This window comes from Dromaius novaehollandiae, chromosome 3 (assembly GCF_036370855.1).
Source record: "Dromaius novaehollandiae isolate bDroNov1 chromosome 3, bDroNov1.hap1, whole genome shotgun sequence".
Taxonomy (NCBI): domain Eukaryota; kingdom Metazoa; phylum Chordata; class Aves; order Casuariiformes; family Dromaiidae; genus Dromaius; species Dromaius novaehollandiae.
Window position 1 is genome coordinate 97,941,276 of NC_088100.1, and position 143,425 is coordinate 98,084,700.

The following is a 143,425-nucleotide window of genomic DNA, read 5'->3' on the forward strand; positions in this document are numbered from 1 at the left end:
TAAGACTACAACAGCTTAACTTGTTTTCAGGGAGGTCTTGTCCAGACTGAGCCTGCCTAACTTCAGATTGAGAATCAGAAGGGGCTAAGTTACCTTTTGGCTTGTCTGGGTTCCTGTTGTTTGCAACTTCTTAAAGAAATGATGGAAACTTGGGATCACCCCAGTTTGATCTGGCTTCAGTATCTGGGCCAGATGAGGATTTAAAAGAGCTTTTAACTATCACGTATTCCAAACAGCATTCGTCAGCTCACTGAGTTGGTATCTGTTGCCAGTCTACCGTAATTTCAATGGAGAAAATGGTTGTTTTGTTTTTTGGGTTTTGTTTGTTTGTATGTTTGTTTCAGGAGAAGCAAGGAAATTAACTCTTTAGTCATCTCACCAAACCTTAAAATATGCCCAGCTAAAAAGGGGGTATTCTTAATTTCTATGTCTGACAGGGCTAACTTTTCAAGGGTGAAATAGGTTATCTTCTGTGTTCTTTCTGTATAGTGAACAATCCTGTCGATGCTTGAACATGCCAAGCTTATGTTCTCTTACCCCACCAGTGTTGGAGAACATTCTCAAGGTAGTAGGAGCATATTCTTTTAGAAGCCTAGAGGGGGTGGAAAGTAACTAAGGCCTCGATCCTTAACTCAGAGGTACTGAATCTGTAGTTAATCTAATAGAAAGAGTTTTAGGAGCATCCTTTGCTAAGGTGCTTTAGACTAGGCAAAGGTAGAGTAAATTTTCTAAGACTGGTTATTCTTCTGACACTTTGCTACCATCTGAACTATAACAAGTGCTATTCTGATTGGATCTAACCTAGAATTATTGCTGCAAGGTTTAGCCTAGATTTTGAATTTGTACGTAAGCTTCAGTTTCTGAAATCCTGTGGTAGATTATGGTTCACTTAGCTCTTCTGTACCAAAAATGGAAATAACTAGCTAGCCAGATATCAGTAATGTTTTTTATTATATCTTACTACATTTTAAAGACCAGGGCAGTCTGAAAGGACTTATGCAGAGAGGTCTGGAACATTTTCTGGTATTTCCAGACTCCAGAGAAGTCAAAGCATGTTTCAGGTGAGGCACTGGGCTGAGCTTACTCTCTTGTCCCCACTTTTTGCTGGAGAGGAAAAGCAGCTGCAGGACAGGCAGATCAGCCTATCTTTTAGCCTCTGCTCCACCAAGGTGTTAGGTCTGATGTGGCTGTGTCAGAGTCCTCCTTTGTCCAGGATCTTCTGCCACCTGACATCCTCCTGGTTCCTTCTTTTCAATTCGAGAAGGAAGGAAGAAGCAGGCATGGTTTCTACAAGAATATTTCTCATACTGTCCAAATAGCTTTCTGTTCTCACCCTTCCTGCAATGATTCTCTTGCTCAACATTCATTGCTACCCCCTTGGTGTCATTTTTCATTCAAAGAGATCCCAGTCTTGATCTACCTTTTCCCTCCCTGTTTATTCTCTTCAGGCTTATTAGCGTCTGGATCACCAATGCTCCTCCACATCAAGCTCCAGCTTCAGGCAGAGGCAGATGGGGACAAGGAGCAAGTGGGAGAGGACAAGGAGGCAGTAGCCTGGTGGAGTGGAAGATTTCTTCCAAAAAGGCTGGGAATGATTGCTCCAGGAGATGCATTGAATGTCAGAATTTTGCCTTACTCTCTCTTGCAGTATCAGGGCAACATCTAGAGGCTTTTGATCTTCTGAAGGACAGTGTCCTCAGGGTCTTCTTCTATGGTGATGGGAGGCTGCCTTTATCAAGTTTGTAAGATAGTTTAGTTGGCCAGTGACAGGCAGGCTCATGTGAAATGTACCCCCTTGAAGTAATTGCCCCAGGTGGTTGTTCAGAAGGCTTCTGTGGTAGATTGAAGCTACAGAGTGCCCTGTCTGAGAGAGAAAATGAGAGAGACCCAATGCCAGTGTGAAGACCATTTTTATAAGAAGAAAAACGGGGAGGAAAAAGGTAGATCAAGACTGGGATCTCACAGTGGGGTGCAGCTAAAGATTGCATCATGAGATAAAATGTTTGCTAGTCAAAACAGGCAGCAGACATATAACTTGCTAAGCCCCTGGAACTGCTTACTGATATCTGGTTTCCTGTGTGGTTCCTGGTGTCTAATAACATGGTTGAGCTCTGGCTGCAGTCTGTCCCCCCATGAGGGTATAAAGGCTGTCCTTCCTTTCCCTACCTATTGTCATGACTCTTACAAGACCTTAATATCCCTGAGACCTCTGTCTGTCTCTCCAAATGTGGTTGAAATCATGCAGCTAGATTAAAAGAAAAAGAAAAAAAGAGGAAAAAAACCACCACCACCCCCACTCTGATGAGAGGGGCAAGGAATATGGCAGAAATGACTGACTTGGTGGCTTCCACTTCAACAGAAGTGGAAAGACTTTTACAAGAGCTCAGCTTTTGCATTACTGAGCTCTTCTGAAATCTGATGACCTATTTTGATGTCAGACTGAAGGTAGCGCTCATCTGAAAACCCTTAGCCGCTATCTTTAAAAATCGTGTTTCATGCATGATATAAAAATGTCCTCAAATGAGCTATGTTCAAATTCATGCCTCATCTTCTCAGCTTCTAATTTGCAGGAAGCTAGTTGGGATTTTTTTTATCTGAGATATTTCCCCTGTGTCAAATGTGATTGAAATTGGCTAGCAGATTGAAAAAGTAGTAGGACAGGCTCTAAAAATGTACCTTGCTGCTTTAGAAAAGGAGTAAAAATCTAGCAGAGTTCAGGGATAGTCTTGTAAATGCTCTTCTTTCCCCTGCTGGAAATAAGCTGACAACTTAAAGCCTGTTTGACTTTGCTGACATACAGGCGAATACAGAAGTAAGACTGGAAATTTACAGGGAAAGGCGAAGTGTCCTCTTTCCGCTCAGCCTCACGGAGTGTTCTCCAAAAGGTGGCAGTCTCTGCTAGCAGGAGGGTGTTGCTCTCTGGCAGATGGATGGTTTTCCTTAAGGTTCATTCAGTTGTGAGTTGTGTGTTGGTTTTCTTCCTCCCCTCCTCCCCCATAACCTTTATCTTTCAAGTGAGACCAGCAGCCTGTATATTTGACAAATATTTGTCTAGTACTGTAAATGCATACAGACTTTAAAATGACCTTTGAGTTAAACCAGAGCAATTCCCACACAAAAGGAATTAGTTCTAGTTATTTTTTTTCTTAAAAGCTGTATAAACAGAAATTATTAGAATGCATGCTGTGAGTGCTACATCTCCGCCTCTGTGGCTGAAGCTCCACAACTTTTTTTTAAATGTCGTCACAGCTACAACCGGTCCCTAAATACCGTGCCAAAGGCCCGCTCCTGTGCTCTCCCGTTAAGCAAAACTTCTTGACTTCTGACCCCGAACTGAGTGAGCGCTGGAGACCTGGAGGGCTGTGTCATCATTCAGCCTCGGTGCAGCTGGCAGCCTTTCCTAAACGCCAGCGTTGCTCTGATGGCGCTGTGTTTTACTTCCCGAGCCGGCTGCTCAGGTCGGGCTGTTCCCAGCGGCACTGCCGGGCGTGCGGCAGCTGTGATGAGCCTGGGGGTTCTCTGGCCAGCCCCAGCCAGCCGACAACGTGGGGCTGGGGGGAAAGAGTTCATACCCTCATGTCTCCATCCCTCCTGTCCCCCCCCCCCCCCCCTGCATCCTGATACACATGATTTCCTCATCTGGTTCTCCAGTCCTCTCCCTGGAGAGCTCACAATGAATCTAAGGAAAGGAGTGGAAAATGCCTAAAGAAGCAGCTAATTCTGTCCTTCCATTTGGGGACAAGAAACCCAAGTTTACCTCCTGGGACATTCTCCAAGGCATGCACTGGTTGTTGCTTAAAAACAAATGGAAAACAGACTTTACAGAATGGACCTTTTGCAGTCTGGAGCCTGGCAATTATATTTCAGCGCCCTTTTGAGATCAGGTTAAATTAGCAAGGATATTCTAGAAATGTAAATTCACTGGGCCTGATCTCTTTTCTACTGTTCAGGCACTCTAAAGGAGCTTTGTATTTACAGCACAACAATTTCCATGTCTGTCTGGATGGAATAAGAGGATCTTCATATGAATAATAATTCAAACTAGCATGGTTCTGTTAGAATTTGCATTTAACATCACAGAAATGTTTTTATCGGTGACTCTGTTCCCCGACTGCCTTCTCTCTTTTCTCAAAATATTCACTGCTTAACAAATTTGATTTGTCTTCACTCAAAAGCTAGATGATTTAGAGTGAGAACCTGTTGTGTTTTGTTGTTTGTTTGTTTGTTTAAAGAATGAGTTTGTCTGCCAGACCCTGAGGAATCGAGGAGAGTATCTGAATTTTGCACTTATCACTCCTGATTTTCAGAGACGCTTTGGTTCCGCTGTTGTCCACACTGAAGCTTCCCAGGATGGAATAAATAGACAAAAGCTGACAGCACAGAAAACGGCTAAGGGTTGTTTCACATCAGAAAAGATAGAGCAGAAATAGAGAAGATTCAGAGCAGAGCAGCAGTGATTATCGAAGGTAGGGAACAGCTTCTGTACTATGGTGGATTAGCTTGGGACTGCTTTTTGTGGAAAGAAGCCACCGAGAAAGGATGTGACAAAAATCTTTCAATGCCACAAGCAAGGAGATGATGAATTGATTGTTTACTGCTTCTTGCAATATGAGACCCAGAGGGCATTAAAAACTTTAGGCTTAGGTTCAAAGCAACAAACAGTGGTTTGTAGCAGTATCTAAGCTGTTGAGCAGAGGCTGGGGATGCTACAAGTTCACCTGGCTTCAGGAGTTCTAGATTTAAGGAGTCTCACAGCTGCGAATTGTGTTGACACTGGGAGAATAATCTGGGAAAATCTTACCACATGCTCGCTCTAGTCTTACATTTTCCCTAAGCATCCGGTATATGCCAGTCTCAGAGAGGCTGCAGAGACTGATGTGACGAAAAGATGGTCACATCCAGTATGGGTGTTGTGATTGTGCTGGTGTGGTTTTTAAATACTATAGTTAAAATAATAATTTTTCACATGGATAAGAACCAGTTTGAAAGTCAAAATAGTATGATTTTTGAAGCTTTTTGAAAAAGTAATCATGACTTCTAACTAATTTTCCTCCTCTCTACAAAAATATTTCAAATGAGTAATAGGAATTTAGATGATGATTTCACAATCAGTGTAGAATTTTCCCTCCTTCCTGCCTTTTTTCTTTTTACCCTCCCCATCTTCTTGGCTTGGCATGTTGTAATTCCTCACTGGGGGCCAGATTCTGGGAGTTGAGTGTCCCAACTCCCACAGAAAGTTTCCTGGAGGCATTTGGCAGGGGAAACCCCCACAGCTTTCTCTATTACAGAACTTGAGGTTTTTCTTTTTTGTTTTGTTTAACTGATCACATTCTGGAGCATTTGTTTTGCTCATGTCTTGATTAAACCAAAAAAGGAAGGAAAAAACCAGCTATAGTGGTTCCTCCTTTGTGGATAGGAGTACAATGTCTGTGTTGGCCATGCGCACACTGCAGAGTGTTATTTAAATGCAGACAAGCTGCCACTGGCATTGAAGTCATTCATGAAATTGTTCCCATTAAGGTTTAAAAAAATCTCCTTTACCTTCTTTCCCAGTTAAGCTCTTTGTTTATATTTGTCAGTTGTGTTCTGGACCCAATGAAGCAGGAGAAACCTACTTGGTTAGATGCTATTTAAGCTTTCCAGGCTGGTGGTAGACCAGTAATCTTTGTCTTGAAGATTTTGTGCTTAAATTAATTGAGAATGTCCCTTCTTAAAAATAACAACAACAAAAAACCTAGTCCAGCTACAACTTACAAGGCATTAATAAAGTTATATAAGTATAATTTTTTTTTGTTATGATGTTTATATAATCTACTAGGAAGTAAATTTCCTAATAAGATAAGGAAAGGAATGAATGTTAAATACACATTGCTTTAAAATAGACCTGGAGTTTTAGTTTGCTTGGATCTCTGTTGCAAAGATGTTTGGATCAAAGCTTCTTTCTTTAATGACAAATAAATTGCATTAAATACAATTATATGCCTTTCATGAAGATTCAAAGACAGAGCTTGTCAGTCATGCAAATATTTTGGTACATGCATTACAGGTTTCTTCTGGGCTAGGCAACTTCTAATTTAATTTAAGAAACGAGTGGGGGAGAATCATATTTATAATAATAAAATCACTCTTTCAGAAGAAAAGAGTAGGAGCCCATTTACTGACTTCATTGGGCTTTAGATCAGAAGCAAAATTATCACAGTTATCTCTAATGCCTCTAAAATTATTATAATAATCTTCCTTTTCTTCTCTTCAGTATCCATGTGGAAAATCTTATAATCTCTGCTAATTTCGAGGCAACAGTTTCCCTGACTTTATCAGAGGCTTTCCAGAACTGTGTTAATGAAACAATGAGACATGACAGGTTGGGTGTTATGGTCTAACAAGGATATGCCTTGGAGGTTAATGGCACTTGGCTCTCTGCCTCATGTTAATAGTCAGCATGCGCAGCTAACTGCCCAGGTGTAGCATTATTAATCTGTTTTGGCTTACTGCAGGCCGTATGTATATCTTCAAAACATTCAGTCCTTCATTCTTCAGCCCAAGTTTAGCCTGCGTTTGAGAAGAATCTTAAGAGTTAGCCAAATAACAGGAACATGTCTCAAAATAGTGATTTCCCCCCCCACCCCCCAAAGCGTTTCTGGGGTGGGGGGGCTGCCTCCTGCAGGGGTGGGATGAGAGGAGCCTGTGCCTTCCTTTGTAGCTGCCCTGAGCAGTCCTGGGGTGGGTGCGCTCGCCTGGCACGGGGCAAGATGGGTAGTGGCTAAGGCAGAGTTGTCCTTTTCTTCTCCTCTCCCCCACCCCATCTCCTTAGGAGACCTCAACTGGGCTGTGCTCCTTTTGCCATCTGTGTAGCGAAAGCTTCAGCTTTTGCAATTAGATCTTCAGTACGAAGGGGCAGGAGGGCTGAAACACTGCAGGCAAAGCAAGAAGGGAGGCCCATCTGCCCCCAGTCCTCTCTTCTCTGCTGCTTGCAGGCTGTACAGCTGGGGTCGCATCAGCTGTGGGCTGGGAATGAAGAGGAGAGAGGCAGGGGCAGCAGCAGAGCTGGAGGGGATCGCGTGAGGCCAGACACAGCACTAGTATCACAGATGTGGTATTAATGCATGTCCCTGTGTGTCAATGCTGTGTGCATTTAAAAATACTATGCTTTTTGGAATTTTTATTATTGCCTGCTGTTGCTGCCAAGAGAAGTATGAATGTGAGATGACTGAATAGCAGGCGTATAATCAGTGCAAAACTGGTGGTATGTGGAGGGGTATTTTGTTTAGCTCAGGTGTACTGGATCTGGAAAAGGAAGAAGCCCAGAGGCTTGACAGCAAACTCTATTTGTGCTTTTGGTTACAATTCAACCCCTCCTCCAAATCCATCTACTATAGTAAAAATAAGAAAGCTGAAACCACTTATTTCTTCCTGCATTAACAACACCACATAGGCCTGGGGATATGAAGTAGAGCTCTGACTGTATGCTGCTGGGAATAAGGCAGATGCTGCTCCTAAATGAGAAACCACCTGCAGTTCTGATTTTGTGAGTTACATAACAAGCCCAAGTGATGTCCTGCATCTTGCAGAAAAGCCCAGAAGAGCAAATTCAGATCTACTGATTCTTACCCTTCCTGATGAATTTTGCCCGTGGGGAAGTAGGCGTGGGACTCCAGCATTTGCAAAGTCTATGCCTTTCAGAGACTGCAGTTGCCATCACATGAAGTGTGTGGAGAATACCTTTCTGACTTCAAATCAGTTGCTTAACTAAAAATAGCTTCCAGGATGAAATGTGTCTGCTGTTTGCAGGCAAGGGGATATAATAGTGGTGTGTATTTGGTTTGGTGTTTGTCTAGTAGGGTGATTTCTTGTGCTATATTTTTTCTTTTATTGGTGTTAAAAATGGAAGTATTTTCTTAGCAGTTATGTAACTAGACACTGTGGTGATGTTGTCTGGTGACAAAAATAGTCTCTTACATGGGAGGAGGAGTAGTTATGAATTTACAGTGCAAAACAATTCCCTTAAATTCCACCCAGAAAGGGACAGACAACTGATTTGGAGCAAATAACATTAAAATATGGTGATTGCTGCATAAAGCCTCTTAGCCTACTGCTGTCTGCTGAAGCTTAAGTTCCTGAAGAGAATAAAGACACAGCTCCATGAGATCGCTGCCATCTCTTCCCCTGGGGCTGAACAGCACTGATGCCGGAGCGCTGTCTCCACACGCGAGCCACGTCGGCGACGGCCCCGCATGGGAGCCCAGGTGGGCCCCGGGACAGAGTGGCTGGAGAGGGCTCAGGAAGTTGCCGCTCTATTTCTGGCCCTGTCGAGGACCTGGTGTGTGACCTGGGGCAGGGCGCTCTGCCTCTCTCCGCTTGTGTTTCCTTTCCTGTTTATATAGGCTGCACACTCCTCAGGCAGCGTTTGCTATGAGCGTGTTTAGAGCTGAACATCTAGCTCTCCTCATCTCTTAAGGGCTGTGGCCCTTAGGTCTCATGGTGAATCAGGGAGGAGGCAGGCAGGTCCCTCTTGATCCTCGCCGGGGCGGTTGCCTGCGAACGGCAAACACATCTACTCTTTCCTATGAAAAATAGATGTTCCTTTCTGTCTTGATTGTTAAATTACTTTTTCCCGGTTGTCTTGATCTAAGTCCCAGCAATTTATTAGTATACTAGCCACTGTGTAAATGGATCTGACTGTGAAAGGACAGGTCAAGTTTCAGAGTTTGTTTGTTTTTAAGTTGAGAACAGACTGGAGAAGATGGGTTGCTGAAATAGTAATTCGTTGTGTGTGTCTCTCTTGAGGAAGGAGAGTATATTCTAAAGCATACTTGTGGTATGGAGTAGTTCCAACGATTTCTATGAAAGTAATAATAATTCAGAAAAAAGCACCTGAATTTTTTAACTTCATAAATGGCTAGGGAAAATGTGAGTAAGCAGGAAAACCCAAGTCTATAGCTGGCTAATTCCAGGCCACCCAATATACTTAGCATCTGAGAAATGAACACATCATCCTTGTCAAAATGATACAGTGAAACCTAATGCAAAATGATGTAGCTGCTTTTCCATATTAGCATTTTGTCTCTCACTCTTATTTCTCTTAACATCATTCTTCAAGCACTAGGCACAAAACCATAGTTAGTCTGCAGAGCAGATACAGCAACTTCAAAAACAGAAATCAAGCAGTAAGTGCCAAGGCAACATAACCATGTCTTGGTTGTCACTGGCAGGTTACATAAGCGATAATGGTACACTGAAGTGAATGATTTCATGGGAGGATGAGATAGAAGACCTTTAGGAAGGTTAACACAGTTTCAGCACAAAACTGAAGAGCTTTGTCGGCCGCTGCTGATGTTGGTAACGAACTCTCTTTGGTCCTTGGGGCAGGTTAGGTTGCTTATCCTGCTAGTTAGTAAGGAAAAGCAAATAGATTCCCTTTCCCACTGTTTTATCATCTAGCAATCAAATTCTTCTGCAAGCTACTAACCTCCTTAGCAACCTGGGCAAATGTCAGACCTGAAAACAAGTCCACTTTCTGCCCTCACATATGCAGAAATGGCATCTTTTTCAAATAAGTAAGCTGGAAGAAAGGCACAGAACACAAATCTTTCTCTTTCATGCAATGCTGGATGGTGTTTGTGTGTTTAGCACAGAGCAGCCTTTTATGGAGACACGCTTGCTCTCGATCTGGGCAGGCTGAGTGCGGAGCTGTGGCTGTTTAGAGATCATGCGAGAGCTCGCTGTGGAAATGCAAAGGGATTAGTTTGCTGCAACGCAGAATCAGATAATCTGATAGCAGCTCAGATCTTGTCCACACAAAAAACTACTGCCTTATCAACTATGCTGGTAGAAGGCACTTAAATATAACTGTTTCCACGTCTTTGCACCAATGGTCACAATCAAAAACATCTTCTCAGCGTCAGAGTGACTGTCTGGTAATGCGGGAGAACGCTGCATGATCGTACTTCATATGTGTGTGTATCAGTGTATATATAAAAGTTTAACTGAAGTCAACAGACCTGTGCATGACTGATAGTAGAGGGAGTCTTCTCGGTGAGAACCACCTCAAAGGCAGTCGTCCGCCTACACAAGAGGCCAGCGGCGGGGAAAGGCAGGCAGTGAGCTGCTTGCCCACCCTGGCCCCTTGAGCTCGCAGAGCTGTTAACGCTGATGCTCCAGGTTCTCCTGCGGGAAAAGAGCAGGTTGTCCTCGGGGGGCACGGGGTTTGCTAGGTGAAGTAAAACTTAGCCTCTTCAGAGTGCCTTCTCCCTTGCCAAAGCTCCGTAAAAGGAATGAATATAGATGAGGATTGGGTCAAAATGGGTTACTTGGGAAGAAGCATAAGTTAAGGTTGCAAAATTTGGCCCTGAAGTGTAACCTGGAAGAAGAAAATGGCATGATGATAATGCTCTATGAGTCATAAGGAAAAGGAGGAATAGAGTACTGAGATTATTTTTCAGGTACAAACATATGTTAGGTCTACTTTGTGAGGTGCTCTGTCCCAGAAGGGTGCTGCCCTCTCCCTAAACAGGGATTAGTTACATTGTTCTGAGCTTTTTAGAACAATATTACTGTGTTTACCCTTGAAGAACTTGTTATCTATGATAAACTGGTTAAAGCAACAGCACTTTGAAGTAAAGATAAAACATAGATAAAGATTTTTTTCCACCTATGACCCTACTGCCCCCCTCCATATTGGTTATTCTGTGTTTTGATCAGGTAGTTTCTAATTCTGTTCCCTTCCTCTGATAAAATAATTTGTATATTTCATTGAGGGTTTGTGAACTGAAAACTGATGCCTGGCACTTTTTTCTTTTTTTTTTCTTTTATTTCTTTTTTTTTTTTTCCCACGAGAACCTCTCACTTTGTGGTTGCTTGAGGAAGTTGACTTAAGCAATTTAAGATGTAGTTGTGGCTTATTTAGAAAGAGGCACTAGCCGTTAACACAAAAATATATGCCTAAATATGCTAACAGGTGCAAGAGCTGTCTAATCACATGGTAGTTACAGGAAACCTATTAACCATAGTGTTTGGTTTAGAGATGGGTCATGCTGATAATTAAATACAGAAAGTTAAATTTTTGCTAGATCTTTTTTCTTTATCCCTCTCTTTTTCCTGCTGCTGCCTCTGCCTACAGCTGGAAGTTGAATTTTTCTGTGTTCTAGATTTAGTATGAAAAGTTGTGACACTGGTTAAAATCAGTGACAGTCATAACTGTAGTAGGAACAGAAATAGTGCTGTGAGGTTAAGCAGATGTCAGCATTCACTCTGAACTTCTGTGCTCTTTCAGGTTTCAGGTCACAGCTCCCAAATCATTTCTACAGCTAGCTTAGCGTCTATAAAATAAAGGTCTTGGAAACATACCATAAAAAATGAAGCCTGTTGTCCTGCTGCTTACATTGTCTTTGCCTTTAGCATCCATATGTAAGGCTGGGTGGGGTTTGGGTGGGGCTGTTTGGGGTTTTTTTTTGTGAGGAGGGGCACTAGGGCTTTCTTCCTCATTGTAAGGAGAAAACAAAAAGCAATCTTCGGACTGGAATTCAACTTTACTGAGGAGGAGCCCACTGCTATATACTATCTATTCGATCAGATGTATAGTCTGGTCATACAAGCCTGTTACATCCAATCTTATAGCTAACTGAGTAATGATCTGTTGGCTTTCTGCACAACAGATTTCTGTAGGCAGGGCTTCTTTGCTAATTCATCCTTAGCTGTAATCCAAAGCATTTTGCACCCTTGCTATCAATGTGCTTTCTGGTTGAAGATTCAATGGGCAGGTACCATTTCACTCTTTCTTTCCTTCCCCTCCACCCCCCAGTCATGACTTTTAGTTGACACAGATTACCTGAAATGTGAATGTTTGAAATCTACTCCCTAAAGGTGTTTAGGGGCAAATCCACGATAGCTCAATTCCAGCTTTTGTCCTTTCCAGGGCAGGAAGCACATCTCTCTGTTAATCTGCCTGTCTACAGCAAAGCCAGTGCTTCTTGGAAGTTAGGTCCTCTGTGCTGTGTCTGTGTGGTAGGTCCAGTCACATGGCAGCAAACAGAGGTATATGATACTGTCCTGCCAATGGAAAAACTCATCTGGTTAGGCAGCTTCGGCTCTGTGGCCAAAAAGAGACTAGACTCAGGAACTTCAGGGGTAGATACAGTTCTGTTTTCTGCCAAAGGCTTTTTGGCTCTCCCTTTGTGCTGCTACTTTTACTTATCTCTCCTCTTTCCTCCTTCTTCTTGCATGTAAACAGCAAATGTTCCCTTATTCCTGCCCTGTGCCTATCTTAGCTATCTAGAATGTTCACAACAGAGATTTAACTCTTTGAATATCTAGCTCCCAAAGGCAAAATACTCCCCAGCAAATCTCTTTCAGGCAATAAAGAAGTAGAATAATACACTTTTGAGGAACCTTGGTATAGACAAGGTGACCTAACCTGGGCAAGCTTACACAACACAGTACAGAAGGCTCTCTAAAGGCAGCAGCTGGTCTAGTCTCTGGTGGGAGAGTGGGATTTACACCAAATAGGCAGAGGTAAAATAGGCAGAAGCAACTGCCTAGTGCAGCAAGTTGTTGGGGATCAGTAAAACAGCCTTATCCAAATAGTGCTGGGTTGCTACCATTGGGGCAGCCCCTTCCATTAGCTACACATCTGTCTGTGTTTCGTCTCACCTGCCTGCTTTAATGAGCCTGGGAATGGCATCATCTGAATGTGCCTATGTTGTTGTTTGGTCTTGAGCAGTATCTCTGCATGGGGCTGCACTATATGGTATCATACCAGCTAGCTTTGGGTTTGCTCATAGCCCTGATGCTGTTTCTTCTTATCTGTTACCTGGCAGAGTATGAGGGCATGGGTCCTCTCTCTATGCTTCTCTTCCCTGGTGACATGAAGGCAAGGTGACATGAAGAGTTAAGTATTTTATTTTCCAAGGGAGCTTCCTACATACAAGGTGATTTCGTCCATTTTCTGTCCTCTTCCTGGCCATGGCAGCACTTGCCCACAGTGCACCCTAGGATCTCAGGGTGTAACTCAGCATCTGCCATTTGAACATCTTGGTTAGTTAGTCAGCTTGTGCTGCTACTTCCACCTTTGAATTTGTATTGAAGGTAGAAGTTGGTGGTTGAAGTAAAGTTAGTTTAAAAAGATGAAAGCTAGAATTCAGTGCCAAATCTGTAGATTTTGATGCTTCTGCCTGATGCTACTTACTTGAAGGTAGGAGTGTGTGAACAGCAATTCTGTAAGTTTATGGAGACATGCTGTAAAACTTTTATCCATCTTACACTATAAACTATTTCTCTTGGTGTAAAAACCCAAGCACAGTAATGGTGCAGTAGACACCTAGCCTGTACTCATACACTGCTAACTGGTTTAGTTTAAACTGTCATATTAGGATTTTTAAATCACAAGTCTAACTGATGCTAGTGAGGAATAATGATTAAGTAATTGAGTCGAGTTACTTGTTCTGCCACAGATTTCTTCTGGGCATGTCACTTAGACTCTTTGGCCTTAAAAAGCATTGTTCTCATCTGGCAAGCTATCTTAAAAGATAACCACAGTGATAAATGAGAATGAGAATTATATGGAAAACTGCTACCTCATAGTAGAGGTCTTCCCTGATATGTCATTCATTGCCTCCTCAGCAAGTAATCTGACTGCAGAATTACCCTTTATTAGAACTGCCATCTGTTAAATCTCAAGTATAAAGTTTTTTATTATTGTTTTAGTAAGTAATTATTGTAATTCTCTTCACTATTCCATCCTTACATTGTTTAAGTGCTCTGAGTTGTATAAATTTGGTCTGCTTGCCTGATTTCTTTAAGATTCCAGTATTTTTGAGTACTTTTTCAATACAGCACTTATGTTATTTACCTAAGGGGGGAAATATCCAAGGTAAGCATCTTCTCAATATTTCCTGGCAACTAGAGTAACATGTTTGCTTGTCTGAGGTCTCCATACCTTACTTGCTGTCTTTGCTTGAAATTGCAAAAAAAGCCCAAGTCTCCCCAGTCTTTATTTTTATCTATCTATCTATATATTTAATTGCATAGCTATAGGAGGAACTGTAGAGAAGGGGCAGAAGGTTGATTTGATAATGTGACAGCTTGATCTGCTGTGGTTTCTCATATCACAAATGTCTTACCACATTTGATTTTAGAATGTATTTCAGAAGATGTGGGCTCTGCACATAAGTAAAGGCAGAAAGAAGCTGCATTTTGTGGCGTATTTACACCAACAATGGCAGATTTTTGTGTGTGTATGTATGTACACACACACACACACACACACTATATATATATGACTAATGAATGTATATAAATATATAATATTTAGTCAGCAGAAAGTAAGGATGAAAACAGAGCTATCAGAAGATTCTGGTAAGGTTCGTGAGCTGGAAATAGGGCAGATCCAGGCAAATGAGATGTTGAAAAAGGATATTTGCATTGCAAAAGTATGCACAGCTCTTTGCTACTCAACACAATATTGAATAAAGCCACAGCAGATGTAGCAATATCAAATCTGTTCCTGAGAGAGGAGGAAGCCACCTTCTCTAGTTGGTGATAAGTCTTGGAGGGAGCTAAAAGATTTCATTTGTATGCACTTCAACTGTTCTTGTAACAGCTTTAAGAACAGTTTCCTTCATGAGAGAATTTGGATGTGGCATAGATGTTACGGTTGTTCATCTTACATAGGCTCATGCTATTCCTTGTGTAAGTGAGGAAACAAACAGCCTTCTCCAAAGCTGTATCAATGTTATCTTGCTACCTCAGCCTTGTTCTCCAATCTAAATGCCAGAGTTGTCCCCACTGCTTAGATCTGGTTTGTGCCCTCACTCAAGCGTGGAGCAAGTGGGGTGTCCCTTCTACCAGGAGACACTAGCATTAGGTGGGGGAGGATTGTCATAGTCTTAAACTTTGAGCAAAGAGGCATACTGCTTTATCCACTACAAAAATGTGTACAGGATGGCATCTGAATGTTGGGATCCTCTTCTGGAACTATTTTGGATATATGGGTAGCAGGGCCCTTACTGTATCTTAGAGGAGACCAAAATACTTGTCAAGAGCTGGAGGGCAGTTTTGAAGTTGGCCATGTCAGAAAGCACTAATCTGTAGCAATTGCACAGCACCTCTCTCAAGGCAGCTTTACCAAAAAGGCCTGTTGATGTTAAAAATACAGAAATTCAAAAGCATGTGTGTCTCAATCCCAGAGGATGGAACTGGAGCCTTTAGTTCTTAAATATGTGTCTATCTTATGAGGATTCCCAGAAAGTCAGTGCAGAACCATTACTGCTAAGTCAGTTAACAGTTCTGCTATGTTTTTCTGAGAGCACTTGTGTAGCCTAGGAAGTTTTGGCTGTAGTAGGTCTTTGTCAATGTCTTTGGACATTTATTCGCGTCCCTGCTCTCCAGTAGAGATCTCTATCAAATGTGGTACATACTTCCAGAGCTTGCATGCAGGTTGCCAGCAAGCATAACAGAAATCCAGGACTGAACAGAGTAGAAGAGAAGGCATTTTGTTTTTATTGTGGGACTGGAGCATGCCCCAGCAATTTAGTTAGTAGAACTCAGCATTCCTTTTCACATGCAACTTTACCTCTCTTTCCTACTCTGCTCCCCTAGTATATCTCAGTCTATCCATCCTGTACTTCTCAACAAGTGACTTCTGCAAAAGAGAGTGAGTATTGAAAATACAGGTTCTGTACCTCTCCTTTTCCTCCAAGCTTAGGAAGATGCAGGTAGTCCCACCAGTGGTATTAGTCTTTGTCCTTGAGAATAGGAAGTCCTTGGAGAGTAGAGAAGGCACCAGTGAAGCTGTGGTCCTGCCCTCTGAAGTCTGAACAAAAGATATTTATATATTGTGGATCTGTGTGATTAAAAACAGGCTGAGAAATATTTTTCTTATTCCACCATGACAGCTGCATTAGGGAGCAGAGTTTTACAATGTGCTCTTCAAATTTATTGCCTTTAGACACTCACTGTGGATATCGAAGATGGAAGAGAATTTGTACATGTTATCATGAGAAATACTACAAAGAGCATTTTAGTCTCTAAATGCTTTGTTCATATTCAGTAGTGACCTATGCTTATTTTCACTTTACTCCTGGAAAAACTAAGACAAAAGAGGTTGTGTTATTTCCTTTCTGAGCTATCTTGGAATTTCATGCCAGAGCAAGAGAGAAATATAATTTTAGTCTGCAAGCAGAACTCTGGATTACTACATTTTATAATGAAGGTTATATTTTAGCCTTGTATTAAAAAAACTGCCTATATGCTCTTTGACCAGCTCCGAATAAATCTTTGCTGTAATTTTCCATGCTTATGGCAAAGCAGATATGATTACAAAGCCTCCACAATGTTTAGACACAGTTTATGGCTATGAAAAGACATTACCTACACAGCTTTTAGGATCAGTAAAACAAAGGAGAATATCTAGACTAATTCAAGTGGTTTATAGAGATGAAATACCTTATAGCATATGAGAAGCCATGGTGGACATTGGCATGGGAGTGAATGAGATGATTCATGTGCCTGCTCTCTCTCGCTCCCTTCCCCTCTCCATTCCCAGCAAACAGTGGTTACAATTTGTGAATTCAAGCCTGAAAATCTTGAACTGAACCAAAGAAGCAGGAGGCGAATACTTCTGACCTTCCAAGAACCCCTGAATGAAGTATGAAGGGGAGGATCATGTTCACATCTCATAGGGAACAAGATGCAAGATAGTTTTAAAATTAGGCTAGTGGGTCTCAACTCTGCATTAGACATTGGAGAGCTTATTTTTTACAGGGTATGTAGGACAGAAGTGTTGGGGGGAAAGAATGTAAAGGAGAGTTCAGGCAGTGCTTTTATATCTTGTTGTCCCCCCAGAACAAGGCTATGTAGATGACCTAATGCACAAAAAGGAAAATAATTTAGGGATACAGGGTACCCATCATTTCCATAAGAGACAGGCATGCCTTTGGCTATGAATAGTGATTGACATTTGAGAATGGGCAATATGATCAGATTTGACAATGAAAAGCTTGTGCTCAGAAAAGGTGTGAAGAACTTGGATGGAAACCTGCTTACTGGTTAGCAAGCTGTGTGAAGGGGAGGAATAAACTTCAGCTTGCTTTTTTGCCAGTAACTGTTCAACTGTATAATACAAGGTTATTGCCTGTCCAGCAGCACTTTAGCAATATTATCAGTTCACTTACCCTCTCCCTTTTGGGTATTTTTCTCTGCTATAAGCTTACTTTCAACTGAGGAGATATCTAAACTATATCAAATGTTACAATGGGAACAGTTTATCCTCTCCTGTTCCAAACATAAGAAACTCTGATTCTGATTTCAGCAGAAACAATCAGTCCTAGTATGCTGGCAAAAGCCATGGGACTACAAAATCAAGCCTGCTGCAGAGAAGCTGCTGTGGTGCACACAAAATTCGAGGTTTCGGTTAGGTCTGCTCTGGGTTTTGTCTGGTATGTAAAAGATGAGAACATGAAACCAAATAAGCAAATTTAGGAATAAATTAGCTAGTCCAATGGTTTTGTGCATCTCCTTTCATTATGACCATGTGTATTTTATCAGGGCTTTCTACATACCACCCAAAGAAGGCTCTTCAGGGCTGTTCAGTGGTGGCTCTGAGCAGCCCTGTAGAACAATTTACTTCTCATCATTGCCTGTAGAGTGAGCCTGGAAAGAGATTTGCCTTCCAGGCTATAGCTTTGTTTTTGTGATATCCATTTCCAAAATGCGTATGAAGTCATACCTCAAAAAGATGACTCTTAAAACTTAGGTCTAGAAGAGTGGGATTTTTCTAGTCCAATTTTGTATCTAATAATGGGTGTCCAATATTTGGATAAGAAAGGAGCATATTAGAAATTGAGTCTCAGGAAGCTGGGTATTACAACTGATAATTACGCTCTTGGCAGCATGTTAAGCCAGATGTTCAGGAGCAGCTGCTGTTTGCCTGTTGGCAAAATTGGTTGTTTCATGGTATTATGGAGTGATTCTTGGCATCTTTCTGAGAAAAGAGGGCATGAAAATGGGGGAAACTTACATTGAATATAAGGTGCAACAACATGCCATGATGACAGAAATGTATATCATCAGTAGTGGAGAATGGAGAATATGGAAAATGATGGCAGCTCTGCAGAGGGTAGAAAAATGCCTCCTGGGCATCTTTAGTCAGTGATTTATGCTCATCAAAATGGGCTATTAGGAGCAGCAGCTGGATCTGTTTCAGAGAGTCTAGCTCTGGATTGTGGGAATATGGCCTAGAGGCTTTTCTTCCATCACAGGTACTCAAAATTTAGGCAGTTGGGATCCCTTTGCTAGCAGATTTTGTGAGGGAGGGAAGTAGAAGGTAAGTGTAAGGTCACAGATACTTTACCACTGAAACAGTGGAGGGGAAGTGCATGATAATGTTGGGGTATAAGATTTCTTGAACTCCGGTGTGCTTGTATAGTTTCTCTGACTGTCCTTAGTAAACAAACCGCAGGGACACAAGGCATCTTGCCAGTTACTCAATGAAGATCAATCGCTATGGCGATTAAGATTTTATGAGTTTCCCATAGATATGTGCACCATGCAGGAAAACTTCTTGAAGAAGCTTTAGTCCTGTGTTCTCTGTATATTTTGAATTCAGAAAACTTGGCTTTATGAACAGGAGAATGTGATGAGTTTTCTTTGCATTTTATGCCATGCTGGAAAATGTTTGGATTGAGGTGGATTTGCATCTACATGTATGTCTGCACAGTCTGTGCTGTCTTAAGTTGTACATTAGCATGGGCAATTCAGTCTCCAGACCAGAGTTCACTTGCATTTTGTCATCCCTATAAAGGGCAAACGGTTCACTCTGGCCATGAAACATACTGTTTGTGTGGCATGCATAGGGAAACTGAGTAGCACAGAGAAGAGGAAAGCGTTTATTCATGTTATTTTTTCCAAGTATAAAACTTAGTGGTCATGCTTTGCATGCTGTGTGGTTTATCTGTAACAAAATGTGATATAATCCAGCTCTTTATATATCTGAGACTGAGGGTGCATTTACATAACCGAATTGTCAGTCAGCATGTATATGTGAAACACTTGATACCAGGCATCTACCTCCAGAAGCCCGACGTTGACCATAACTGAGCGTACTCATACTCATGACCAAGACCAGTTTCTCACCATGTAAGTTTTAAACTCTAGCACTCAGAACCTCTCATTAAGATTTTGTTTGCACTAAATCATAACATTTTTGTTTAAAGAACCTTCCAGTGAGATCCAGAGTCTCAGTCTTTGGTATTCATGCACGTTTTGCAAATGTGCTTACATAAATAGGCCTTTGTGTGCTTCATTACTTCACTTTTCTTAGGTAAATGCTAGTGAGAACATATGCATACATCCCAGAAGAGTCCATTAAAAACTTATTTCCTCCGGGGCTAAACTGTTTAAGCAATCCTGGAGGGATGTTTGGGATCATTCTCACATGGTTTGTTGTCCCTCAGCAGAATATTGCTGAAGGGAAATTGTGTAGAAAAATAAGGTAATTTTACCTGTTGCTTAATGGAGAAGCATAAAGAAAATTCAGCTTTTTAGTTCTGTTGCATACTTGTTTTAATGAAGAAACATGTGCTACAATACTTGTGTTGGTTTAGATGTTCTTTTTTGCTTAATTATCCCAGAAGGCTTAGTTAGATATTACACTTTTTTAATGTAAGTATAAACGTTGTCTAACCATTGGGGAGACTTTGTGATCGGATCCACTGATGTTAATGTTTCATTTAGGAACTAAGAACAGCTCAAGACAAAATATTTCCTATAAATTAATGAAAGGTTGTAAATAGAGTGAAGCAAAGCATACACAAACTAGTGTTTTATGTCCCGCTGGAATGTGTAGGAAGGGTGGATGGGTAAGAATATGTAACAAAAAGCTTCAAGAATAAATTTGAAAATGTTGGGTTGTTCCTTTCTTATTGTTGTTGTTAAGCTATATTGTTCTCTTACGTAATACTTCCGTGTTAAGCTTTGCTTCCCAAGAAGCACTAACTTTGGGATGTGAAAGCCCTCCTTCAGGTTACCGTGTGCCAGAGCATCTCAAATCTTGCCTGTAGTGTGTGTGTATGGCAGGGAGGGGGAGAAGGGCTGTTTCCCCCTCCCCCCTCATTGTGTCTAACAAACTATATATGCCTATATAGTTCCTACTTCATAAATAGTTTGCCTTTAAACCCATCCTTTTAGATGGACACAATAACGTGACCTTCTTGCTGGTGGACTGTTGGTTATCATTTTTTCTGTAAATGGTTTTGCTTGTCAAAGAAATGTATGATTGTCAGTTTTGAAGTGAAATTGAGACACATTCATTAGTTTTGTTTGTCTTTGCTCATTTTGTGTGTTCGAACTTCCTACAGGTTCCTGGAGAGCGTTTAAAAACTAAAAGAAAAATAGTTGGGCTGGGAGATGGTGAAAGAACAACAGAAAAAGCTGGAGCGCTAGTTGAAATTCAGAGTTTAACTTTGCAGGAACAGGCCTGTTAGCTTGCTACAGGATGGGTCTACTAATTTCCCTGGGTCTCACTGTGTCTGAGGTGGCTAGCGCACCAGTCCATGGCTTCTGTGGCTTAAATGAATGTATATTAACTAATGCTAGTGGAGTGACTCCTGCCCCTATTTAGGATTAGAATTTGGGAGCTTAGCTGTTAAGAACTGCTTAGCTACAGTGACGCAAATGCCAAAGACACAAAATGTTTCTTCATCAAATAGGGAGAGAGCCAGGCCCCTGGGAATGCAGGGGAAGAGTGGGGGGAAAGGGTTGTTGTGAATCTGTGATACTCTTGTTGCTACTTAGGATGCGCTCCAGCCAGCGGGTGCATTGATTGCGTTGTGTGAAAAGCTATTTTGTTTGTTGTGTTTTGATGCAAGGGAGATGGGATGGGTACGAAAAGATGAAAACAAAGTACCTAGATGATTCTTATATGATGCTGATGCAAGGCATTGCTAATCCCCCCAAAAGGGTACAGTATTAGAGCGAAAGTGCTGCTGGTGAGAGAGATGCTTAGAGGCACAGGCAGATGTAAACACCTCCTCCATATTGTAATCCTGTGTATAAAATTCTTCTTTTTTGCTTTGTATTATTTATATTTATGGAAATTTCAGTAGAGCCACAGGTGACATCAAGGCTCCGTTATGGGAGGCACCTTGAAAACCAGTAGAGAGAAAATCCCTGAACTAAAGAGCTTGAGATCTAAATGGACTAATGAAGCAGAAAAGAAAGGGGTATTAACCCCATACTTCATCTCGGCAGCTCCTCCTGGGTTTTTAATTCCTTCCATGCAGCTCCAGAGCCTCCTTCCTCCCACATTCGCTGCTTGGGAGCCCTGCTGTCCCCCTCATAAGCACAGCCCCTCTGTTAGGAAACCTAGCCTCAGCACTGATGTTCGGGATACTTCCGACCACCCTCAGAAGGTCTGCAGACCTCCAGTGCTAAAATGACAGAAGAGCTGCCTTCTGGGGTTGGCTGGCCTCATCTGCATTTCTCAGCACTGCTATGAAGACACTGGTGCTTCCAACTCTTGTGGGGGCCCCACAGGTGCTCGTGGCAGGGAAGCGCGAGCCTTGGGGACATTTGGGGGCCCTGGCTGGAGCTGTCATGCTCCAGCAGGGGAGCTGCCCTTCACTTCTCTGCTCTCTCCGTGCTGCTTTTTGGCCTCTCTTCCATGGCCTCCCTCCTGTGCCAGCGTGTGCCAGTCACCCCCGAGGAGCATCCCGCTCCCCTGCCCAGTGCCACCCGTGCAGCTGGGGCACGCAGCTGGCGCAGCACTGGCAGGACGCAAGGGCAGCCTCTGTACCAGCTGGATCCTTCCCCAGGAAGGCTGCTGGAGCCTGTCTGCACATCTGCCAGGGAGGTGACGTGTCTGCTGGTTCTTCGGTCATGGGTGGCTTGCTGCCCCTACAGCTAGGCGAAAGCCGCATGACTCAGTCTACCCTGACACTGGAAGATGAGCGTGTCTGCGAGGTGTTTGCAATATGGCAAATCCCCTCCGCTCCTGCCAGCCTTCAGGTGCTGTAGCACAGAGGGGGCTTGCTTCAGGTTGGATCACGCACCTCTGGAAGGGCAAAAAATATATTGTACTGAAACAGGGAGAGAAATCCAGAGGTGCAGTAGAATGGAAAAAGCCGTTCTCCCTTGCTTCAAGGAACATGACCATCCTTTTCCACTACTGCTGCCGTACCTGCAATAACTCCAAACAATATTTTATTTTCTCCCTTTAAGCTTGCTTTCCATTTTGAATGTGCATTGCGATGTCACCTGCTCTTCACCATGTGTTGTAGTTTGTGAATGTCCCACCATGGTACCTCCAAAAATCTGACTTACCTGTTTTCAAACAGAAGATAGTTTGACTTAGGGAAGTAGTTGTTAAATGAGACGGTCTTGAATTAACATCTTAGATAAACATTGCTGAAAGAAAATGGATTCTACCTATTGCGCAGCAGGTATAATGAGCCTTCTTAAACAGTACTGTTTGGGAATAACCCAGATCCTTATCCTTAATTAAGTCTCTTTTTTCTATGCCAAAAACAAGCTGCTCAGGCAGTTTTACTCTCTTCCCATGTCTGGGAGGCAGTACACTGTTTGAGGATTTCAGTAATGCTACATGTTGATTTTAAATAACACCTGTGTCTTGGGGTTGATTGTGGGAGATCACTGTCTGTCATTAGTCAATCATCTTGTTTAAGCTTATTAATCAGTTTGGCTTCATGATCTTTTGTCAAAAATACCTCTGTCAGGAAGAAATTTGACACCTTCTTGCTTTATTTCTTCAGCGGATTAGTTTGCTTTTTCCTCGGCTTCTGTGTGAAGGGAGTCTGCCACCCTGGAACAAGCTCCTATTTAAAATAACTAGTGTATACCTACAAAATATCTGTGAAAAGGTTCATGCTTTTTATTTGTTCTTTAATTATTTCTAATTAAACATTAAAGGATCATACAAGATAGCTGGAAGCTAAGATGCTTTTTCTGCACAGAACTGTTTAGATCCATCAGTTCTCAATTATTTACATTGCATGTCACTACTAAAGAGTCATTCAGGTTTGTCATCTGTGAAGCAGAAAAACAAAAGGACTTTCTATTGCCTCCTTGTTGTGGATGGATGTAGTTGGCTGGCTAATAGTCATCATTCACACATCCAGAGTACCCTGGCTATGTGGGAGCTTTGTGTCTTGGGCGGTACCGCAGAGCCTCTGCTGCTTTCCTGTGCCTCCATGCAGCATAAGGCATGTGTGGAGGGGCATATGTCATCCAGGATTTTGTAAGGCATTCATCATTCAGCGACGTGTCCCCCAGCACAATGTGGCCGAAAAGCAAAGAAAGAGGGCTTTGAAGTTATAGCTAATATGAACCTCTCTTCTGCAGTAAAACAGTGATGGAGTAGATGCTGTATATCATAATGGCACAATTTTAAAGGGTGAAATACCAGCTTTATTAGGTGTGTTTGCTCAGGTGGTGGCCGTGAGACCACTTCTGTGACACACGGTGTGTGGTGCTGCCCATGTCCCTGCAGCCAGGCCAGGCTCCACGTGATACAGTGGTGGTGCTACACCCGTGGCTGCTTTGCTCCAGGAGTGGGGCAGGGACAGGGCAGGAGGGGAACAACCTTTCTTTCTTCTCCCCAGTGATTTTCCTCCTTTCCCCCAGAAAGTGCTGAAGCGTAATCAGGCAGAGCTGATGCACAGGTAGTGTTGGCCTCTGCCCTGGCATAGTAAATCTGCTCCCCATCCCATGGATTGATGTGATTAGTGACTGCATGCCTCTGATCCTCCAAAGCCCCAATGGCTCTCAACTGGGGAAATTGAAGGTGACACGCTTCTCTTGTAGCCTGGAATGTATTGCAGCTCGAATGTATTTCTTGTGTTTTGCTTCTAGGTTTAAGAAGAAATGTACTGCCTAGATTTTCTGTGTAGACTTATGATTTGAATGGGAGCCATCCTTTCCCCAGATTTAAGCCATGGCACTGTGCTCGTTTGGGTATCACCAGGCTAAGAAAGATAACTGGAGCCGCCCAATCCCCTTTTAAGGGTATATCCAGCATTTCTCAGTCTGAACCATGGGTTAGCCTTAAATATATAATCACATTGAGCTATTCTAGTGATGTCCACAGTAACTTTGATGGTGAAGGTGGAGTGCTCTGTGGCTTCCTAACTCTGCAATGTACTTGTCGCTTGATTAGCAGATGCTCTGGGCTGCCAGTTTGGTATTTACAGGGGTAAGATTGCTATTATATTACTGACTACTACTTTACTTTCCAAGACTTGGGGGGGTAGAAGGAGGATTATATATGTTTTATGAGTGTGTGATATCAAAAACATTACGTGAGAATGAACAAATTCAAGCTGAGAATGTTTTGAAGTTATGATTTCAAGTTTATTGGAGTTGTGTGGCAGTTGACAATGTTGTCTTTTGTGGTGCGATCTCATTATTGTGTCTATTCCTTTATAAGTCTTTTTGTACGTCTATTGACTGATGACAAAACTCAGCTCTAAGGCGTGCCTGCATATTTTTATTACAGCTTGAAACAGCTCGGTAATGAATCCCTGAGTGGGAATTTCCATCTCCACTTCTAACTTCTCTCTCCTGCAGTAGATTATCTGTATACATGTAGCTCATACGTTGGATGGGTTTATTAACCAGGAAGGTTCCAGTTCATATCCAGGTCCTGGGCACATTGTAGACTGGTGTGGGGAGGGGAAATGCAGCTCCTTCATGTAGGGGTTTGATCATTGCAGCATATACTCCCTGCTGCAGATGGGCATTTGCTCACTGGACCGTCTTGTGCTACCAATTTGGAACATATGGAACCTGTTTGTAACCCTACCAAAGCAGTTCATGAGATTTAATTTTTATTTAAACATGATAATGAACTGGAAAGCACTGTGACTCCCTTGCATAAAAGTACAGTCCCAGCACCTGTAAATTAAAGAGGATGGATCGTAATAAAATTGCCTTCTTCCTTTAAAGTTTATAAGAAAAAAAACTGTACAGCCATTTTTTGCTATTACTTGCAAACAGGAATCGAATAAGCAAAGAAAGATCATTATAAATGTGGTTTTAGAGGCGGTTCAGCTTGAGACAAAGGGATTTCTTCACATTCAACCTCATTAGTCTGATTAGTGGGCTTGTAAAATGAAGCATGAAAATGAAACATGACATTGACATGCACTGATTGTACTAAAATCTACACAAACTGCTGGTTGGAAATGAAAGTATAGTCTTCTCTGAACTGTATAAGAAGTTAAGTTTTTAAAGGGGCTCATTTTTAGAGCCTGTGAATTACATTGCTTGTAGGTATTAAGGGAAGACACTAAGAAGCTGAAAATTCCAAAGCAATTCAGTGGGGGTTTTTTACAGCACAGAAAAATGTGAAGATGTGACAAAGTTATTAGTAGAAGGAGACGCTGGGCAGGATCATTTCAAGATTGGGAGGAAATACATGAAATTCTATACTGGTTTTCATTTTTAATGTTGAAAGAATTGTTGGCATTATTTTCAAAAAGCCCTCTCTGTCCTGCTTTCTTATGTCTTCAAATGCACTCTGTCATGTTTCCTTGGTTATTATAAAAGTATCTGGTTGACTGGATCTTGACTGGAGATCCTGAAAGTAGAGTGGGCTTAATATTTCAACTGTTTCAACTAGTTCAGTTACTGGCACTGTATGATGCAGGTGCAACATAGTGTCTTACATTTAGCCTTAGCTGTAGAGCTACAACATACTGTCTTTAAAATCAGTTTTTGAATGCCTAGTTTTAGAGCTTAATCCCACAGTCCTGTATGTATTTGGGTATGGAATTAGTTTTACGTGTATTTTGTACTTTCAAAAATGCAGTTGTCAAACTTCATTATAGTGTGCTGCGTGAGAATGCATCATGTTCCACATTCTTGTTCTGTAGATGACTTTAAAAAGTGAAAAAAATAATTTGAATGTATGTTTTGGTGCTCCTGCAATATTACTTTCCGAGATGAGTCAGGACAGTACAAATACTGTCCCATGACTCCTTTTGCAATTGTGTGGTTTGCGTTTCCAATAAGAGCATCTTGAAAAGGGTTTCTAAATGCTTTTGGGCATTGTGAAAAAGCAAGCTGGCAATATCGAGTTAGGAGAAGACTTCAGCCTCTTGGTAATTAGGGAATGAAGGGCCAGGCTGCGGGTTCTGGTAACGCAGGGAAACATCCGATCGCTGTCATGTTATCTGTTGTGAGTAAGTGAGAGCACTGGCTTCCAGACCAGGGCTGGCGAGCAAAGCTCTGCTTTGGGGGCCCTGCTCTGTTCTGCACACCCGCAAAATAATCCCGTAAACCGTGAAATCAATGCATTGCCAGGCTTATTGACCCACCCCTGCTCTGTGCAGAGGTGAATTGTGCATTATCTATGCTGAAGTACCTAAGCAAATGGGTTTCAAGGAGATGGCCAATGTTGGGGGCAGCGCATGAAATGACCTGCTTGCCCTGCAGCTCCAGGGCTCTGGCGTTCGCCAGGCGCAGGCTCGGCATGCCCCCGGCCCACCAGGTGCTGCCGGCATGGGCCAGGAGCGCCCTGCGACCAGCTGCGCAAGAGCCATTTTTCAGGGCTTGTGAATGATCACTTTGCAGCAACTGGTCTGTAGCTGAGGCTTTGCAGACATGTGGGATTTATTTCCTTGGCATGAGTCAGGGCACGCTTTTGCCTTTTGGACTCAAAACAGTGAGCAATTTCCATGGAAAGGGGACACTACGTGGGAACAAGTGGGAAGGGGAGGAAGGAGGATCGCGTCTTTGCTTTCTTGACAATCTCTTTGGGAATGGCTCAGCAGGAGAAGGTGGGAGCATTTCCTGCACGCGGAGGTGGCATGTTTGGGATCGTACAAAGCGTGCCCCCTGCTAAAGGCGTTCTCCTGGTAGACTGGAGCAGGTTTCAGGACCAATAGTCTAAATACGCCTGGCGTGGCAGCCTGCCAGGCACCGAGGCACCTGCTCTCGTTCTCGAGCACTGAATACAGGCACGTTATTTTCAGCACCAGTTTGTGGAATTTATGTACTGAACAGGACAGAAGAAATCCTGGGTGAACAAAGTCTTATTTAGGAGTGTGTGTGCATGTTTCTAATACAAAATCTCAGCGCAAACAAACTCTGCCCACCAGGGACTATGCTCCAAAAGGGAGAATGACAGCACTGTTGGCTTGAATGTTCCCTCTTTCAAATGCACATAAATACGTTCCAGATATTTCATTGGTTCCCGATTCCTCTGCTGGTTACCCAGATGAGTAATCTGGTGACTTTCTGTTTTTCTGAAGATGCTTTCTTCTTGATTTTGCATGAGGGGAGGAAAGACCTGTAAGGGGTGAGGTTGGAGAAGTTGCTCTAAAAATGAAAGCACAAGTTAAAGTGTTTATTAGATATATAAAAATGTAATTGATGGCGTGCAAAAAGCCAGGCTTTTTGTCCATCTTTCAGGGCATTTGGGTGGCTTTGTACAGGCTAAGGCACTGCTCACTGTGGATTTGGGGAAGGCAGAATATGGTGCCAGATAAGAGCAAAACCTGTATATAGTTTGACCATATAGTATATAGTCAAGGTGTTGCCTACCATTAAGCAGAACCTTTTCTGCAGCAGAACAGGAGAGAGGTTTGGGAGAGAGGGCTTTTTGGACCAAAAACTCAAGTACACAGTGCTGGTGCCTCCTTTATCTTTAAAATCTCTGCAGTGATCACACTGGCCCTAAAAATGGTAACACTGTGTACTCCGAAAACTGACTAAAGCTTAAACAGACTGAAGTTGTGTACAAGTTGTGTTAAAAGATGTAAATATGGTAATAAATAGGAGATTTATGTAGCTAAGGAAAACACAGGAAAGTTCATCTTCATGTTTGCAATTGCAGTTAAAATAACAGAGAGTAACCTGTTTTCTAGTAAACTTGTTTTGTTTTCTGTTAACTTTAATACGTTTTGGAGGTTGCAGTTAATGACAGTACTATCTATGTTAGCAGTAAGGTGATAGATACAATTAGTCTTGCATGGCCTTCCAGGAAAAAAACCAATAGATGTCATATGACATATCTAAAAATGAACAGTGACTGCATCTATTTTATGCTTCATTTGACACAGTGTAATAATGTTGTGGTGCTGCTTGGTGGAGGAGGGGTTGAAGTAAAAATATATGTATTTGAATTGATCACAAGGCTTATCATATGATGCAGCTTTTGTGGTTTGCCACTTAGAAAGAAGTTCATACGAATTCCACCACCAAATAATGCCAGGGAGCTGTTGGCTTCAGTTTGGAGTTTTGGCACTTGTGATTGTTTCGGATTTGCACTTTCCTCTTCCATCTAGAAGTTGCCCTTGAGAAAAAGAACACAGGACTTTTAAGCAGCTGCTTTTCACTGAAGAATCTTAAATAAAAGTCATTTGCATAAATAGTTGTAACTGGGAAAAATGTGACCTGTCAATGTCTTCAGATGCAGCCTTATTCTGGAAAACTTTGCTGAAGTGTCCTTGTGTTCATTTTACTGTCACTCTCTCTGGCTGATGTACAAGTGGGTTTTAGTTTGCATGTGAGAGTTACATTTTTTGGTTGTGCTGATTACAAATTATAACAGGTTAGAGAGATTCTTATGGGTCGCTTTCTTCCCAGGTACACTGGGTTTTTTGTTTGTTTTGGCTTTTTTGAGTTCTGCAATGGCTAATATTAGGCATGAGTGCATAAGGATTCTCTAGAGCTGAAAATATAAGTGGATGCAGCTGGAGTTGGAAATCACCCTCTAAGCCTATAGCAAGTTTTTTCTGTGTCTATCAAGCACGTAGTGGGATCAGGAAGCACTCTGATGGGTGTACCCACCTCTGCTGGTCAGAGGCTTCGTTTTTGTCCTGAATGTGAAATTACTTGTGTGGGGAGCAGATTTGGAGAACCACAAACTGGGATTCTCTTCCAGCTAATGTTAGCTCTACAGTGCTAATAGGATTAAAAGGAGCCAAAACGTACTGCTTCTCTTACAGGTAAGAAACTGGTCTGGTTTTATAGATAAGAGTTTAGCCATCTGGAGGAATTGCTCAAGTCTGCTCTCATTCCTAAAACTGCAGTGTGTCACTAAAGTGAGAAAAGACTATATGTGCTTCTGAAATTGCTTATGATTTTCCGTGAAGGAAAGTGTCAAGGGGATGATGGAGAGACTCTGCGAGCCATAGGAACCAACCTGTACCAGCGCCAACACTCACTTGAGCAGCAAATGGAAACAGCCACATAATAGCTGAAGAAAATGTTTGAAACAAATTGGTAGTGTTGTTCTAGCTCTCAAGGGGACACGCTGGCCTCCTGTGACTTGGAGCGTTAAATTTGCTTTTAGGTCAGGGCAAGCACTGTGGTCAGCTGTGCCCAGCAGCTAGAGCGGGAGCAGGGTTTGGAAAATCTCGACGTGAGCTCAGGTGAGAAGCCACAGAAGCGGGTGGCTTGGGCAAAAAGGGCTGGGCCTCTGGCTGGTGGTTGTATCAGACAGACAGCCAAGGCAGGATCGCCAGAGATCAGCCTGAAAGAGCCACGCTGTGATCCCACCGAGGATCAGTGCTGCAAACTGCTGCCTGCAGCAGGAGACACGTAGAGATGGGGTGGGTTCAAGCAGGCCTGTGAGGTGAGAAGAGTAATTGGGGCAGGGGTAGGCAGCCTGCCGCGGAGATCAGAACAGTGAAATTACAGGCCTAAGTGTGAACTGGGAGCTAGGGGCAGAAATGGGATCCGGGTTAGAGAAAAGGTCGGGACTCAGGACTCAGCAGGGAAGGTTGCTTGCTGTGGCCTAGAAGCACTTTGGACAATTGAGAGACTGGAGGACTTTGAATGCTTGATGGATGGGACGAGCTGTCGAGCTGCTGGCCTTGCTGGGGGTTCACGTAGGACCTTTAGGCCTGCTGCAGTTACTTGCTCCGGAGTGATGCTGGTAAGCCTGGAGGAGGCAGCTTTGGAGGCAGGTTTCTGGACTCCACAACAGCAGACTTCTCTGTCAGTTTGCCTTTGCCAGTCCTGTGGGGGAGCAACTTCAGTCACTCAAGCTGTCAGTGCAATGCTTTTGCTTGCAAAACACAGCCACTGCCAGTCAAAAGGCCAACAGTCACATTAAAAATCATGATATATATAAAAAAGTGTGGTGAGGGGGTGTCATTCTTGTTTCCTTGTGTTAATGCGTCTGAAGATATAGCTTGCCAGCTTTGCCTATAATTCCAAGACCTAAACACAAACTTAGCTTGATTTTAAAAAGAAAAGAATTAAAATGTCTAAGTGGTTTGGATTTTTTTTTAAGTGTGACCCAAGCCTAGGCAAGTCCTTCCAGCCACTGTGGCTAAGACACAGCAGTTTCCATAGCAAATAGCATACAAGGGAGCGAAGCCACTTTTGGTGCATCCAGCTGCCTGTTACTTTTCAGTGTCAAAGGCAGTAGCTGATGCCGGCTGGCTTGCAGGTAGTCCTTGCAAGCCAGATTCACCGTTGTGCTTCTGATCCGTAACAAGATACCTTAACAGCTCTTCTCCACCTTACTAATTGAAAGGCATTAGTGAAGAGAATTAACTAACTCCTTGATTACGGGAATTTGGGACTCAAGAAAAGTGTTCCATATGAGCCCTGTGACAAATCACAAGCTGCCAAAACTGCAGGCTGGCTTTCAGACAAGAGAAGCATCAGCGATGCCTTTAAATAGTACAACTGAAGTTTTTCTGATTTTATTTATTTGAAGCTATTTTTTATGTGATCACACAAAAATGGGGTGCATACCAATCACTAGAGCTTCCTATGGTGCTTTTGCAGCTTCAGTTGAGTAAGAGAAAAAAACAGTGCCCCATTACAGAAAGCAGGAATAACGGAGAGCCTGGGGAAGTGAGAATCCATGTCTAAAGGCCCTTAGAGATGGCAGAAACCTGCAGGCACGGATGAGCTCACCAGACTCACACACAGGCCCAGATAACGAAAAGGCAGCTGTTGTCCCATGTGTTGGCTTGCACAAAGGGAGCAGAAGTTCACAGAGTTTTGACAGATTTTGCTATCCTAAGAAAATATTGTTAAGGCTTTTCTTTTCTTTTTTTTTTTTTCTCCTTGGAAATCATTTCTTCCTCTCCTGGGAAGTCTACCATAGAGAGTTGGGCGACAAAAAAAAAAAAAAAAAAAAGAAAACAATGCTGTTTGTTTAAATGTGAGTATTTCTGCATCTCTACTGTTGCTTAAAAAAAAAAAAAAGATCTGTCATGTGTGTGAATAGTTTTATAAAGATGCTCAGGGAGAAGTAACTGATGCAGCCTTCACCAGCTAGAACAAGAGAAGTTGTGTGTTAGACTGAAGTGTTATCCAGTGCTCTGTCTACTATTGCAAGCAAATGGGATGAATTTTACCTACTCTCCAGAGATCCCAGCATTGCTTAGGAAACTGGGGGGGGGGGGGGGGGCCTGTCTGAAAAGATATACTTTGCTCTGAGTTATCTGGGTGGTTTTGCTGTTTTATTAGTAATCATGTTTTATACCAGGATGTTGAGAATTCCCTGTAATGTTTTGTTCAGCATGACTCTTACCTGCGTGAAATATATGGTGCATTCGAGGAGAATGAGAAAGACAGACAGATAGACAGACTCCCACTGCTGTTTAGGGCATGGGCTGAATCTGCTCCGGAGGGAGGCATGGGTGCATTAGTCCGTGCTTTGCCAGACAGGCACTGCACCCACTTGAAGACTGTAACCATCCAGTGGTGGAGCATCGACTCTTCCTACCTCGAGAGATTCAGAGCATTTACATTTACTATGCCTTTATTATTCAAATAGCCATTACAAAGAAATAGTGCAAGAGCAAATGTTGTTAGGTTTCCATGTGTTCCTCCCAAAAGTGCATCTTGAAGTCTTTGAACAGTAACTATGGCAGTGATGGCTTGTTAAGTTTGTATCTTTTAGATACAGGACAGGTTCTGCTTTGTCATGCTGATGCCAGTTTATTAAATGGGTATCAAGAAAAGCTTTGGTAAAACTATTCATTTAAAAACATAACCTGAGTTGGGGCAAGGAGGGCTGACTTGTGGAGATGGGTTTCTTGCTTTTTGCCATGATCCCATACAGAAATTATTTTTCCTTTGCATTTGAAAATAAAGCTGTCCTTCTGTTTTGTGTGTGCGTGCACACATGCATGTTAAGGCTGCCAAGTTGAACAATGCCAACATTTTTTTTTTCTTAAAGAAAGTTTAAAAATGGTTCAGCCATTTTAAGGATGATACTGGGGGGGGGGGGGGCAGGCGGTGGAAATGGTTTGAACATTTCAAAAAGATGAACTTGAAAATTAGCCCAAGTCTGAGATCAGCCCAAATCACGAGATTTTTGACAAAACTGTACTACCTGGTTTTCAGCAGAGCATAGTAAGTGTCAAACAACATAATCATGACTATTTATTTCTCTCTATGCTGTTAGAGAGGCCAGGTACAATGATAAGATATGGTGCTTTTAGGCAGCAAAAGATGCACATGGAAATAAGCACGTCTACTGGCCTACTGGAGGAAAAAAGCTCAAAAAGGTTTTGAGAAAAATCTTACTAAAACACTGTTAAGCAGAACAAAGCCCAGCTATTGATGCCATCTGTATATTACGTTTCTGGCTAGGCTTTGGGTCTTTTTGGTACAGAAATTGCAGTAAGAGGTTGGCTTACTAGGACATTCATATGCAAACACAAAGCTCAATAACATGAGAAGGATTTTGCTGTAGTAGAAAGAAGAAAAAGCAAGCTGTAGGCAACAGTAGTGTGTTCTTTGAGAAGTTATTTGGGGGGGGGGGGAGTGGAGAATAGCTGAAGCTCTTTCTTTTGGAAGAAGTGTGCTAGCAATAAGCTACATTTGAACACCCAGAAACTGGTGCCCAATGGGCAGCAAATGTAGCGAGTAATAGCAGTGTGATTAAGCTACAACCTGTAAGATTGGGCCTGACCTGTTTAGATCAGGTCCTAGCTAAGTGGTTGGCTTTTCACCCGCAGGACTGTCAAAGTGTCCTGAAGCTCAGTGGGCAGCTTTAAATGGGTGATAACATCCACAGCACCAGCCATGCCACACTGTCAGGCATTTGCTGTAAGCTGTGATTACTCTTAATTACGACAGCTTTAGAAGCAAGGGATTGTGTTCTACTTTTACCTCTGCCCAGCCTCCCATCTATATTAAACGTGGAGATGACAGGCACCCTCACCACCACCTCCCCAGGCAGATTGTTCAGTAGCTTCACTGTTGAACTACATTTTAAATGGAGTTAGCAGCTGGGTTAAGCACCAGCAGCTGCCACAGACTGCAATTTGAATTTAAGTATGTGGCTGAAAAATGAGATTCTTAATGTGTCCGTCCTCCTACAGCATGGATCAGTGTTACTCCAGAGGCCAAAAAAAAAAAAAAAAAAAAAAAAAAAAAGTAAATTCTGTAAGGAACAACATTGGGATGTACAACAGAGTTGTGACTGAGAGCTGCGTGAAGTAGCAGGTTGGATTGTGGAAAGCTGTTATTCATGGACTTGTCAAGAGTGCCAGAATATGATGGCTTATGTTACTGCCACAAAAACTGAACTGAGGAATTGTGGCAACTCAGCCTCTAAAAATGAAAGGGCATGCCTCGCGGCAAGTATTCATTTTGTCAAATTGCTTTTCTTATTGTTTTTTTTGTTTGTTTAATTGGGTTTTTTTGAGTAGCATTAATAAAAGACACCCTTAACTCCTACACAGAAATCCATTTTTGAAATTGAACCAGATGTCTGCATCTTAAGAAGTGTTTCAGAAGGATAGTCTGCAGGGCAGTAACACACTGTTCGAGGAAAGCTGGATTAATCACCTGCAAAACTCTACAATAAGGTTGACAGTACATGCCTTTGTCAATTTACTTCCCAGCTTTCAGATACGGATAACTTGTTTTGTTCTTTCATTCTTTAAAGATCAATGCAAACCTTTATTTTCTATAAATAATTTAATAAATACTTTTGTTTTACAATGATACAACAAATGACAAATTCATAGCAAATGAGTCTCAAAGAATTTAGGATCAGTATACTTTAATAAGGTATCAGTGTCAAAATACATTTCCTTATCAAGTTAAAGTTCCCATACAGTTATAATATTGTCAATAAGAATTTAGCAATATAGATTACGAAATAATTATGATGAAAAGTATGATTAATATTAAGACATGGAATATTCTTTCAGAGTGTTTTAGTAAACTGTTAGGGTATAACAATTTTAATGCTGAAACTACACAAATAAGAAACAGAAGAGCAGTATTCAAGTGTCATTAATCCTTGAAGCCTTTAAGTCCTTGCCACTGCAAATAATTTGTCAAAGCTGGCTTGCCAATTTTCATCAAATTTTGATGCTTACAATATATTTTTCCACATATTATAAGTAAGTTCACTTTAAGAGTAGCTTATTTTTGGTAATAAACTCTTGAAAGATCTGCCTGCAATGGGGGACTATCATAATTTTTTTATGTTATGTACCACTAGCAAAAGAAGATCTTCAGCTTTTCTTTTTTTCTTTTTTTTTAAGAGCACATAGTATATATGGTTAACACAACAGTCTCTGAAGTGCTCAGTGAACTCAAGGCTTCTTCTCTGCAAGTGTCAGTGCATGATAAAAGCAATTTTAGAAAACAGACTTCAGTGGAATTGGAAGTCTGAAGAGAATAGCTTTGCTCTAAGGACTACTTTCTGGGCCAGATTTTTACCTTGTGTAAATTGCTGCTGTTCCATTTTCTTCAATGCAGCTACAATGATTTATACCAGTGGAGGAAGGAAGATGACATATTCCAGCAGATACCTAGGTTTGTATGTATTTCAAAGGCAGAACTGCTCACCTGCCTTTTATTAACTTTAATATTTTTGCTGTTTAAGTATTCTACAATTTACTCCATCACAAATATTCAAAGCCTTATTTTTAAAAATATGTGCATGACAACGGATGATAGTTGAAAAGGAGATCTGAAAATGTCTGGCTGCCTTTTAATGACATTTCAGCTATTGATTAATATAAGGCAAGTTAAAATGATGGAGAACTGTCTGCCAGCTACTGATCTCATACACAATCCTTAATTCTTTTTTGTCTACTTATAACTGAGTAGCCTAATACACTGGGAAATACTACTTTAAACTTTTAGTTTTAATGATTCAGTATTGTAGGTTATATCGCTAGCTAGCATATAAAATGTATAAAAGCTAACATTAATCAGAGGTGTTAGTACTGGCCGCAGGTCAGATTCCGGAAGTATCAGCAACACCATAACAAATACTACTAGTTCTAGCAGAAACAGCTCTTAAAAATTGTGTCCTAGATATAGCAAAAGTACCAAGAGATGATTAACAATTGACCCAGAGAGAATTAAAAAAATCTGTCTTGTGTAAAAATAAAAGGAACAAAAAAGAACAAAACAAGAAAGCCCCATCACAAACAAAAACACAGGTCTAAATCCTCCACTGGGGTAAATCTGTAGGACCCCCTCATCCGTAGAGCTAAGCCAGGTTAAATCAGCTGAGAATCTGGCTTGCTTCTGAGAAGAAAAGCTTACAATGTGCAACTTTCACAGATACCCACAAACATTGCAGTTCACCATTCACATTTCATTCAACAAAGTGTATTAAAATAAGGGAAAGGGGGGTAGTCAGAAGGCTGTTTTTTTTTTCTTCAGTATGCTTTTCCAAAAGTTATTAGAGTTACAATATGATAAATGCTGGTAAATATAAAGACTCAAAGGATTTTAATTTGGCAGATCAACAAAAAACTGTGGTTGGAGATCAAATTTGTTTCATTTATCTTTGGCAATAAAAAGAAATCTTTGCAGTACTGCAGCCAAAGTATCACATGATGAGGCATTTATACCACAGCTTTTTATTAGCATAAAAATTGAAGAATATTTTAGAGTATAAATTACAGGCAACGAGATAAGGGGAGGGCAATCAAACTCTCTAAACACTTTAATTGCAATAGAGAAAATACAGTAGATGTATTTCTTTATATGAATAATAAAGTGAGTAACTTCAGAAGGCCACTATTTGGTAACGTGGACAGGTTCAATATCTAAGTAAAATCCTGTAAAAGTGTATTGGTATTAGAAATTGTCTACTTGCAAAAATATATTTAAAAACTGAAGCTGTTTGAACAGTATAGGCCGAGGAATATTGCAGAATTGCTCAGGTTGCCTGGTCCAGAGCTCTGAGCAGTTCACTTCCCTGCAGGAGCGTAGAACCGCCCAAAACGGGGACATTAACCTCACAGTCATATCTCGTCAATTCAGGCAACAAATATGGTTCAAAGGAGGGGCCCAGCAGACGACTTGTCATACCTGAAATAGATTATTGAAGTCAGTCATGGTGTCAAGTAAGACCAGAGGCAGAGAGATGCCTTGTTTTCTCTCCTTCTCTTCTGTTTACACCAGTTAATTTCATTTTGTGTTCATGTCAATATGCCTCAAACCAACAGTTACAATTTTCAGAGTGAATCTAGGCATTGCACTGCCTTCAACTGCTTTAAGCGTGTCACACTGACACTTCGCGAAGTTTTCCACCCCAACCCCCAGTTCAGACTGTCTGAGGAAAATGATACTGGTTCAAATCAAGAAAGCTGTAGTAGGTAACACAGTTTTCTAAATTGACACCCACTCCAACTTTTTTGTTTTGTTTGTTTTTTGATTTTTAGAATGTGCATGTTAAGCTCCAACCCACAAACCTCTGGTATCGACACTGCACTTAAGTTTAGTACAATTTAGTTAATTCCATCATAAGGCAAGAATATGCAAGAGGATAACTGGACCTCGAAGGTATGAAGTTCAACTGAAATGAAGGGCAAAAATCATTTTCAAGTTTCAAACTAAACAATAGAACAGATTTTTCATTCTACAAAGCAGATCGTATTTACTTCTAGGTTTATCATCCTCACCCCCCCCCCCCTTTTCTTTTCATCATGGCATCAGTACTGGAACTAAACTCCAATACCTTCCAAATTTTGTATTTGATAGCTCTTACCTGACACTTTATGAGTTGGCTGGACAGCAAAGTCCTGATAATGGGAACTGTAAAACTGAGGGGGGAAAGTTCCTGCTTTCAGACTCTCCCCAGGACTGCCACGGGGGGGTTGCTGCTGCTGCTGCTGCTGCTGCAGGTGGTTCATTGGTTGGCTCAGACTTCTTGAGTTACAAATAAACTCATCTTATTTAAAGAGGAAAAGGAAAAAAAAAAGTAAATTAAGCCTTTGTTATGTTACAGTAGATAATAGTAATGCAAAGCAAAGTGATCGTCTTCTTGAGGTATACCCACATCTTGTAACAAAAGAAGTCCAGAAGCAGTGCTATCTCTGGAAGCAGTACTGCATTCAAGATAAGTTTGCATAATGAAACACAGTGTTGTAGAGAGAAAGCATTGGTGCTGCTTTTCTAGCTCTGACATGTCCGCAACTTGTTGCAGTGTGAGGGAACCATGTCTCCATTGAGCAGATCTCTGTTACCTCCAAAGCAATGGTGTGAACATGTATGAAACAATCCACTAGGCCATTATCAAATGTACCTTGAACTGTTCAATTTCTAGTCATATAACCTGATCTTTAATTTTAGCTTATTGTATTTTTTTTTTTTACAGGACTTGTTGACATTACCTTCGTTTTGAAGGAGTTTTTGTTTCTATTCAAACTGACTTAAAATTTTGTTTCATAATTGTACATTGCAAAATCGATTTATTTTGTCTTACCAGTAAGAACACTTGTGCTGAGAGACTTCTTTTCTGTAACCAAGGAACAATTTTCCCCTTTGAGAAATTTCATTCTCTTCCACATTAAATGAGATGGGTTAATGACAGATGGGTCGCCCTAGGATTTGAAGAACAGCACAATGAATAATTACATTCATGACCTTGGTGTGCCCAGTATTTTGAAGGGAATGTGTTTCTTATGATTACCCCACTCAGCTGTTGCAATGCTTGTTCTTCATAATCCAGTTGTCGCTTCAGTTTCAAACTGTTAGACAGAGCAATTCTCGCTGGATTTATATCTATGCGTCGTTGCCCAAAAGCCTCCAGTGGCCTGCTAAGAAAAGATCTCTGGGTGAGTGAGCAGGCAGGCAGATCTAAACCATCTTGTTCAGTTACAAATTCTTCTTTCATTTAAGGTGTCTTTGACATGTAACAGTAGATAGACCTCAAACATTTGATCAGATATTTTTATTTCTTTCTGTCAGTTATTTCACGAGCCTTGGAGACTTCTGACTTTTCGGAAGAAAGACTAATGAAAGTCTCATATAAACTGCCTCTAGGAATCTCCAGACAGACATAATAATGCTGTGGAATAGAGTCATGCAATTTTTAAGTATAGGAATTTGAGAGCCATGCCTGTCCCCTTGTTTTGCATACTAAATATGGACACAGATGTTGCTGTTCAGGGACAAACCTTCTCTTTCCAAACACAAATTCAGACAGTGGTATTTCTGCCAACAACTAAAAACCCCAAAAGTAAACTTCAGGTAAACTGCACAGCTTCAGGTTTTAAAATGACCTGTGCTATTTTGTACTCTTCCTGAATGTTTTAAAGTATGACTTAAGATGCACACTCTACTCTGCCTGCAGCCCAAGAGCTCTTTGAAAAGGGTAAGAATCTTCTAGGACTGTAGCCTTTGATCTACAGTTTCATCCAATGCTGTTCACATGTGTAAGAAAGTGATCAAGGTAAGGAAGACTGTAGAAAAAAAATGCAATTTTAAATCTTAGTTGTAGTACTTGCATGTAGCAACAGTAAATGTACTTGTCCTATTCACTGTTCATCCTTCCCTCTCTCCTGGTTTCTGTTGTGCAAAAAACATGTGCAAGGTAAAGTAAGCATGGGTCTCAGCTTACTGCTGGACCGTGTTCCCATCTGCAGGTTTTTCAGAATTTTTCTAAACTGCATAAAGTAAAGCTGATTTTGCAAATCTTGTGTAATTTTTACCTGGCCACCAGGAAACCCACTCATGCCTCTTTAGAGGTAATGAGAAGGTTAATGGCCCACCTCTGCTGCCACTAGAGCGACTGTCACTGGGAGAGCACTACACTGATTTCCCCAGAAGCGCAGCCTGAGCTGCCAGTAGTCCGCATGTCTATCAAAACAACTTATTCCATCTGAACTGGTAAGAACAATTTTTCAAGATTATGACCAAAAAACCCACGTAAAACACAGTTACAACACAGAAACTCTTACCTTTTTTTATATATGGGCACGTTGGGAGAATGTACTGGTGGCCCTGAGGGGGAACTTGATAAGGATCCTGAGTATTTATCCATGAGTCTCCATTTAGTAGGAACATATTCTAATGGGGGATCAGGTGGCCACTGGGTGTTTGGTCTTCCTCCCATTGAAGAGAGGGGAGTGCTGGCTTGGTCATGGTACGGTGGCAGTGATGACCTACTCGCATTGTTGAAGAACACAGATGACAGAGACCCATGACCAGGGTTAATGTTTTTATTTGATAGCTGTGGGCAATACTTCTCTGGGAGGAACTGATTCTGTGAAGCAGAAGCAAGGGGTTGGAAGATGGTACTCATGCTACTTAGACTCTGCTGGGTGTTTTGTGCACTTTCAGAGAGAGGACGTTCTTCTTGGCAGATGGGGCTGAGCTGGAAATCTTCTCCATCCATAGGAATGTAAGGAGCCAAGGTTTCAAGGTCCAGTTCATTGAAATCAGTCTGCACAAAAATAAATTACGTCCGTAAAGAACCTCCATCAAGTCCATAAAGAAAGGTTAATAGTAATTATGGCAGTTAGTGTGACGTGAAATACTAGTAGACACGAGGCTGAAGAATCATCATATGCTAAATTTACTGAAATGAAACCGGTCAGCTCCTATTTAAAGGCATGCCTTGTTTCTGTGAATGGCACATACATTCATCATATCATAATCAGTAAAGTGACAGGACAAACCGAGGAAAAAATCCTGCTAGACTCCCGGATAAGCAATACTTGCTAGAGTAGCTTGCATGCAGCCTGAAACATCAGTGCGATGTGAACTACATCTTGTATTTCACTGAGCTTTGAATAGCTTGTCTGCCAAGACTCTGCAACATGTGGCATCCAGTTTAACCTCAGGCTTTTTCTTGCTAATAGAAAATAAAGCTTTCTCACTATCCAGATATATGAAAACATGCATCTAAAATGTAAAAAGTTTTTTAACAATGTAGTGGGAAAGATATTAATGCCCTTGTATCTGTATTCTTATTAATTTCTCTCAGAGCTGAGCAGACAGGGAAATGAGTGTTGGCCCACCAGTCGGTTCATGAGAGGGCATTACTTTAGCGCTCATTTTTCCCAGCAAAAGTACCTGCTAATATGGTGGGACACACCTACACACACAGATGCTGAATTTGACAGAATTCAGTTTTGCAGGTGTCAGGTCTTGCACTGGTTTTGATCCTGATCTACATTTTCCCCCCTCATCTCTGTCCGTCCTTTCTACTGTTTCTGTTGCTGATCCCATGCCAAACTTTTATACTGAAATTTCTTCAGGATATGGGCTACAGCCTACCTTTCTTAAGTCTATAAAGAACCTCCATAAAGTCCATAAAGAAAGGTTAATAATAATTATGGCAGTATCTTACTAAGTTTGCAAGTTACTCTGGCAAATTGAGGCACCTCATTTGGACTCCAGACCTCCTCCCCAGACTTTCTGTAGGACTAACAGAAGGAGATGGGTGTCTAAGATCTGCGCTGCCACCCAGTAGCCCCTGTTCCTTTCTCTTGATTGTTGAAGAAATATAAATGCCTAACAAAGGCATTTCAGTTGAGTGCCTAAAGTTAGGTGTGCTGAATCAGGCCTACATCTTTTATCCACTGGCTCACTTGATGTAATGGTGTAACAGTGGAGGATTAAGAGAGTTAATAATAAAGGGAATGTCAATAGTTATACCCTGATTAGAGTGCAAGGAGATGGAGACTGCAGGATGTCACTTTATGTGCAAGAAATTTTTGTATCTGTCTGACCCACATAGGAACAAATCCTCCAAAAGAAAAGTCAAGAAGAATACGTCCAAAGTGGCAGTTTTCATTTTGTAATTAGAGATATGTGGGCACAAGGGGCATTTCTTTCTCATTTTGAGGTTTTGCAGGACTTGGTTTATTTATACTTTGCTCTAGAAAGGATGTTTATTGGCTAGTCATCAGGCGAGATTAACAAAATGCGGCTGCTTCTATTCCTTATCTGGCCCACAGAAGCTTCCACAGTCTGAAGGCTGTTGGCTTGTTCCTTCTTAGTGGTTTCACCAGTGACATTCAGGGACAGAAATTTAGACCTAAGCTTTTAAAAGCGTATGTTTTTGTTACTATTGTGTGTCAAAGTCCTAATGTACGTGTGCAAATGCAGCTTGCATGTTATGTCACTACACCTGTACATACAGCATGCAACTCTACTACCTGCTAGTATGGGACTGGTTTACTAGTTCCTTACCTGGGAGTTGCACTGACTCTTTGATTCTGTGTCCATGGCAAAGAGTTTTTCAATAACCTCAATCTTGAGATCTTCATCCACAGAACTGTAGTAATCCCCTGGGCTGCTTGGCTGCACAGAAATAAAAATCTGTTACAAGCAGCAAGACAACCACAGTACTGACTTAATATCATGTAATTTATATTGTGCTCTTCAGTAACAGATCTTTACTATGAAAAGCAAATGGCAAGACTGCATATACAGGATACTCAGAACCCAAAAGCACATGGTTCTGTCCATCGCATCTAATACAGGAACCTAGCTGTCTTGCTGGGTTAAATGCTTTTGGCAACTTGGACCAGCGGTATGAGATGTACACTATTAAATGTTTTTGTTAAGAAGGAGACACACTTAGCACTGCCCCAGTGTCCTCATTAAAATTGGACATCGTCTAGTAAAGGCCCGCTAAGAGTGCCCTCCAGCTCTTAGGGGCAATGCCCTGAAAGTCAGCGTGTTAATTCTCGCTGTGGGGAACTCTGTGGGCCTGCTCTCAAAAGCCAGAGCTGGGAAACTTCCTGGACTAAAACTATAGCTTCTAGTTAACAAACAGAAAGAGGATAGGTCTGGGGGGATTTTGCTTTGTGACCACACCATTTGACATCAGCGTTTTATTTAAGGCTAACTCAGTGAAAGGTGGTGGCAGCTTTTGCTACCAGTTGTTGTAATAATTACTGAGGGACAGCTGGGAGAAAAAAAGGATTGAAGTGTAAAGGCAGGATATAGTTCCCATGTGATAATTTCGCTATTGATGTTTAAGATATATGCAGTACAGTAGGGATATAGATGCACTGGCCCTTTGCATAAGCACTGAGACAAGATTGCTAACTTGGAAATGTCATCTGCGCACATTGATGAGAGCTACATATAAAATATAACTTAGAATTTTTTTAAAAGCTCTTCTTACCGTGGAACAGCTACTGTTGCTGCTTGCGCTGGGAGTGCTGCTGCCAGGTGCAGTTTGAGGCATTGTAAAGGATGGTATCGTCAGTGTTTCACCTTGCGCAGCATGGCTCTTCACTTCCACTGACCACGACTTGTTTGGTGTCAAAACAGCACTGGTGAAGGCAGGGGCGTCTTCAAACTTCTGTGTCCCTGGATGGAGGTTGAACAATATTAATAGATGCTTTTAGCTTGATGATCTAGTGCTGTGTTATGATATAATTGCAGCTATTCATTAAAAATAAACCCTGCTCCTAGCTGCCCTGACAATAAGCTGGCATAGACTTAATGTATGTTGTTTAGTCAGCAAGAAAGCCAGATTCTGCTCTCATTCACAGAAATTTTCTTCCACTGGTGCGAGCATGGGGGCTTCTATGGCCATTACTGCTGATTTATACACACAGCAAACAGACCTGGCCTATTAGGTTTCTAAATGTAGGTTCATCTGTGGTTCTTTGTTTCACAAAATTTATTTATAGAAATACTAACCAAAATCCAGGGAAATAATGGCATCGCCGGGTGTTGGTGCCAGCTGAGCAAGTTCTTCTGGTTCTTCCTTTAATTTAGTAAACAAGAAGTCACTCTTCTCAGCTATGGGGATCCCATTCTCATAGGTGGTGTTCATTGTCATCAGGTGTGGTTTAAAGAGAGACTCCGTTTGGTCCATAGAGAACACAACATCATTCTTCTCAATTTCACTAACAAGAAAATAGGTTTTAGGCATTTTGCACTCTAAAAAAAAAAGATGTGGATAACATAGGTAATAAACTCTTTAAAGATCAGGCCTTTAAAAATGTTTTGGCCTCTCTCACTTGAACACCAGACTCTTGACAGGCCAGGCATGGTTCCAGCGTTGCTGAGCACCACAATCTCAAATGACGCAGAGAATGTGGTCAGGATTTCTGTGGGAATACTCAATGCTTTGTTGTTCTGGTTTTTAAAGGGATGTAGCTGAGGCTATAATGACCCAGACTATCGCTCAATTAAGTATTTCCTATTTTGGCTTCATCTGTGACCAAAAATACTTGAGCTTTGCCAAACTGACTATCCTGTGGTCCTGATTTTTGAGGAGGAAGGTAGCTTTTCCTAGCAACACAACATACAATTACTGCTTGATTTTATCTCTCTGTCACAGCATTAGAAAAACAAAACATATTATATTATAAAACAAAATCTTTAGTGCAGGCTTTATACCAGCAGAGTTAGTTCTAGCAGCAGAGCAGCCACTGTCGAAAGACTGTAGTGTATTTCAGCAGCTTGCATGAGAATGGACACGCCACATTTTTAATCAATGTCTAATGCTGGTAAACAAGACGGAACAAACATGACTAAACTGATTTCAGAACATCACCACTGAGTAAATAAACTCTTCAAAAATTCCTCTTGATTACTGCGCTCCTTCCAGCGCATGAATCCCCAAGCGGTTTCCATGCTCTCTACAACTTACCTCAGCACATAGTTGACACAGACGATACACTGAGGCTGCAAGTTGCGTGTATTGTAAATCACAGTCCCTTGAGTCTCCAGCCATACGTATCCCCCGTGCTTGGCAAGCATGCGGTACTGGCCAGTCACCACTTGACCTTTTGTGCACACTGAGAAACGGGCAGGGAAATATTGATAATGGAGCAGCACAAGTAAGAAAGTAAAATAAGTAACGCTCATTTTAAATGAAACTGCTTGCAAGTTTTCATTATGCAAAATGGCAGAAATTGCGCTGAAAATGTTTGCTAGCATGGCTGCTTAACAATTGGAAAAATCAGCCACTGAAGACACCTGGCATTTGAGAGTTCTTTTAGATAGCATTTAATTTAATATAAGATCCTAATTGTCCTCCCCCAAAACAATGTCTGCTGACTGCAAGTTTCTCCAAAGCCTTGATTCTAGATGTGACTCAGTTTAGGGTCCCAAGATGATCTGTAGGAAAGAGAATTTATTTGTGCCAAACAGTCAATAGTTTCCATATTTGGGTGACACATAATCCCAAGAGCCAGATGATTTAAAGGAAAAACACAAAGTCTCATAGCTTAAATCCTTTTCTGTCCTCTTTTTGTGCCTTGGAGTTAACAGCTGGAGATACTAACATTACAAATAAAGTGAAGATGTTACTAGCACAACATGGGTCTTTCTTACGATGCTTAAGAAATAATATCAATCTTAAAAAGGTATCAAAGTCAAGAATGATAAATGGGACTGTTTTGCCTAGTAAAGAAAACAAGGCCGAACTATTACATTTATCTGGCTGTTTGAACTGTGTTGATACTGTGGCTCTGTAATAGCTTGAAGATAGCAGGCTAGAAGGAGCCAAGACCCATAAGAAAAATAATGTTAATTTAACTCCAGGTATTTTTGAACTGGCCTGTGTATCTCAAGCAATAACTTGACAAGAGTACAACTCAGGTTTAGCATTTCATCTAGATATTTGAAAGGTGTTGCTCCCCCAAAGAATTATTTTATAATATTTGAAGAGAAAGAGATTTCAGTATGGTGTTTTGGACTTCTGAGATGTAAGGTTCTGTGATGCTGTGCCTCTTGTCCACCCTTTCTTAAAAGCAATTAGTATTGTCATGCAATTTGCAGTTGTCAATTGGGGAAAAATATTATTGATCAACAGTGATATGATGAAACTAACTAACTAATATCTAATAAGAATTGTGCTCGTAAGCGGAAGCAGTCGCTCTGAGTGGGGACTGGCACAACTGAACCCCTGAACACTTTGGCAAACTTTCCTTTTAAGAAGCTTTTGTGCCTGAAAACGGTATGTCATCAAACTAATGCACTAAAATAATGTAATCTGACTCAGCAAGACTGGAAGTTGATTCTTTGTACAGAAAAATTCCTTATGAATGTGGCCAGTAAAAGTAGCTATTTTATTTAACAAGAGTTTTTCCTACATATAACCACATGCAAATATACAGTCCAGCCCTGTGAAATGTAACACCTGTTTTGCAGATAATTGTTATTATGTTGATCTTCCTAAAGCTGGAATTTGTTGGTTTGTTTTCTTCCTGAGTATGTAATCATCCTGCATTTAATTTATTTGGAAAAAGTAGAACATTACCTTTATTGATTAAATACTTCTCGTGGAACAAAATCAAAAGGCTTTCATTTCAAAGTGTTTCAGTGACTGGACTGTTCTGCTCTGCTTGTGAAACATAATTACACTGCTTCCTAATCATCAGCTCATCAATAAGAGTCATAGTGTAGGTGCCTGTTACATTACAAAGAAGCTTTTTACTCCTTTAATCTTTTATTATTATTATTATTCAAAGCATGTCATGTTCTGATATAATAAAGTACAGCAGAATGCCTCCTTGGAGTAATCTTGCAAATTACTAATAAGCTTGTAAATGCTGACTTGGTCATACTCTGAACTTCTCACTTTCTTTTTTAATACACATTACCTGTATCTTGACAGAATTAGGAACAGCCCAATTGAGATATGCTCAAGTTATATTCCTTATATTTGGATGAGGAAAGGAGGAGCCAGGGGTGTCTTTAATGGGGCACAAAGTTTGTTTTTTAATTGCTGAGAAACCCTTGAAAAATATGAATCATTTGGAAGGCTTGTCGAACTTCTGCTAGGTACTTCCAAATGACATGTCCCAGATGGTCACATTCAGCTCCCCACCCAAGTCAAAAGCAAAATTTCCAATAGCTTTAATGGGAACAAAACCAGACCCTAAATGGAAGTAGTTATAGATTATTAATTGTTGAATTGGAAAATGTAGCTCTGCAGTCAATCTTTTGTGTATTTTTATGTAATAAGACAAAGATTTTCATCTTGATTGCATAACTTGTGAAAAACTGGGTATGCTAAATACTGACAAATAAATTCTGCTTCCATACAAATCTTCCATTTGATGAAGACTAATTAAGTTTTTCATACTGTATATGCAGCTATGCTTCCAGCCAAGAACACAAACACTATTATGGCTTTTTTGAATGCCGTGTTGTTATTTCATCTCAAGAAGAAAAAAATCTCAGTATAGTAAAACTGCAATAAGCGTGACTTGCCGGTAAATTGGAGGGAAGGAGAGGGAGTGAATTCTTCTTCTACCTAAAAGACTCATTTGAGGTTTCTCTCTTTCTCTCTCTTCAAACTTCTGTCTCCTCCCGCTATTTCCTATGCATCTTTATGACACAAAGTGGTTGGCATTGTCGGAATTGATGGCTATGCAGTCATATGAACATATACTCTATGCAGAACATATGTTTAATAAAAACAATTGTTTAAAAAATACAAGTGTGGTGAACATGAATTCCATGTTTGGTTTTTGTATTCTGACTTGTGTCTCTTTATATAAGCTATGAGATGGATATTTCTATGTATAAATGAGTATGGTCAGGGAGAACTAGTAAGTTCTGTACAGCTGTATACCTGGTTACTCTGTGTGCTAGGAAACATCTCATTAATATTGGCACATATTAAGAAACTGAGGAGTTTCCTATTCAGAGGGCCTATGGATGCTTGCGCAGTTGCAGCCTGCTACCTCTTTGCCTTTGTGGTCACTCAGTGAGTTGGTAGGAAGCCTCATTGTCCTAGAAGACACAGGGCACATTTATCTCAGTACGACAAAAATGGTCCAGTTTGCTGGTGCTGTAAACTGACAGTCCTGTTATGAGCAACTGCATTTATCAGTTTAGTACAGCACAGAGTTTGGTCCACTGCTTTCCACAGTAGAGATCGTCCGTGCTGATCCTGTCATACTATATACGCTGTGGAATCACCCGTTATAGTTTGACCCTAAACATTTATTATCCACATAGTGCACAGCTCTTTGAGCAGCCATGTCCAGTTTTGCTGGTATAACTGACCCCTCTAGACCTTCCTTTGAGCGCTTCATGATCAGGCCTCATGCCTAACAGCATGTATTTGCAGGACATGGCCCTATTCAGTAGACACAAATGGCATCTAGATGTAACTTGTGCTCTACATGAAGTGAACCTAATTGTCAGAGTGAGGAGCAACCTCCGTCAAAGCCTGATCAAGACAGTTACTAGAACTTATCCTGAAATCTTTACAGGGACAAGTCTTGACTCAGTGGTCCTATCTAATTCATTACCACCATGGAGTGTCCCTCCTGTTACCCAAGAGGTTGCCAATGGTCATTTCAGTCCCCTCTGGCACTGTCCCTTTCTTACAAATGTAATTCAGCAGTTGGAAACCAACAATGCAGCAGCCCCATTCATTACTCGCAATGACTCTTGATAACCCAATGTAGGATATACACATTCTACCTATGGATATCTCTAATTACTTTTTGCTGTTAGAAGCATAAATAGATTTCTTAAGAAACAATTTTAACAAACAGATTCCCAGACCACTTTCCGTAAGTATGGTTTTGGGTTTTTTTAATGGCTCTGGAAACAAGATGATTCATACCAACACTGTTCTACAGCATAAACTTTAATCACTGCCAAATATTCTTTCAAATAACATTTCAACTCTAAGCTGTCCTGTATCCTTGCCACTATAGCTATTACATATTCCCTTGTCACTGTCAGAGTTATTTTTTGCTGCTACTTTTCTCTGAAGAGTACAGGAATACTTTTTGTAAGTATATTTTGGGGGAGTAACTCCTTACAGACATAATGTAAGTCATCGTCTTTTTTGCAAGGTGTTTTTGTAACTCGTGGACTCCATTCTATCAGCTCTTTTTTTTTTTTTAATAATAAAAACAGCAGAAGCAGCAGTTGTACTGCTTCTTTCCCAACAAATCTCCCATGTATTAGTTCAGTGGTTATAAGAGAGGTGGGAAACATCATTTGTACATTAGTGCATCTATGCTGTCTCCAACGAAAGTGTCACCTTTAAGGACAGAAACTTAAGATGTGTCTCAAAATTATTTGATTCGCATCTTATGTGAGAGAGAGGAAGTGTAACTATGTGGCCTATTGAAGAGAGGGAACAGATAGTCAAGCTAGTACTGTCTAACTCAAGTTTTTCCAATTTTCGTATGATCTGTCTCTCTCTCAGGGAGGCAGAGATTCTCTTAAGAGTAACTGTCACCCAAATTTAAAGTATGGCAAAATCAAGCCCTATGGAAATATCAGCAGCAAGTTTCAGCCAGACGCACCCGGTAGCACATAAGCTGCTTGCAAGTGGTAAATTCTGCCCTCAGAGAATATATGCACATAAAAACCAGCCTCACACACAAGGTGCGTTTATATTCTCAACTATGTGTTGAGGAACCTGGAAGCTGTGCTTTTTGTGCAAACTGTGAAGAAAAATAAGAATATGACTTACAGTTCTGATGACTTTTGGTCATATTCTCTGAGTCCAAGGCATGGTAGAACTCATATGCTGAGCGGCCCAGTAGCTCCTCTGGATGGTAACCAATCAATTCTGTTATTCTTGGTTAAGAGAAAAACAAACATTTTAAATCCATGTCACCCTAGCCTTACGTTTACATGTGAAGAGCAGCTATTAGTTCTAGTCCTTAGACTCACAGAAGCAAAACCACACTGCAAAAAATTTGAAACTTCCTAACGCATGAGGAGCTATCGAGGATATCTAATCATGTTCCAAAATGTTTCCACGTTCAGAATAAACTGCCTTTTACTACTACCGTGATTAAAATTCCTAGGGAGGTCATTACATGTGCTGCAGATTTTCCCAAGCGTATTGCACAGTAGCTCTTACAGAAAAATCACAACTGGAAAACCATTGCTTTCAAAGCGTTTTTCTCAAAATGACATTTCTCAAAAGACATTTCTCAAAGTGTCTGCTGCATGGATAAACCTCCACTACCATCATTTGGAATAAAATGCATGCAAGGAATAGAGGGTTACACCATCGTATTTGAAAGTATATATATTTTTAAAAACATATATAAAAGGGTTAGTTCACTACTTTGGGTATTGCATTTAATAAAATAAAAGTGCAAGGTGAGAAATTAACGGTGGTTAAAAAAAATCCACTCTTCTACTTAGTGTTTCTCAATTTTATTACAACTTTAGCCTATGGATTAGGTTACTTGGGTGAGTAATCCACAAACTAAGTAGGATTTTATACAAAGAAAGCCCAAAGCTCCAAAACTAGACTGTTTTCAGAGCTTTTATGAGTACTCAGGCAAGGCAGGATTTCTCACAAGTTCCTGAATAAATAAAAAGAGCTCATCAAAATGTGTAGACAGTTTTCTCTTACTGAGGGGGGGTAGAGGGAAAGGATTTGGTTTTCCTAAATTAAGTTTGAAATACTGTCACACACAACTTTACAGGAAATATGGTTAGTAACAAAATCCTCTATATGCTGTCAAAAGCAAAGATACCATATCTGCTGGAAAAATAAGGAAACATCACTGTTTTTCAGTGAATCACAGTGCTCCTGCATGCCTTCTCCTAGTTTCTAAACTGCAGTAATAACTTGCAGTTTTGCAGAGAGTAGCAGCAAAAACAACTACAAACCGATTAACTGATTGCTAAGTTGTCATAAACGTGGAAAAGCTGGGACTTTTGGAAAGGAAGACTCACGTCTCAGCGTGTAACTGCTATTGCCATGCATGGTGGCATGCCCAGGTGCTCTGCCCTATATATAAAATTCCCTTGGGAAGGGTTTATCTGCCACCATTACTTTTGATTAGTGGCATTACTGCATTACTGCTTTTAAGACACACATCCTCAGTTGGGTGTGCTCCTTTGAAGGATGGTATTGGCCCAACACTCTAGACAAAAGCATGTCTTTACAAGACAGACATATAAATACTGTAAAACAAACAAAAGGAGAGCACAGCAGTCATCTCCTAGATCACCCTCAAGCAAGGAGGACAAATAAGATGTAGCTATTTTGTATATGGTTTGAAAGCCAAGGTGTTGAGTCAGCTTTTCCCTCACCTCCACAGAACTATATAGTTCATACCCGCAGGACACCTTGGTTGTGTCACGCTGAAAAATACTCTCTGTCCTGATTTCCGTGGAATAAGCCTGGGTTTATAATGGTTTAGTTAAGCAAATACTGTAGCTGATTTTATTGGGTTTCCCCATTGCTGGTCATCAACTTTCTGGATAATGTGTCTGACACCTCAGGAGGGAAGAACTGGCAATTACTTTTCCTTTCTGAAGGTCTAAGTACTTACAGCATTGACTTTCCTAATTGTAAATAACCTTTCTCACATGTACAAATAAGGAGTCTTAAGACTTGTTATGAGTTAGACCAACAAAGGCCAAATTTTTGAATCAGGTTTCAAAAAAGGCTGAGATTGCATTTGCATTTTTGTCTCCTTTCACTGACAAGTTTCTGAGCTTTTAAATTGCCCCCCAATCAAATATAGAACTTTTCTCCAAAAACCACAGTTGCTTTTTCTTTTTAGTAAAAGCATAAGTTCTCACAATGAGTTGGTCATAAGAACTGGAGCATCAGGAGAAAACATCAAATAGAGAAGGAGTCCTAATAAAATTAAGGATCCCGAAACACAGTTGCTGCTTCTTTTCATGCAGTTAGCTGGGACACACTGATGTGACAGGCCAGAGACTTTTGCCGGGACTAGTGTAAACATACAGTCTTTAGAAACAGAAACTACAGCCCTCTCATTAGATAATGGCATAGAATCATAAAACTATCCAAATGGGTTTGGAGCTCATCGGGGAAGGCTTTTAAAATTCCCGAAGTTCAGGATTTAATCTTAATCTAGTCATTTGGAGGTCACAGTCAAACAGGGGTTGGGAGGGGAGTGAAGAAAAGGGAAATGAAAGTAATGAAAAAAGAAGCATCATGCTTTCAGCAGTATCAGCGTAAATCCAAAACTACCACAGCCTTAATTGAGTGTCAACAATGGAATTGAGATTGCAAGAAAAAAAATGTGCATTACAGCAGGCCTAGGGCCTCTTAACACTTAGCATTTGAAACTGCAGTCTCTGTGCCAAATTTTTTATTCCAGTCCTGTAATGCCCCTCTCACATTACTTCTCACTGATCTGTTCATAACTATAAAATTACCCTTCTTGTCATCCCATGGCACAGAACTTGTGGTATGATCCTGCTGTGAGGATGTCAAATTTAATTAGATCTAATGTAATCTTGGATTAAAGTTAGCAAGAGATGGGTTGATGTCCTTACACTATAAACAATTAAAAAGTATACAAAACAAAAATAAAAATAAGGTGTTGGAGAACTTTCCTCAATCTACACAATACTGAAAAATTCTAAACCCATGCTGGGTAACAGTGAAATACCAGTCAAGATTAATTGTTTCAAAAGAGCTGCTTTTTAAAAAATTAGCTAAACTGCCTCTATGCCCTTGTTAACTAATCTGTTAATCTGCTACCACTACTGGGTTTCATTACATTTCCCTTTAAACACTCTTGGGAATAAAGTGGGGTTTTTATAGTAGTTTACGGGTCTTTTCTTTTTTTATTATATCATGTTTCTTTCTCCCACCCCAAAAAACTAAAACTGGCTGAAAACATTTCCTAGGTATATTTTTAAATACTGCAGTTTTTATGACAGCTATCCTCTCTCCAAGAATTGTTAACCATATTGTTTTGTCCTACTTGAATTGGCAGATCGCACCCTCCTGTATTTGTCCTTTTCCTTGCTCTAGAGCTGCTGATTTTGGAGAGCTTCGAAGCTCCCAGCCTGCAGTCTTCACAGCCCTGCAAATCAGATTAGCCAGCTCCACGCTGCATCGTGCACCTGGTGCTAGCGCCAGCTCTCCGGTCTTGCACCCGTCCTGTGACTCTCCAAGAAGCAAGTACTGGCAGCTGATGAAAGAAGACCTAAGCAGCTAAAGAGGCTAAACAGCACCTGGGCCAAAAATGCAGTAAAGGAGTTAAAGAGTCTCTGCACCGGGCTCCCTTGAGAATCGCTGTGAGTTTTGCTGCTGAGGTGCATCCTCCAAACTGCATGCTTTCCACAACAGCCTCCAAGGGATGTGCGTTGCCAAAGGAATACGCAGAGGACTAAGCACAAAGGAAAAGGCATTCTACAGAACCAGGAGAGGGAGGACAAACCTGAAAGAGCCATAGAAATGTACATGACTCATGGGAAAATGCATTTACAAAATCTGAGTCCAGGACACAGGACACTTACTTCTACCTGGACACTGGATAGAAAATTGCTCTTTGTGCAAGCTGTGGAATGACAAAATTGTAAAACAAACTGTGTGGTGGTTTTGGATGGCATTCCTGCCGTGCTAGGCTTTGTGTTGCCTTTGCATTTATAAAAACTGAATTGGTGCTAATTAGAATAATAGTAATTTTAGTTGAAGGAGACGGGTGGGCTGAGAGGCTGTTTATTCTCCTGTTAACCACTCTCCTCTAAAAACAAAAATACCTTTGGGAGAATCCTAATTTTACCAAACTGGCACTTTGCTAAATTTGTCACCATGATGTAACTGTGGTCAAAATCTCAGAAAACACATTAAAGAGAAGGGCAGTAGCCCTCAAGTGCTGATCTGTCCCAGCTACCACTATTTAAATACTTTTTGAGCACTACATTCCAGCTTCTCTTAATATACCCATTTTTAAGAGTAGTTGAAATTTCTTGGGATGTGGAGTAAAGGCAAAGTTTGTGCTTAAGGTAGGTGATGGAGAAACAAATGATCTGAATCCTATTTCTGTATTTGCATGACTTTAGCTCATTTTATTTCTCTGAGATGTGGCAAAACATATACAAAGCTAACTGCTTGAAAGACTACATTTCTTAGAAATGAGTTACTACTATTTCTTTGCCCTTCTGTCTCTTTATAGGAATACAAAGCTTTTTTAGTCCATACCATTTCTTGAGTTAAAATAGTATCATAAGAAATAACAGGAATTAGAAGTCAGGCTCTTTGTGAAAGACTACTGTAATGTTTACTGCTCATAAAAAATAACTGGGTATATATTCTTAAGGCCTTATGTGGACTGTGCATGTGAGGGTGTGGAACTCCAGACAAAGTCTTTCTTTATTCAAACTGTTACCAAGTTATTGAAGTTAAATTGGTCTTGACAGGAACAAACAAAAAAATTTATACTTTTAAAGCAGAATGAATTATAAACCCAACACACATTTCCTCTGGGGTAAAGCTGGGTAAACACTCTGCCAGCCTGCTAGCGTGAGCTGCATGTTGTTGTGGCAATCCTGCTAAGTACCCAAATTTACTGTTGAGAGGGAGCCCCAGATAATCCCAAAAGGCAGTAAAAAGCAGACACATTCGTGGCTGCTTCCACTCTAACCCAGGCCAAAAATGTGCAAAAACCTGAGACTGCTGTCCACTGCTCAGAGGGATGGACAGCTGTGCGATTTCAGATGTATCCGCCTTGCAGGTCAAAAAGGAAACCAGATGGGTGTATTAAAAGCTTCACCAGGACTCAGTGTCTCTCCTACTTATTTGGTCTCTCTAGAAGAAAGTTTATTAATGAAAAAAGTTATTCCTGTTTATTGTTAAGAGCTAGTTTTGTCAAATGAGAATCTTCAGCTTTGGATATCATCACTGGCATCTCATTATTGCATGTTTCCCCTGAGCAAGGAGGGAGGGGGGATAGGAAATCCGTTCATGTGCTGATCTGCAGTCTCACCTAATTTAAAAATATTCTCCAAATACAGGTCAAATGGCAAACTGACTTTTAAACCCTTATTTAAGGCCCTATGCCTGAATATTTCAGTTTTACATGGACAGAACTGGAAACAATACAACAGTTTTCTTTCAATTGGACATAGACTGGATTCCGCATGTACGTTCATATGGACTGATGCTCTCGAAATTGCATCTTCTGGTATAATCCTAAATGCATCTATTTTGAATTACCCTACATCCTCCATCACTCCTTTTTTTTCCTCATCCCCTCCATTAAAAAGTTCCAATGAAGACAAAGCAAAAAGAGTACAACTAATTTGGTTTCTTGTAACCACGAACATACAATTCTCCTAATCAGTCATGCCTTCACAGTAATGGACAACACATGCTTTTCAACACATCAGTGCCAGGAAACTGGCGGTACGTGACACAACCTTTGGCATCACAGCACGTACCTCTAATCTGCTCCCACTGTCCAGAATAGATGTATTTCCTTACCTGTCTCTCCTCTCATGCATACTGTCTAGAGCAATTACAGGCAAAGAGCACTCCACCCCCCGGCTTTTGCAGCACCCCAGAGAGAGCACATGTATCAAGGTGAAAAGCTGATGTCACCCACAATGCCACAGTATCCTTTGTGCTTGCAAAGCCCTGGTGTCCACCCAAACACAGCTCATGGTTTTCCCTTGTAAGCGTGAATGACACAGGCTCAGACTGCGTGTGCTGGGGCAGCTGAAGTAGTTTGGGGGTTTTGTGGATATTTTGTATCAAATTCAGATACAGTTTTCACTTCTGTTTCCTGGCTTTTCCACCTCTAACTGCCCGTTGCCTTAGTGGCTCAACATGGGAAGATACTGCTGAGCATCAGTTACGCCTCCAAAGTAACAGAATTCATTTCATACACAGACTTGCCTTTTTTTGGCCTAAAACCACCCTCACCAGAGATCTTCCCCAACACAAAAGCATTGTACAGCTGAAGTAAACCCTTACTCGGCTTATTGAATTGTACCACTGATCAGCATTTCCGCATTACAGCTAAAATAATCCTTCCTTTAAACCACTTAGCCAAGATAACCAGAGCAAGGGAAGGTTTCTGAATAGCTCTCCATTAATGGCTGAAGCAGGCATTTAGCAGAACAGCAACTTGAATTGTGGACCTTATTTTTAATATTTATATCTGAAATACTTTTCTTTACAGGTCCATTGCCTCACTAAAGCTGCTCTAAGAATACCAGCATATTCCACCTAGCCACAGGAGAGTCACAGGTCCACGTATAAAAATTATTTTTGGAGGGCAAACGATGTAGGCTGGTGCATCACACATTCAAAATGAGGGAAGGGGAATTTCTTTGCTGCAGAAAGGCAGGACTACTTTGAAAAGGGTTTAGGCATCTGACTGGCACATGCTGTTTTTCCTCCCCCTTCTCCTCAGTTTTCCTTCAGACTGCATTCACATTCCTGGCATAAGCTCTTCCTTTCATACAATTTGTCTAGCAGCAACAAATCTGATGAGAACAACTGAGCGTTTTGCACTTTTATGTGTCTACTGATGTGTCTTCCGTTGGAGAGAAACTGGCATCCTAGGCGGGAGCAGAGAGCCACAGGGCTCTGCTGAGGGGAACCTGGGAGGTGCCCGAGGTTTGCCTCCTCCTCAGGCCTGGCTGGCATCTCACCACTTTATCATAATCTCAATAAACCATGGATGAAACAGCCAACTAAAACTATCTAGAAAAATACGTGCTGTTTTGTTGCCTGGTTTTAAAGAGAAATTGCTGAAATTCCCTACAGGTTAAATCATCCAGAGGAAGCTGCCGTATTACCCTGCCATGTGAAGAGTTTTCCCTGTAAATCAGCTCCCACTATTTAAAACAGGACTTCATTCTTTTTAAAACAAGTATATGCATGCATCTCTAATGGGAAAATCCTGGTCCCCCTAATTCTCATTTATAACTGTTTATAAAGTCTGACAGAGACATGCAAATGCTGTAATACAGTGAAACCCCCTCTTACTCTCCTCTAGCCTGTCACTGCCTAAGTTTATGGTAATTATAAGGCATGTTGCTTTTTATAACAAGCCACTAATATACTGTTCGATTTTTACCCCAGTAGCAAAATCCTATTGATATCTTAATATTTTCATCTTAAAGTATTTAAAAAGAAAATGTGATGTATTTTGTTGTAGTTGCATCAAAATACACCGTGAGTCAAAATTTTCAGAATTTATATCGAATGAATTTTTCTATGCCTAACTGTGTGTGTACATAAACATCGGTCTTGTGTGCATTATGGGGAATGCTTTTGAAAATGAGTGCCTGTCTACCCTGAATGCATGCACATACAGGGTAGTCTCCTGTACCTTCCTGCAGACAATATCTTAAGTCTCTATCATTGTATTTATTCTCTGAGAATCCTAGCAGCCTTCTTTAAAGAATGGCTAACCTGCTTTCATATAATTACCTTCTACTTATCTGAGCAGAACAGACTCCTGGTGCAACCCACAGTACATTTCTAGTTACAGTATATTTGCTGCTGAATTCTCAGAGAGGACAGAAGAAGGTCAGTCACAAGTTTCACACTTGTAATCTTGCTTTCATCCACAGCCGCTAACCCTGCCAGTTTATACAGTTGCTTCATCACATTATTTAAAAGAATAATCTTGCCTGGAACAAGTTTAAAAAAAAAAAATCCTCAAAAGAACAAGAAAATAGCTAAGATCTCAGTCCTGCCATTTTTTTCATGAGGTTCAAGCATATGTATAATCCCATTGGCAACCCCTTGGATGTCAGCAGTTGCAAGCAGCTCTGAATTCCCAGAGGCTAGTGTCACTAGCCAGAACCATCAAAAACTTCACATCACTTTCAGGGAAAAATCTCACAAACTTTAGAAAAGGTAGGACAGGCAAGACTTTCTGGAAAAAGACAGGGCAGGAGGAAGTTGCATGGGAAGGGATTTCTGGTTCACTCATGCTCACTGGAAAGAGGGGTCCCACAACACTTAGGCGGGAAGAAGAGACACATGGTATGAAATGCCATGGAGATCCCTGGGGAAATTATGCAGGGGGATCTCCATTTTTTCACTGAAAAGGGAAGCATGGTGGAGTGGAAGACACAGGCCTCTCACCTGACCCCAGATCTTTCCTTCTCTTTCATGTCATCACTAGAAGAAGCAGAGAGAGAACCAGCAAAGGTTGTTTTTCACTGAGCAGGAGATCATAACTCTGTTGCAGAGCTGCAGATGCCCTGGACTCCTTAGCTATTCTTAGCTAATCTTGGAATAAAGTATATTACAGCTAACTGATTATATTATCTTGGGTCAAACCAACCATAAAATTGTCCTTGATTAAGGTCTGTAAGGCATATCCTTAGAGGCATTCTCTAAAAAATATAACAGAAATCCTCTTTACTCTTCTGTTTGTTAAGACCTAAGATGCTTATCACTCTAAATTTTCTCATCTTCTGGCAATGAACTTGAGCTCATCACTCGGGAGGAGGAGAAAATAGAGCAGGAGGAGTACCATTTTTCCTAAACTGAGATTTGAGATGGATTAAGTGAGCCACTGAGTATCTGTTTTGGTAACAGACTGTGTTTTCTTCCAGTCCTTCCTTACCAGGTCCACACAGGAAGAAAATTTTGAAGGACTGACTGCTTGTTTCGTTCAGGAAGGTACAAACATCCATGAAAAGGAACAATTAGTGGAGTTTACCTGTCATCACAGTAAGTAAATTTCATGTCCATGCTATGGCGACTCAGGAAGGTCTTGCTGTCCAGGGGGATATCAATGTTTGAAGGATGCTGAATAGGCTCACACATTATTATAAGGCAGGTGAGAAGAGGCTCTTTGTACCCACACAGAGTGTGAGGAGGGCAAGTGTTATATACTTTAACTTGTCCAGTGCAGTGCAAAACCTGAAATAATGATTTTTGAATGAGACACAAACTTAGAATGTACTTTCTCTACAAGCCAAAATGTCTTTTTAAATCAGTAACACTTTTTATGGCTAAAATATGGTACCTTCCATGTGGCAGATTTGAGGTTAACAGTTCTGCCTCTGTTGGTAACAGTACATTTCATCCTCATGAAGAAGTCACGCTCAGATGACATCTCTTTGCTTTTCTTTCCAAAGCCTGGACCTAGATAAGGAAAAGAAAAAAATGAGTCTTCTCGCTTTTGCTTCTTAATTCCTTTTATCTATAAGCACAAAAGATTTGTAAGTAATAATAGACTAATTATCAGATAATTTATCTGCAGAGACCATCAAAGATGCATGGACCAATGAAGCACAGTTTGTAGATCTGAGACCTAAAACTTTAAGTGGAACTTAAATGGGACTGTGCATTTAAATCTATGTTTTAGCTTGCAGCATATAAATCTTTGCAAACAGTTACAAGTGAAAACATTATGCCTGTCTTAACTTGATGAAAGGAACACACTAAACAAGCAGTTCTTAGTGGTATCATACTTAAGAATATTTGGCAAAACAAAACAAAACAAACTTGCAAAGCACTGAATAACAGTTAATGATTACTCCAGGAATGAAAATTCTCTTTACCATGACTAACAGATCTCTACTGTCAGCCAATTACTTCATTTGGTTATTTAAAAAGCAAACAGTGACTCTTTTGTAATTTCAAGATTACCATTTTTCAGACTCAGATTCTCTCGAATTTCTTCATGGTCGCATGGGTGAGTGAAGTCAAAAATGCTGTGTCCAGTTAATTCCACCTGTTCAGAAATAAAAACAATATTCAGCCAAAAAAAGCAACTGCTAATATACAGAAAATAATATAATACAAATAAAATGGAATACTGAGACAATTTCTTGGGAATCTTCATTTCTCAGTGATAATTTCATGTATCTATTTCTAAATACTACCTATTTAGAACAAACTGGTCAGTAAAACTAAGTGTACTGATAGCAGCTGAAAGATCATTTCCAAAATTTTTGAGAGAGGAAGTAAGACAACATGCTAAATTTGACCACTGCAGTATGCAGCGGATCATAACTAGGTTTAACTCAGTCTTCTTTATTAGTAATTTGTCCTGTGTCCTGTAGTTAATCTGTTTACATTGATTCCACAACCATATCCAATCAGCAACTTAATAGGGCGCACAAAACAGCACGCAACATCTGATCAAAATCCTGTGAAAACTTTGGCTATCTTTAATAATATAAAAATACCCATTCTCTTCTCCACAGCAGGTTCTAGGAAGGCAAGCCTTTTTTTCAGTGACACACAACTGTTTTTCTGCATTTAGGCATATGTCTAGTTTCTGGGAATTGTATTACAAAGGCAGGAAAGTGTTAGGGAACAAGTTACCTGGGTTAGACCCATGTATTTGTTGACATTCTCTGACAAGAAGATCATGTCTCCATCCTGTGTCACCACGGCAATAAATCCCTCCAAAGCTTTCAGGTACAAGTTGTCCATCTGCTGGTCTGCCTCTAGTTCATTCTCATTGTCAGCGCATACTGAAAAAAGCACAAAAGCATTTAAAATCTTCAGCTTTTCTAGCTATCCTTTTTCAATACAATCACATCCAATAAAAAGACAACAAAATACTTTTCTGCTGTTAGAATTTCCTTTCCATAATACTGTTCTGGTGGGAGTGTTTTTGAGAAGAAATCAAACCCGCATAGTGTGTGAAAGGGAAATCCTTATTATTATAAAGGCAGAAGATTTTTTTCCTGAACCTTTTTGTAAATATATGTGATAAACCCTTTACTCACCTTATATTACGTGTGTTTCTGTAAGATGCTTTTTCAGTATGTAAATCTGTGTTTACACTTATATAACCAGACACCAAGGTACATATTCTTAGCACATATTCTTTTGGCCTCAAAATTCCTTTTTATCTCCCAACAAATACCAAGAAAGCAGCAAGTATTATAGAAGGTAAGCAAAATTTGTGCATTCCTAGCAAATGGCCTAACAAAAGACATTTACATGAGTTCAGGTTTCCTAAGAAGTTCAAATACTTTTCCTACTAAAAGTGCCTACATCGACTGTTCCATTCATTAGGGAGACCTCTCTAAATGCCTTTAGTATAAAATTTAGAAAAATAACTCCCTTGCCATCTTTTTGAGGAATTTCCCTTTCATCTAACACATCTCAACAATTCCCAGGAAAAATACACATCCATTCCCCCGATACCTGCTTGTGCAGTTGCAGACTTCTGAACTCCGTACATGCCACTCGGCTGAACTCCGACACGCTCTGTTATCTACCTGACTCCTGTCCGGACAGGAGAAAAGACTCTGTATCCTACTTGCATCCTATGGGTTTGTACATGTAGATGAAGGTTCATGAATCCAGCACGTCTTATCTTTTCCTGGGGAAGTCAGGCTACTGTTGTGATGAAATCAAAAGCCACACTGGTATATTTATGAAAGCATTTGTGTTTTTTGGTTAATCATCTCCCTGTGGTGTTTTTTTGCTTTCCTGCGCAGGCAATTGCCTCTTGCCTTCTCTTCAAAATGTTAAGATTGTTAAATGTTTCAACTCCATGAATAAGAAACCAGCAGATGATTTCTGGGTGATTAGTATAGAGAAGTTTCTGTGTAGGAGTGGACCCAATAATTTCTTGCCATGTTTTACATATAACTTCCTAGCCTTCTGGGTTTTCTTAGGAAATGATTTATAGGTATCACAGCTGTTCTGTGCCCCTTAGTCAGCTAGGCTAAGCTTATCCTTACAGTTTTACCAGTAAGCCTGCACATTTGTGCTCAGTTTTTACAAATCTGTGTAGTGGTAGAGCAGGCCCTGAATAATTAAAAAAAAAAAAAATCCTTCTTGCTTCAGAATAAAGGATAACAAACTCTAATCCTACACTGCCAAAGCCCTAGCCACTGACAAGCCAGTGGGTAAGTCCCGTCTTGATCGAAGGCACTCCATGGCCAGAGGCAGCCAGAGTGGCCCGAGAGGGAGCTGCGCACAGGAGCAGCCCCACCACATCTGGCTGGCCAGACGGCTCCAGTCTTAATTGCATCAGCCATAGTTGCAGGAACAGTGAGAAACTTTTCAGTTTCTCGGAGAACTTGGTTTTCTTTGTTGGCTTAGTGTTGCAGTTTCAGCATACTGTTTTTGTTCTCTAGTACACATCCTATTAAGACAAGAGAATATTTCAGTTTTGTCCTTTTCCTCCCTGAAACAACACATTCATCATTTTTCTTCATGTTCCTTGTGGAAATACTCATTTTGGAAGAAGTCTAGAAGCATAAAATCATTTGCTTCTGTTTCTATTGCTTTGTATTTGTTTGTATTGCTTCGTAAAACATATTAGGGGGTTGGGATTTTTTTTTTTTTTTTTTTTTTTTGGTAGGGAAAAGGCTGAGCCAACTATACAGTTTTTACTTTAAAGCATTAATAGATTAAGATTTAAGGACGAGTCCAACTTATATCTTCCGCAACTGCATCAGCCAGTGCCTAAGGATGGACTGGGAGCAAACGCAGAGGGACGAGCATTTGCAATGCAGAGCTGCCCCAGACACTGTTCAGAGTGGACAACCCTTGGTGACAAAAACGACACTGGCTGCATGCTGCTGCCTCTGCCTCTCGCTCCTCACTGTGCTGCACAGGCAGCAGCCCATCACCCCCAGTGCAAAGAAGGGAACCAGCACACCCAATCTCTGAGCCACTGGGAGCACTTGGTTAATCATCCTCTGCTTCTCAACACCAGCTTTCGCTAGCAGGGAAGAGAAGTCACTTGTCGGGGATCGCCAGCGCAGGCTGGGCATTTATCCCGAGCGTCTCTGCACTGCAAGTCAAAGTAGACATGCAGGGGGGCCAATTCCTCCTTAGTACAAAGCGAATGGCTTCAGGAAATTACATCAGGGCTAGAATTTAAAATACAAAAAATACACAATAATATATGTGAATAGTACGCACTTTGACCATAATGACATTAAAAAAAAAAGAAGAAGGTAAGTGACCATCTGCTCCCAAGCTTGTTTCTGCTGTGTAAAGAATGTCAAGGGTTTTTTTGACTTTTCCGGAAGCCAACAAATGGTTTATTCAGCAGGGATCATGGCTATAGCCCAAGACAATCAGCCAAGTGTGGGTTCAGAGAAAAAACTGACTTTTCAGCTCTAACCCCAGACCCTCCTTTCCATTTTTTTTTCCAGCTCATTAAGTTTGCATTAACAAAACATCACCATTCAAAGGCAGGAAGGCTATTCAAAGCATTTGTATTCTTAAATGCCTCCAACAGTGAAAGACAAACACTTTACTTGTATTATCAGATGATTAAGTTTGCTTTTCCATGTATATAAATTATATTACTTATACAAACACACACAGAGGGCACAGGATCACTCACATTGGGGCTGCAGGTTCAAACCCTTAATGTCCTAGTCTAGCCAAGCACTTTAATATAGAGTCAGCTTTAAAGCACGTGGTTATGGGGATTTGTTGGATGGGAGTTTAACATTTTTATTAAAATTACCTTAGTCCAGCTGGAGGCATCTGTGATGCGGACTGGGAAGAGGGAGAGCAGAGGGTTTGTGCTGCTGTGCAGTCCCCCCATACACACACATAACCTGAAAGCACAGCCAGCACGTTTTGCAGACATCCTTCAGCTTCCCAGATAATAAACCCCTTTGCATCCCTTGCTTCCCTCAGCAGCCCCAGCTTTGGCAGGCAGGAGGAGCTTGCAGATGCACTCAAGGGCAGATCATGGTTTCATTTGGTACTTAATAGGGCATGCTCCCATTCTCTACAAGACGGCAAGGAAGTCTACAGCAAAGAAATAGGCTGGATGCTATTGCAAGCCCCTGCTGGGCCCTGTATCAGGTAACTTAACAGTATAATTATACTAATGTATATCAATAACATCCCTAGGACAGCTGCAGTTACACCTATGAAAATCACTAGCTACTAATATCTTTATACACAGAGAATACACACATAAGAAGCTTGGTATATCAGAAGCAATACAGTTTTTTCCACTGGCAAAAATCTGGTTTTCTTTAGAATTAATCTATTTGGTAGAAGAAAAACAAATAAAGCCATTGCTACTGCCAGCTGCTCCCAGAAATCCCTCTATTCTTTCATTTTGCTTTAAATATTCTTTATTAATTTACTTTGGGGCCAGACTGAAGCATTAGTATAAGAAAATTCAATTTCAAATGAAAAACATTTGAGGAAGCTGGGACCAAATGAAAGTAAGGTTAGGATGAAGAAGTGGTGGCAGAATTTAACCTTCAGGTTCCCCTTAGGTTTGATGTCACTTTAGCTAGGTAGTAGCACCTAATGTACACTGGCCAGAATTTTCCAGGTCTTATGGAGAGGTAACTATGGAATCAAATAGCACTGATTTTTAGGTAGGACTTTTGTTGATTTTAAAATAATCGCCAATTAAATTTTGAAATGAGCTTTTTTTTTTTCTGCAACTTTTTTCATTTCTCCCTTAGTAATGGCAGTATTTCATTTCAGGCACCAGGATAATACAGCAGGGAGACTGGACTGCAAATACTCCAATTTAGCTATAAACTGGCATAAATATATAAATTATTTAACTATAATTCAGCAGAATGAAGTATTACAATATTGCTGTTCGTATTATAGTTGCACTGATGGATCCCAGCCAAGATTGTTCTCGCATAGCACTAGGAAGCCAATAAATGAGAGAGAATCCCTATCCAGCTTAGATCAGGAGATCAGATCAAGTCAGAGGGGCACAGAAAAGTGAAGTGACCTCCCCGGGGTGACTGCCACAGCTACAGCAGTATCAGGACCAGAGCAATGGTGTCTTGAGTCCCAGTCTGATGTCTCATCCACTGTTCCTATTGCCCCAAGGCAGCATTGCTCAGTCTGTAACCATTTTTTATCTTAAGCTTTTTCTAATTGGTTCTATTTCAAAAATTTTTCCAACCACCGAAGTAGGGATTATTAATCAACAAGAAACTTTGAACTGTTATGGCAAATGCTTATTGCAGTGTTTATGATAACCTTTTATGCTAAAAATAGCTCTTGTAAACAAGCTTTGATTAATTCCCACTGTCAGGATGTGCACTGTTCCCAAGTTTAAGAACACTTTTTCCGTAGATGCTTGCTCATTTCCTTCAGTCCAGCCTCTTGGAACGAATCTGAAAGCTCAAAAATCAGGCTCTCCTTGCAAGAAATAACTGCTCAGGTATAAACAACATCCTAGCAAACAGCCTATATTCATTTCAGCACCTTTGATCTGGCTCAGAGGTGCCTTTGTGTAAATTCAGAGAAACAGTGGTGACACCAGGGGTGCCTACCAGAGCTCACATCATCCCCTCCATGTAACTAACCTTCAAGGCTTTGTCTCTTATCCTGGATCCTGCTGCCACCAAAGAAGTTTCTCGGCTATTACGCACAATAGACACAAAGCTATAACTGCCCTCTTGCTAGCTGCCATTGCTGCCGAGGGCTGTCAAACTATGTGAGGATGGTTAGCAGAAGTTAGGGAAGATCCAGCAGCAGCTCTATCCTGCAGCAGAGAGAAAGCTGCTTTGAGACAGACTTGTCTCTTCCTAATTTCTTGTTTTGCATCAAAGGAAAGCAACTAGGTTTTATTTTGGTCTTGAGAGGACAGTACATCCTGATCAAGAAAATATTTTCAATGTGTTCAATAAAAACCTATCAATTTAGATATATCAAGAAAAAACTACTCCTCAACTGGAAGCTTTCTGAAGGGCTCTTATCTCTAAGTGCACAAGCAACTTTTATAAAGAAAACACGTTACCAGTGCTTTGCAATTTTATTACAGAGTTTATATCTAGCCAGATTACATAGGCGCTGCTCCTATAAAGGTGCTTCTATTTCTCTTGTGATCAGTTTTGAACACGGGCTCTCGGGGGCACGCAGCATCCCAGCAGATTGGGCTTTTTTTCCACCAAATGCAATGTTGTGACGCACTTTTCTAGACAAGAGATGGTACTCTAAGCAGCCACAGCGCTCAGTACATAGCCCCACTCTCATTCCTAGCGGCACGGTTGGCACAGGACTTTTTTTCCAATTTGATAAAAGCAGACAAGCTATTTTTAAAGCACTGTTTTATGCCACAATGGCCTGAGATTAGCTGTAGCTTGTCCAGACATTGAAAACAATGCCCACACCACTTCTCCCTATAGTATGCTCTCCCTTAAAAGCATAAAGCTATTTTTTTCCCTCTGCTCCCTGCTGGCTTTCCGGCTCTGTTGTCTCCCTCCCTTGAAACAACTTCACACTGGCTTCCTTGTGGCCTCCCTTCTCCGAAACAGCTTCCCGTCTGCTTCCCTGCTCCCTCCCTGTTTCTTCTGCTCTCTCCCTGCACAGGAACAACTCCCAGCCAGCTTCCTTTACTGGTCCCCTGCACAGAAAAGAAACCCGGGTGACATGCATGGGATTAAAGAAAGCTGGAAAATCTGTGTTTGCCTGATTAGCCTAACTGAAACATCCCCAGTCCTGACAGACACAGATACTCATGGATACCAAAGAGTTCCGCTTCCAGTAACGCCTCTCCCTCGAGTGTGGTCGGAATAAACACTTAAATTATGGGCACCATATATTAATAATACAGGCTTCCTAGAGTGGACTCTGCTCTTCCCAGTATTCAAACAATAGCAGATTGTTTGAGCCAATTATGAAGCAACTATCATGTTAACCAAGACAGCTACTCTTTAACAAAAACCTTATTTTTTTGCCGTCTCTTAACCCAAAAAAGCATTAGGAGAATTTACTCATGTACAAGCTATAGTGGAGAATAAAAGGAGACCTTTACTGATACCAAATTTTCTGACTATACTAAAGACCTAAGACCCTAACTCCAGAAGCTCCAATACTGGTAAGTGTCAGACAGTGATTTCCAGTAGTGACTTTGTGTGGGATCAAAACCTTTACTTCAAAGGCACAAAGATCTATTCTAAATTTATTCCAACCCTTTTAATGCAATGATGGCAAAACATATTATGCCAATAGAATTAGAAGACATCTTGAAAAATATTTAAGACGATCATAATTAAATGGTATTTCGACCCACATTCCAATTATACTGTGTACTGTTCTGTGCGCAACATGGAAACAGTATTATAAAGCTATTGTTTCAGTTTGCTTCCTGTGATACTAATCTCAATCAGGCCGTCAGACTAACAGCCTGCATTTCTAAATGTTAAAGGCTTCCTCTCCAACATTCCCACACAGAATTGCCTACTGTGAAAATCAAAGGGAAACGTGTTACTAAGTAAAGAAGCAACTTTTATAAAGCAAAACCTGGTATTTTTTACCCTTTTGAACTCTGAGATATCCAACCAGCTATTTCCTACTGCAATAGGAGGCAAGGGCCGAGCTCGGCCCCATCAGCGCCTGCAGGAGCACAGCGCGCTCTCACCCAGCAGCCGGGATTCGCAGAGGCAGGTAACGGGGCAGCGCTCCGCGGAGGCGCCCGTCCGAGGGCCCTGCCAGGCACCTGCTGGGAGAACGTGGCCACACGTTTCCCTAGACCCCAACTTCCCAAGAGGTAAAACACCATTATATGGGCATAGCTAGCAAAATAGTCAGAGACAGGCAAACAAAAAGCCCTGCTCCTCATCAGGGAATAAGAAGAAGGAGGCTCAGACACTCGATCCCAGCTGGCCAAGGCTGGCAAGCCACCTAAGGCCACCTCTAAAATAAGGAGCAGGAGGCTGCAAGGAAGATGAGGATACAGTCCTGGAAAGCCCTTGCTCTCTCTGCTCCCAGCAAAATTGCTGTGAAATGAGGAGGTCTGTCCCCATTTGAGACTCACGCTCACAAACTATAACATAACATAAAATCTGGTGTATCAGTAGTATTTGATAAAATAAATAATAAATACCAAAAATGCTAATCAAGCAGTACTTTTTTTCTCAACTATCTTGAATTTTTCAAGCTGTGCTGTAAGCCTATTTTATTGACATTGTATATATAAACTCAGTAAATGTTATTTTAATGTTCTCAGAGATTACAGAACGAATACTACCACTTAAGTCCAGTTTACACTAAGCATCCAGCCCAAATAATCAAAACTGCTTCCACAAAGACAACATAAAGCCAAGTGGGAGTCTGCGGGCCAAGGCAGTCATTCGTCTCGCGTCTACGCTGTGGTTCTTCCCCTCCCCGTTGCCATGTTCACCTGCCAGAGACAACCCAACACCCGCTGCGCTCGCAGGCGGCGCGGACGGGCTCCTCGCACGCTGCAGGAACTAATGGCCAGTTCCAGTCTCCAAAACACCAGGGAGAAACGGGCAGCACGTGGACAAGCACCACGCAAATCCACCTCCCGTTTTGCCCCATACTCTTCTCAAAATGCTTGCAACAAGCAGCAATCCTCTTCCTGCGTGAGCCGAGGACTGTACCGAAAGCTACAGCCTCAAATTGAGCTGGACAGTCTTCTGGTGAAAGCTAGTTTTCTTGCCAAGACTGACACGATTCAGAAGCTAGTGCAGGCCACGATTAAAGATTTAAAATCTGTTCTTAGTCTGCTTTCACATAAATTGGTCAGAACAACAACACCCTGGCTATATTATGCAACTACTGTAGGACAATGTTATTAACCAGTTTTTCTGTTCGGAATGGCCATAGTTTTTCAGCAAAGCTCACTGGCAAGAAGCCTGCTTAGAAATGCCTAGGTTCAATTTTACAGCCTTACAGAGAGCAAGAAATGGTTTCCCAATTGATACAAATTTACTTTGCCTAGACTACAATGATACTTCTGTGAATCTTAGGAAGTGTAAACTGTAGCACAGTCACAAGGAGGAACAAATGATATCCTGAAGGTGGTATTCTGACAATGATAATTGTTCTAGCTCTAATAATGCCTCGTTATTCTAAACCTTAAAAATTATCTTTCAAATACTCAGGGCTAAATTAACCTTTAGCCTTCTTGTTTAACTTGGCCAACTAAATGTCAGCTATACGCAGAAGAATATAATTAGTGGCCCAGGTCTTTTGGCCTGGGTTCAATCATTTCAGCCCATTCTCAATTTCAGAAAATAAGACCCAACTTTTCCAGAAGAGTTTCCTTTAAAGTGTCTTAAGATCAATTCCCCAAAATGGAAACATTAAAGATTATAAAACCCTGATCTACATCTCAAGTGTCTAAAGATGCAGCTGTGGGCAAATCTGCATTTGACTAATAACACTAATTTTAACGAAAGGACTTAATCCAAATTGATACTTAAACTGGGGAAGGGGATCAGATTTGCTGCTAGATTTACAGTTAAGCAAATAGCTGTCATAGGTAAAGCTTGAAATATTAAAACACAGATTATCACAACTCTAATGTTTCATTTCCATATTCCTTTTCAGCTGTTGGGTTATGGCAGTACTTCAAGTATGTGGTACTTCAAGAAATGTAAAGCAGCTGCATGAATCGCCTTCTTTTTCAAGCACCATCACAGAAAAATCATATATAAATATATCTATGTGTGTATGTATGTGTCTGTATACACATACATATATATGTGTGTGTGCGTTAAGCTATTTCATTTCAGCTTTCCAGACACACACACATTATAACCTCATCTGTTACAGTCATTCAGAAGTTTTATTTTCCTATTCTTTGACAGCCTCTGGTTCATGTCATATAAATACAAAAACACAGTTTCAGCTTTTCTAATGATAAAATGACTAACAAATTGACTTGGTATATGGCATTTTTAAGAATATTTACATATTTTGTGCTGGCTTCCCCAAATATGAATTATATTAGGAAAACAGAGATGTCTTGCAAACACTGTTCAGCAAATAACCTTTCCTTTTTACAGAAGTAATTGTTAAAGAAATCAGATTCCATAAGCTAAGATTAAAATGCTCATATTTTATTAAATAGTCTTAGCACAGCCCAAAAACTACACCACACAGGAGCAGAAATTCATCTGTCATATTTCAGACTAACCAACAGCATACTCCTCCACAAAATGAGATACTTCCTAATGGCATTTATTAAAGCCGTTGTTACAGTATGACTCAACTTTTCTAAAGAAAGGAAATGAAATCGTGACTGCATTGGGAGTTTTGCCATGAATGTGGGAAAAGACAGTATCTTGGCTTTACCTTTCACAAATAATTCAGGCATTGTTTTGTTAACATATTCTTGACACTTGGAAGTCACCATGTGAAAGTTCTCCCATAATCACCAATTATTTTCATTAATCCCGTAGACTACTCAAACCACAGATTTCCATAGTGATTGCTTAAACACAGTTGCAAAATAAGAATATTCTGTGATTTTTATCAGTTTTCATGGCCTGCAAAAATGATGCTGGTTCATATTTCATACTAGTCCAAAATGAGTAAGATTCTAATTAAACAGAATCCATCCATGTCAGGTACTTAAAAGTTGCTTGCTTTAGTTATCTGAGTCTACCATGCCTTAGACAACCTATCTGCTACTTATTGGTGTATAGGACAACTAGTACTTTCAAACAAAGTATTGGACATTCAGAACTTCTGAGCTGCCTTTCAAAGGCACTTGAACAAACACGTTTCCCAGCCAAATCAAGATTTCTAACCAGACCTCACCTGAAGACAAGAGCTTGTGCGTGCGTAAGAAGCTGATGGCCAGGCGCATGATGGAGGCCTTGTCCAGGTGTGAGCTGATGTTGTGGGGCAGAGGCAGCTCGTGGGCCAGCTCATAAAACACTTCAGTCTCTTTGCTTCGTCGGCATCTTGCGGCATCTCTCGATTTCTCCTTCCTCCTCTCCGAACTGCTCCTGGGAGGCAAGGGGGAGAGAAAGGACAAGACATTTCTTGAAAAGCAATTCACAACTTGCGAGAGGCATTTACAAGAGTAAATCTACTTGGCAATGAATCATTTTGGTCAGCTGGGTTAAATCGGTTTGCCGGACATTTATATCTGTTTGCTCCTTTTAAAATGGGAATTTGGAAAGACTGCTACAACTGCAAAGGGCTCTGATTCTACTAACGTTAGCCTTTGGACCCCTGGAGTTTCCGTTTAATGTGATAGGAGCAAAATTTGCCTCAGGCCAGAGATTCAAAATGAAATGGCAAACCATTATTCCCAGGCTTCGGGATACGTGAAAAGCTGTGAGATACTGAAATCCCTTCTGTCCAATCTAAATTAATTTACTCCTGAAAGGTGCTAGTCCGAGGTGACACCGCTTCAAAGCTGCAACAATTGCCGTGGGTATGGTTATATCATAGAAATGAGTTGCAATGGCTGTTCCCTGCATTAAAATAAAAGTAATAATAGGGTATCAAACTGTGTTTGTACATACAACTGTCTCAACCCAACACTACTCTGGAAAAACAGTTTTCCTTGACCATGGAGGATATAAAACAGGAAACAAAATATTGTTGCACACCAGAAATCTCTTTAGTCAGGGTTATTCTAATTAAGTCCCCATCTTTTCATTGTCTATCTTTCCTGGGCAAAATAACACGACCGACAGAGCCAGCCTCCTTCAGACTCCACAGAGAGCAAAAGAGCAGGAAATAACAAAGGGGAAGACATTTTACGAAGCGAATATGCAAAATTAAGCCACCAAGGGGCATAAAGCAAAACTGAACATGCAAGAAACGCAAGGACTACATTTATTACGGACTTGGGGTGGGATAGTTTAAGAGAAAACTTCACTGACTTTAATGTTGCTTTAAAAAATACTTTTTTTATTTCAGAACACAAAGAACCATTTGCACTAAAAGGTGCTTAAAAATCTTCAGCTATTCCAGCCCCATGTAGTTCTGCTGATAATACAAGAGTTACCTGCACTTGCATCGGTTGAGGTTTTGCACTTTAGTCATTTCAACACTTAATATATTTATTTTCTTGGCAAACTCCTGAAACACTGTATCAGTTCAAACAGCACAGCCTGGATGAGCGCAGAATGTGATGTGGAAAAGATTAACCACACAATTTTTATTGCTGTTATTACGCATTCATTTCTAGAATCACCAGCGGCAGTTCTCCATTTGCAAGGCCTTCTAAAAATGAAGCATCTTCTAACCTGCTTTTTCCAATCCTAATATAAAACAATGAGGCTATAAAACAAAGTTTAAAAAGGGATCAATGAAAAAAGTCAAGCAAAACAAAAAATCCCTAACAAAACATGGTGTTTGAATAAACATGTTCTCTCATGGGAAAAAGATGAGGAAAACAAACCATACAACAAGTATTAGTCACATCACTTAATACTAGAAGCTGTTCCTATCATGGCCAGTACAATGTAACACTGCATAAAACAGAAAAAGAGCATTAATACGCAGTAACATTTTTTAAAGAGGAAGAAGAGCATTTCCAGAAGAGCTAGACTGCCTGTGAAAGCTTCTAGCAGGGAAACCACAGATGGTTTTATAAATCAGAAAGAGGGAAAAAAGGCCAGGATGCTTGCTGGCTGCTAACAGCAAAGTTACAGTAAGGCGTCTGCAGGGGCTCACGCCAGGTTTGGCATTCAGCATCATCTTCCACGGGAGGAACGTGCTCACAACATGTCAGTAGGGCCCCTGTTCTGCAAAACGCACAATAAGCATGCAGGTATCCCTTGCTATTCACTGGTATAGATATTTCCAAGTAGTTTACAGAACAACTTAGGTGCTTGAAGCTGGGCATATGCTTTGGGAGTCGATAGGGAGGAAGGCAGATGCTCCTAATGGGCATGCTATCACAGCACGGCGCCTCATAAATGCTTATGGTATCTTCTTGAGATCCATGATGACCCCACAGCAAACTTCTTTCACAACTATTTTGCCGGAGGCCTAATGTATTCTTACATGGTATCTGCTACACAAGGTATGCACAGGATGAGACAAACACAGGCTCAGGTACATAACAGTAGGATCACACTTTGCTAATGACTTCAGGGGGATTGCTAAAACGAATACCAACCTCACATGCAAGTTAGGATCTAAAGGATCAGATATTCACAAGGTAACACTAATTCTTTATTTTTACTCTTTGGGCTTTTCTTTGATAACTAAGGGTTGGATTACACATATATATAAAAAAAAGTCCCTTCATTCAGATGTCCACGAAGGAAACGCCCTGTGTCACCCAGGGGCAGATGCAGTGAATAAGAGAGCCAGGTGAATTCCTTGCACTGATTTCTTTTGGAAGTCCTTCTTTCTCTCAAAATAAAATATTTCTATGCTATGCCTATAAAGATTCCAGTCTGGGAACAATTCTTCTTGGTTTCTAATTCTACCAATGAAATCAAAGATTAGAAACAAAACAAAACCAAAAAGAACAAAAAGCATGCAGCAATATTTATGAGAATTTCCAATTGCAGCTTGGAAAATTCAACCTGAACCACAAATGTTTGAGCCCTGGTCTAAATCTAGAGCCCGCAATTTTCACATTAGAACCAACTTGGGCAACAGAAAATCCAATCCCTCTTCATTTAAATACTAAGATTTGGGTACTAAGGCCAAAGCCGTTTCGCAATTCATGCAGTAAAAACGGGTTGTATAAGAGAGGGGCTCTCATGACGCCACTGTAGCCACAAAGAAAAATATTTAGCTGTGCTAACCTCTATAAATATAATTATGAAGTGTGGCTAATGAGACAAGCTGGTTTTATTAACCATGGGTAGCTCAAGATTTCTAATAACTAAGGCTACAAGCAGAAATTCGTTGTTTCATCATACCGCAGATGCTTGCCCTCAGCACTGCTCCTCGCTAGAGTTCCCATTTTCCCTGCACAGTGGCAGAGTTCACTACACACCGCCCAAGAGCTCGCTTGAATCTGAGCGTGAGTCGGCTTGGTTGCTTTTAGACTGACTTGCTCACGCATTATCATTTTAAATAAACAAACGGTGTGCTTGTTAAGCATTTCCCCACGTGGTTTCCTGCACCTCAGTTTTCCTCTTTTCTTCCCTAGCTCAGCACACGCCAAAGCTGAAGTGTTATTGTAGCCAGCCAAGTCCACACACAGTCACACAACCCCCCTCCCATCCCCATACCACAAGCTGCCGTGTTTCCCCAAAACAGACAGACCACTCTGCTTGCTTTGCTTTCCAAGACTATCATTCTGCACTCATTCGGCCTCCAAAAACTGCAGTCAAGCGACAGGATGCTGCAAAGTGTAGTATTTTCACGGTTTTCATTTGCAGATGGCAGGCCATTAAGTCTCTCTGCAGTTACCCCCATTTTGTGCTCTGGATTAGCATTTTAGCCTGGATAAGGCTTGACAAGGCACAGCTAGAGAGCAAAAATGTAACTGCTTAACAACCTGTTTGTTTGAAAGCTGGGAAGAAAAGTTTATACTGAATCCTATTCACACATCGTTAGGGTAATAGAGGAAAGGCATAGGCTCTAGCTAATTTATGAATCATTCCCTCCCAGCCTATAAACCACCCACTTATGTGGCAAAAAAAAGAGCACATGCATGCGTCACTGCTTGGAGAAAGTGACGCAAGCAAAAGCCTGGACCTCGCTCACCCAAGCCTAAGTCACAGTTTCAGAAATGCAGAGGGGGAAGAATGGAGAAAACCACTACCAATAAATCCACCCGTACACAAATGTAAGGCCTGGAGATACTGCATGGAAGACCCCTGCGCGTTCCTCAAAACCTGTCCCAGGATCTGGCAGGATGAGACCCCGCTCTGCTACACACACTCTCACCTTATAATTGCAGTATGACTGTTCCCCGTAAAACAACAAGAAAGGATTGGAAAGGCTCAAATCTCTGCTAGCAACAGAGTGACCCAGCTCGGGAACAGGCCTGGTGACCCTGCTCAGGACTCAGCTATGCAGAAGAAGGTTTGCAGGTTTGAAGGGAAGAAAAGGGAAGTCCCAGCATCCCAGCAAAGACTTTCCCAGGGTTGTTTGGCGATGCTTTGGGGCCATAGTTCTTGTGCATGCACAAGCCAAAGGAAATGGAAGAGTTAAGGACAAGTGGGCAGTTCTCAGACCACAGAGTACAAGTACCTCACTATACCCCTAGAAAGACTGTTTACATGATTTCCCACTCACTCCTGCCCATGTTTAGTTTGGATTCTGAAAATAGACTTTATGGGCCATTGCATGTGAGCAAAGATGACAAACAATTAGCAAGTATTTGCAGTTTCAGGGGAAGCTCCCAACCTTTCAGGAGCAAAAGCTCTTGGTGTTTTGCCCAACAGCGCAAACAACAAGCCAGTCCAATGGTTACACCCACACACTTGAGCAAAGCCCATAATTCCACCAGTCAAATGCATCCAAAAGGTTTTAGGAATGCCCTGAACAGAACAGGAGTCAGATTCTTATCTCCTTACTCATTTCAAACAGCCCCTTGCAACATGACTTTACTGAAATTGATGGGAATGCCTGCAGACTAAGGTATTACTCACTCACAGTTAAGATCCTAATCCATCTTGAAGAAGCCTCTCTTACCCATTACTGAAAACTCCACGTGCGGCATCGTTATCAGCAGAACCTGCAGCCCCCATAATTATTTTCAAGTGGTCTGGCAAAGCTATCATGTAGGCTTGGAGTATGTCGACCTGGCACTCAGTGCTGCAGCAACACAGAGCTTGGAGAAGACCCCAGACTTGTGCAGACTAAAGCAACTCCCAGGCAGAGGGCCATGCTGCTGCCACCACCCTGCCAGGGGCACCCCCAGCAGAGACACAGCTGGGGTCAGGGTCGCAAACACTGAGTTGTGGGGCAGACGGACAGTATGCCCTGGCACAGGATCTTGCCTGCACAGGAGCACAGCGTTATCCACTGGTTTGAAGTAGGGATAGGCCTACTAGACCCCCACGTTCTGCCTCAGTGTCACCAACACAACCCTCCTCAGCTCTGCAGAGAGACGGGAACTGACTTGAGGTTTGGTGCTCTCTCCACTGGCTGAGTCTGTATTTGCTCACTTTAGTCCCATTCCTGCCAGTGCTTCATCTCAGCCAGGTACCCCTGCCCATCGCCTCCATCCATGGGTATCCTTAGCCTTTCCCATGTGCAGGCACCCTTCAAAGCTCTTGGTACCCCCATTTAACAGCTGATGAATTTGGGCAGCAGCTTGAGAGATCCTCCCTTTGGCCAAGGACATTGGTGGGCATCTTTCAACTCATGGGGCCGACCTGCACTGCGTCACAGCAGAGACGGCAATCTTGATTCACGGTTTCGTTGCTCTGAACAGGTCCATGTGAGCTGACATTTAGTTTAGGTTGTGTATATATAACGCTTGCTCATTTAGGACTGTGAACTGAACTGCCAGCGTAGTAAATGCATTGAATTATACTCCCACCTTGCAGGCTCCAGATCACTGAAGTTTTTAGAGAAACTATAATTTGCATCCTGCATGAAAATAGTTTATATGTAATCTGGTAGCTTTCACTCATACATACATACTGTATGACACACACATAAAACATCTTGAATTACATAGTTCAGATAGACTTAGTTCAGTTTACTTCATTATTTTGGTGACCCTTGGACTTTGCTTTAAACTGTCATGTATGCAAGCTAGTAAAACAACAAGCATATTACTGTATATCCAATGGCTGGTTATTAAATGTTTCTAGCTCCAGCACGTTAAAGGTCAAGAATCCAGAGTTAATTAAGCTGTCACATGCAATTTCTGTAGTAAATGCTCATTTCAAATGGTTTAGAGGTAAAGCTTCAAATGCTAACTTGCAGAACAAGAAAAATACATTCTAAGGATGAAAAATTAAGAAGATATTTTACTGTATGCATGAAAAATAAAAAAAGTAATTGGACACTTGGAAAAGATTTTCCAGTTAAAACCAGTAAAAACTCAATGAAAATATTTTAACAAGTAATACTATCTTAGGTAGCAACAAAGTTTATTTCAAACTAGCAAATCCATTTTTTGCCACGTGTTTATGTTTTGCTTTACCTTCTGCTTGGCAAACCCCTATGTGATTTAAAACAGCATAAAACCTAAAAAGGAGCCGCATTCACTTTGAGGCACTCTATAGCCATCTCAGACCATACTGCTTGAGAGCCACAGATGATGTGCTTAAATATACACCAAGTAGCCAACAGTCATGCTTACTTAGTCTTAAAATTCCCATAAGTACTCGCACGGTTTTGTAACCATTCTACCTTACAAGCGGTTCATTCCAGATGGCATACTGTGCTTTTTAAAAGCCCCCCAATCAAAGTAATAAAAGTGACCATCGGTAAATAAAATGTGCTATGAACAGCAATTTACTCACTTGCCAGGAACTCAGGCCAAAATATGAAACCTGTGAATGAAATCCATACATGGTACATACAGATCCTGCCTAATAATGCCTGCACTCTCTCCAGTGAAAATTATGATTTCTAAAATCTGAGAACACATCAGATGACCAAGTTCAGCACACCAGCAAAAGTGATAGGAAGGGGGAGGACACAAGAGTTATTCTTGGACAGAAGGAAAGATTATTTGAAAACATGTAGTGTTCACAGCTTTTAAGTGCTAAAGCAAGCATTGTCGCACATTGGGATGTGGTACCCAGTACGCACACAAAACACATTACACCAAAACGAGGATGTTGTTAATAGAGGAAATGAGAGCTTGAAGACATGTGAAAAACTACTAATAGACAGGGCTATTACAAAAATAAGGAAATGAAATACCTTACATCCTTCCTTTAATGCTGCTCCTTAGTTTGATTGGGAGATCTTATGTTTGCTGTATACACTCACTAAATAACAAATCACTGATAGTTCAACTAGTATTTGTACCTACTGCAATATCGATACCCACCCTGAGAATAACCTCAAACAAGACTTTCAGGGTGATGCAATTCTTTCCTCTGAATTTAAAACAAAATGCGAAATGTAATGAGAGCTCATGCTACATTAGGAAAGTGAGACATTTGAAAGTCTCAGGGATGGGTCAGGGATGAGCTCATGGTGAGGGTTAAGAACTCATTTTTATTTCCAGCAGGCCATTTTAAAAGATGCTTCACACAATGACAGGGACTTAAGTAACAGAATTAGAATATCAAAAGGTGAAGTCTAAAAGAACACCAAACCTTTAAGCTGAGCATATCTGTGACCCACCCACCCCTCGGACCACTACAGCTGACAATAACACAGACATTCCCATGCTTTCTTGAAAGGGTAACACAGCAGTTATTTAGAGAGGATTAATCCCTTATGAACTATAAAACTATGAGCAAAATGGTAACTTCTCCAAGGTCTGAAGTTGTGATGGTATCTATTGTCTTGATAATTGATTGTTACTGGATTTGTATTTTATTTATTTTAATGAAAATTTCTAGCATGCATTTCTGAAAAAAACTGCTGGGACAAAAAGCATTACATCTGTATTTCTTTTTAAAAGCTCATACCATAAGCATCTTACATTTTATGCAGCTATTATGATAAAATCTCATTGCATCTGCAATTTGAAGCATCACTGCAAATCCTAAACTTGTCAAAGCAACTAATTATGTTTTGGGAGTTCAGTGTTGAGAACCTCACTGACACTGCTGGAACACTGAAAATATATCTTTTTAAAGCATTAAGGTTCATCATATGTCACCAGAGTCTGATAAATTTAATCATATTAAGCAAAACAATGTCTACAGGATTTATGTTCTACCATTTTCTCTCCATTTTTATGAGTAACTTGAACTGGAAAGATAAGTTTTAGGATTTTAGCAGCCATTAATCTGGCCTTGGATTATTTTACGACGCTGTAAGAGCAGCTCAACCTTCAGCGACCACAGCAGCACGAGCCTGGTACTTCGGCAGATGCGCCAAACGCAGGGCTCCTGGGGCACGGCCCAGCACTGGGCAACCATGGGAGGCCCCTGGCCTTCAGAGAAGATGTTAGGCTGCTGTCTGATGAGCACTTCAAGCAGATTTGGGCATTTTCTTTTTTGCCTTTACAACCCCTTTCTGTGCATTACAGCTCAGGGAGCTGCTCAGGGGCCCAGCACGGCTGAGAAAATTTCTCCAACAGATTAGTCCAACAAGCACAGTGCCAGCTGTAGGAAGGGGTAGGAAGGGATGCCCTGGATCATCCCATAGGGCAGCAGCCAACACGTCAGTGGATGGAACCACATCTTTTGTCTTCTCAATTACAAAGGAAATTGAGAGAGAAACAGCAGCCCAGCACATTGTGCTCCTCCCAACTGAGGTTCCACTAAGCAATCTAACTTGGTCTTCCTTCCTGAGATTGGGTTTGCGCCCCTCTGCTCAGCCAAGGTACCGGAGCGTGGAGTCCTTCACTGGGGCAACCAACTGCTTGATACCAGCCAAGATGCAGCATGCTTCACAGATAATTTGTTGACCAAAAAAAGCCGCTGAACAATAGGACAGAAAAGACTGCTTCAGCATTGGTTGCCCCAAAAAACTGAACACACGACACCCACCCCAAACGTACATGCTTTCAACCAGCAGTCTGGGGGGGTTTTCGGTGATAAGCATATAACTTTTTTCTCCAGAAGTGTTCTTCACTTACACATTGAAAAATATCTGCAGCAGAGCTCGAGCTGGGATCACCCCGGCAGGGCCAGGCCACGGTTATGACAACGCACAACACGAGATCTGTATCAGGACTGTGTTGCTCTGAGACATTACGGATTGTTATCTGGCAGCATTACTTGTAGTAATCAGTCAATTCTGACAGCTAATCTAAAGGTCCATACAGACTGTTGCTCAGAAGCTCAGCAGGTATTGCTAAGATCTGTTTTCAGATAACCCAACTATTTACCTACTCTACAAAACACATACCAAAAGCTGTGCTTTATCTCTTCGGCAGCGGGTCGTAGCTGAAGGAGAGCAAAGTGCAACTCATGGGCTCGTGGGGCCCAAAAGTCAAACTCAAACTCAAAACCAGCCTCATGTTTCAGATGGGGCACTGACCACATCCCAGCTCACAATACTGAACCACAATGAGCATTATTTAGATCGAGATGGAGCAATTGCAGGTAAATGAGGACAACTGCTTAAATTAAGCACTATTTCAAGCCTAGGGGACAAATATTGCCATCACGTGACCACAGTATTGCCAGTATGCATACCTACCCTGAGCATTTCGGCCACAAGCACGCTCAACTGTAAACAGTTGAAAGAGCAATGCTGAAAACTGTTGACAAATCCTGATTTTTATGATCTCATGCTACGTTACAACGTGGGCAATGGCCACTGACATTATCCGTGGGACCCGTGGTTAAAATCTCCAGCACTTCTTCAGGGCCAGACCTGCAGGCCACCAGGTTTGCTCCCGTAGCACTGGGTAGCACTGGCGCAGACCCCAGCAGGTTGGCGCTTTGAGGGCCTTTGTGGATAGGAACAATGCGAGAGCAGCCGCGTGGAGCAGGAAGATGGGTGTTGACCACCAAGCGCTGGGAAAAAAAAAAGCCGCTTTCAAAGGAAGGTCTTTGAAAACAGTCGTTACACCCCACCCAGCTATTTTCACTACAATATTTCAGTACATAAAAACAAGGCAGGGAAAATAAACAGCCAACCCTAAAATATGTCGCAGGTTCTCCAACCCCAGAAAAAATATCAGCAAGACATAACACCGCAGAAATCTTAACTGAACTCAACCATATAATTCAGGTCTACAAACATCCACCTTAACCTCCCCCCAGCACACGCTCTGCCTATGTGTCCCCTGTCGTGCTGTTAATGGTTATTCTGAGCAAGCAAGCAGTCTGTTAGACATCTTTATTTCCAGATTAAAGTAACCAATATTTAAAACTGTATTGACTTCTAAAAGATAGAGATCAGTTATAGGGAACATAAAGTAAATATATTGCTATAATTTTTAAAAATTATTATATGGGTGAATGCCCTTCTACAACACATTTCAGCTGTGATTCCTCTTGCTAATTTCACTAGTTAAAATGGTAGTTACAACTAATGAAATATTCAAGAAAAAACAGCTGCAAGACAAAACAGGAACAATAAAAACAATCCATAATGAAATGGACCTCTGCATTCAGTAGATATTCGAAGATTACACTTGGTCTTACTTGTTCTACATTACTCTTTTTCTTTTTCTTTAAACATATGAATGTTGCAGATGAATTCCTGGCCCTGTGGAAGTCAGTGATGAAATTATCGTAAAATGTAACGGAGGCCAGCATTTTACCCAGTCTTGTCCACATTGCAGTCAGTGAGGTTACTAACAGAGCAAAAGATGGAGCAGAGGGCACATCTCAGCCTTGGGAACACTGGAAAGGGTAGGTCTCCTCCTAAGACCCTGGGCTGCTCTGTGATGCCCTCAACGGCATTCTTACCCCCAAATTCAGTATATGAACAGGGCACTGCAAGGACAATGTTCCAGCCCAGAGAAAGAAATGTTCCCTAGGTCACTGCAGGCCTGTAACTCTAATTATTTTCTTATTGTATATATGTGTGTGTGTATAAATATGTATGTGTATATATCTATATCTTTGTGTGTGTGTATATATTTATGTCTTTATAAATATAATTATGTCTTCAATTTCTTCTGCTTTCACAGATAGGTCTTTCAAAGAAATAACCTCTGAATATTTGACACTTGCTGAACAATCCTGGGTGAACTCTAAGGAAAAAAATGTGCATGCAGTGTGTGCCAGGGAAATCTCTTCTGAGTAGCAGTTTGTTTACCAACATTTTTGAAGGAAATTCGGTTAGTTTGCCGATTATGGTACCTTGTTTCGGGCACAGGTTCTCTGTGGTGGGTGCTCTAAAGACTGCAGTGGTGGCATACACCAGCTCAAAACGCATGTTTTGTCCCCTTTAAAGGATGCTCAAAATAATCACCAAAATTACTTCACACCATTGCCTGTTGATAATGTGTCTTGTCCTTCTAAGTGTCAACATTTTCAGACACCATTGCTAATAAAGTTGAGAAAACAGCCCTTACAATTGAATCCTTATGAAATGAAGCCAAATCTTTACTTTTTGGGAACCTAACCGTTTTAATGTGTATCCAGTTGCATGGAATTTTATGGTTTCTTTCTCTGTCTCTTGGTCATTTGCAGCCATTCACAATAGGAAGATGGACATCCAGAGACTCAGAAAGACAGAGCCACTTTTCTGGTGAGGGAGGGAATAATAATTCTTAAGATTAACAATACAGCCATTCTAAATTTTGATTATTCCACCTAACAGTTTCTTTGACTACCTGAAACAACTATCAGGTGTAAATCCTGCAAGTCAGACTACATTTTTTTTGCCTTTTGGGGTGTGAGTTTTGCCTGTATAAGCAACCTGGGACATGGTTCTCGCTTAGTCCCTGCTTTATTTTTAGGGGGCGGCTATTTTATACAGTAGCTTTTTTAACTGTCAGTCTGTCTGAAATAGGCCATCAGGTAAGCTGAAACAGGGATAACCACATGGTGTGATTTTGATCTCTCATTACAATTTAATTCTGTCATTATTTTCAGCTGATAAAATAGAAGATTAGTAGCTTAGTTGGGGTAAATACAGTATATTCTCCTCTTACTGAGAGGGAAAATGATTGACTGAATTGAAGGTAAAGTATGCCTCAAAAGGTCAAACTACTTTAGTTATCTGGCTACAAAATGAGCAGTCACTTCAGTAAAGTTAGGGAATTCATCTAGATTTATAGCTAAAATCAGAATCTGGAGTCCCCTGTTTTAGGGGGATCAGTATCTCCCCACCACCACCTGCTTGAAGCTGATCAGCAATTCTCTCTCTGCCTGGCTCATTTAGGCAACAGCAGCGCTATACCAGCTTCTAGAAAGACTGAAGAAAATGGTGCTTTATTCCAGGATTTTCTATCTGTTCTTTTCGCATCCAGTTTTCTTAACATGTCATAGAAAGCAAGACGTTCCCCTTTGCTCTAACTTCAGGTTAAGCCCTTCAGGCTAATGTGAACTGTGACGCTGTACTTTGAACGTGAGCCAGAGCAGCCAGAGTCGTTCCCTGATGTTATCTTCCTGCATGACGGAAGCTGCACCCGAGATGAACTTAAGCAAAGCGTTCATCTTCACAAAAAAGTAGTGCAAGTCACTGAAAAGTTATTTATCTGAACAAAATTCTAAGCAAGTCTCCATAAAGCCTTTTTAGACGTACCCAGCGTGTCTGAACTGAGAGATTCCTTCAGTTGCTGACTAACCTGTGACCGACACTTCTGTGGCTGACCTGCCTCTCCATATCTCCTGCTGCAGCTGAGCATGAGAGGGACATCGAAACTGTAGTACTTGAGGAGGAAAAAATTGTGGCCTCTCCATACTCAATTGCAGCATTTCAAATATTTTAAAAATTAAGGCTTGGTTCAGCCAAACAATGGCCGCTAGCTCTTCCGACGCGTAACCCAGAACAATTACCCACTATACACAAACTTTCAGACACAACTGATAGCCACAGCTCAGTCTCAGCTGTAATACAAACCAAGTGGCTCGTTGCAGTCCTTCTCTTTTGCTGTCTCTTGCTTTATCTTTTTCTCTTTTTCAGCTGCTGCCTATCGACTCCTTAAGTTTCTATATGTCTACTGTCAAAGGATGGTTAACCTAAACAGTATGAAAAATGATGATGAATGGAAAGCAAAGCCAGGAAATGTTCACTACGTACACAAAGGTGAATGGCACACAGCCACATTTCTCCACATTTTCTCTGCTTTTTACTTTATAACCATGAATTAATAAATCAGTAGTTTGCTATTATTCCCATTTGAGCTTTCATTCTCCCCAAAGTTAAGCAAACAAAGCACACGTGTGTAGTTTGGGCCTCATTATCGTCTCCATCACGGTCCCATTACTCCAAAAAGGCAGGAGGTGGGAATCTAAAAATGGTAATAAATGGCATTTATGTGGTAGGTAAAACTCAGTTCTTCCACAAAAGGTAGATTTTTTGTTTAATTCAATACAATTCACAATAATCATCTTAATATTAGAAGTGCCTTACATTCTGTTAACAAGAGAGACATTACAGCCACTCAGATCCTGGACATACATGAGAACTATATGAAATATATGAGATATATGATATATATGAGTTATGCACAGTTCAGCATCAATAGAAAAACAGAACAAGTATGCAAAGAATAGCCATATTCTCTGCTCATGTGAATCAGCATAACACCATGGGCTTAACGGAGACACTCCGTTTCACATCTGCCAGGGTGTGGGATCTCGATTTTTCATTATTTTGATTCTAACTGTATAGCAGCCAAATTCCTGGCAAGAAAGCCCACGTTACGCACACTGAAATGCACGCAACTCTATCAATACATGCATAAGGGGTCACAAGAGTTACATAAAACAAATGATACTTCTCAAGGGAGGGGCGAGGGCCCACACTCATCCACTCTGAACCAGGAGTCTCAATAACTACCAGCACTGTTTTGCAAACATACCTTATGCCTCCTTACAGCAGTTTTTGGAAAATGCAACTTTTCCCCTCTTGTCCTTTTCCAAATTAAAGAACTTAATCATCTGAACTGAATGATTAAAAAACGACTGCTTTCTCAGGAGAAGTAGCAAGAAGAAATGAAGGCGGGGAAACGGGACAAAGCTACATACCCTACCGAAAAGGAGGACTTTGTCATTAGAAGACACAGCTTGGATGGTATAGAGGCCAAAGATGAGGTATGCCGAGAAACAATAGTACCGCAACCCCTGCAGGAAATGCTAGTGCAAAGGAGTCATGGAGCATGCACTGGGAGAGCACAATGTACCCATTTTGAAACAAGCTAAATCCAAAAAGTAACACTGCTTTCATTAATGTATTCTTTTGAATTGTATTCATACACCAGGGTAGTTAACTACATTTGTACAAAACACAACGCTTAGGCACAGAGTAGTGATGAAAAGATTTTTTATACCTTCATAAATGGAAAAAAAAGAGAAAGCCTCCTCACACAGAACATGAATAAATATTTAAATCTTTTATTGGAACAGTCATATATCACTGTGAAATGCATTTAAGATTAAGAAACTTTCAAAATCCAGTGGGTATGGCAAACTAACAGTGATAATTAGTTTTGAAAATTCAGTCCTCTGCACACCTATTGGAGTCAATATAAGTCATTTAAACATGATTTAAACTTGATTTAAGTGTAGTTTTTAGTCAATGGTGCATTTATGAAATAACTAACCTCAGAAAAATACACTTTATGGGTGTTCTATTCATTTGATTCACACACAAGTTTTTTTGATCTTATTCACTATTGTACATAATAATCACCAATATCAACTTTCCCCCCCAGTTCTTATTATCGTTTCCTCATACATGTAATGGACTTCCACCAATTTCTGTTAACCTTCCCACTAGCCTTTCAAAGAAAACTTGAAAACATTTGAAGAGAATCTTCAAGGACTCCAAAAAAACAACAGTCATTAGCAGAACAGACCCACACTGGTGAGCATTACTCCAACAGTTCCTCCACATTATATGAAGGTCCAATATTGCATGTCATTGACGAAAAATCAAATAGGTGACCTTTATGAACAATACTAAACAAAATACTATTATTTCCTGATAAATGTTTACCACAGCTGAGAAGAATTTGTTTAGCTTTAACTGAATTACAAATAATAGAGTTGGAAAAAGTTTCTGAACGTGCAGTGGGTAAAATTTTCCTAACAGCGTAACAAGGAACAGCAAAGTCCACTGTTCTATTGTATTTTCAGCTAAGATTCAAATTCAAGTGGAGGTAGGGCGTAGACCTCTGCCTCTGCAGACCCAGGGATTTTATTCATTATCATTATAGCATGTTTTATTAAAATCCTGAATGAATACACTTTCCACCTGAAGCTCTGGTCTACTAAAAGCTCTGGGAGGAGGATGAATTGCAGCATCAAACTCCTTCAGTCCAGAAATGACGAATGCCAGCAACTTGTCTAACCTGTAGATCAGAAGTTACAGGATTCACTTGAATTAATACCATTTGAATCTAAGCATTTATTTAAAAGAAAAATACAGTCAATTTAAGCACCTTTCAGGGATTGAGAACCCACTGTTAGTAGGTTGCTCTACTAGTCAGTTATCTTCTCTGACAAAATACTTGCATAAATTTTACCATTTCTCCTTAAGAATTAATTCTTATTGCCCATTTTTATAGGTCAGAAGTTATTTTGGGCATATAGGTACACCAACCCAATACCACTTGACTTTCATCCTCTATTTTATATTCTGAAAAAAACTTTTAACCAGCAGGTGTTCCATCACTGATATGTTCTGTGCAAAAACAATGTGCAAATTCAAAACAATCATTTAAAATGAGAAAACTTCAGGTTGAGTAGGAAAGAATGCAAAATTACAAACTGAAATCTGGCCAGAGGGGAGAGAAGAGACAGAGAAACAAGATAGATGAGCTATGGTGTTTAAATAACAACAAAGTTCCCAGAAAATACAGTGTTTGTTTTCTCTTCCTGCATTAGGTATGTGTCAGCCACAGCAAACCATTATTCAAGTGCTTTAGGAATGACACTGTTCCCTGGCACTCGCCGTCACAGAACTTTGCCAGGCAAGAACACTTCTACAGACACGTTGTTACAGACAGGAAAAAATCAGACAAGGGCTAAATGTAGTGGCTGAAAGCCTGTTGCCATATGACATCTTCCTAGTATTTACATGGGAAGGACTGAATTGCCATGGAACATACCCTCTGATTTAGGGTCTGATTTAGAGTCAGAATAGCTTTGCACAGCTGTTTTCCATACATGTCATTCTCATTTGGGAACTATAGCTACCTAAATGATCACCATGAAATATTAAACCCCTCACTTCCTAGTTTTAGTATTAAAAACACAACAGCAACAAAACAACTAGGAGGAACTTCCTTGCTGAGTAGGGCAGGATGTCCCATGCCTGCCCCACCAGCCTCCAGTTTAGAGCGCAGATGCCAGTACTAACGCTCAAATGTCCACACATGCAGAGAACTCAAAAACATGAAGGACAGCAAAAGCCACCAGAAACGCCGTAGGAACACTGTTATACTGAAGGAAGGGGACACAATGGAGCCCAGGATGAAAAACTAACTCGCAACACCACAAAGGAAAAGTTTCCTCTCCACAAGTCCCCCTCCAGAGGATCCAGGGGATGACATCTGTCCCTGGGATCAACTCTGACCTCAATACCTTGACTAAAAATGGAGTTACCTGATTCTCATGAATGAGGGATTAGATCACAGCTCTTCAAAATTATTTTTTTCAGATCATTTAGTCTTTTTTCTTGTCTCGCATCAATGCCGAAAAATCAGAAAGTACATTGCTCTCAAATTCTCTCCTGGGACACGTCACACTCCTTACATCAGACCAACTTCTAGCAGAGGCAATCACTGTTTGACATGGGAAGGAACATCCATGTTTCTGCATCAGCTCTGTTACCTGGCTGCCAAGAGGGCAGGGTAAAGGTTTAAAAATAGAATAGGTACAAACAATAATTTGGGGAGAACCTTTACCAAAACTAGGAAGTCTCCATGAAGAAGTAGCTAGTTCTACAAGCCAAAGAGATGCCCACAATTACAGAAAGCTGTGAAGATTTCACAAAATTTCATAGGGCAAGAATGAATGAATGTCTAACTAGCTCATGATATAGTATTTCTAGTATCTCGATAAAATTATATTCCTTTCTAGAAAAAAAAATAGAATTATTGAAGAGTATTGCAATGGATACCACTTTAAGGAAAGCAAGAGGGGCCACTAATGGAGTTTCATTAAGAGATATTCTCTACCATACAGAGGCCTGAAGCATGGAGAGAACTGGAAACTAGATTTTTATCAACCATCTCTGGATGAAGTAGATAACACCATTCAGAAAATGGCAGAAAGATTTGGGAGTGCTGTCAGCAGATTTGGAGAGGGGAATGGGAAAGGGAGACAACCAAAAAAAATCCCATGGGTGTAGAAAGACTTCAAAGGCATGGAAAATATTTTTAAGTGTAGACCTAGAATTAGATAAAGAAGGAAGCGGGAGCACTTTTTACCCTGAGCACTTTTCACGCTGCACCTCAGCAATTAGGTACAAGTGCGGCTGAAATAAAGGAGCATCTGGATTCTGTTAAGTTCCAGTTCTGCAAGCCCTGACCATCTTCATCAACCAAGCTTTGAGAGCAGTCAGTACGCTGTGGCGAGACTAAGTATGGCAAGAATAAATACCCCCAAATGATCAGAATTGGTGATAAACAAACATAGCCCATAAACTAACAGTGGTTGATAGTCAGCTGCTATCACAGACTTGACTCAAAAACAACAAAGCTTATGCCACTACGGACCATAAGCTGCTACGAGTGTCCTGGAATTCCTGTGTCAGTTGTTACAGCAATAATTCTTCACATTTATAGCTAATCATTATGCCACTAAACACAATTTTGAGGGACACTAAGCAAAATATACCTGGCTTTCAAACTTCCTCTATTTAAACAATATTGCAAAATAAGAACCCTATATTTTAATAGCACACCTTTTTTTTCCTTTTTACTAAACAATTCTAAGTTGCAGAGGCCATAAAGCATGACACATGGAATGCAGAAGAAGTAGACATCATACAGAAAGAAAGCTCAAAGTATTATAACATTATAAATTTACAACAGCAATATTCAGACAAAAAAATAGTAAAGCACTTCAGAACAATATGGGGCCATGTCATTTACAAGATTAACACAAAGGTTTTTTCAGATAAAGTACTCTTGAAAATTCTTACATGTGATATTTTATTCTACAGTACTTGTGAAAACCAAGATATTCATGCACATTAAAATATTACAATCATAGTAGCTTTGTATGTAGCTTTGTATCAGGACATCATACAAGTCTGTGCCTATAAGAAACTTTGACTAGCAGCAGCAGGACTGCGTGCTGCAGCTGACACTTCGCACTGATACGCAGACAAGAGGAGATACCCTAGATTCCAAGGTGCACTTGTCTTATATTTTGGGACAAGGAGAGTGACTTCATGTGCTTTCCTAGATTGCTTGGACCAACAAAGCCCTGACTTCCCAAGGACTGTAGCTATTGCAGTAACACAGAGAAATAATCATTAGCAGCAATAGCTGGAGAAGGGGCGCTGGAGAAAGGGCAGCTTTCCTGAAGGATGGTCCAAACCATTTAGGAATGCGACAGCCTAACTGTCCTTGACATTTTCAATCTGGCAAGCACCGTACGGCAGCATTCAGGCTGCAAACATAGACTACTCCTATGTCCTGCAGTTAAGAGTTCAGCAGTTGTTCCCTATTTAGTCATTCACAACTGAATGTCTTTAAATAAAATACTTCTTTCCAACTACAAATGTACTGATCAACATGTCCAGCTATAACATGAAAATAACCATCTTTAAAGTAGTCTATGGCTAGCGTTTTACCCTGGATACTATCTTCCTGTCATAAGAGTAATATCAATTCCGCGTATTAAAAAATGATGGCTCAATTTCAATAAAAGATAAAGCTGGTTTAAAAGGAAGTTAGAAGATTTAAAACTCTGTGTGTGTGTGCGTGCATGTGTGTGTTTGTACAGATTCATATACACACATTAGAATCACAATGCACATGCAAGACAAAAGTCTATATATTTTTCTTTTGTTTCTGAGCTTTTGTGAACAATCGGGACACGACTTCAAATTTCTCTCTGTACCTTAGAGTCAATAAACCTAATTAAAAAAGGAAAAAGGAAGAGAAAGACAGATACACAGAAAGACAGAAAAGTAAGAGTCTAACCTAAACACATGAATCCAAGAACTAGGGCTTTCAAAATAAACACCATATAACTCATGAAAAGTTTACAAGAGTTACCATTGCTGCAATAAGATAAAATATTTTCTCAGTTTTCATCATTAGCAGACACATTCCTTAAGTTAAGATGGATAAAGTTATACTGGTACAACAGTTCAAACTATCTACATGCTTTGACCCTGCAATATTATGGTACAGAAAAAGAGCAACAAAATAGTATTTACCCCTCAGAAAGGTAGAAAACCTGCTCGGATTAAGAATATCCCAATTTTATTGCTCTAAGCCAATACTGAAAAGGCCCTTGTCAGCATGGGGAGGGGGAGAAAACAACAAAAAACAGAGGACAGAAGTAGGTTACAAGCACTAGCAAACATTATCTGTTTAAACTGCTAATGGCAAGCTCTGTTGTTATATTTTTATCATTGCTTTTCTGCAAATTACTTTTATCAGTGATAATTTAGCTTTTATTTCATTATCTAGCATAGCAGACAAAAGAAAAACAGATTTGTTTTACAGCAGCTCCAGCACTTGTTCTGTCCATTAACATTGACAGATGAAGGTAAATTAAAGCTCGTAGACTACATTTTCAGCATACGTGGTACTGAAACCTCTGTATCTAACCAATGTGTGTTTCTAAAGGAGAACAGAGTGCATGCTAATGCTTTTATTCGCTCCACACAGTTAATGGAAGTTTTCATATTCTAAAGAAAACGACATAGCCTGTTCTCATATTTTTCCCCATTCACTTCTATCTGCCTCCAAAAAACATCTAAGTGTAAACAGGGAGAATCAATATTTTAAACAAGAAATTAGATTTCAGTCAGCTGAACAGTGAAATAGTGCTTCCTTTCCTCCCAGTTTTCTTAAGACCACAAACCCACAGGGAAGTTGTGCTTGATTAAAATATTAAATATGCGTTAAGAACCCTTTTTTTAAGGACATTATGTTCTTCCAGTGCTGTTCTTCATTCTCCCTTTTGTTTTCCTAGTTATGTTTTAAGCCATGTATTTACTTTAATAGAAGTAAACAGATTGCTTTATAACTTTAATAATAAACTTATTTATAGAAGCTAATGTAACTAAACAGCTGTTCTGGGCATAAGGTGGCCTTTCCATTTAAGCAATAGTATAATGGCTTTGATTACAAACAATTTTGAAAGAAAAACAACAAAACATTGTTCACTGTTCTAAAAATGCAACTAATAGTGGTCATCTTCTTGAGTAATAAAGTCACTTCTCTTCTTGAATGAAATATCCTTTCACCTCCACTTAAAAAAAAAAAGCCTCATTAGCAAAATAAAATTTCAAAAACTTGTGAACTTACAGTCGGATGTTCTGAGTTGCTTTGACAACCTAGACTATCATTAAAACATTAACTCTTTAATTCTTTACATTTGGAAAGTCGTGATTTGTGATACAAAGACTATGTAAAAAGGTTCTTTCTCCAAGGCAACAAATAATGTCATCACTGGTTGCTTACTCCCAAATCGCCATCACAGCCCAAGCACAAACACTTTCTAAAACAGAATTCAAAATTAAAAGCTAGTGTCAAAGTATTTCAAATAAAAGCATTTTTCTATGTAGTAAAAGTAATAGTTCTGCTACCATAATTTTTTAATGAGTATTCAGCTTTGTGACAAATTACCTACTGATACTTGTCAAAAGCTAGTGCTCTTTCCTTTGCTAATAAAAAACTTCATTTTTCTTAGAATGACTTTTTAAGTCTAAGATAAATTTAGCTTAGTTTTTATGTCCCTTCTTCAGGGATCATTACATGACCAATTACAAAAAGAAATTTTTCTGCCCGGGGGAGGTCACATTGATGAAAATAGATTGATATTAAAGTACATGGAAATCTGGAAGAGCAAGAAAATACTTCTTGGACTCCAACCAAGGCAATTTCAAAGCACAAACATGAATATAATTTAATGATTTCCTTACAAGCAGGCTCCCAAAGTAATGATTCAGGGCTCCCAAAGTAACGATAAAAACTAAGTCTCAGAGAATGTATTTTAAGAGGACCTTTACTGAGAGCAGGGAGGAGGAAGAACATGTTAGCTGAATATTTTTAACCAGCTTTCTGCAGATGGGTCTAAATCAAGCTCTTATGATTCTTCCCTGTCATAACCCACTACCAAGGTCAAAGGTTGAAGCTTTCCCAGAGGTTCACTGTGCATAACAAACACTAAAAATTCCCCAAATTTAGTTTATATATAACAGCCCAAGTGCTCTAGCCATTTACATCCCATACAGTCCCTTTGGTATTGAGCAGGGCCTAAGTAGGGCAGATACATGCACGAAATCTTCACATTTTCAATTCGTTTCTTTATTCATGCCTGTATTAGTTACAGTGTTTCTTACACTCTTTAAAACATGCTATGAGGGAACAACCAAACAACTCCTCTGCTGCAAACATTTAAATATTTTGTCACAAATAGTGTATATTTGGCCTAATGTAATAAAACTATTAGTGACCTGTATTTAAGCATTACAGAAGGACTTGGGGGTACTCAATTTTTTTGTTTTAATTACAGTTCTTAATGAATAATTTGAGCATGTGAGCTCTCCATGCAAGACTGGAAGAATAAGTTGAACATCCTATGGCTAACCTAGGGAAAGTCTGGGGGCTTATATTCTGTGGGAGCATGGCCACCCTAAGTCCTTGGCTCTTATGCCAGGTATCTGACAAGTATGCTACTCATACTATAGTATGCTCTATAATTTATCTTAAAACAAACAGCAGGGACACTGGTAGGACAGGGAAGGCTGCTGACTGAGTGTGTCAAACTGCGTAGGAAGTTTTTGCTCCAACTGGAGTCAGGACTCATTCTTCTAAAACTCCTTCCTATCAAATATCAAAACCAATTATCGAACTTTTTCTTCAACTTTTTGAAATGCTTTGACAAATAGAAGCTGATATACTGGAGCAAGTTCCAAAAGGAGGGACCAGAACAACCAAAGTCTGGAAGACATACCTCAAAAAGGGAAAGAGAAATTATTTAATTTCACAAGACATTGTTTTCAGCAGCAAGCTCGATTTAAGTTTTTTCTGCCCCAAACCGTCCATTCTTAAAGACACCATTGCACACACCATACAGCCCGACCAGGATCAGGGAAGAGTAAGAGGGCCAGAGGATGCAAGCCTATTGCTCGGGTCCCTCTTGTCCCGGCCACCCACTGCCTGACTCGTTTGCAGCGGGCACGTGGGCTCTGAGAGCGGGTGCTGCAGGAGTCACTGTCAAACACCTGAAGGTTAAAGTCTTAACAATATGATGTGAACAAGAATTTTCCTTTGGTTGTTTTTCTGAATACAGCAGCCACCAGTAAACCTATCCTTTTCACACTCGGTCGATCTTTGACATCGCTGTGCCCTATGAATATTCAGAACTTGTTTGGCACATGGTGATGCTTCAAAAACAAGAACAGCTTTGTAATTATGGTTTTGTTTTGTACACAAGTAGCAGTAATCACAAAATATATTTAATGTTATTTGCTGGATATGCAGTTCTATCTAGCATACACACGTCTCTCTTTTAACCAGACCCTAATTCCCCACATTGGCTACCCTAGCGCTCCCCAAGCTTTTTGGGGTGCTCAGCAGCACCATTTGCTCTTCTCTTCGCTCCCCACCTCCACCAGTGTCCTCCTGGCTGTCGGTGCCTCATTTCTTCTGCTGCAATATCTGCAATATCGATACCAGTCTCCATCGCAGACTTTACACTTCCCAAGTAACAATACAGAAGAGTCTTGGTACTAGCATATGCTATATGCCCTCAGTCCCTTATTAAAGTCACCTCGCAGGAAGCAAGTGCCAACTACAGCTTTCCACATATAAGGCTCTGTCCTGGAGACCCTGTTATTAAATCATTAGGCTTCACCTTCATTTTACCTATGTTTCCTGTATTCAAGTTCTGCCTGATATAGACTACTATTTCACCCCCATGCTGCAATTTATTACAAAGTAAGTATTTCACTCTATTGATTTAACAGCAACAAACAACCGAGAGCACCAATTTCTAAGCCACAGGAAACTAGTTTAATAATTATTGCAAAGGTTAACAACAGGGTCCCCGTAATCCTTGCAAAAATCTGTTTGTTCATGGTTCTTGTTCAGTCACTAAAACAAGATTTTCAAAGAGCCCTAAATGTTGTTTTCTCTGCCTTCCAAGGCTATAACCCTGTACCCTAATGATGCTCCAGTTTATCAGGGGATGATGCTAGCCATGGCTAGTATCTTATCTCTGTAATCCCCCAGGGTTAGACCAAGGCTGGAGTTGTCCTAAGGGATGTAAAATGTGCTTTTCTGTGGAAAAATATACATGCCATTTGCAGAAGAGGAGGAATAATTGGAATAGAGTTACTATGGCTGCTAGTGGCAAATGTTTATTTTCTGGAAAACAAGCAAAGCAAAAGCAATAAAAATAGTTATTTCATAAGTGCCCTTTTTAACCATTGAACTGAAAGTTGATTCATATACATAAAGATTCATATGCATATAAACACAAAATATATATAATGATGAAGATGTCTGCTTAAAAAGTATGTAAGACCACTGAAATCAGGTGGAGGTTTTTTTGGCTGATGATTTGGATAGAGCCAAAGTAAAGCTGACTTGCCTCTTAGGGTGATTTGTGACCCTACTTCTGCAATCTTTTCTACCCTCTTGTAGTACCCTCACCCCCACAAGAAAGCACAGGGACAGCCCTGCCAGGCCAGGCAAAAGGCTGATGTCGCCCAGGGTCCCATTTCCAGCGGCAGATGCCTAGAGAAGGACACAGCAACAGAGTGGCGCTTCCCCACAATATTCCCCCAGCTCCACGTGGCTGTCCGCAGCCCGTCACCTGAGTACACCTAAGCATCAGCAAAGCCCTTTGACATTAAATCCTCTGGTAGGCCGGCATGAGGGGCAACAGAGCTGAAACCACTGTTATGGCTTTCTTCAGAGCTAATGGTCCTGTGCCACCAGCCCTCCCACATAGCAGGTAATCTGCAGCAGCGGTGGCAGCAGACACGTGCCGGTGGGAAGGACTCTTGGAAAGGGCAGAGCCCCCATGTCGCTCCCTTCCCGTGCCTCAGGTGGCACAGGTACCGCACACGCCACCGCAGTCCAGGGGAAAACTTTGCCAGGCACAAGTAAGCAACAGAACTAAAAAAGAAGTGTACTTCTCTGCCGCTGTTTAAACTCATATTGCATAAAACTTTTCCTTTCCTTTAAAGATGCTCCTACGCTTAGATGTTAGAGGAAACAGATTATTTTTTCTGATTAGGGAAACCCGTGTGCAAAATTTGTGAGATGTCATTGTTTTTTCTGGGACTTTTTTTGTCGATATTTCAAAAAGGCCTACTTTTATAATTTGATTCTGGACTTCCTACATCATTCCCTAATGCTTTTAAAGCCACAAACAAGCAAACAAAAACCAATGTGCTGTAACTAGCAAGAACATTTACCATTAATTTCTGCTTGATTTGGCAGATCTGACAGTCAAGAGATTTCCAGATCTCTATTTTGGGTATTCTGGTTGAGATTGCACCTCCTCACCATAGCATTCACCATTTTTTAATATTAATTTTACAGTTCCTTCATTTCGTTTTTTCAAACCATATCAATTTAAGCTTTCTAACCATACATAAATAGACAAATGTAGTAATTGCTGCTAGTAAGACCTATTCTCTAAAAGGTTAAGTATACTCCATTACTACCTCAGACAGTAGGAGAAGCTGTTCCAAAACTCCTGAGGTCCTCAGCTCTTAACATGACTAGATTTTATGGTATACAATAAAAGTATTCGTACACACCTACCACATTCCTTTATGTGCACGGATCTCTAATTACACCACACGAGTTACAATACTGCATGACACATGGCGTATTTTGCAGTGACATCACGAGTTTGGTTGTCTCTGCTGACAGACTGCAGCCTAGAGGCAGGTTTCATAAAAAGAGTATCTAAAAAAAGTCACAAGTATTTCAGGCTCCCCTCTGCACAACACATATGAAGAGGTTTACAGATGTTGCCTACTTTGTCAGCTGCAGAATGCAGTTCACAAAAAATGCTCTAATACTCTTCGGCGCCATAAAGTATAACCCAATTTCTAATGTTTCCAGACAGTCTTTATACTGCCTTTCCTTAGATAAAAACTTATTCTTGCTCCTGTAAAAGTTTAGCCTGAGAAATAGTAAGCAAGATCTTCAGCTCCATGTACTGACTGGCGTATAGCACTAAAAACACCCAGCGTTAACCAAGCTGCTCCCTTCTCCCTTTATCTGCGAGCGCAGGCATTTTGAAAGCGCCTATCTGCCCTAACATGTCCTTCAAAGGAGCGTGGTATCTCATGGTACCAAAAGCTGAGTGACGGAGACTACTACCCCTCGCAGATATCTATCGCTCCCCTCCTGCAGCGAGACATGTGTGGATTGGCGATCGCGGTCCTTAACGCCAGCCTGCACAGAGCTCAAGACGCAGACACGCACTCAGCCACATAAGCAACACAGGGTGTTCCCCAGCTTCAAAAGTAGATTACCGTGTACAGCTACATGCTTGTTTACTTGACCGAGATCCATATTTAGACATGTATACAAGCGCCCAATCCTGAGCTGTTTATTCAGACAAAACTCCCACCGAACGCATCGGGCATCTGTCCGGGGACGCAGCTGAGGATTAAACACTTAAATGTTCTGAAGCAATCATTTTCACGCTTCTAAATCATTGAATAAAAAAAGAAAAATAAGAAAGAAAAGCAGGGACAACATGACTGTGGACTTCTCAAGATACTCTGCTAAATTTTGTTTCAGACAGCACTTGTATCTCTCTAACATTGCTGATACATGTTGTAGAGCTCATTTAGAAGCAGAGGATTGTAATTCTTTACTGTGGTTGAGCTAATCTATTTTGAAGGAGTTTCTAACCCCCTTTATTCTGCATGCTGAATAAATTTCCAACTCTGTGACTTCAAAAAGATTTTTTTTTCCTGAAATCTTTTAAAAAAACTGGCTTATGTAGTATAGATAAACACTATTTAAAAGAAACATTGTCAAATCCTAAAATTCACCCCAAACCACTTCTATTTAGAATGGCAGTCTCTATTGATTGCAGACTATGATCTCCAGCTCTCTTAGCTATGCTCAGTGCAATATTTTTTGTATTTCTCACCCTTTTCCCTCTAGTCTTGGGGCCAACCCCACATCACAATGCGATTCATATCTGTACGACTTATCCAGGACTCCAAAAACATCAATGAGAAGCTGGTTTAATATTGGCATAAAAAGGAAGTGGCATCTACATCACCTGCAAAAAGTGGTCATACAAACCCCATCTATTTGGCATCCATCCCACCAGAGTTGCATGGTCAGGCTGTACCACAAACTCTAGCTTTGTACCCATCTGCCAAAAATGTAGTATATTCATAAAGCCCTCCCAGAAGTGCTGATATTTGATAATACCGTAAAACAGCCTGCTGGATATCAGTAGTATTACCCTGTATTACTTTGACAATTTTCCAAGCATTTTATTACCTAGACAAAGTAATTAATATTCTGACCCTATGAATACAAGGTCCTCAGGCAATTTCAAATGACCAATTTTTTCTTCCAGAGAAGCTGCCTCATAACACACATTAACCTGCAAAAGTGAATTTTCCATTAAATTAATCAGATTAATAGTGTGTGTTGCAAGAAGACACGTGTAGGCAGCATGAACTTTTTTATGTCAAAGTTACTATGACAACTGGATAACCTGGATTCATGGAAGAGATGATGGTATGAGGCGATTTAAACAAAATCTCACCTAACTGTGATGACGAATTAGTCATTCCCTTAAAATAATTCTTCTATCTCTTTGCAGCAGATAACATTCAACTGAAAAATCATACAAAATCTGAGAACTGTAATACACAAATCAGTAAAGTCTACTGAGTAAATATACAAACATACTGAAACAACTAATTTGCAATCTTTACTATTCAGCTTTTTTAAATCATGCCAGGAATGGGGTTGCCAAAGAACGTGAATAACAGTTTGAAAATTAAGTTTAGAAAAGGGAATTCTAGAAAGTGTCATGTTAGATGAGTGTTTTTTTTGAAAATGAGTTACTGAAAAAGTTCAGTAATAACAGGCAGTGTTATATGTATACACATATGTGCAAACATAAATATTAAAAAGTTATCAGTGTAAAAGCAGATTTAAGTCACACAAGCTGCTATGAAATTCACTTCCAAAATAGATATAAAAATAATCGAAGTTAATAAACAGCAAACATTAACACAACATTTGCTTCAGCAGCAATGCAAAATGAGTGCATATTTTAACAGCAGACAACTGCAGAAGCAATTTGTGTGGAAGCATTAAACACTGGTAGAATGAAACGACTATTTTCCTGAATACCTAGATTTACTGTGCTTGTTTTAAAATTAATATTCAAGATACCTGGAACAAGGTATTTCAAGGCAAATACACGGATTTTGGGCTGTGCAACTCCTAGCAATACTGAGCATTTCATAGCACTCTGAAAAAGTACTCCTTCGTTAATGTGCTGCCTGAGGTGCTGTCTCCCCTCTTAATTACTGTGTGCACTCGTTAGAGAGAACCTAGACCAACGGCAAGGCATAGGGAAAGGCGTAGTCCATCCGCAGCTTTGCCTCGCACTTCTCTCCTCTCGGAGCCGAGGCTGCCACCTTTACGGCTGTCCGACGTGCCCGCGCCAGCGTGCGCCCGCTCAGCCCGGCGTTCCCGCGCCCGTTGCCACTGGACCCACTCACGTGACCGAGGCGGCTCCCCGGCATGCTTGCAGGCCGGGGCTGTCAGAGGCAAGCTGTGTAACTGGGCAGTGACCAGACCGAGTCACAGTTATACAAGAAGCAAGGAAATATTATGCAAGACCACAGGAAGCGAGAGGAGACAGTATTCTGGGCAGGCCTGGCAAGGAGTCTGTGTGAACTGCCGCTAACAAGCGCAGCGCGGTGCCTGGCGCCAAAGCCAGCAGAGAACGTTCCCAGCGCTGCAGAGGACAACGCTCCACATGTTTTTGCCAGTGGGCCAGGTTCCAGGACGCCATGTACCTGATGAAACGCAGATAAACCCAGGTCTTATTTTTCACCAAGTCTTCATTTATTTTTAAAATTTTGAGCGTATTTTTGTCCAGCATTTGTTAGAAGTGGCAAATGGTTTGTTTTCATGGCTTTGCTAATAGACCGCTTGTTCTTGAGCTCCCTATAATTTCAACTACAATAAGTGACCTACAAAGAAAGTGTTTGGCAGCAGCCTCATTTTTTCCAAGCATCTTGCCCATCTCTACCTCAAGACACTCTGCTAATAGGATATGTGAGGATCCTGGATTCCTCTTTTCCTTGGCATTTAGGAATGACCACTGCTAGTAGACTTGGCAGAAAAAAATATGACACCTCACACACAATGATACTATTTTAATGTACGCTTCCATACAGAAAGTAATTGGGTTTTTTGCATCTTTGAGAACTACCTCATCCAGGTCTTACTTGAATAAAACACCAACTCACAACTGCAAATTTTGCTTCAAGAATGGCAGAAGAATTTGCCCTTAAACTGGCAAACATTCATTGCCCAGAAATGTAGCATGATGTAGGAGAAGTTTTATGCTTTGTTCTAGGAATCATTTGTAAAACATCAGTGATAAAGCATTTGAGATGGAAATCCATTGCGAGATTCACACATACACTGCCAAAGAAAAAGTGCAGCATGCAAATTGTTACACAACCCAAAACAATTACCAATTGTGATGCATGTAGACAAAGCATTCTCAAGAGAATCCATTTTACGTTTGTAATCACCCTAAAAAACAATAGTGCTCTCCTTCCAGCAAATACATAACACAAACAAAAAACAAACAGCAGTGCTGCCTTGACTAGGGAAAAAGGTTCTGAGAAGCATGAGAGATCTGTAGGAGATCTGGATTCCCAACAGAAAGGAAGCTGATTTCAGAAGCTTTCATCACCATTGTTTGCGGGAACAGCAAACATATGCCACTCTTACCAAGAGATTCCCGTCTTCCCCATGATTCACACATGAAAAGGTTCCCATAACCTACCACTTTTGCAAAAATAATTAAATGAGCGCCGCTGTCACACAGGAAAGTGAAAATGTTACTGGTGACGATGCCTTCATTGTTACACTAGCATAACTGTTACCAAAATTAATTACAAACCTGCCAACAAATACCAAACACACACAATTGGACCTTTCCAACCAAAACAGACCTTTCTACAGCTAGATCCAAAGTTATAGTTGTGCACAAGCTTATTTGTTTCTCCAGTTGAAGACAACAACTTGTTTCCAGAATGAGGAACTTCAATAGCACTAATCAGGTCTTGAATCAGGCATATATGGAAGGTTTTAACGTGGCCAGTGTAAAATACCTTGCAGTATCAAGTGTTACTATCAATCTTAGCTGCCTGGGAGTTTCTTGTATTTGTTTGAAAAGAGTAAGGTTTAAGTACACTGGAGTGTTTCAAAATGCGCAGAGTAAGGAAAAACATTTTATTTGCATCTGTTTCTACCAAATATCAAGCACGAATACTTCACGATGAGTTTTTTAAATGCCACAGGAGTTAAACTAGTAAATCATTCCACAAAAACAACAAACAACAGTCCTAACAAAACCTCATTTCTCAGGGCTCTGCGTATCCTTGTTGGCCTCTGCTATCTGCAGCAGTGAGCTGTAGCATGGAGCTGACTGAAGTTTCTCCCACTGCTGGGTCACCAATGACTTCTTCAGTCATATAATGTCTCTGGGCTCTACAGAGAAATATGCTTGTGCTGCAGCCTTTCCCTTTCCCTGAGGCCTGTTCTGTTTCTGAACAGCTATTTTTCAGGAGTTTAATATCCTTGAGATCTTATTGGCTCCATCAGGAATGGAGACAGAGATGTAACTGGGTAAACCCTGCTTCTTTAAGAAAACAAGCTAAAAGAGGATAGCTCTTCCAATCACTGTCTAACCTTCTATTACAAATAAACCTTCTTTTAAAATTTATTTTGATGACTGCATTTTCCAGTAGTTTAAAAGTAACACTCATCCAGCCAAAATCATTCCCTGGACTTCATGTATGCAATTCATAATCAACTACAAGAAAGCAAAATATACCTACCAGCACAGGCAATAAAACATTTACTTGCGGTGAGGGAATATATTTAGCCTCCAAATAGCTAATATTTCTCTAAGTTGAGGCCTTCTCTTTATTTTCCTTCAGTATAGTCATTTCTTATTCCACAGCTTCACTGTAAGTACTATAACAACTCCTGGTATGTGAGCAAGCTAAATACTTTCAAAATACAGTGTGTTAAAATAGATTTGCCCCCTAAATATTTTCTCCTTAAAACTTTGTAAATCAGAACTTACTTCCTACACAAAAACAGTTTCTTGCTCTGCTTTACCAAGTGTTTAACCATTTTATTTACTTAACCCACCAGAGAATAGAAGCAGAATCCAAGTGGAATGATCACGAAATTCCCTTTTAAGAGGAATAAAGGTCTACACTTTGTACAGTTTATATCACATTTTCTTCAAATGCATTTTCACAAAGCAGCACCCAGAGATCCCAGAGAGGAAATGAATCCTACTTCCTAAAGACCCCTACCTGTATTATCAGATTCAAAAGACTTTGGAAGTGGAGGTTTTTTGCTACAAAACAGAGCAGCCTGCAACTAGAGTGCTCAATCTGTTAAGTAAGGTACAAATAAAAAATAAGAAACTCAACAACTGCAGCATACATCCCAGCATACAAATGACCAGTAGGTTCATTCCACAGCTGCAACTTACTCAAAACACAGTATAACGTAGTTGCTCCCCGTTTCAGACTACTGAAATCATTTTGTGCTTGCACTGTATTCATTACATTGACTCTCTGCAAAGATAGACACGCTTTCTCTAGTAGCGTTGTCTTTAGGTGGACCCCTGCTCCACGTTAGCCATCATGACACCTGAAGTCTTCACTGTGATCTGTAATCCAGCCTTCACTCCCTGCAGCTTTCTATTCATTTTATTTCCAAGGTTCAAAGAGCACAAAAAAGTAACCACTTTTAGAATAAGCACCATTTGCTGTCATCCTCCCCCTTCAAAAAAAAAAAAAAAAAAAAAAAAAACCAAACAGAAAGTAAAAATACTGGTCACTGCAGTTCATTGCTTCATGCTTGCCCTTTGAGAAGCTGGAATTTTATTACACTGTGTTTATGGTGGGGTTTAGGGTTGGGGGGGTGACTGTTTTAAGATTTGGCAGGCAAAGGGATAGGAGTGGTGCTATACAGATAACATGACTGGTTGTATTATCTTCTTCAGTGCCTGCTTATACAGTATGCAAAGTTGCCAATAAAAGCCTGTATAAAAAGTTATGTCTTTCTCACTGTATTTTCTTTAAACCAAAGAATGTGCCTACTCCCTCTTCAGGCCTGCTCTGTCACTCATACGCAGGAAACATCGTAAAGCAAATGAAGATCCACGGGCTTCCATCTACATGAAGGAGCTTGCAAAGGCCAGACTCTCGGCTCTACTCTAAAACCGTTTCACACTGACCCTGTAATCCAGTACTGCTTTCCCATGCTACGGCTCTCAGTTTAAAGACTTTGCGACCAAACGATTGACATTTAATACTCTACTGAGCTTTCCATCTCCAGCAAATACTGATGCAACAGTCAAATCCTTTTTGGTCCTGCTGCACTTCTGGGCTGTTCACCTGCCTGCTTCGTAACAAAGTATTAGAGAATAAGGGAGCTGACCATCTCTCAGACACATTCAGGGCATTATGATCCCCTGCCACACAGCCCCTAAATTGCTCAGGGCATCCAAACTGCACCTTGATGTTGTATGGCAGGAGGGCCAAATTCAAAGGTGATGCAAATGAAGGTTTAAGTCCCACAGGAGCATGTGGGAGTAACCTGCATATTGAGGGGTCATATGGGATGGCAGAGTAAGGAAAGCAATCAGCCAGGCGATAGGAGAAGAGCGGGAGATAACCTAACTCCTGCCATCTGACCACCTCTTGTTTAATTATTTTAAGCTAGGTTTGTAACATAAGGTTCTTGCCAAGATTGGTACAGCATTGTATTAGGTATAGAAACAGAAAGTCCCCACTTTAAAAAGTTTACATTCTCAATAAATAAGACACACAAAGGGTGGAAGGAAGGATATGCTACCATCCCAACTTTCCAGACTGGGGAGTGAGGATTAATGACGGAGATCAGCCGCCTCGGCCCCGGGCACGTTATCAACCCAGCAACCTTCTCCAGGCCCTGAGCGAGCAAAGAGCCCAAATGGCCCAAGGCAGGGCCTTCGGAGAGGCTGTGGGGAGGCAGCAGAGTGACGCCAGCTGTGCAGGCGAGACCCGCTCGCGGGAGCTGCTGCTCAGGAACCAGAGGTGATTTCAGCAGCCACTTCCACCGAGAAGAGAGACCGGCGAACAAACTCAAAAGACAGAATCCAGAAAAAAACATTTTATTCAGCTTAGCTATGCTTCGTGCCACGCTCTGGCCTAGGTCCTCATTTCAAAGAGGCTTTGCTCGGGCCAGCTGTGTGGTTGACAAACAAAAGTGGGGTTGGAGGGTTGTTTTTTTTTAAATGGGAAATAATGGGCGTTTCAAAACACCAGCATTAAGTTTCCTTCAAGATATCTGCCCTTGCTTCTCTTCCACTTTCAAGTTAGCACATGCCTAAGCAAGCAGGATAGTCCCTTTTGTGAATCATTTGGAACATACATACAGCTTTATTATTACGTAAAAGCCAGTAGCACTGTTAAGACAGTTTGAGCATGGAAAGGATGTTCTCATGAAAATGTCCATCTGATTAGTAATGGTAATAACAGAGCCTTCAAATCACTTTCAGGGGAAAAAACAAGAACTGAAGTTATTAACACCAGCTGATAATCTTACAGCTTTAGCACATAAACAGGCCATCTGCAGTTCAAAGCTACCAGAAAGATGTTCCATTAGTCAAACTGGAAGTGTTCACCCAAACCACTAATTTAAAAGTGCAGAGTTAAGCTGCTGAAAACAATAAAAGGGGTGAGCTCCCCCAACAAATGTCTACATTTTCTTAAAAATATAAGTAATGCTGTTTTAAGACCAGACTTTTTCTTCTTGTCTGCGTGGGCAAGAAGGCAAGGGAAGAATCAGTTTCCTCCCCTGCAAGCAACCATCACCCATCTCACACGGCAAAGCTGGCAAATTTCCACCCTCCGCATTCCCCCATGTGCTAGATGACTTCTAGTACGCTTAAAGGAGGATGGGAGGCGTAGCCCAGTCAACACAGGGATACACTGGGAGAAGTAGCGAAGTCCCAGGAGTGACGCTTGGTTTTCCCTTGCGACAGAGGTTCCCCTGAAAGCAGGGCAGGGGAAACCCAGGGGCAGCTCGAGCCAGCGAAGCTCCCCCCTGCTCCTAGTGGGGGGACCTCCCACCTGGGCGACCGCAATGTGCAGGTTGGTCCCACCAGCTCCTTCTCTTGGTGGCAAGTAGGGCAACCACAGCCCGCCCAGAAGAATCACCTCACAAAAGCCCTACAGGGGAAGTATCAGTTGTGTTTCCACCAATTTCCAGTCTTCTCTCACTGGTTCAAAAATGCACACAAGAGGCAACCTAGACCTTGGTAAAAATCCAGGAGCTGAGTACACCATAGCTATAGCTGGTCACTGAATTTGTTTTTGAGAGAGATACTACCTAAAATCTCATGGTGTAATAAAACCACTTAATGCTGAAAGCCTTCTCCCATTTATACGTAGGATTTTAAATGATTCTTGGAATAGCAAAAAGCATTTCTGTTCTAAGCATACTTCATACAACCAGCTTCAGATCAATACTCTCCGTAATTACCTAAGAGACTGAAAAATACTGTTTTTGATATCAGTTGACAAGTATACTATTCTGTGATAACAGCACATAAAAATCTAACCAGGCATAACGTCGCATACCATCACAGAAGGTGTATGGGTGTTTGCAACGAGCTTAAGATACAAATTCCATGACAGTTAAAGTTTGGCACATCAGTACTAACACTCGCCATTTAAGAAAAAATGTAAAAATACAGACACGGTTTTTGTTAGCTCCCGGTGATCTTTGAAGTATTGTGACAACAAGCACCCAATAACACCAAGAATTTACTCACACCACTCACACCGAGGGCGAGACAATTGTGAATGGACAGGGCTGGAAGACCAACAACAGCCACTAGAATAGCCCAACAACAATGGCTGAATAGGGGTGCTTTGTAGTTTATCATACCAATGTAAGTGCGAATGATCACAGTGATACTGAAAGTTTGAGTGCCTTTTTTATGACATTAAATACCTTAGATATGCTAATAGATGAAACAAGATACAAGGTGTGTTCTTTAAGCACGATGCCACTACATTTATAAAAACTCCTTCATAACCATTAAAATACGACTTCATACTTCCTTAAGCTATGTAAGCAGATACTTGTTTTACAAACATGCGAATATATTTTAAAGGAAAAGTACTATAGAACAACTCTTGAATACCACTAGACTGACTAGAACCAAAATTTTCCGTTCTTGATGGCTTTTTTTCCCATTGTTAACACTTTAAAAAGTTAGTATGGCCTCTGATACGACAAATTAGCAACAGCTTTCCCTTTGAAGAAATAAAGAGCGATAGTGCACATTTTTAGATCTCATGCAACTAGCGTAGGGCATTGTACTGGCTACCTGAAGTCATTCAGCAAATCATGTTTTGTAGATTAAAAAAAAAAGTATATTCAGAACATGGCTACCTAAAGAAAATGCATGTACTAGGCCAAAGGTCAATATCACCTGGAATCAGTATATTTCAAGATATTATTATATCCATTTCTAAAAGCAATAGCTTTCCTGGGAAAGGCAAACATTTCTATCTCTCATTGTAGGTAAGCCGGTTTTCAGGAATGTGACTCTAAAATTATCAGTCCTTTGAGAACAACCAAGTTAGAAATTCTGCAGCCTGCTTTTTTTCAGCTGTACCACATTTTGAATTTCTTGTTCATAATAACAGAAGCTGATAATGTGCATGGAGGGTATGTTTTGGATTACATTAATGTTTCAGCAAAGCTGTTCACGTATTTCAGAGCTAGAGAAGACCTTTGTCATCAACTAGTCAGACTTCCTGTCTAATCCAAACCAAGACGACTAAACATTTTCATAAGACCCAGTAACTCGTGGGAGCAATTGCAGTTTTTGAAAGACTGTTTTAAGTTCAAGGCCTCAAATGATGAAGACACCATCAGTGGTGTTGAATAAGTACTTGATACTCTGGGTTAGCTGATAAACTTAAAAAGTGTCTTCCTGAAAGGAAGACAGGAACTTGATTCAGGTCATGCCACCAAAACAGACTCATCCATGTGTGTCATGGCTTTCTGCAGAACAAAGAAAAACTGAAAAAAAATTGAGCCAAACACAAAGGAAAGCCTTTAATTCAGATTACTTAAGTCTCATTCAAAAGAAATGTAAAATGTCAAGCTTCAGATGAACAATGTAGTGCAATATAAGAATTCATTAATTTTATTAAAAATGAAGTCAAATTTTTCAGCACTGTCCAAATATTTTGACATTTTCTCAAACCCATTCCTTCATCTTAGACTAGTACTAGCTCTGTTTTTTCCTGTGTTCTGGAAATTTTTTTTCCAATAAAATATTTTTTCCAGAAAATATTCTTTTAAAAAGTGTTCAGCTCTACCAATTCCCTCTCCAGGTAAGCTCTTCCAGTGTTTGATAACTTAGTGTTAAAAATGTGCACCTTATATCTCACCTTCATTTGCCTAACTCTAACCAAATGTGCTTTGATAGATAATGAGTATTACATTTTATTAGATAATGAGTAACAAATATTTACAATAGATTAAGTTCACGTTTCAGTACTTTCAGCTAGAGTTTCTAAATGATCCTGGTAATCTTATTACACATATACCTTCGGACTGCTTGCTATCAAGTACTGTAAGTTACACCTTCGTGATTCATCCATTAGGAGAGTTGCTTGGCTCACAAAAACCTCCCCATACCCATTCTAATTTTAACCTCTCCTTGGATGATACAATTTCCTGCAACAAAGAGAGCAGGTCAGACTTGAGCACTAGAGTCTGAACAATGTTCTTTGTGAAGTTGGTTGAACCCGTGGAGCAATTCCTATGCAAATACGAAGGGATGCTGCAGTGTTTCAGCTCCCTGTTCTGCAGGGGCTGCACAGAAGGAAAAAAAGCAACAAGGAGCACAAGTGATTTTTGAAAACGTTTACTGAGGCAAACAACAGTATACCACAGCACTCAGTACTCATGGCTTTTCTGAAGAAAAAAGTGGTAATATCCCCTAGCTTTACACCTAGGGTACACACGCCACGAGCTCTTGGTCACACTGCCACAAAAGCCCCCAACAAAACATCTTTCTCGACTCCAAAGAAACTTAACATAGGTTGCACACTAGCCCAGATTTATAAGAAATACTGTCCTCTCACCATCTACTTCATAAATACATCCTTGATTTTATGTACCTGCGGTGCAGAAGCAGATACTGGCAGAGGAATCACGATCCCATGAAATTCACCTTTATATTGTCACATTTGCAACTGTAAGATGAGCACTGCATTTGTGTAGCAAATGCTGCCCTAATCAGCTTTACACATAGTTGGAAAAAAAATAGTTGAGAAGACACGGTAGTTGCTCCTAGTTATCACACTATCATAATGGGTTATTAAGTCTCAAGCTTACCAATGATTTTGTAAAATAAAATATAATAATAAAAAAAATCCCAGCAATATACCATGAATTGTCACAGCCCTGTTGTTCTCTACCTAATGATTTTATTTTGCAGTCTGCCTGCATTGCAGGCCTAGGCTTTTAATTCATGTAGGTCAGAGTTGAGATTTAGGGCCAGGCATCAAGAAGCAAGGGGGAGGAGGGTGAGGCATGGACAACACATGTTTTTAGAGATGTGTTTACTTTGCCTGTGTTTTGCTGGAAACAGCAAAAAATTATTGAGATCTTTTGGCAAAACAGTCAGTTTTTTTCTACATCTATTCCACAAAGATTTGAGATGAAAATGTAAGGTACTAAATGTTCCTCTGCTTGTAATTAGATTGCTATATAAATAAATACACAGTAGAATGAAGCAGCATTTTACCTCAGCCAGCGGGGAGAAGGGGGGGGAGTTTTTACAACACGTTTTTATTAGGAATGAATGAGAAAAAATGCTAAGGAACTCTATTCTTGTCCTATTTTTGTCACCCTTGAAAAAACAAAATAAGAAAGCCTTTTTGCTTCTGCCCAGATGCACTGAATTTGCTAAGAAAGCTGCAATAAGCCAGTATTAATTGCTCACCCACAGGCGAAAATAAAGCATTTGTAAAGTTTCTGAATTTCTTTGACAATCTTTCTGGAGGCAACACCCTAAACATTCCCTTAATCAAAGCAAACTGCTGATTCCACATATTCATATACAGAGGAAGGGTCAAGACCAGGGCACCTCTTTGACGGAAGATCAGACATAAAAACTCAACTAAAGCAACTTTGCTCCTTGTCTGGCAAGGCATGTAATGAATTTCTATAGAAGGGAATATTGAATATTTGCTGGGTCATGCAATACAGTGCACAGAGGAACAGAATGGGTACTTTATCCTACTCCAAACTCTTTATAACAACAGACAAGCAATTAAATTACAAGTCTAACTGTTTTAAAATCTAAATGCGCTCATTTAATCCAAATTTATGATGGCTAGATTCTGTTACAGTTAGATTTTCTAGACCTAAATAAAGTCACAGAAGAAAGAGTACCAAAACCATAATTAGATTTGATTAGCTTTAGCTCTAAAAGTTAAAAGCATAATTAAATGAGAGTTACTTTGGAACATTAGTTATTTATCAGCCAGTTGGCCTACTGTACTTCATTGAATTGCTTTCCAAACGCAGAGTAAAATACAATTTCCCATTTTACATACCTCAGAAAGAGTCCTCATTAAAAGTGGCCTTGTAAATCCAAGAAAGCAGTTGCACTGAAATTCAGAGCAATTTCACAATATCAACTGTAATTCTTTATACTAGGCCCTCTTCATTCTTTGCAGATCAGTTCACTGCCCTAGGTAAGAAAAATTCAAATTTCATTTTATTCTTGTCCGATTGCTATTACCACATGGCCTCCATGGGTTCTCTCACATGCATAACACTGCCTCCAAGAAAATAAATAATTTTTGAAATTCAGAATGATTGATTTAAGTCTTTTCTCTGCATATAAGAGCACATAGCTCTTACACATGCAAAAACAAACTTCTGGAGGATGAAATTTTATATTTGTCTGAAGATAGGAATTATCTGGGAAAAAAATGAAAAACTTAAACAGTTCTGTCCCCTCCATATCTCACAGCAGCTCCTGCTTGGAACCTGAAAGCTAAAATACTTAATTTCTGTGAATCCATCATAATCAGATATTATAGAAGGGCAGAGAGATCCAGTATTAATACTTAGGATGGGCCTCCAAAAGTAGCAGGATGATCCCAAAACTTTTATTAGCAAAATAACTCCAACACGTAAGACATTCCCAACCATCCAAACAGGATAAACATAACAAACATAACAGAAGACTACTGACATCAGAAGAGGAAGTTTTTGTTTGTTTGTTTGTTTATTTTTTAAAAAGCCATATTCTGGGAGGTGTTAGATTTTTAACTTGTTCTTGGCGCAAGTGTTAACCATGAACAGAACGAGCGCTTGCGACATCAGTGCAGTCACCAGAAGGCCAGGCAATTTTCAGAGGACTGTGTGCCCCAGGAAGTGCTCCCGTGCCACCTCGTTCTCACAGCCAAAGCCATTCAGCCCTCCTGCTGCTCAAACGCTCTGGCTCCGTGCAAGTGAAGCGCACAGTCGCTGGGGAGCTGAAGTCAGGCTTTTCCAAGCAGGCCAGGACACAAAGCGGCAGCTCAGGCCAACCTCTGTCACATGCCATTACAGGCGAAGGGGCACATGCATGCATGTAGCCATTCCTCACTTCGCAGGCCTTTGGGCCACCCTCTGGTAGCTGAACCCTTTCCACATTCGTAGAAGGACAGAAAGGACGTTGAATACAGAAACCAGAAGAGACAAAGTAAAATTTAGCACTTGGGACTTCTCTGCGTATTGGCAGTGTCACTACCAGTAATGCTGCATCAGTCTTCAATAAAATATTCTCAGAGATCTGTAATTTTCATAATAAGCTCACAATGAGAATCTCTGGCTCAGGTGCTTATTACACTTCACTCGCCCTCCTCGCAAAATAAGCAAACTAAAAATCACTGAGTTTTAAACTAGAATGGAAAATGGAGCATGCTGGGTCCTTCACACCCAGTGACTGACCTGTGGACTGTACCTCCACAGGTACGAAATGTCACAGCTGCCCAAACTGTCCCACAAGTACAGAAACCTCTGGGTCATAAGAGACAGCTTGTTGGTCTCATCCAGACCCAGTGGCAGAAGTTCAGTCGCTCCACAGTTAAACCGATGAGCAGGAGTGGCCAGAGTCATTCAAGACAACATGATGCTATGAAGCGCTTGCATTTTTGGTGCTGAAACGTAAGTCCAAGCTTCTTAACAGTAACACATGCTAAACATAAACAGCTCATTTCAACATATTGTTCATAATGAATTCAGGAGATGAAGTTTCCCTTGGATAACTCCAATAAGAAAAACTGTGAGGGAAGATGTTAACATAGATAGAAAGAGAAGGAAATTAAATACATCAGCTACGTGCAGGGGGAATGCCAAACAACAGATCTCTAAAAATTTTATGATGAAGTCAAGCAATCTATGCAGTAGTCTGCCAAGGAAAGAGCCCAAAGCTCCGTTATCTGAAATGCATAAAGTGAGGTTTAAAAGAATAAAAGGGACAACCTGCACTGGCAAATGGATGGACAAAACCATCTATCAATCATCATTGCAGAATAGCAGATCAGAGGTAGTACAACTTACAATACCTTAAAACAAAATGCATCCCCGATAGACCAAAACCGAGGCACAGAAACTATATGCAGTTTAACACCTTGCCACATCCAAACGCACACACGTCCTGGCATCCAACGGGCGCGTTAGGAGGCGGTAGACTACCTGCGCTCGTGACAACCGGGCTGTCAGGACCGTTTCCTCACCCCGAGGATGAACTGCCAAGGGTGACCTCAGCTCGGCAGAGTCGCTGTCTTGAGCTAAAGGTCAATGGAAATTGAGGCACAAAGTGTCTCATTAGAGGGTCTCGACATCAAATATGATCAAACGTAATTGAAAATAATTGAAAGCAATCAGTTATCTAGTCAGTAACTGGGAATAATATTTTGGTATCTCAGTTGCTTGCTATCTGGACCAGAAGAAGTTAAACAGATCTAGATAACGTGACATCCCTAGGGTCACAAAGCAGCTATCCAAAACAGTGATCTATTCTATAATTATACAGGGACCGCTATTACATATGCTCCCTAAGCCATAAAATTGGGAGGAAGAATGCCCGGGGGGTGGGGGGGTCATATTATTATTTAAAACATAACAAAAACAGAAAAGTCTCACCAAGGCAATTCAGGCACTGGCAAAGCCAACTGATGTATCCTACCCAGCGGCACCTGATTTGTGCTGAGAATGATTTCAAACTTTTCTCAACCATACACTGTTGTCCGCCCAAAACAGTCCATTTAACAGACCATCCACTCCTAGCAAAACAACGTCCCTCAAACAAAATTCACAAAAACACATGATGACTAAATAACTAACAAGTACACCAAGACAAGCTAAAAAGACTGCCCTAACCAGAGTGAGACCTATCTACCAATTGTCACTGTACTGTACAAAAAACAAATACGACATTTTTTCCTCAGCTTTAATTTTACCAAAATGTGCTTTAAACTTTCTCTCCTTCTTTTCCCACTTTCTAATTACTGGCATTCTGAGAAATATCAGACCTTGTATTTAAGATGATATAAATATAATGAGATTTCTAATGATTAAGCTAAAATAACAATCATATTAATCTCGACCCAGTATCTTAGACTAGTTTTTCATGTGACAAATACATAGGCTAGCCTATTAAAAAGTGCTCCAACATTTGATCCAAAGAAAACACTTGCTCTTTTCTCTTGACAGACCAGCTTCAAATGAAAACCTGAGGATGCTCTTCAACTTAAATGGACTATTAAAAAGAACCAAAGATTATCTTTCATAGAGCATCTGTTTAACAGTAAAAGAACTGCTCCTCTAAGCATATGTTCCAGGGTTGCCTGCAAATTTTGTAAACCAGATTACCCCCACCACCTTTTCTCCCTGAAATTGATTTATAAACACTATTAGCGAGTCAGGTTAGAGTTCCCAGCTGTATATCTGGATAGAAATCAAGCAAATAACACAACAACTGTTGAACTCGAGGCAGCAAGTCTGTTCTGTAATAGCACTGGCAAATAAAACCTAGCTTGCTTCAGTAGGCTACACAGAGTACTCCTGTAGCAATGTGCACATACACATAGACAGGGAGGCACAAGCATGCTATCACTCCTCATCTGATAGTCTCCCAGCTCTTGCAAACGTTAATTTACACAACAAACCCATGAGCCAGATAACAATTATTAGCCTACTTCTGAGAGAGCCAGCAAATTGTCGCTGGAATGTCACAGGACTTACTAAGATCAGTGACAGAGCCAGGATTAGAATTCAGACCCTCGACGTTTCTAGTTCTGTGAAGTTTCTATATTGATTTTAAAGAATATTCCTAGAAAGGACTTTACTATCATGTAATGCAAGATTAGACAGTGCTCATTCCCTTATAGCAACTGAAAACGAGAAGTTAAGATTGAAGAGATTAAGAGTTTCTCATTAAAAGAGGCGACACATTGAATACATTGAGCAATATATTTTCAATACGTACGCTATTTCATTCTAATTCCTATAAACTAAACTACTATAAAACATTTTATAAGTACATCTTACTGTACAATGTTTTACTCCCTTCCTCAACAAAAGAGGATGCATAATGTACCACTATTTTAGGCCCTACACAGAAGAAGAACACCTAGAACAAAATATGCTAGAGGTTACTTTTAACCTAAATACATTAACATTTGATAAACTGAGACCGTCTATATATAAATTGCATGGGATATACCACAATATCTCCCCTATCACATGGTGATAGGGTGACTCAATAAAAAGGAGCTATTCTACAAACCACAACAAAGTTTTCAAGGTACAGTGCATCATCAACCAGAAAGTACACGTGACAAACAGCAAGATAAAATTCTTACTCCATAAAGCACATCTTTTACGAACACAGCCTAAACTCAGAACAGGGAAGCAACCTGAGCCGATAATAAAAACAGCCTAATAGCTATCATTTGTATCAAACAGACGGAATAGGCTGTTATAAGACTTGGTGGACCTTTATTCACTTGATAGTCTTTGCTCATGTAAGCTCTCTCACCCATCCATACGAATTGTTCACAGCCTTGGAGCCATGACTTGATACTTCTTTATCTCCACCTGTGGCCACTGTGCTAGGGATCACGTAAGTTTTATTCCATGTACAACCTCAAGAATATAGTCTTTGACGCAACTACAAAACTCATTTTATTAATTCGCTTCTTCGCCCTTCGGAGGATCATTACAGCAACGTGGAGGCGCCTATCTTCACCTCCTCCTCAAGCAGCAGCACCCGGCGGAGCGCAACGCTCCCCGCGGCCCGAAAGGCAGCCGCCGACAGCCCGGGACCCGCGCGAACCACACGAGATCCTGCTTTTTGACCAGGCTCCCACGCTGCGTGGCCCTCTTAGGCCGGAGCGAGGCGATGTTGAAATTTATTAGTCTCAAACGATTAATAAAATGTTTACATAACACGTCAATTACTCCCGGGCCATTTTAATTACGCAACGTGTTTCGCCGCGGACGCCTCTTTTCAAACCCCATCCTCACCTAGGAGATCAAATAATTGCCCGGCAATTAGGCCCTAATTGATAGCAGCCTCCCAAACGCTGCCGCCGACGGCACCGCGCTCATCCCGCGCCGGACGCGCCCCCCGCTGCGCGGCGGCCCGCGGAGCCGCCCGCGGCACCTGCCCGCCCGCTGCCGGTGGCGGGGCCCGGGGCAGCGGCGGCCGCCGGCGGGGGGCAGTTTCCCAGGGCAGCGGCTCAGCCCGGTGCCGCCGGGCAAAGGGCAGCCCCGCGGGGAGGCTCTGCCCGGGCGCCGCGCCAGCTCCGCGCCGGCCTCCTCCCCACGGGGCAGCTCCGCGCCGCCGCCTCGGCCCGGCCCGGCCCGGCCCGGCCCAAAGCCCGGCGAGCCGCGAAGGAGCTCCCGCCGCCGCCCCCCGCGGGCTGCCCCGGCCGCCGCGACGCGGCCCGGGTGGTCGAGGGGCGGCGGCGGCGCCTGCCCCACGGACAACCCCCCTCCCGCGGGGGCGCCCGGTGCGGCCCCACGCCGCGACACCGTTCGGGGAGAGGAGGAGGAGGAGGAGGAGGAGGAAGCGGCCCGAGGAGCGCGGAGCCTCGCCCGCGGCCCCCTCACCTTTTCTTCTCCTTGTCAGCTGTCATCGCGGCGGCCGCCGGCTCCTGCGCCGCCTCTCGGGCCGGGCTCAGCACCTGCCCCGGCGCGCAGCGGGACGCGGCGGCTCCGCGGGGGCGGCCCTCGGCGGGGGCGGCGCGGGGCGGGCGGGCTGCCCGAGGCGGGCGTACAGTCTCAGGACACTGCCGAGGATTGTACGGCCCGCCGGGGCGCGGCGGGCGGGCGGGGAGCGGCTCCGGCCGGGCTGTGCGGCGCCGCCAGAAGAAAGTTCTCACTTTAAAACTTGGGCCGCCGCCGGCCGCGGGGGCAGGTCCGGCCCCCTCGCCCCGGCACCGGCCCCCGCCGCCGCCGCCCGCCAATGGGGGCCGCCGCCGCCGCCGCCGCCGCGCCCGGCCTCCCGCCCACGGCACCGGCCGTTCGGGAGGGGCAGCGCGGCCGCCGCGCCGCTCCCGCCCGCAGCACCGACCGCGGATGCCCCGGCGCCGCGCTGCCCTCCTTGCCCCCGGGCTGCCGGGGGGGGGGGGTCGGTTTCTCCCCCCCCCCCCCCCCCCGCTCCTCCTTTCCCCATTACTATTTTATTTCTCACGCGCGGGTGGTGCCGCCTGCCCGCGCCCCGCCGCGGAGCTGCCGCCCGTCCCCGCTCCGAAACGGGGCGGGCGCCGGGGGCACCTGCGGCAGCCCCCCCACCCCTCAGGAACAGGGGTGGGATTTATTTCCAAATAAATGAATGCGTTCATTAGAGTAAGAGAGGAAGATGCTCCTGCTGCATTTGGGCTGTGCACGCGAGCTATGCAGGATGTATAGGATACCCGGTGCCAGCCCCTCCGCTTTCAGTACTAGCCGCACGCAGAGGGGAGGGAGGGAAGGAGGCCGCAATCTGATTTGGAGGTCTGTGCAAAGGAGCTAGGGCACTGCAGTTTAAGGGAGTTTAGTGCTTTTGACGCGGCAATTGTACTTCCATCCTCCTCCTTGTTTTTCAATTTTATTTTCTCTATATCATATGGCATTTTAGCTATTTTCTTACCTCATAAACAACCAAACTTTAAATTTGTAACATTCACAGTTGTTGCAACAAAGTGAAGTACTTAGGTGGCCAAAAGCACTAAAGCTCATCTAATGCTAGGTCCTGCTACGGTTTGCTTCAGTTATGATCAATATAAATCCAACTGAGAGGTTCTGTCTGTTGGTTTTACACCAAAACAACCACCTTGCTGGACAAGGAACTACCAGAATATCTCTGAAATTACATCTTTCATTACAGCAGATAGCAATTTAAACTCAAAGGCAATCAAATATTGCCTTATCCTCACACGTTCTAAGGCTTACCTTTATATCTTGTAGACATCTCAAATCAAAATGTACACCTTTCCCTTAAACTGCATCACCAGTTTTCCTGTACTTCTGGGTAATGGAAGTACTGCAAGCAAAAATAAACCAAGCTAGATTTATTTCTTGGTTACTCAAATTGGAGCAACTTCTCTTTGCTATTTCATGGGCTGTTTTGTGTACAGTGGGTCAGAGGGTTTTTTCTTTTACACAATATGAATGTTTAAAGCAACACATTACATTTCAATTTGCATATTCTGCTTTCTAGTCTGAAGAGAGCTACACATGCTTATACAGCAACAAGCTAATTATGTGGTAACAGGTTTTCTTGTTATACAAGAGAACTTACACAAAAGAAACCCACAAATACTTAAAACCTAAGTAAACTTAGTTAAACAGAATTTGTGTATGCAGGACTAAATTTAACCTTCTGGGAATAAGAGAATGCAACAGGATCAAAGAGCCAGGTCACTCATTTCCTAGGTTAAATAGACTTCTTCATCCCTCATTGATCTCTGCTGATGTCAATGCTCCTTGCTATATCTTAAAGCACTTTACTTGGATAAACAACTCGCTTTTAAAATCAGACAAGAAAAGCATTCAAATTGGCTAAATCTCAAATATTTCAGGTCTAGCCCATCAGCCTAACTTCTGTTGGCTCTGGCCACATGAATGTACTGTAGTTGATTATCAGTCTAAACCTCTTGCTCTCTTGACCAGCGAGGCCTGAAAGTGCTTGCACAATCGCAGAACTCACATCTAAGCACCACTCAAGAACCGACACCTCTGTTCCTCTGTGGAGACAGACTGGTGGGCTTCAAAGCAGATCAATGCCTGGCAAACCTATAATCTTGCTGCTGCGTGATTATGGTGAAGCGAGCAAGCCTGAGTGATTCTTAGGGCTCTGTCACAAATATTTCAGTTACCCCAGAAATTCAGAAGTCAGTTCACAGATCCCATAGAGATTCATCCACAGAATCTGCAACACAGTCTATACTACTATTTCTAGTAATTAAGCTCCCCACCCTCACTGCTAGGAAAACCATCTCATCTTCTGGAGGCTCACTCTAGTTGTTAATTCCCTCCCTCTCCATGACTATTCAGGGAGGGAAAGACCAAATATATTTCATTGCAGTATCATACCACTTGGTCCATGCTGTGACAAAACAACTCCACAGCACCTACAAAGCATCAGGAAGCTTTCTTCTTGCTGAAGGACAGCAGATGTTCACATAATTTTATTCTCAAATGCATCTTTTTACTATTTGCTCACCTTTATTGCCAGTCAATATTTATTTGTACTAGTACCTACAGTAAGATGGGCTTTCTCTGTTCCTAGAATACTCAGAAGTTTCAATAGTAACCACGCCGTGAATGCATCTACTCTACATGGATGCAGTATTTGATCTGCAGGAGACAACTGCCAGGAAAAACCTCAAACTGTTTTGGTTCAAGACAGTAAACAGCTTGTCTTCTCAATTACTATCATTGTTGGGCCTCCCAGTGCTTTGTATTCCTACGTTACTCCTTACGGTTTATCTCATATTTACTACATGTTACAGTTAGCTTATAAATGGTAGGCTTATCTCAGAGGAAAGCTCATGGAAGGGGAAAAGGGACTCAGGAAACTTCATGAGCTGACCTTAACAGGGGTTAGCTTCTGTTTTTTTCCATCAAGGTTTCCAGCAGAGTCAACAAAACTCATCTAGACGAGGATTCCTTACCCTTGGCAGTCAGAGAAAAATATAAGCATTAGTGTCATCCACTCTGTATTTTAGAAATCATCTAAAGTGACCCACATTGCTCCCATGTGAACTATTCTAGAGATGCCACAGGTATAGTAATTTCTTAATTTCTTAATAACTCAAGAGGTATCTTCAAAAGAGACATGTTTGAAATGACTTGTTCCCATCTGTCAGCAGAGCAGTCACTTGTTCTTGAAGGGCCCCTCAAGTCAGCAGGGGACCAGTTTACGTCAACTACATTTCAATTAGGCTGTAGGGAGAAATACAGGGGGAAACAAATTCAAGGCCTACCCACAGTAAAACCATGATACGTTAGCAAGTTTCATGACCCACACTCAATTTAAATTACACTGAGAAATTAGCAGATCTGCATAGCAACTAGGCCGCCGATACAGCAGTGAGTTGAAAGTACTACTGGGCTCACCCTTTCGGTGTTCAAAGGCAGGAATACTGTATCACCCAAACAAGTGGGCCAGCTCCCGATTACTTGCATTTATTCTGAAACACACCACTGATTTAGGACCAGTTACACTACATTGTGTTTTCTCAAGATATACATATGTAATCAACCACCTAAACCAGTGCACACACAAGTTTGAATGTGCACAGCTATCATCAGTGAAGTGAAAGCAGTTCTAGTACTCTGTATTATGTATGCATGCTAACAGCACTGTATTTACTGCAAAAGTATTGGTAAAACATTCAAGACTGTTCAGCAATTAATGCTCCAGGGTACTCAGAAGAATACATGGATACTCCAGCCTTTGCAGGGGAGGCATATTAAAAACAGCTTGCTGAAAGGATGAGGTTCTTAAATAGCTAAGAGTGATACTCAAAAACACGGAAAATTTGAGTGAACTGAAAAAAACGCAAATCAAAACTGCGTGACAAGGAACACTAGCAGTGCTGCCTTCACTGGGTTACACAGTTGTATGGAGGCTGCTAAATGCACAAATGTTCTTCAGGTTCATTTACAGTCCTTGCTCATTTTCTTTTCTTTTCCTGCTCAATACTACCAGAACTGTTACAACAAAAAGTTGATGCCTGTAATAATAAATAACTATATGAGGGGAAAGGGAAGGGGAGAAAGGACTGAGTCCTGTTATTGCAACAGAGCTGATCCTTTGAATTAAAAGACTAGATTCTGTAGTTGCTCATTTTAGAATAATCAACGTATAGCCACAAAACATTTATTACAGGTGATAGCAAATGAAACTGGAAAATACAAAACTTCAGGTTTAGCATCAGGTTGGTTTGCAAGTCTGTTAGCTAGGGAAAAGTGGTACTTATAAGCAGGATAAAACACAAAAGTCAAGTAAGAAAGTGGGGTCTGCTCAGATGATGATATAACAAAAATGCCTGAACTGTGGTGCAAAAGCTAAAGCAGAGTTCCTCGTGCCACCTGCGCTCACTTATACCTTCCTTCACCATTACGGGCCTGCCCCTGCCCCTCGGTGTAGCTGTACTTTCTGCACAGTCAGTAGCTGTGCCCTTTGGCCACAAGCCGCACCAACCGTTTGTCAGCACAGCAAACAGCACTTCCACCAGCAGACTGGTGGAAACTTTAGGAATTCCTCAGCTATTCTATAGTTTCATACTAGGGGAGGAAAAGAAACGCTTATTAACAGCAGCACACATCCCTGTTACTCTACAGAGAAAGCAATGTGCGCTCTGTTGGCAGTAGTGGGCTATCTCAGCTAACGTGTTATTCGCCGGTAGTGCTCCAAGATCTCTCTCAGAGCTTCCAAACGCTGCGTGCACACCTTCGAGCGCGGCTGGCAGATAAGCTCAGTCCATCTGAGGCACTGATTACTTACAGACACATTCCAGACGTTTCAGCCACCACACTCCCGTGAAAAAAGACATGATGGCCAAAACGTTGGGAATGTACCTGTAAATATTAAGAGGCTTAAAATTACTCAGCTTATCTCTTAGCCTTTTTTAAAATTACATACTGAGGATGTCTTAGGCCTATCCTGAGGAAAGGTGGTAAAACAAAGCCTAATTAACATAGTGATGTGTTGCAATAGGATCAGTTTAAGAAGAAAACCAATGATTAATGAATACAGGGAAACAATCCTGCCATGATACTGGGAACTATCATTTTGAAATTTTGGAAAAGCTCAACCAAAAAAACCCAAGGAAAACACAGATGCAATCCAGTTTGTTAAATTAACACTGCTTTTGTTTTGTTTTGTCCCTTCAACAGCTTATTATTTAGAAATTTCATATTTCACAGTTACTTTTATTTTTCCTCCTCCTCTTTTCTTTTTTGGCCTGATAAGAGTAAAGGCTAAATACATTTGCTAAGCAGGACCCTGATTCATCCTCCAGAATGCAAACAACTCCAGTGCAGCCAGGGCAGCTACTCGGAGGCTTGAAAACTTAGTGCACATGTTGGAGTCTGGCAGATTTAAAAATATTACTGAAGAGGAGGAAGCTTAATCTAGGAATATAGTACATTGCAGTTTCCTTTTTGATATATAATGCAATAATAGTCTAATTCAATGTAATGAAAATGAAGTATGAAATGTATACGGTCTTCATTTAATTTGCAGAAATTATTTTGTAACATTTCTGGAAGACAGGCACTATATAGGTACAACATTGATTATTACCTCGTATTCTATTTTAGCCTGTTTACTTCATGCTCCATATTGCCATGCTAGCTGTCAGTACTAGCATCAGGCAGAAGAGGTCTGCAGCTTCTTTCTGCCCTTTGACAGTTGTTCTTAGAAGGAAATACAGATGCAAAATCACCAAAAGCATGTTTTACTCAAAGCCAACAAACCCAGCAGTTAACACCTACGAGGAGGTAAGGGAAACCATTTCTCCCACTAGATTTTAAAAGCCAAACTTTGTAGCAACGTTTGTAATACTCATTACCTCCTATCCCCAAGAAACAGTTGTCTTCACAGAGGAGGAGCAATATAAACATGAGACACTCCCTCCCAAAAGCGCTGTGTGCCAGATGAATGTCCAGAGAGATGAGAAGCTGTGACTGAAGTTTTTTGCAATGCTGAAGCTAGTACCAATCCCTAGTAGTTAACATTCAGTCACTCGGCAAATATTTACTCAAAGACAGTGGAACATGCCCATTGCAGAACCTGAAATTTTAAAAGAGCCAAGGGATGTTTTTCTAGGAGCCTAAATACTAATGGAATCACTGCTCTTAAATCTTTTTGTATACTTCTAGAGGGTTTGCATGGCACATGCGTGATGCGCAAGCCTGTACTGACTTTCTGTTCAGCAGTGAATTTCACTCTAATGTAATCCAAATAACAGCACAGGTTAGAATGGAAACTGAAGCAATGAACTCTCTCCTTAATCCCAGCACTAAATGCTAATTTGACTGCAACCAGGGTAAATAGATTTGGGCATTGTTTTTATACCCTAAAGGCTCTAATTTACTATAGTGAAGATCTTGACAAGTGTTTGGTTTAAAACAGTCATTCTTAAATTACTGATGTTTAACAGAGTCACTGAACCCATTAACCCTGTGCACATTTGTCACCTAAAGAAGGTGAGAATTTGTTGTAAAACTGGAAAAAATCCAAAGTTTTCCAGGCACTGCAATACTAAATGCCAAATCCCTGCCAAAAAGCAAGTTTTTGTGGGAAGAGAAAATTGTCATCAACACATAAATTCTTTATCACTGCATCCTTTGAAAGGATCGTGTAGCACTGCTGGACCTCCCTGAGTTTTACATCTTCTTATTTTGCCCTAAAGAAAAGTCACTTTTTAGTGGGTGGGGTTCTTGGTAATTTAAATCACAGGAAGCAAGATTAGGCCCAGAGATACTGCTGTACAACTCCCAGAAATACTATGAACAACCTTAAGCAATCGGAGGCAGTCACAATGGCTAACCTTAACCAAGTCTCCCTTAGCTCCCTCTAAGCCAATGAAGAAACTTAACTTCCATGGGAGAGTGAGTGAGAGCAAGAGCCTAGCTCTGCTCTCAGTGGCACAGGGGACACGATCAGCTCGGGACAGCCCTGACTAGCCATTGCAGCCCCACAGCGCAGACAACTGAGCTGCTCATGAGTCACCTCCTGAACAGCTGCAAGATTACAACCACCTGACTCTTTAAGGTGCTGGTAAAGTTCACCTTTTTCTCCTTCAACCTGAAACTCATTCTCTTTCTATTTTGGGGATTCACTCCAGGATCCATCTGGCATAGGGCCTAGCATTTGCCTCTCAAGTAGATGTGCTCCTGGAAATATTTATGGGCTTACAAGTAAAGATAACACTTGATATTGGAAACTCTACAAGTGATCCACGCACAGACAAGGAGGACGATGGTCCCCCCTCAAAAATAAAAGAGCTATCTCTGTGCTTCATACTTTCATCCTATTTATGTGTTGCATCCCATGCATGAGGCACCTGTTAGCAAGAATGACCCTTGCTATGCACACTAAGTGACTTTTTTCTTCATTACACTGTAGTATATAATTTATGATAACATGTGCCATTTTACTGAAAGAAAAAAAATTCAGAGGAGGAGAAACCTACAACCCAAGTGTATCCCAAGTCCTGTACTTCTGTGGAGAAATAGGCTTACCTGCATTGCAAGTTGCTTTGCTAAGGGAGAAGAGAAATGCCTGAACCCTTAATTCTTTGATTTCATCAGTCATAAGAATGAAAACAAGGACCATTCTGGCTTGCTGCGAACTGGCATTAGCGATGAACCAAAAATAATTCAATCTAGCAAGGAGCTGGGCCACAACACACCTGTCGAAATAAGAGCTCGTCTTTGCATTTTTGCGTACACAAAAATGCAGCAGCACCACCAAGGATAGGTGCTTCGATTTCCACAAAACCAACAGTGGGCACCTTATGTTATGTAATCACTGATTACATACAATTACAATAAGATTTCAAGTACTGGAAAATCCCATTCAATAACATGGAATTCTAGACACTATCCATCTGTATTATTTATTCTGTCTTCACTACTCATAAAACATCTGCTCCAAAGATTCATGTTGCCTTTCAGTGAATTTTGAATTAGGTTCAAAAAGTGTTGAACACTGACTCTCCATCTCCAGCAAATCTATTAGAGCTTTGCATCTACCATCTGCTTCAGAACAGTTGGAACAAAAATATTTGATCAAGTTAAGTTGACTTACTAATTTTATACATATCTTATAGACAACAGAAGCACAGCAGGAAAAGGGAAGAAAACAATAAGAACTGTTTTTTCTCCGCAGACAGAGAGGCTTTGGGAACCCACTTAAACCCTCCAACTACATTTTTCAAATAGCGGAGCACGTTAGGCCAGTATGGCCCCAAAACCTTGACCAGCCTGACAGGCTCAGCAGGTTTTCGTCCTGAATTGTGCCACCAACTCTGAGACAAATATAGCACCCCAGACATGCCTTGCATCAGAAGTGAACAACAAGTAACAGATGAATACTGTACTCAAATTTTCAAAGTCACTGGTGGACGTTTAGCAATAAGAGTCCTACAGAACATCAATAGAAATTATGAAATGTAATTTAACACAAAAGGTGCCTAAATCTATCAATTTAAGAGAAATTCTCAACTACTAGCACAAATTGCTTGCATTTAGCTACATGATCAATGGTGGGATTTTCATAAGTCCCCACTGAAGTCAGTTTTCAGGAAAGAGAAAAGAATTCTGAAAATATCACCCCATCACAACAATTTAGTTCAAAACCAGTTTGGATATCCAGGCTTTTCCCAAAATCTACACTTGCCCAAAAAACTGACTGCACAGCACTTGAGCTGGTTATCTGGACATACATATTGTTTTCAAAGTCTTTTGAGCTATATCACATAGGCCACAAAAGGAGCTACGTCCAGGCCTCAAAAAAGCATCAGAAAGACTGCATGTATTATGTTGTCAGAAAAATAAAAGGATGTTAATAATTGCAGCAACGTCCAAAGGCAAGGTAAACAACAGGGAACTGGTGTCAAAATTAAATAAACCAAGGTTTGTCCTGCACACAGACAAGAACTCCAGTTTAAGTCCTTCATTGACGAGGTTACTCTTATGATTTGGCTTAACACTGGGGGCTGGCACATTTCCATACTTACAGGCACATAAATGACTTCAGCAGAATTCTCAAACAAGCTGAATTAACTCAGTGTTCGCATTACTAACAAGGCTTTCACTTTGTACCTAAATATTTTGTTTACTTATTTTATTGAATTTTCATTTTTTTCTGTTTATGTACTGTAGTTTTTTCTCCTGAAAATGTTCTGGAAGAAAGAAGTTGTTTGGAGTACATGCTTTTTGCTGAAAACAGTAGCCTCTGCAATCCAAATGCAGGCAACTTAACCAGAAATTTATATCCAAATTTTAAGCTAATTTACATTAGAAATACTGAATATTTTTGGAAAAAAAAGTGATTTTCACCAGAAAATACCCAGGATCCCTGCCATGTCATTTAAAATGATGGATACAGAAACACAAGCTAGAGCAATCTATTATGTAATGCAATTATCAATTCTTTTCCAGTAAAACCTGACAAGAATGAGAGAATGTGTCTCCAGAGAGATGAATAAATAATGTATGTTGAAATGCTTAAATTTATTAAATAAGAAAAGATGCAGATTTTAAAGTACTGAGCTGAACGTACTGAGTGTGGAAGCCGTGTTGCTCAGCTCATGGCATAAGGTAGGTAGTTTTATGGAGAAATACAGGAATCAAACCAGGGCTAGTACTGAGCTCAGTGGTTAACGCCTTCTCCTCCCATACATACATGGAATAACTTTCACTTTCTAGCTGAGATTTTTTGTTTGGTAGACAGCACAGATGGTTATTTCCTGATAGTTTTAAACAGAAATTGTTCTGCAGAATACCCCTTTGGTGATCTGGAAGCTAGAGCTGCAGAGTAAGGGGTCAAGCAAGCAGTGGATTGGGGTACAATAGCAGGGGAAAAGAGAAAGAAGAGGGGTGAAAAAACAACAACCCCCCCCAAATGTTGTTATTTGTGACCAAAATATCTGAGACTTCATAATGTGTTTGTTTTATTTTCTCTTGGAATTTCTCCTTTTTTTTTTAAACCTATAAAAGCAGAATTAGTTGTAATTGTAATGCCTTAGAGGAAGCCCATAAAATTATCCCTCAAATCAGTTAAATCTTACAGTCTGGGGAGTCTAATATGCCTCTTCTGGAGTGAGGGAGGAATAACTCAGAGATTCAGCAGACTCAAGGTGCACCACAGACGGGAAGAAGCCAAGCTCTCCTTGGGCATTGCCACAGAGCACCACCCCTCAGACAAGCGCAAAGGTTCCTATCACTTTGCCATCTGCCACTTCACTAGTCTGGTTTCACAACTATTTTTTGTCCTGCAGGAGTCCCCCAATGAGATGCTGGCTCCTTACTACCCTCTACCTCCTCAGTCTCTCTTCCCTCCTTCCATCTCATCCCACAGACTCATCCCAGCCCCCCCCTTCTCAACTCGCTCCATCCTTCTCTCAAACTGACAACTCAACTCCAAATGCTCTGCTCAAAGACTCGTTAAAGTTGTCATAAATCCATAGATTTAAGCCAGTTAAACAGAAGTTTTCTAAATTTATCTTTACTTGGATGTGATAGTATCTTCGAAAAAATTCTTGAACCGAACCCATCACAACTCTTGGTAACCTATGTTGGTGTTTTACCCTCCCAGTTAAAAAAACCTATGGCCTGGGCTCTGCCTACATCTTGTTACACATTTTTCTAAATCAAGAGGGAAATTTTTTTTCAGCCTAAGTCCTTTTTCCCCAGGGAGATGGTCATGACCTGCAACCTAGTCAACTCCCATCCTTTTATTTGACTCTGCAGACAGGCATGTTCTCCCTGAGTCCTGCTACAAGCACAGTTTTCTGCTCTTTTAATCATTCTCCAATGGGTCTCCTGCAATTTCTATATCAGACTAACTGGAAAGTATTATAAAAACACCTCCTGTGTCAAATACAGACTAAGGGTAGGTTCTGTCGACACTATCTAAAATTGTTCTCTTCACACATCTAAGCATCACGTTAGCCCTTAGAGCTACAGGCGTACTAGATCCTGAGGTTCAGCAGATTATCCAGCCAGAGATCATTAAACTTTTTTCAGTCACTACACTCCAGGTTTGCATCTTGCAGACATACCTACATTTTCACTTAGCTCTGTAAGTGCATAGTAAACCTTATTTCGATAGTGCCCAGCTTGCAAAGCAGCTTCATTGCTTCTCTCAGTTGCTGCAGTTCTCCATTGCCTAGCACTTTCCCAGTCTTTGCATAGCCTGAAGAAAGCTTATCTGCTGTTTGTTTACTTAAAAGTGATCAGAATTGGGTTAAGAGCTAAACTTTATGAAACTTTTCTACGAACACAGTTCCTGTTTGCAGTTACATTTTGGGACCTCTCAGTCACGTAGTTTTAATCCACTCAATTCATGCCACTAAATTATGTCATTCTAGTTTTTTAATTAAACAATGTATGACATGAGATCAAATATTTCACGGGAAGTGAAGTATGTTACTTAAACACTACTGCTGTTATTAGCAAAACTTATAGAAAGACACCCATTTTATTTAATGAGGTGTATTTTACACTAGAGTACTCGTGTGGCACTAAGTATATTTTCACTTGTTAATTCTTTTTCAGGTTTCATATTAGGTTTTTCATTATTTTTCCCAGAATACATCTATAATTTATCTTCTGAAAAATGCTGCTGCAATCTTAAGTTTGTCAAGTCACCTTTTCCAAGGTTTCAAGTAGCTATTTGAAGAAGAGAGGGGAAAGAAATCAGTATCTCAGAGAGCTATTCAGCCACCTCTTTTAAAACTCTCAGATGAAAGTCCTTTAAGCCTGTCAATATGCAAGTTGAGAAACTTCTGTTTAATATCCTCCTTCATTACAAGCAACAGTAAAAAATTTTTGATTTCATCTTGTGATTTCTGTCACTGGACTTTGCTCAAATACCAGACAAATATGAATGGCCGGCCTTTTAGCATTATTGCTTATTCTTCTTTTTCCACATTTAATTAACCAATCACATTATTTTTGTTCATAATACTTCTAAATCCCTTTCAGCATAGGCCCTACCATTCACAGATTTCTTTTCACTTCCTTCTCTTGCAATTTCTCTGTCAATAGCCCAATCTGCATTAGTCACTATGTTTCCCCTTAGTGTTTTTTTTTTCTTTTTAATTCTGCATGTCTGTCTTCTTTTGGCATAAAAATTAGGTTGTTTTGCCAATGCAGGCAGCTTCCTTACTGCAGTGTTGTAGCTTTTTGAGTACCTAGCAGCACTTTCTTAAAGAAGTCTCACTAGAATTTGGAAAAACACGAGTGATGTCTTTGAACTATAAATCAAATCAATTGATCTGATGCCAAGGAGGCCAAAGTGTTCAACACCCTTTTTGCATCAGCACTCACAAAAAGCCAGCTCTGAGTAGGCTGCTTGTACAGTAACACCAGTGACAAAGACAACATATCCTGTAGAACAGGGAAAGAATAATTAAGAGAATACTTGAGTTAAATACTTTTGCCTTGTCTTTGTCATATGTTACTTAAAGTTTGAGCTAAAGTAATCTTAGAACCCCAGATGGTTATTTTGGGGAACAAAAAGGGAAAGGGAGGTGTACCAGAGAAATGGAAAAGGCAAACTTGGTGCCTATCTCTAAATAGGAAAAAAAACAGACAGATATGGAACTCCTTTTAGATCCCTAGGCTTAACTTAAATCCCTACAAAAATTCTATAGTAAATAATTAAATTAGCTGCTGTAGATGGAAACAAGGAGAAGAATAGGACCTACTACGGATCTATCAACAATAAATCTTGCCCAACCCGATAAATTTTCTTCTGAAACAGAATTACAGCCTGTACAGATAGGAAGCAATAGTTCTCACGTTTCTCAAATTCGTTACTTCTGCCTGGCAAGCCACAGGATACATTGATACATCCTTTCATTTCTAACAGTAACCCATTGGGGATAGAGAAGTTTGTGGGTATTTGCTGGATGACAGCATTAAAAAAGGATTTCTTTAAAAACAAAACAAAACAAAAAACTGAGAATCCAGTAAGAAAAATGCAAGGCACTAAGGATTCTCAGTTGCACAAATAAAATGTGGAAAACAAGAGGTAAGCCAAAAGTTCTGCAAAAAGTAATTTGGAGACTACAGTGATCACGAAGGGAGCATAAGGGAGTGTTGCCTGGTCTGGAATAGTACAATAATTCTTATACTCCAATGCCTATGTGGGAGAGCAGCTCACAAGGCACACGGAAGAGTTTTGCCGCTTTATTCAGCACATAGGTCTCAGCTGCAAGAGTGAGCCATATCTTTCCTCAAGTGCAGCGCCCAAAACTGGATAAAGTCAGAGGAGGCCTAGGAGAGATCAACAAAAATGTCAATGAGGACAGACATACCGCTCAAAGATCATCTCTTGAGGTGCTTTTGGTCCTGTTTTCCATATGACTGGCAGATGAAAGCCTAATTTCAGCAGTGTGTAACTGGCAAAAAATGGTGAGAACCTCACGCAAATGGAATAGTCCTAAACCAAGATTGATAAAATTCAGTTATTTTTTTCTTCATCAGTTTTATGATAAAACAGAAGTTACAAAGACAATATTTTCAAAGATACCTGTCTTCTCTCTGCCCTGAGAGTCGGTGCACATTTTCTGGATTTGAAACCTTTTGCTGTAGTATTTACAAATTGTTACTGTGTTTCAGTGCTAGCAGCACATCACATATTTCCTTCCATGGTAACCTGGTATCATTTTTGTTATGCACTATAGACCAGATACTACGTTTTCTAAACCCTTAACAACAGTGATTTGATGTATGCAGCAGACAAACTGGTACCATATGTCATGCCTTTTCTTTTAGGGAATTGATCAATAAACATAATAGTTTTGGTAAATCAAGAGCTTTTCTGCAAGAAAAAGTGCTCAGGCTGAAAATTCAAAGAACACGCTCAATTACTGGAGAAGTAACAACCTACATAGCTAGCTAATAAAAGCATTTGGGAAAATCCAAATGAGTAGTTTTGAGGTGCCACTTCCTAGATTTTCAAAAAGATTGTATGACAGTCGCATGCAGTAACAGAGATTAGTTTTGATGAGCCAGGAAGTCTTTCATTCTTTTGTCCCTATGAAATCAAGAAAATTAAACCAGTTAACTTTTATTGCTTGTCTCATCACTGTTGATGAATCTCTTCAAATCCTTTTTGCTAAAACCAAAAACTGCACAAGAATCTCAGCTTACATTAAAAAAAAAAAAAAAAAAGTGTTCAAATCCTTACAGCTTTGAAGGATAACTTGGAAAATGACTCAAGTAAAGTTTCAGAAATCAGAAGGCAAATAACAATAAAATAAAATAAAATCCATGCAGTAGACAAATAAAAGACAAGAACAAAAGAGCCCTAACGCACTTCAAGCCAATTGAGTTGATTATCCTGGGTCTGCATGCTCACTTTTCCAACACAACTGGCAATAACAGTGCTTTTTATTTTTTTCTGTAAGTATATAAACACAGTGTGAAGGCAGCCTCTTTTCCTTAGTGCTCTCCAAGGTAGCTGGAAAAAGCAACGATTTATAACAAGAAATTCTTGGGTTACACAACTATGGTATCAACAAATAACAATTAGCTTATTTTTACTAGGTGAATTTTACAATTGCAGGGAAGTGGTTTCTTAAAAGAGATTTCTGAAGTACTCAGCTGGTGTTGAACCAGCAAGAGAAAAGCATGTTATATTCTTTCCCACATTTCTATGCACACTGAAATGGATACTTGCCCCTTCTAACTTTTAGTAGAATGAACTACAGACCAGCAGTCAGCGCATCAATAACAGGATCTATCGGTGTCCTGTGCAAGCGACTGATTTTCCCGAGTAATCTAGTTACGTGCACGCTGGAGAGGGCAAGGCGGCGAATCTCAAAATAAGAGCTACAAATGCATGCTCAAACTCTCTGAAGTAATTAACTGCTTTACAAGAAGGCCAAACAAAATCATACAGGTGAGACCTTTCGATTTTCTCAGAGGATACAATACAGCAGTTACAAACATAAAGTCGTAGTTACTTATCACCATTACTGCGCAGAACTCGCTTTCGGTATAGGTTGGTAATGCTAGAAGTAAATTCAAGCTTCGATTACTTTATGTAGTTATGACAACTCATGAATTAATCAAGCTGAAATTTTGTTAATTTTGTCAGAGATGTCAGAAGTATTACTCCTGCCTATTTTATTGTTTACTCTTCCTTAGGATGCAGTAAGGAGAAACTAGTTCCAAAGGAAAGCCACGTGTGTCAGTGGAATACTATACGTAAGCCTAATATGAATGCCACTGAAGCAACATTGCCTCCTGGCAAGAAAACACCAGCCTTCGAGACTTTACAACTAGTTTCAGAGTGTCCTAACCACAAACCCACTGCTTATGAACTTCTCATTGTGACTAATTCTGTTACAAGCCATCACACAGCGGAACAGCCAAGATCATATACATCTCTCGATACGATCATGGTGTGCCATGTTCTGGCTTCCTGTTAGAAGATTGTTTCCCTTATTTCTTTTCTTTTAAAGACAGATATAATTTGGGTGAATTATTTTATTACTCCCTCCTTAATAAATTTTTCTGTTCTCAAATATAAATATTTGAATTCTAAGAATCAAAAGTTCCAGAAAAAAATTCCAGGAAAAACAACATTAGATCTTTGATATAAATAACTGCAGCCCCAGACTCCACCTGGTACTCTGTGCACAAGGAGCTGAGCCAGCGGAGGGAGGAAGCTGCTACAGCTGGGCTGCGAGAGTCCAAAGGAAGAAAAAGACAGTAGCTGTGCTGCATTTACATCTAGACTGCTTGCCAAGTTCTCCAACTGCACTGCACGAGGAAGGCTTTTTAACCAATAAAAGAGGGGGAATGTGGTTGCTAGAAACAGGGTGACTTCTCTATCTACTAATTGGCTTTTCCTAGAAGGTTTGATCGTCTCTTAAGATTATTAAGAGTTTTTAATGTTCTTTTGTTAGTAAGAAAAAATCTAAGAAGTTTTACACAGCTGTCTCACAGAAGGTTATCTCTCATTACAGTACATTGTGATACTGTCTTTTTAACATTAAAACAGAAACAAACAGGCATCCAAGTACATGTTATCCAGAGTTTGCTGAAGTGCTGAATTATTAACCATTTCCTGTCATCTTTTACATTATATTAATTTGCTTTATCTTGCACGTCTCTCTCGCATCCTCCCAGCCCACATACAGGAAAAATACATCTAAAAGGAGATACTGATGCTTACATACAGTCCATGTATCTGACACTAAGTCACAAAAGGTCAAATCTTGAGAGAAACTGCACCAGTTACTCCAGTCAAGGATCTGGCCCTCAGCCCTCAGCTTTTAAAACAAGTTCTCTTCCTCACTACTTTTATAAATGAAGATGTTAAAAAGCAGAAGTGAAGAATCGACTTAAATTGGTGTTCTGTGACATTATTTTGACCTGTCTAATTTAGAATCATCTCCAAACTTGTGTCCTTACGCAATCACCCAATTAGCATGGGAATAGGGGATTGCAGGCTCTACCCATGTCTGAGGAGGAAAAAAAAGAAAAAAGTCAAAAGGTTTGTGCTGACTTAAACTTACTCTGTAGTGGAAACACTAATTCCACCGACAGGGCATGGCTCTAGTTCTTATTGTTGATCAGCAGATAAGCTTTTGCATGGCATTTTTGATTTTCCTGTGAAACTCTGACAGAGGTTTGGATAGACTCAGTTGTAATGTTTTTTCCTAACTTTCTAATCAATACTATAAATTCAGAGGATCTATCTGAAAGCAATCACACAAAGACTAAACCTTTGAACACGCAAAGTGTTAACATAAAGGCAGCAAACAGATGTCCAGTGTATATGGTTACATTACAAGATCGCATCTTCTTTATTTAGTTGGATACGTCTCGTGCTAGTGTCTGGCAAAGAAAGACTGAATGTGTGGAGATGCTCAGTTGCTGTACATCAAGCACCTCCTTTGAAGCCAACAGCCTCATGAATTCATGATAAATGAACTCAATCATTTTATACAAACTCAGGATTTCTGTCCTGGGAAAGTTACACATAAATACTCATAGCTCAATGAGTAAAACTGCAGTATAAACACACACCAGCTTCCCCCTCCCTTTCGGACAAATGCAATGTTCTTCAGTATCTCCTTGTAATGTTTTATGATACACAACCTAAAAACAAACAAAAACAAAACAAAAAAAAACCCTGAAACCCCACAAAAGTACAATCATGCCAATCATTTCACTTTCATCTGTTTATTTATTGTTTTCTGTGTTTATTAGCCATAAGAGGCTTGGCTTACTTGCACTAATCCAGTGCAAGGCATTTTACAATGTGCTAGAGAGGTGCATTGAACCAGAGATGCTCCCTGCCATAGAAAACATGATCTAGCTTTCTTTCTGAAAGCTGTTTAAGCTTTATTAGCACTGAGTTATACAAAGACTATATTGCTTGTAGCCTTTGCATTTTCCAAATGAAACCTGTGCACATGTATCCTTGGGACCAGAGGCGCCTCTCTAACAAATATCTAAAGCCTTCTTACTAAGAAATATCACTAATATTGACTAATTTATTAGCTACCGAGAGCACCAAAATATGACAGTTCTTACGACTGCACCAATACTATGAAAGGTAAGATCACAGGGGTTTTGTTTGTTTTACTTCATGTCTGAACACAAGGCAAATAAAAAAGCTGCACTTTCAAAGTGAGGAAGTGCGTGCATGCACACACACACACACACACACAGATTCCTGCATTTTGTTACTCCCTGTGCCGTCACTTCTTTCTCCAGAAACAAACATAGGTTTGATTCACTTTATTCTCAAACTTCAACCCATGAACAGATTAACAGTTTCAGTTAATCCTCTTCCATAATCTTTAGTATAATCATATGGGTCACGGGAGTCTGCTTTATGGGCACTTCCCCATAGCAGATCAAGATACAAGAAAGCTGGGGGTGTGGGAGGGCTAGGGAGGAGGTGGCATTCAGAATTGTTTGGTTTTTTTCTTTTAAATGCTAGTTAATGCATTTACAACATGTACTTATTCATCAGCAGTTGAAGAGACTGATTATTGGGCATCAAAATGAGAATTCTGGTATGAGGTTGTAAGAATAGGTTTGGCAGTTCTGATGTGTAACAACGGATATGCTTACGGCTACATAAGAGTACATAGAGGCTGTTAATGATTCGCTGTATGCCACCACATGGCTGTTTCTTTCATGTAGACGTGTCTCTCACTGGTGAGAAAAGAAACTTTGCTCCTCCTTTGGCAATACGTATCATCATGCATAGCAGAAGTGAGAATGAGAAATATTTACGAGTACATATGCAAAAAATAAAGAATGCCAGAACTCTGCTTATACAAGCAACACCCACATTTCTCAGAAAAATGGGTCTGTCCACACTGCCCTTCACACTGATAGTGAAGTAGAGCAGCTCACTTTCTCCTCTGGGCTGTTAACATGGAAGAACTGCCATGGGTGGCATGCTTTACAGGAGGCAGCACAGCTTCGCCCAGCCTGGCATTTCCGCTCCTCTCTTTGAGGAGCACACGCGGAGAGCCCCGGTCTGCATGCGGCACCCTCCGGCACAGTGGGCAGCAAGGCAGCACACGGGAATGCCGCCCCAACCAAGACACCAGCAGCAGTTAAACCCTTAGCATTCCTGTGATACAGTCTATATTTACTTTTGGCCAGATCATTAGCCAAAGACACGAGGAGATAGTACTTTCTTTTTCCCCTTTATGTGAACAGCAAGCAAGGAGCAATATTAAGAGCATCTGGGTTAAAAACCACTACATTTTGGATAAACCTATTCTTCATGTCCACAGAAAGAGATTCAGGGTGATCTGCAACCAGGAACAAATGCACGCATCTGCATCAGCATATACCGCTGAACTAGTTAACTCCAGTTCATAGGCAATTATCTCATGTCATAACAAGAGCAAATATTATTTATCATCTTGAATTTAGAAAGGCCTACCCATTTAGCTCTGCAACATAAAGCACATGTTCATTTGTAAGTACATGAGTAAGTCGCATAGCTACTCATACACTTACACTTGTTGAGCCCTTTGGTTGGGGAATGTCCAAGAGCTTTACACAAATGGGTCAGAAATTAAGGATCCAGCCAAGTAAAAATGGTTTATGAAGTGTGTTCCTGTGTGTAAGTCATTTTAAGGAAGCACCAGCTTACTCTTCCCAATAATGAAGAGACAAATGGTGTTTCTCATTCTCTTATCCATCTTGTTAAGAAAAGTCTCAGGCAAAGAGAAGACAGCATTTGTTTTAGAAAGAAAGCCAAATGAAATGGCCTATACAGTTCTCCTTCAAACAAGATCCAATTTAGCACTGTGGGTGTGGTAGGTATTTACAGTATTTTAACTATGTAAGTAACAATACTAGGACTTTCAGCTCTTAGATTCTTCATCAGGTAACATACATGTGGATGGAACTACTTGTGCTCTGCATGGTTCATGACAGCTTGTGAAAGGATTTATCATGTAAAGACAGCTTACCGTTCCGCCAGAAAAAAAAACACAGACTCTCACTCTGGAGTGAGAGTCTCCACTCTTTCTGGAGCAGCTGTATTAGTTCAGAGCTTTCCTTGCATGCTACTGGATTAGAGGGTATATTTGCTAGAAGGTGAGACAAAGATATATACATTTAAGAACAACATTTTAAATTTTAGGAAGTGTGTAACCTGAGCACGTTTAAGATGAAAAGGAAAACTAGTTGGCAGGATGAACCAAAGGGAAAAATAGTAGATTATTATTAACTGGTTTCTTTAAAAAAAAAAAAAAAAAAAAAAAAAAAAAAAAAAATCACTTCACTAAACAATAAGTAATGCAAGAGTTAAGGTTCCAGCAGTGGTTATCATCTAGCTGTGAATATCCACTATTGTTTTTGAAAAAGCCCCTTCCTGAAAGAAAGTGTATGATACTGACACCCTATCGTGGAATCCCCCAAAGCCTCTGGGGCTTTGGATTTGCAGCAGGTGGGTGAATTACTGCAAGTTGTAGGATCAAGAATTAACCATCAAGTTGTGAACGTGCCCAAAATGTGTAATCACACAATCATTTTACTGTGATCCCTATCTTTCCTTGTACCTTTCCCTCTCTAGTTTTTGTTAGCTTGACATTGGTGTCAGGCTGTAGCCTCCTCAAGGATGGCTCTTACCTTTCCATTTTGTTCTGCAAGACACCTATTGCACTTCTCAGTGATATGAAGAGGGCTCCCAGGGAGCTTAACTAAGTGGGATGCAGCCATTAAGCAGCAGATTTATGCTTCAGCATTTGCTAAACATATGCCATAAAAATCAAATGGATATCCTGCTGCATTAACGTTGCTTTCCAGCTGCATACTTTGCACAGGCTGACTATGCAGTTCCTAGCTGTATAGACTTAGCCTTGCATTACCCTAGACTGGATTTTGTATACCACATATTTGCAATAGTATCACTTGAGGATATATTACAAAGGACAGAACTGAGACCACAAATAGTATTTCAAGTGCCTTGATGTTTTAAAAGCACTACGTAAAATTTAACAGTAAATTATAATAGAGAAGTCCTTTTTTTTTCCCTTGAACAGTTATCCCATAATATTAGCAATGATTTTCTTACAGTTATGCCAGCAGTTTCTCACAAGCATGTCTTGATTTTAACGTTTTTATAAAGGTAAATAGAGTCTCCCAGGAGATTTATCAAAGACTTGGAAAAAAACTGAATGCCTAAGAATTTTGAGTTAAATCAGACTGGAATAGCCTGCATCCTCCCCAGTAAGAGTTTTTGTAATACTTTCTAGCACTCCAGCAGAGTTTCATGGCCAGCAAAAGAAAGCACTAGCAGCCCATCTTATCAGTAGGGTAATCAAAGAGTACAAACTGGCATAAACCTGAAGTCCTTCCAGTCTCTCACTCCGTTTATACACTTGCCCAGAGCATTAAGGCCTTGCTGCAGGAGGAAAACTGCAGTTCCATGAGAGCAAGTGAGCCAATCTAACTATTCATCACAGCTGAAAAGTGTTTCCTCCATCTGAATTCCCACACCCATTCCTGCCTTAACATTGTGCCAGGCCTGATGCATATTAGACTATTCTATGAAATACTTCAACTTATTACGCAGCAAAAAATAACATAGATGATTCAGTCTTGATACCAGCAAAAAAACTATATCAAACAGTCCAATAAGTGCGTAACTGGTGCAAAGGAGACAGACTCCCTTTGTAGTGAAAACTGATATATCTGCTTAATTCACCTTGTGAAGCCAGAAACTTAATCTTGCCTGTCCATTTGCCTACCTGAGTGAGGGTGCACAGGGACTCTAACTTGCTTACTTCTACAGCAGAAGGTTACTTTTGGATCAAGATTATAAACAAACAAACAAAAAAACCACACCCACACAAGCCTCCCACATCACCACACACCCAGTGATTCCAGGTGTGTGACAAGAGACATACCAGAAGCCACTGACACTTGAAAGCATATAGCTGCCACTGTCTCCTCAACAGAGGAAGGAACACACAAGCTCCTCTAAGGCAGAATGCTCCACATCAGCAGTTCTGTTAATTTTCTGATGATCTTGGCTTTTGAGTTCCCTGGGATACCTCAGGAAGTGTGGCTTTCCTCACCCAAACCAGCCAATCTTGTAAATTGGTACTGTAGAAACCAGCAGCAGGTGTGGTTAGCTCATAAAACCACCGGAGGGAAAAACTGCAGAGACTCTCTAGCAACATAAGTGTTCATGCAAGGGACTAGCTATGGGGTGCTGCTTAGAATTCCCCCGTCTCCCAGGAAGAAACATCCCAGGCCTGATCTCATCCTAAATTACCTTACGCCAGTGACAAATTGGTCCTATACCAGCTGGCTGCTCTCCTCAGTGGTCTATCAGTCATCTGGAATTACTGGAGCACAGATCCACCAGCGCCATGCTCTGTGGCACCTCTCCAAGGAATGCCAGGAGAACAAGGGGATGAGGAACCTTTTGACTGACCAGGGACACAGGAAATGCAGCACTTCTCTGTGCATACTCTGAGCCACAGGAGCAGAGCAAAAGAAACAATGACGTCAAAGGGCACAGCACAATCCTGTTAGACATACTGGTGTAGAAATACTATTTGCTTGCACATAATCCCTGGTACTGGACAGGCAGAAGGTTTACAATATGCTTCTGAAACTCAAAGTAGGACAAAAAGCCACACACACATGAAAACAATGCTTATCACAGGAAATTAGCATCTTCATGTGACACAATAAATGTTTTGGGAGTTTCCTAATGCAGCTATCTGCTGATGACTGGAATGGATGGGCTGTCTCTAAGACTACAAAAGGCTTGAAAAAGCTTGCTGCTTAGTTACAGGTATCTCAACGCACTATTGTAGTTGATACGCAATAATGCGAAGCACTGTGTCTTCCACAACTGTCTGCAAGTCTGGCAGCTTCTCTGCGTTTGCTGTGATTGTCTTCATTGCTTCATACTGCATCTTCTTCTGGTGCTAAAGCATTTTCCATCTTGGACAGTTCCTATATGAAACAGATTCTTGTAAAAAGCAAAGATCTGTATGTGCTTCCACACAAAAGACAAGATGCTGAATGAGAGAACTGAATGCAGGGTAGATGAATATCATGCCTGATGTCACATACCTGAGATTAGTTTTTCAGCTAGATTGATGAATTAGAGATCACAGAACAGTTCATTAACAGTATTCGTGTTTTGCTGGAATAAGTATAAAACCAAGACTTCATTGAGTTCAACTTCTCAGGCAGAAGAAAGAAACAAAGTAACAGGGCTCCTATAAAACTACAGAAGTACATATAGACAATAGAAACTCTCAACTGGTATAAATCAGTGAAGCTCCAGATCTTTAATGGACAGTTTGGCAAGCGATATGGTCCAAGGACCTGTCCTTAAGTAAATTTTAAGGCTTACTTTAGCTTGTTAGTTGTGCATGAACGAGTACTGTTTTGGGACCCTGTCTGCTCCCCCCTTTCTTTTTTCGGTTGAATGCTTTTTTGGGGAGAAAAAGGATGAGGTTAAGGAAGACTACATATCCCTCAGTATTTTTAAATTATGTTGAAAGCAGGCTTGAATAGCATCTTAATTATCATCCACAAATGACATGATGAACAGAAGAGGGCCAAAATAGGGTTATAAATAAGGACACAGTTGAATGGAATAAGATGTGGGAAAACATCTGCCATACACAGGGTTTGGAAGGAAAATTTGTCAAATATTAATTAAAACACAGTAACAGGGAAGCATGAAATTCAGAGTTGGGGCCTGTTTCATACTTGCTATAAAGCTGTATCATTTGATTTAAGTTCCAGTGGGAACTGGTTTAGCCCTCGCAGTGAGAGCGGGCAACATGATTCGTCATCAGCATAATGGCCATAAGTTTTAGTCTTTAAAAAGCTTGAAGTAGAAAGGATAAAATTGTTTCCTTGCAAGCTCAGTGACAATCCAGCAGGATTTTCCTCTTAACTTGAGAAAGATAAACAACTATGAGGGATTTTGGAGAAGAACTTCAAAACAATTACGCGTTTGGAGGAACTGACTAAAGCTTCTTCATAAGAAGAAAACAGATACAGCTGGGCTGTGCAGTCTCCAGCAGCAATAGGAGTCAGAACTGTGAATTTTTGTAGAAGTCTTCATCTAAAGCCCAAAAACCGTAAGTGATTTCACTTGGAGAAATACAAAGCAAGCAAGTGTCATGAGATAAAATTAAGCAGTGGAAAGTAAGTTAGTACAGCCAAAAAAAGTGTACTTAATAGTAAAAGTGATTCTGCTGTGAAATAAATAGCCAAGAAAAGCAGCTGTATGTCAGTCCACAGTAGCAGGGAATACTGACCAAATTTGAGGGGGTTTATTTATCAGAATGCTCTCTCACACAGAGCCCTGAAGAGTGCTTATAAATTGAGGAAACAGAAAATAAGATACTTAAGCAAACACCAAAAATATTTGTTCTTCAGATGCAAATTCAGAGTCTAAAGTATGCCCCTTCCCACGGGCTTGAATTGGAAGCACTGATTATTTTAAACGGCTAGCAGAATACTTCCTTAGAAGTTTGACATACTATTTTATAAAGAAAGCTCATCTTCATAGAAAAAAATTGCTATTTACTGATAAAAGAAAACAGTTTTGCATGCATTAGTTCAATTGCAAATGTATTTCAGAGAGGCCGTTTTAAGTACACAGAAGTTCCTAGAATACAGCTGTAATCAGAACACATTGACCTCACTGTCAGAATTTGAGACTTTTTGACTTCTCAGGAAAACCAGGCACATAGGCGGGGGGAAAGACAGCCCATAATTCTGCTTTTCATTATCCCCGTGCCTGTAATATTGACTAATGTATTAGCTGTAAATGTCTACTCTTAATTGTTTTTGTATTTAATTACATTGGAGTACAAGGGCATGTTACTGGAACGGCGTCTCACAGAGAAATCACATATTGGCAGGAACAACAGACTAGAGAGATCTAACAAGTATTTTCCAACTCTTAGACCTATGTCTTGCTGAAAATTGGCAATCTTTCCTGCATCTTACTCCAGCCTAAAATAAGCCATAATTGTGGTCTTGTTCAAAACTTGGCATCTGTCAACTTTATGGCACATAGATACACAAATATAGTAACATTTATTTTCTGCATATTATATCCTTCCATTTATGTCAGTGAGAACCGTTTTATATCAAACCTTCTTCCAGTTCCTTTCCCTCCCCACAGGCACTTATCTGCACACAGACTTCATGTTCTTGTCTACTTTTCCCTTTTAGCTTGATTTTTCTCCCCTTTGGGAATATTCAGTTTAGAAACTTCCCAGTTCCATTTGTTTTTCCTCAGAAATTAAAATGGTATATGTTGATAGGGGAATGCACTCCACAGTAGCAATTACACTTCTGTTGAGTACAGCATTTGGTCTGTGCATTTCGGTTGCCTTCTGAAGGTACTTTTATTTTAGCCCTAGGCCTACTTGGCTGCAGTAGGTCACTTGTTTCCGACAGCAATAAAAAAAAACCCAACCCTGAAAGCAGCATTCTTTTTCTATTTTTTTTTCCTTCTCCTCTCCAAGGATGTTGTTTTCTAGTCTGTCTCAGTTTCTGGTTCCCATGAACCAGCTTGTTACTGTTATGTTTGGACGCAGTGCACCATAGGAAAATGTTAAAAGGTTTTCTTTCTTTTAAAGAGAAAGAAAGATTTTTAGTGTAAACTACCTAGGTTCCTATGCATTTTTTAAAAGTTAAGTTTTCAAACTTTGTCCTCTATTTTCCTCTTGATATATTTTGCAGAAAATCTTTCTCAGCTCTACTGACTGGGGCCAGGATTTGGCTTTTTGCAGCAACTTGCTTTCCCTATGGATGGTGCTAGTCTGCTAGGAAAAGCTTAAAAGATTTTGCCCATTCTAACCAGCATTCTGGGAAAGTGCATTCTGTTAGCCCGTGAAACGCCAGGCAGCACAAGCCTGCCTCTGCAAGCTCTTCCCTGACTAGCTAACAATGAGAGCAAGGCCAGGGCCTCAAGACTGTTCAAGTCCTTCTTTGGATCCAACACCTCCCTCCCTCTCTACTCCAAAAAGAAGTAAGGAGATACGAACACAACCGGTGGCAAAAGCACAAGGAACTGGCCTGTTGCTCTGTGGTATCGGAGCTTGTGTAAGACATATATACAGCTGCAGTCTGGCCTTCAGTAATTACCGCAGGATGTAGATTCAGTAGTTTGGGATTTGTTTGTTTTTGTTTTATGGTCTAGTTTCATAAACTAAAATAGTTGACCCTGTTTTGATTAGGAGGTTGGACTAGATGACCCACTGAAATCCCTTCCAGCCTGAATTATCCTATGATCCTAAAAACTCTCAGTCGCTCCCTCCACATCAAACAACTTATGTGCTTCCCTGATTCCAATCCAGCTTGGCAAAGGGGTATCACAAGATAATTAAGTTCTGGAAGTTTTAAGAGGGAAATACAAAACAAACAAACACCCCCCCCCCCAAAAAAAAAAAAAACCACCACCGAAAAACTCCCCAAAACCCCTAAAACCACCCATATGGCAGGATAGGGGAGAAAGATGCAAAGTAGTCCTCCTCCACCCTTGCCTGGGAAAAGCAGACAGATTTCACCTTACAAATGCTGTTTTGTAGCAGCGTATGCATCAGCCAGCCTGTTTCCTTCAGCTCTTTATATCTATAAACTCAGGTAAAGCAAAGACAAAAAAAAAAAACAGTCATATGAAAGCTCCTCGTCAAAATGTGAGCCTTTCTAGAGGCTTATTCACATTCTGATACAACAGACTTAATCCAGAAGCAATGATCACCCACAGTTGCAACTCAGAGCACAGGGTCCGTGATACACCCTAAGATACAGCCTGTATTCCCAAAGAACAACAAAATGGAAACACTTTAGGCAAAACTTGGGAGAGCTACTGTATACTTTTATGTAATTAGCACAGATACATTGCATTTTTCATTGCATTGTTTCATTCCAGAAATGGCTGATACAGAGCCTGACAATTTTTATCTGTGAAGCAGTGACAAATACTTCAGACTTAACAGAAACTTCAAGATGCTTTCATCCCTAAAGAGAGGTACAACGCAGATTTGAACGTAAGATTTGGTCCTCAGTCAGCAAAATAACCATGTTTCCAGGGGCACTATCTCACCCTGAGCTCACTTATGTAGAAAGTTTGAGAAATCAAGTATGAACTGCCCTCGAGGCGACAGCTGAGGACTTCCAACTGCTGCCTAATGGTGAAGAATGCTTCATAAGTGCTGCATTTACAGTGTCAGCATCAGTAAAGAACACAGGCTCCCAGCAGATAAGTGGATTAGAGATAGTGGGATACCCTTCCATAAAGCTGACGTGCGCATTTCAACACAGGAGCCACAGGTTCCAATTCCCAGATCTCCAGTTTTTCTTCCACTGGATGTGGAATAAAATACTCAGCAGAGACAGGACTTACGGAAGTGCCACATATTTATGTATACAACTCACCAAAAATTAGGAAAGGTCTTTTCTCCCCTTCTTTGACATGCTACACATGAGCATGACACATTTAAGCAAGGCACGTATTTGACTCCAGCATGTTATTAGGCAAGCTTACGTTCTGTTTTGCCTTACTGCAGTCACATACCCCAAGGGATGCAAACCTCCATCTCTGGATACTTGAATGAAAGAAACCCATCTCATAACAGCAGGGAGACTTTAGCTATTTTGTTACATCTCCATATCCCCCTACTTGCTATATTGAACATGGAGGGGAGGAGGGTAGGAAGAGAAAAAGAGGTTCCCAAGTGTTCACAAGGCAGCATGGCAGCTTTTTTCAAAGCTCTTCAAGCTCACGTGCCAGAATCAGCCGATCTGCCTGCTGCACTGGGCCCACAGGGGTGGGAACCACCACGCTGCATGCCAGCCCCCAAGCGGGTTGGGGTTCAGTGCCAGCACACGCTTTGGGTGTGGGCCAGGGTCAAGGAAAAGAGGGGCAGGCGTTATTCCCCAGCTCCTCATCATTCACGGCAGGGCTTTGTCTACCACTGAAGTCCCCTTGATGTCCATCCTGGGATTTCTGTTCCCTTGATCCTGCTCTACCATTTTCACTCATGTCTCCCTAAAACTCAACATAGTAGTGAAGACACTGAGAAAATCCAAAGGGCCAAACCGGTGCCTCATTGCATAGAGTAGCAATTCATCGATCCCACACTGATCCCACGCTGCACAAGCATGTACTTTCCTGTGAAGCTGAGAGCATCACAGGGTGGCTCTCCACAGGCTCATGCCATGCTGGAGAACTCACTTGACTCCCTGAGAAGATTCAGGGCAGAAGATGCCTGCCAGGAGGGATTTGTTTTGCCATATAGCCAGCTTCCCCACCAGCTGTCTGGAAAGCCTACACACCCTACCCTGTTTCCTCTGCATGTGCAACTTTTCAAGGCTCTCTGTGGCTGGTTTCTAAGGAGCGCTTTCCCCAGGCTCCGCATGCATGGCAGAAGGCTGCACACCTTCCAGGAGCTAACAGGGTGCCTGGCACCTCAGCGCACCTCTGGGACTCCTGTGGCCATCACAACAGCCATATGCCAGCAAGGCTTACACCACCTTCCAGGTCAGGTTTGGCAGTCTGCATACATGGTAGGTACAGTCCCTACCCCTCAGCAAAACAAAGGCATTGCATTTTGGTTTGCAGGAAGCACAGGGAGGGCAAAACACAGTTACTGCAAGTCTCCAAGAATAAGCTCCAGCTGCCTGCCCACACAGTGCAAATTGCAATTGCTTCCTATGAGCACTTGTATACAGGCAGCATAAAGTGGTTTAGAAATCAATAGAGTCCAAGTAATTGCAAAAATAGATTCAGATGCAATAACATCTTACATAAGTTTTGGTTAATAATAAACTCAACTTTACTCAAATCCTAGTGACTCTAGTCCTAGCAATGACAAGATAGGAGATAACTCTGGGAACAAATTGAACTATTTACTGTGATTTGATTAGTTTATCCTTCATGCACTTTGTAAATTGTTAATAAGGAAAGAACATATGTGGCACCCCCTTCCCCCCATTTTTTGGAATTGTTCAGGCAGCTTGAATCAAATGTCTGATTTAGTGGATTGCTTGCAAAAGTTACAGCACACATTTGTGAGCTATGTTTTACTAGGAAATGCAGAAACTGAAAGATGTAGATACATATCAAGTAGAATTCTCAGGTACGTTTTGATTTACCTCTAAAAATCAAAGGTAAAAAAAAAGGGGGGGGGGCATACTTCCACTGGTTGCATATCAGTTTCCAAATTGAGCCTTTTTAAAGTCTAACCTGGCTATCATTGTGCTTCTTGATTAGACAAGCCTGCCTTTATAAACTGTTTGCTTCTGTCAAAAGTTTTCTTTGGTCAAAGAATAAACTGAATTTCTGATAAACTGGATTATTCATTTTTCAGCCCTCGGAGCTAACAAAGTATTAGTCCTTCCCCCAACCAATTGAACAGGGGTCTGAAACACTAATGTACCCGAGAACAGGCTCTAGCCTGTCTGTTCATCCTATTCAGGATACATGATTTGAAGAAAAGGTTACATAAAGAAGTATTATCAGCCATACCTATCCTCTTCTACAACAGTGTTAGAGATAGTGTCCTAGGACAGGTTAAAGTCAAAGAGACAACTAAATCTTCACTTGCTAGATGACTAAGAACATGCATTCCAGAAGCAAACAAAGGAAAGAAATTTAAAGGCATTGAAATGCAACAGTTTCAGTCTCAGATAATGATGAAGAACATGCCCTATAAAGGAATTTGCAAGGTCACAACCTGGTAAGAATATTCATATTCCTTTAGACATCACCAACTGGATTTGCAAGCTTCTTTGGAGCCTGTCCTAAGTTACAGATTGCTTCAAGTTTTGGTGTCTCAATAATACACGTGCAGCTGCCTTAGTACTACCTGTTATCAATGTGAGTTATTTAGATGTTTAGCTTATCTATGTTTGTCTTAATAATAAATCATACATTTGTTCGCATCAGATCATCCATTTTACTCACTGATGATGATGACAAAAGTCCAGCCCACAATACTTCAAAAGCGAAGACGTTTATCAGAATAATTTTTAAAGAAAAACCATAACATCAAGTTTTCAATTACAAGCTGAATTTGCTTTAACATTTTTGGCTAAGTAAGTGTTTTCAGCTACTTATCAATCTGCTGATGCTCTGTGTACTTAGTGAGGCAAAGAGTATTCGTCAAAAGATAAAAAGCATACTCACTGACGTAACTAGACACTTTAGTAAGGTATTATTTATTAACATTTATCCCCACTTTTATCTTAATAGTGAACTTTTTTATAAGTGCTAGATCCTCCAACTTTAACAACGTTCTAACCGATTTTATTTTGATGAGGGAATGTGCATTCACGTATGTCATGATAACAGCAAGTATCGCAAAGCCATTTCAGAGGGAACATCTAGTTTCAGGCATGAGCAGCAGCACTGCAGCAGCCATCCAGCAGACAGAGCACTGGAGCAGGTGCCATGGAGTTACCACTGGTTCACAGCATGACCCTGAATAAGTTACTTGACTGTTCAGCCTGAGTTTCTCAATTTGGGAAATGAAAATATTAATGTTTAACTACCTCAATAAATCAACATATACACATGAATGCTGAAAAGGCAACAGCACTTCCATATTAGAAACAAGTTACACACATAGGAGCTCCTTTTACCAAGAATTTGAACCTTTGCCATTCCCTCCACATTCCCACCCCCAGATCTGTCTAGAAGAGTGAAACAAAACTGACCTAAACCCTTGCAGTGAGGATAACTTGGGGATTTAACTTATCAAAGACAAGGTCAAAAGTTAACTTGATCACAATCTGCAGGTACTTATACAAGGAGAGAATAGCTGTAACTGGAGGGCTCCATCTCCTAGACACAGGCAAAACAACAACTAGAATTCAAATTACACAAGGCTGCAGCAAATGCTCCAGCAGTAGCAATCTTTAGATCAGGGCTGAAAAGGACACATCTGTAAAGAGATATACTAGGTTCACTCTTA

The 143,425-nt window shown here is 40.9% G+C and overlaps 1 protein-coding gene across 3 annotated transcripts; it reads right to left on the bottom strand.

Annotated features, from left to right (window-relative positions):
* Positions 1-33,977: 33,977 nt before the first annotated feature.
* On the bottom strand, positions 33,978-113,137 carry EPAS1 (endothelial PAS domain protein 1). 3 transcript variants are annotated; one of them, XM_064509566.1, is made up of 16 exons: positions 112,839-113,137; positions 69,347-69,537; positions 59,180-59,331; positions 58,499-58,583; positions 57,873-57,991; positions 57,564-57,766; positions 48,614-48,720; positions 43,811-43,958; positions 42,853-43,061; positions 42,329-42,516; positions 41,386-41,496; positions 39,147-39,631; positions 37,877-38,000; positions 37,670-37,787; positions 36,953-37,135; positions 33,978-36,273 (listed from the first exon to the last, which is right to left on the bottom strand). In XM_064509566.1, exons 1-16 carry the CDS (start codon positions 112,862-112,864, stop codon positions 36,122-36,124), a joined length of 2,601 nt encoding a protein of 866 aa, XP_064365636.1. In that variant the 5' UTR covers positions 112,865-113,137; the 3' UTR covers positions 33,978-36,121. The 3 variants fall into 3 exon arrangements, with proteins under 3 accessions (XP_064365636.1, XP_064365635.1, XP_064365637.1); XM_064509565.1 differs by having other exon boundaries at positions 37,877-38,003; positions 112,839-113,136; XM_064509567.1 differs by lacking the exon at positions 112,839-113,137 and adding an exon at positions 94,149-94,168 and having other exon boundaries at positions 37,877-38,003.
* Between the last annotated feature and the right edge of the window lie 30,288 nt (positions 113,138-143,425).

Excerpts from the sequence above, each read along its gene's own strand:
- EPAS1 (XM_064509565.1), bottom strand. The coding sequence starts at position 112,864 with ATGACAGCTGACAAGGAGAAGAAAAG. Across the intron at positions 58,584-59,179 it reads AATACATGGGTCTAACCCAG|GTGGAATTAACTGGACACAG; the intron begins GTAACTTGTTCC and ends ATTTCTGAACAG. Across the intron at positions 39,632-41,385 it reads AGAGTCAGTGCAACTCCCAG|ACTGATTTCAATGAACTGGA; the intron begins GTAAGGAACTAG and ends ATTTTTGTGCAG.